The 144,179-nt window shown below is 41.4% G+C and overlaps 7 protein-coding genes across 10 annotated transcripts in view; 2 read left to right on the top strand and 5 right to left on the bottom strand.

The window, feature by feature from the left end:
* LOC146986892 (zinc finger protein 385A-like) overlaps nt 1-2,220 on the bottom strand; it is a 47,565-nt gene extending 45,345 nt beyond the window's left edge. Inside the window, exon 1 of the mRNA XM_085775745.1 lies at nt 1,751-2,220. Coding sequence (XP_085631871.1) covers nt 1,751-1,766 — 16 coding nt within the window. The 5' untranslated portion in view covers nt 1,767-2,220. The remainder of the gene's footprint in view (nt 1-1,750) is intronic.
* A 14,721-nt stretch (nt 2,221-16,941) lies between these two features.
* On the bottom strand, nt 16,942-18,087 carry LOC146986891 (neurogenic differentiation factor 1-like). Of its 2 annotated transcripts, XM_085777985.1 has the most exons (2): nt 17,866-18,087; nt 16,942-17,826 (listed from the first exon to the last, which is right to left on the bottom strand). In XM_085777985.1, the coding sequence occupies exons 1-2, from the start codon at nt 18,085-18,087 to the stop codon at nt 16,942-16,944; spliced, it is 1,107 nt and encodes a 368-aa protein (XP_085634111.1). The 2 variants fall into 2 exon arrangements, with proteins under 2 accessions (XP_085634111.1, XP_085634110.1); XM_085777984.1 differs by having other exon boundaries at nt 16,942-18,087.
* Nucleotides 18,088-26,688: 8,601 nt separating this feature from the next.
* Nucleotides 26,689-32,798, bottom strand: endou (endonuclease, polyU-specific). 2 transcript variants are annotated; one of them, XM_085775743.1, is made up of 9 exons: nt 32,679-32,798; nt 31,832-31,954; nt 31,596-31,718; nt 29,762-29,948; nt 28,727-28,932; nt 28,124-28,237; nt 27,922-28,028; nt 27,689-27,831; nt 26,689-26,969 (listed from the first exon to the last, which is right to left on the bottom strand). In XM_085775743.1, exons 1-9 carry the CDS (start codon nt 32,734-32,736, stop codon nt 26,849-26,851), a joined length of 1,182 nt encoding a protein of 393 aa, XP_085631869.1. In that variant the 5' UTR covers nt 32,737-32,798; the 3' UTR covers nt 26,689-26,848. The 2 variants fall into 2 exon arrangements, with proteins under 2 accessions (XP_085631869.1, XP_085631870.1); XM_085775744.1 differs by having other exon boundaries at nt 29,762-29,933.
* A 1,776-nt stretch (nt 32,799-34,574) lies between these two features.
* Nucleotides 34,575-39,356, top strand: tsfm (Ts translation elongation factor, mitochondrial). Its single transcript, XM_085775741.1, has 6 exons — nt 34,575-34,736; nt 35,820-35,972; nt 36,653-36,781; nt 36,880-37,002; nt 37,666-37,747; nt 38,765-39,356. The coding sequence occupies exons 1-6, from the start codon at nt 34,689-34,691 to the stop codon at nt 39,160-39,162; spliced, it is 933 nt and encodes a 310-aa protein (XP_085631867.1). The 5' UTR covers nt 34,575-34,688; the 3' UTR covers nt 39,163-39,356.
* Nucleotides 39,357-40,651: 1,295 nt separating this feature from the next.
* Nucleotides 40,652-47,297, top strand: LOC146986888 (myosin light polypeptide 6-like). The gene is made up of 6 exons (XM_085775742.1): nt 40,652-40,761; nt 41,053-41,080; nt 44,058-44,201; nt 45,743-45,916; nt 46,797-46,874; nt 46,963-47,297. Exons 1-6 carry the CDS (start codon nt 40,759-40,761, stop codon nt 46,989-46,991), a joined length of 456 nt encoding a protein of 151 aa, XP_085631868.1. The 5' UTR covers nt 40,652-40,758; the 3' UTR covers nt 46,992-47,297.
* Nucleotides 47,298-49,910: 2,613 nt separating this feature from the next.
* smarcc2 (SWI/SNF related BAF chromatin remodeling complex subunit C2) lies at nt 49,911-75,836 on the bottom strand. Of its 2 annotated transcripts, none has more exons than XM_085775739.1 (26): nt 75,720-75,836; nt 72,841-72,960; nt 72,175-72,260; nt 71,940-72,021; nt 71,265-71,357; nt 71,082-71,151; nt 69,774-69,843; nt 69,179-69,254; nt 68,213-68,457; nt 67,958-68,082; nt 66,806-66,859; nt 66,676-66,713; nt 66,432-66,562; nt 66,221-66,292; nt 65,505-65,618; nt 65,259-65,412; nt 62,989-63,105; nt 60,363-60,425; nt 59,978-60,236; nt 58,396-58,557; nt 55,940-56,001; nt 55,716-55,836; nt 54,482-54,645; nt 53,616-53,750; nt 51,463-51,919; nt 49,911-50,446 (listed from the first exon to the last, which is right to left on the bottom strand). In XM_085775739.1, exons 1-26 carry the CDS (start codon nt 75,828-75,830, stop codon nt 50,379-50,381), a joined length of 3,249 nt encoding a protein of 1,082 aa, XP_085631865.1. In that variant the 5' UTR covers nt 75,831-75,836; the 3' UTR covers nt 49,911-50,378. The 2 variants fall into 2 exon arrangements, with proteins under 2 accessions (XP_085631865.1, XP_085631866.1); XM_085775740.1 differs by having other exon boundaries at nt 71,940-72,015.
* An 11,359-nt stretch (nt 75,837-87,195) lies between these two features.
* c1ql4b (complement component 1, q subcomponent-like 4b) lies at nt 87,196-111,026 on the bottom strand. The gene is made up of 2 exons (XM_085777983.1): nt 110,343-111,026; nt 87,196-88,090 (listed from the first exon to the last, which is right to left on the bottom strand). Exons 1-2 carry the CDS (start codon nt 110,901-110,903, stop codon nt 87,911-87,913), a joined length of 741 nt encoding a protein of 246 aa, XP_085634109.1. The 5' UTR covers nt 110,904-111,026; the 3' UTR covers nt 87,196-87,910.
* Between the last annotated feature and the right edge of the window lie 33,153 nt (nt 111,027-144,179).

Here is a 144,179-nt window from a genome sequence, read left to right as displayed (position 1 = left end):
TTTTTTAGTACATAATAATAATGATAATTCAAACCTGCACTTTAAGCCATGTTGAAATTAACTAAGAAAGTTTGTAGATTTATTTATTTATTTAGAATCCTATTGCTGACTCTGACCACACCACAGACAGAGGTTAAAATCATGTGACCTGCATATTACGATAATAACATTGAAAAGTTATGAGAATGAACAAATTCAGAGACTTTGAATCATCTTGTTTTGTCAGAACATCAGTTCCACGTTGTTTTTTGCAGTTCACAGTGTTAATGTCTAAGTTCTTCTCCTGTTTCATTTATCTGTGGAGCTGCTTTAAAGGAGACATGTTACGGAAATATCACTTTTTGAAGGCTCTTTAACATATATTTAGGTGTTTGTCTTGCCCTCCGCCCCCCAAAATGTGATAATTGACAAAGAAATCTGTATTGTGCAGACTCCCTAGGTTGAAATCCACGTGGTTTTACGAGCTGTTCCCTCAGTTGTCTTCCAGTGATGTAACTAGGATTCAAATTTGCATAATCCCGCCCCTACCTGGGACCGGTAGAAGGGGGCGGGGCAAGCAGTGGCTCATTTGCATTTAAAGGGACAGGCACTGAAACCAGCCGTTCTGAACAGGGCTGTTTAGAGAGGATGAAAAGAGCTGTGATGTTTGATCCTTGGGGTATTTTGACCAAAGCATGTCACAGACGTGTCTTTAAGACACCTGGGAACTACTTTAATTTATGGAAAGGGGGCAGAATATGTCTCCTTTAATTGCACATGCACGTAATTACCAGAGTATGTAAAGAAACTGATTGTGTCCAGTTTGTTGTTCTGCAGAACAGTGTTAGTCAAGACCACCTAACCCGAGACAGAGTCAAGTCTGAGACCAAACCAATGCAAGACCATTACTGTATTCAGTACCAGTACCCATAATAATCATGTGTCTTGATATTTACATTATTCCTCCTCAGCTACGATATAAAGAAAAGATGATTTAATATAAAATCTAAACCATATTAATGTAAACAAAGATTGGATTGGACAGAAGAACACAACACAGAACCTGCTGAAGTCTCCTCGACACTGTTGACACCAAGTTTTTCACACAAGCAGATACTTTAGAACAATTTTAATTATCTTTAAGTTATTGAATTACATCACATAAACCAGAGTGAGGGAGTGACAGAGGCATTTGTCACTGCAGCTGTGGTCATGAGAACAAATCCAGAATCCAGCTCGACCAAAACCAAGACCTTTATGGTCTGGTACTACAACAGTACTGCAGAAGGAAAAACCTTCAGAGTTAAAATCACAGCTGCCTTCAAAGTCTCTGATCATCGTGGACGTTCACACACTCTTTGCACTTTTGCGTCTTTATTTTGAGCCGTCATTGAACTTCCTCCTTTGCCTCATGGTACCACTGATGTGTGTTAAAGGGCAAAGGGCAGAGAGCAGGTCGCTCTGAGCCGAGAGAGCCAGCGATCTCGTCTCTGACTGACTGAGAGCTGATATAGCTTTACTTAACTTTCATCAAAGAGAAAAAGCCTTCAAAGCTTCGAGCACGACGCGTCACTGCCTCTTTATTTCTGCTCCAAATATTGCAGTAATGAGGGGATCCTGGCTTATCCAGCTCCTCACTTCATTTTAGGGCTGATCAAAGGAGGAATGCTCACAGTGGTTTGGGGAGGAGGTTGTTTTTTTTTTTTTCTTTCACTGCTCTGTTACAGTTACAGTCACTTATTATTAATATTATTATTATTATGAATCTTACCTGAGCTCCACATCATCGTTGCTCGCCTCTATTTCTTCCAGATCCTCCTTCTACTACTCCTCCTCCTCCTCCTCGGTCCAGTGGAGACTCCAGAGGTCAGCGTGTCAGCCGGCATTAAAGGGCAGCCGCTGCCCCGAGGTGCTGGTGGTGGTGGTGGTCCGTAAATCAAAAAAAAAAAAAAAAGTAGCGACGCTCACACACGTTCACTGTGTTGGAGATGAATAAAGTAAGTAAGTGCAGACCTCAGAGCAGTGGAGAGAGACGCAGCAGCAGCAGCAGCAGCAGCATGTTCACAGTGGAGCTGCACCAAACAGCAGCGTCTGGATCTTCAGCTTCTTCATCTTCCTCTGTCTCTCTCCCTCTTTCTCTTTATCTTCAGATTCCTTTTACAGTAATTCCTGTGTCCTGTGTTTCTCCGAGTCTTCTCTCTGTTTTCCCTTCATGCCGCCACCACAGTCGCAGTCGCAGTCGCTGCCTCGTTCCTGGGAGTAAAGGAAACAAGTGCACGAGATTCCAGAGGCTAATTCTGCTTCTTAGGACGAGGGGAACCTAATATGTGAGGACAACTGTGGAGGGAACGAGGGAGATACAGGGAGAGGGGGAGGGAGAGAGAGAGAGAGAGGGAGGGAGGGGCGGGAGATCAGAGGATTGGACGGTGTGTGTGTGTGTGTGTGTGTGTGTTGAGGAGGAGGAGGAAGAGCAGAGGCGATAAGTTGTTGAAACTTGAGAGACGTGGAGGAGAGAAAGAAAATATTGATGTGCTGAGGCAAAGGGAAATTTGATTGTCAGATAAAAACAGATGGACGGTTTCTCTTCGTCTGCGGTGGATCGGTTCGGTTCGGTTCGGTTCGGTTCGGTTCGGTTCAGAAGAGTTCAGAACCGGATCAAATCAAAAGAGAGAAACCACAAAATCCGTCACAGACATTTATCATTTTACTAAAATAGAGAGCGGAGCCGTCATTATTGGCTGAACTGATGCACGGTGTGTGATGGTGAAACAGGTGTTGGATTACAAACATCTAAAAAAAGGTTTTTTTAAATTAACTCTGCAGAGAAACCAGTTATCACCAGTTATTACAGGAGAAATAATCAATTTTCTATTGATCATTTATAAGTTATTGAACCGAATGTGTCAATTTAGACTGTTTGGAAATGCAAACAACTCAGTTGATCATAAACAGAAGGGCCATGTTCTTTCTGTATTAATTAGTATACTCAATAAATAAAACTCAATAAATAAAATTTCAGTTCAGTTAATTGTAGTTTGCAGAACGTTATTACTGTGTATGACACAATAAATAGTTGTTTCTTAATAACAAGTTCAGTATAACAGACAATAATAATAAATCAGTGCTATTCTCTATAATGATCTTTTTTTTAACACTGGGCCTGATGTTGTTGAGGAGCTCATGTAAACACACTGCAGTGAGTGACACGTATATGAGCTGTAGCTGCTTCAGCCATGAAGAAGTTAATAATGCTATATGATGCCGATATGAGCGACAGGTGGCAGCTGTTCACCGTTCAATAGCAACAGCTTCACAGCACCAACGTTTTAACGGCACGTTGTGAATGTTAAGTCGACGACTGACACTCAGACATCCGTCTGTTTTCTCACTGGCCTTTAAATTGATAAATAATATTATTATTAAGGAGTGCTTACTCTCAAAAGGGATTTTTAACCCCTTAGGTGACCAGCGGTGCATAATGTGTTTTATTTTTTGAGACTTTTATTCTATTCATTTTTGGTTTTAAACACCATAGGGGTCACAGGATTGTACTTTTATTTTACTTTTTTTTATCAGTCTCTGTTTTTTCTTTCTTTATATACAGTATATATATAACTTAAATTATATTTATCTCTACAAGCACATTAACTAAGAAAGGTTCTATATAGATAATCTTTATTAGTTAATAGTTAACTAATTGAGTTTCATTTTGAACTTTTGTGCACTAATCAGGTGATCAAATACTATTTATTGTTTTTTCTTTTAGTATGATATGATCATGTATGCTGTTTCTGTTCTGAGGCTTGACTTTTAACTTGACTTTTAACTAACTAATGAATGTGTGAACGGATGAATATGTACGTAATATTGGTAACTGCAAAACTAAATTGGATAACACTTTATAATAAGTACACACTATTAAGCATTAGTTAAGCATTAATAAATATTGAATTCTTCATTTATAATGCATGAATACTCATTAGTATGTCGTTTATAAATACAGTTAGTGCTTATCAAAACATTTTTAACTGTATTTATAAACTACATACTAATGAGTATCCATGCGTTATAAATGAAGAATTCAGTATTTATTAATGCTTAATGGTGTGTATTTATTTTAAACTGAATTGCCCTCCATGATTAATAAAGTTGTATTCAGTTCAATTCAAATGGATCTTTGCACTTCAGTGTGAGAGCTGTGTAATGATCTGGTCCAGTGTGAGTTAAAATGCTGCGACTAAGGGGTGTCGGAAAGCTCAGTGGCTCATAGTCCTCACTGCAGCGGCCCCAGTTTGATTCCAACTGGTGGCCCTTTGCTGCGTGTCATTCCCCCGCTCTCTTTCCTCCCATTTCCGGTGTCTCTACAACTGTTATGTCAATAAAGATACATAAAAGACCCCTACACACTGTTAACAACTTTTGTCTCCAAAAAACAATCCCAGCAACAAATGCTACATATTTTCAGAACTGCCCGAAAATAGAATAGAACTGGAACAAAAATGGCAATTGACCTCCTCATGGACTCTCTGTTATTTTTTATTACCTGTTTTTATCACTTGTTTACTGCACAACAATGTTTTATATTACATGTAATGTCTGCATGATGGAATATATAACTGTTACAGCTAAGAGTGCCTATTTTTATGAGAAGGTACATGGACCCCAGTTATTGACTATCTCGCCTAAGACTCTTATACCTCAAAATTGAAATTTTATTTACATAACTACTGTTATTATTATCATTTGACTTATTTTTTATTCATTTATTGTTTTTAGTTATTGTTTTAAATATCCCTTTTTTGGAATTACAGAACTAGATTAGGTATATGTGCTCTAACTTTATACAGAACTATCTCTGCGTGACAGATGGGACCCAATCTCAAGATGATTTTTTCTTTTCTTTTATGACGTTAATTGCCTGTTAATGTGCATTAAAGGCAATAAAGTTAAAAAATAAATAAATGCTACGACTAATCCTGACTCTGTTCTTCTTCAGTCTGCAGAAGGAGATGCAGATGTGTGAGGATGGACGTCGTCCATCCTGCAGCTTCCTCTCTCATCTCATCAAACATCAACCTGCTCCGCTCCTGTGGATCGTTTCACTTCTCGCTGCCTGGAGAGAGAGACACAGTGAGTTGAACCACACAGTCACATAAATGCATAAAGGTTGATCCTGTGGGGAGCGTCTGTGAGCTCTGAACATCGATTCCTCTCTGCCCCGCTGCCCGTTAAGGTGTAAATTCAGATCGGATGTCATAAATGTGCTTGCGGCCGTGGTTTGGTGGAGCTACGGGAGCGGATTAGGAGCCGGAGTCGGAGCAGGAGGAGAGGTGAGACTGACGCAGGGAGCAGTGTCAACGAAATGCCAGTCTAATTCTGATCCGCCTCACCTACAGTATAGAGAGGATGGATAGATAGATAGATAGATAGATAGATAGATAGATAGATAGATAGATAGATAGATAGATAGATAGATAGATAGATAGATAGATAGATAGGTAGATAGGTAGAGAGTAAATAAACACTGCCAGTGTGCTGCGTGAGGCGTTCACTGACACCCGGTCGAGTGGGGAAACTCTGCGTCTGTGAATGAGACAGGTCGTTTAAAAAGTGTTTAATGGGAACAGTGAAACGTCAACGTTGGCAGGATCCCGCCGAGGATGTAAACTGTGATCCCCGTTTTAATGTGAGGCAGACGCCCTCTGTGTCATGTTAGCATGGACACACACACACACCCACACACACACACACACACACACACACACACACACACACACACACACACACACACACACACACACACACACAAACCTTCTGGCAACAGGCCACTCAGGGGTTAGGTTAAGGGACAGTGGGGAAGGACGGCGAACTGGAGCAGTAAGCACATTTCACCAGAGGGATACAGTTACACACACACACACACACACACACACACATGCAAATGCACACACACACACATGCACACACACACTCAGCCTCTCTCTCCTCTATCTAATAAAACTTTTACAGGAATACTTGCCGTCGCTTCCCCTCCGCCGCCTCCTCTCTGATCTTTACGCGGCTCGTCAGAGTTTATGTTGATGTCGTTCAGACTGAAACTTTAACGGCTTCGCTTCACGTCTACACTTTTTTCTTCTTTTTATCTTCCACGGCTCGGTTCAACCTGGCGTCCCCCCCCCTTCCCCTCCAAACTCTTATTCTGACAGTTTATGGTCTGTATTATTGTAGCTACATAACAGTATAGGTAACAGGACACTTCTCACCCTGGAGGTCACACAAGGTCAACGGCCGGAAGTCACGTTCAGGGCGACCGGTGTGTCACCACCCTGTCTGCTGCAAGAGTAAAGAATATAAACCCCCCCAAAAAAGTTCAATATAAGAACAAAACAACAAAATATCACAACAGCTCTGTTAATGCTCATTTTAATTAAAAACACATTTTAGTTTTGATCCTAAAAGTCGTAGTGAATTAAGTTTATTTACTGAGGTGTTTGAATAAAAAGTAAAACCAGAAATAACACACATTATTTACAAATAATAGAAAATGCTTTGCTCTATATAAAGTCCTTAAGAAATTAAAAACATAATATATTTAATTTTATAGGACTTTTTTGTTTATAAAATACTTTGCGTACCTGAGAAAAAGTAATAAATTCCTTCTTTAATGGTTATTCTATTCTTTCATTTAATGAGACGCTTTTCTCTTCTATCTATCCGGGCCCTGGTAATGTTTAATGATTAATTATAATACCACTATAATTTATAGGTATATGCAGATGGCAGCACTGAAACGGTGTCATTTAATAATGATTAATAACTGTAAGTCATATTTCCTGCTGTGGCTTCATTCATCATTCCTCTGTCGAGGACGGTGAGATGGTGAAACAGGTGTTAGATTACAAACATCTAAAAAAAGGTTTTAAAATTAACTCAGTGAACCTGCAGAGAAACTTCATCACCGGTTATTACAGGATAAATAATATATATATTAGAAATGTAAGTTATTAAATTAAATGTTTCAACTCAGGCTGTTTGCATGTTATTATTAATTAATAGTATAGTCTTCTTCTCTGGTCTTCTTACAGAGTGAAAAGTATGAGGCTAAAAGTGGCTTATAATGACGCCATGAGGTTGTTGTTACGTGTTCCTAGGTGGCACAGTGCCAGCCAGTTATTTGTATTTTCTAATATACCAACATGTCCGGCATTGTTACGCAAGCTGATGTTCAATTTCATGTGTTGTTTGGACTTATCTGATAACTGCATTATTAAGGCCTTAACCTGCCCCATGATGGGGTATTGGTTCACATCCAGGCTTCGTAAGCACTGGCACAATAGTTTGCACCGTTTCTTTTACTATAAACTAACAGTGACAAATGACTGTATTTTAATTTATTTGTTTGTTTGCTTTGTTTTGTCTTGTATGTTAAGTGTGTATGTGTATGAGAGTGGACCATTTTTCGAGTCCATAATAAAGATTATTATTATTACAGTTTTTCTCAATTGCTAAAACACTAAACCCTGTTGTCTGAACCAAATTCTCAGTTGCCTGAACCCACTGACTGAATCAGTCTCTCTTTTGGCAAAACCGTCAGCACTTTTCACCTGTTTAGACACATCTTACCAACACATTTTCATTGTGATGCACCTGTGTTGCATAATGCTGAGCACAGGTGGCAAAAGTCAAACACAAGTAAAGCACAAGTTTCACCGGTTGAACACAACAACAAAATTGATAACACTTGTGTCCAATGATGTGAGGGCACACATACTGTAAGCCAGTTCAGGATGAAGTCCTGTGGCCTGACCCAGTACAGAGAAATGATGCTGTGGCTGAGTTATGCACTTCTCATTTCTATATTTTTGTACTTTATTTTTTACGTAGGCTTACTGTATACAAGTGCTAAATGCACAAGATTTCTGTTTGTCTTTGTACTGTACAAGTGCTACGTGTAAATGCACAAGATTTCTGGTTTTTGTACTTCTTTTTTTTTTTACTATGTACAAGTGCTAAATGCACAGGTTTTTCGTTTTGCAAGAGGAGAATATGAGAGACGACAGGGTGAAGTAAGAAAGGATGAGGGAGGGAGGGAGGGAGGGATGAACTGGGAAGAAAAAAGAAGAAGGAAGGAAAAGGGGATGAAATGGATGTGGAGAGGGAAGGAGGTGAACGATAAACATTATTTCTACAGCTTCATGTGCTGAGCGTTGTGTTTTCTATTTTTCTATGTTGTGTTTAGTGGCTGCTCAGTAGTGTTTTTAATTTTGATTGACTCGGGGCACGATTTGACAACATAGTTCAGTTTTGGGCACAGATTGAACTGTTTTGAGGTGAAAGTTTGGTTTTGCAAGAAGAGTCTGAGGTTTTGTGAATGTAGCTTGAAAATTGGGGTTTGTGTTCACAGTTTAGAGAAAATGAGAGAAGCGTTCGAGAAATGTGTCTTAGCAATCGAGAAAAACTGTATTATTATTATTATTATCATTATTATTATTATTATTATTATTATTATTATTATTATTATTATTATTATTATAGCATTCAGTAGTTTTGTAGGTAACTGGACATAAACAGAAGAAGGAGGTGGAGGAGAAGGAGGAGAACAAGGAGGAGGAGAAGGAAAGGAAGGTAGGAGAAGAAGGAGGAGGAGGAGGAGGAGGAAGAGAAGAAAAAGAAAGAGGAGGAGGAACATACGGAGGAGAAGAAGAGGAAAGAGGAGGAGGGGGAGAAGGAGGAACATACTGTACAGAGGAGGAGAAAAAGGAAGGTAGGAGGATAGGGAGAAGAACAAGGAGGAGGAGGAGAAAAAAGAAAGGAGAAGGAACATATGGAGGAGGAGGAGAAGAAAGAGGAGGAGGAACATACAGAGGAGGAGGATATGAAGGTAGAAGGATAGGGAGAAGGAGGAATAAAGAGAAGGAGGATCATAGGGAGGAGAAGAGGAGGAAGAAAAAGAAGAAGGATACAGAGGAGGAAGAAGGAAGAAGGAGGAGGAACATAGGGAGGATAAGGAGAAGAAGGAGGCGGTCCTCTGTCGCTGCCTTGGTTTATTTCTAATCGGCTGTGGCTTCATTTTTCCTGATGAATCTGTATTTTTCAATTTTCTCCTTCAACTCACCAAACTGTGTCGACATTGATTATTAATTCTAACTCCATTAATCACTGTTTAACAAAACTGTGTCATTGATTTGACATTTTTCCACAAACTCTCACCTCCGTCACATTCATCATCATCATCATCATCATCAAACTCATCATCATTCACCTCATTAACTATGAAAGAAGCTTCAGTTAAAAATCAAAGTGGAATTTATCATTAAACTGAAATCAGAGCTTTTCTTTTTTTAAGATTTCGTCCTGGAGAGCGCTCTCTGTTTTTCTTCTTCATTTTTTTCCACCTCAAGGATAAAAGCTGTGACCACCTCCCCCCTTCCTCCCTCTCTCCCTCCCTCCCCCTCTTCCCTCCCTCCGCCTTTGAAGATTTAATCAGTCCGATTTCCTTGATTAATCCTTTTTCGTGTCCTTTCATGGTAAATAATTGCAGAGTTTGATAGGATCTGCTGCTGCGTGCGTGGAGAGGACGGCGGCGTGCAGAGAGAGAGTCCCCAGGTACCTTCATTAGCCTGATTATTCACATCCAAAACACACTCCATCAACCAGTTTACATGTAAATAGGTTAATTCGATTCTCACTCACTCACTCACTCACTCACTCACTCTGCTGCACAGACAGGTTCCTTTTTGTTTAGTTTTGTTGTTTGTTTCTTAGTTTTTGTCTTTCCTGTATCGGTTTTATGTGTTTGCAAAGAGAAACTATGCAAGATTTTTACCTTAAAGGAGAATTCCGGTCATTTTTGACCCCTAAATCGTTGTCCTGATGGTCACCCAGTGTTGGGGGGAGCAAAAAACGCGACTAAAATTGATGCAGGCAAACCGGAGTTACACCATGGCTACCCAGCGCTAGGTATAGCCACAACGCTAATGCTAACATCAACACGCTAACCTAAGGGCACAGTTCTTTCAACCACAACAAACACTCAAAAAACAATCAAATATCTATGATACATGACTCGAATCCTTATGACACACCACTGAACTATAAACAGTATAAACTTTGTGTTTTTGCATGTAGCCACTCACCTCAGATAGCCGAACTCTGGAACGTCCTGGAAAGACATTACTATCTGATCACAGACCGCCTGCTCTCCCCTCCACAGAAACTAACACTTTTTCCTTGTTGTGATGATTTCTCTACAGAAAGAAACTGTCAGAGATATTTTGGACATTACCACTGCACTGCTCCACCGTTTATTCTTGTAAAGAAATCATCACAACAAGGAAAAAGTGTTTATTTATGTGGCCGGGAGAAGGCGCTCTGCAATCGGATAGTAATGTCTTTCCAGTGATTACATGCAAAAACACAAAGTTTATACTGTTTATACTGTACAGTTTATGAGTTCAGTGGTGTCTCTAAGGATTCCAGTCATGTACCAGAGATATTTGATTGTTTTTTGAGTGTTTGTTGTGGTTGAAAGAATTGCCCCCATAGGTTAGGGGTCAAAAATGACCAGAATTCTCCTGTAACTCTGCTACATTTTCTTTGCTACATCAGAGTAATTGTGATGGTTAAATAAATTACGTTTGTTGTTACAGGGAGAGTGGAGGCTCACCGCCACACAAACACGCCCCGTGACCTATAATCTCTTGTTTATGACAGATAAGACTACACAAATATACACATGGTAACACTGTAGGGTAGATGATAAATAACGTTACCCACCGCTCCATGGATTGATTTCTCACTGGCTTCGTTGAAACTCGTATGTTTTACTATGTATTATTCCTACAAAAGAGTAATAGCAAACAGGGATCTTATTGTTGATAAATGAACACATAAACCTGGACAAACACAACAACAACAACTACACGTCTGGACATTTATTTATGTAACATCACCAACTAATCTGATGTAAAATATTAAAACTGTGTGAGTTTTCTACAGTAAAACATGTCGATGTGTTGAATCTCAGGTCAGTGAAGAAACACGTGACGCCACCGTGTTTCTACTACAGGTTGTCAGGCGGTGACACCTAGTGGACAAAAGCTCAACCTACAACCAAAGGAGGAGGAGAAGAAAGAGGAGGAGGAGAAGAAGTAGGTGGAGAAAGAGGAGGAGATGAAGAAGATGAAGGAGAAGAGGGAGGAGGAGAAGGAAGAGAAGGAGAAGGTAAGGCAAGACATCTTTATTTACAGTATAAAGTGAATTTCATACCAAGACTTAACTCAGTGTATTTAACAGTAAGAACTGGAAACGGAAAAATAACAGAATAGAACAGCATAAAAACATACAATTAAAAAAAATTTAAATAACCCAGAATAGTAGAAATTGCAAACATTTAACATACAATTAAAAGCAAGGAAAAAATAATAAAAAAGAGTACGAGAAAAAAAAAGTAGTTTTCAGTAGTTTTGTAGGTAACTGGACATAAACAGAAGAAGGAGGAGGTGGAGGAGGAGAACAAGGAGGAGGAAAAGGAAAGGGAAGGTAGGAGGAGGAGGAGAAGAAGAAGAAGGAGGGAGAGAAGGTAGGAGGATAGGTAGAAGGAGGTGGAGGGGAGAAGAAGGAGAAAGAGGAGAAGGAGCAGAACATATGGAGGAGAAGAAGGAGGAGAAGGATAGGAAGGTAGGAGGATAGGAGAAGAAGGAGGAGGAGGAAGAGAAAGAGGAGGAGAAGAACAAGGAGGTGGTGGAGTGGGAGAAGGAGGAGGAGAAGAATAAGAAAGGAGGAGGAAAAAGAGGAGGAGCAAGAGAAGGAGGAGGAGGAGAGGAAAAAGAAAGGAGTAGGGAGATGAAGGAGAAGACGGAGGAGGAGTAAGAGAAGGAGGAGGAAGAGGAGAGGAAAAAGAAAGGAAGAGGAGAAAGGAGAAGAAGAAGGAGGAGGAGCAAGAGAAGGAGGAGAGGAAAAAGAAAGGAGGAGAAAGAGGAGAAGAAGATGAAGGAGAAGAAGGAGTAAAAGAAGGAGGAGGAGGAGAAGAAAAAGAAAGGAGGAGGAGGAAGAGGAGAAGAAGAAAAGAAAGGAGGAGGGAGAAGGAGGAACATAGGGAGGATAAGGAGGAGAAGAAGGAGGTCCTCTGTCGGTGCCTTGGTTTATTTCTGATGAATCTGTATTTTTCAATTTTCTCCTTCAACTCACCAAACTGTGTCAGTGATTATTGATTATAACTTGGATCAATAACGGAGCAGGTGGCTCCACTGTGTTTCTGCTGCAGGTCGTCAGACGGTGACACCCAGTGGACAGAAGCTCAACTACAACAGCAGCTCCAACTCTCACCACCAGGTGGCGCCGTTCATCCACAGACCAGTTTCCTCTGCGTCACGAAGGAAAGAGGGTGAGTTTGTTTTTGTTGTTTATTTCATATTAGAAGAAATATTTTTAATCGTGTGGGAGTGAGCGTTCACACACACACACACTTCTCAGGTTGTGTTGTGTTGTGTTGTGTTGTGTTGTGTTGTGTTGTGTTGTGTTGTGTTGTGTTGTGTTTGTGCACAACAGCTTCCTGCTGCTGTGTGTCCACGCCGGGGAGGGAGGGAGGGAGGGGGCAGATAAAGAAGAAGAACTGCCCCTCTCCCCCCTCAGGATTAGTGAGTTAATGCACCCATTCAGACACTGAGCTCTGATCAGCTGCTTAATACTGTTTTATCCCAAATAACACACACACACACACACACACACACACACACACACACACACACACACACACACACACACACACACACACACACACACACACTGTCCATGCATTAAAACCACTACACACACACTTTGTATGTCGTATTGTTATATAAAGTCAGATTTCACTGCAACAATAAGAGTTATGTCATCTTTGGTTAACTATTGGAAAAATGTGAATTTCCCTTAAAAACATCTATTAAACACAAGTAACCAGGAATTAATAAGGAATATTGATCTATCATGTTCTTATGTTATTCCTCATATTGAATTGTTTAAATGTTATACACACAGTTACACCAGCAATTAAATACAATCACTTACAGACATGTAAATAATAATTCTCCTTTAAAATCCTCTTTGGTAACCCTTTAATTTTCAGGCCGTTAATTACGTGATAATGTCAAGAAATGACAATTAATTGCATAATAATGTCAAGAAATAACAATTAATTACATAATAATGTCAAGAAGAGCCAAGGAATAACGGTCAATTTCATAGTAATGTCATGTTTCTCATAAAGGCAAAAAATTACACGTGCTTTTTATGCTTTGAATTTTTGGGAAAGGACAGAACTTTTCTCCATCAAGTCCTTGCAATTGACAATTGTTATTTTTGGGCTATTTCTACGCAATCAATCATTATTTCTTGGCTATATGTCTATATTATAATTGTTATTTCTTGACGTAATTAGCGGCCTGTAAATTAAAGGGTTACCTCATCTTTAAACTATAAAGAAATATATTATCAGACTTTATAAATGTTGTGTATTTCGTTCACAGACGTGTCCAGACCAAGAGAAGCAGAAGCTCAGGAGAGACGTAGGAGGAGGAACTCTGCTGCTGCTGCTGCTGGGCGTCAGATCCGTCCTCAGAGAGGGGTCAAAGGTCAAAAAGGGGGTAAGGACGAACGCTGCCTCCTCTTTGTCTTGGGTGTAAAAGTCTCTCTTTCAAAAGACAAACCTCTTTCTTTTTCTTCTTTACCCTAAAACGATCAGTCCATCATCCATCATGTGGGTAAATGAAGAGTCTGTGGACGGCTCTGTGTGTGTTTGTGTACGGTTTTTGTTTTTCTTCCTGCTGCTTTAAAGTTAGCTTGTATTTTTCCTCAGTTAGCAAGAGCAACACACACACAGAAACACACAGAGAAACAAACACACACACACAGAAACACACAGAGAAACAAACACACACACACACACACACACACACACACACACACACACACTGCGGCTTATACTAATCCACATGAAAACAAAGCTGTATATTTCTCCCAGTGCAGGTCAAGCGTGGGCTGTTCATCAGCGTGTTTATCAGGATTATGAGCGTTTCGTCTATAATACGTCGTCTCTCCTCACGCTGAGCCAAACGCTCGCTCCTTTACAGGAAGGGGGTGGGGGGAGAGGGGGGGACTGATGATGATGATGATGATGATGATGATGATGACGGTGCAACAGGGCGACCACGACCAACGGCTCTCTCAGACCAATTCCCACCAGTGAGTCGTGACCCACGGTGACCCTATGACCCCCCTCACGCTGACCTCTCGGTGGGTGGTCCGACTCCTCACACTGACCATGGAGCAGAAGAAGAAGAAGAAGAAGAGGAAGAAGAAGAAGTGACTCCTCCTTAAAGGGATAGTTCAACATTTTGGTATATTGGCCCATTGCCATTGTTACCTTTAATTGTCGGTGCAAGCTATTTTTAGAACGGCGGAGCAGAGCCGCGAGCTGCTCAGAGCTACGCTACCGAGGCTCATGGGATTTCTTGGTTTCCCTCATCAAACTCATCAAATACACAATCCAACAACTCCACAACGCTCTGGTGGACAAGTTGTGACCTGCACATTCACCACGCTATGAGATAATAACACAACGTTACCAGACAGAGTTGTTTTAGAGGGAAATGCAGAGACTGCTTGATGAAAAACTGTCCCTGAAGGCAACGTGCATCAGCGGTTTTGCATGAATTTACCTCTAAAACAACTCTGTCTGGTAACGTTGTGTTATTATCTCATAGCATGGTGAATGTGCAAGTCACAACTTGTCCACCAGAGCGTTGTGGAGTTGTTGGATTGTGTATTTGATGAGTTTGATGAGGGAAACCAAGAAATCCCATGAGCCTCCGTAGCGTAGCTCTGAGCAGCTTGCGGCTCTGCTCCGCCGTTCTAAAAATAGCTTGCACCAACAATTAAAGGTAACGAACCTACTGCTATGACTATGACAAATTGCCAAAATGTTGAACTATCCCTTTAATGTGAACAGTTCATCAAGTGGAAGATGAAATGATCTCCAAAAGACATAAAGTTAAACATGAAACACTCTTTTTCAATATTTTCATCAATATCAGTGTATTATTTTAGTTTTCTACAGTTTCAGAGTGAAAAAGGGAAACAAAGCAGCAGCAGCAAAAGAATGAGAAACCCAGGAGACTTGAGCTCTCAGAGAACTTTGACCAAGGTATCAGACAAGATATTTACTATTTACACACTGGGATAGTTTACAAAGGTGGGGGGGCTACTAGCTACTAACTATGCAGAGTGGACAAACCTTTTCCTTTTCTATCATTTTGAAAATGTAAAAGATGAAAATACAAACAAATTATATTGTCTAAAATGTAAAGGGACTGTGTCATCTGTAACTTTATGCATTTTGGAGAAAAGACAATCAAAATAGAAAAAAAAAATCTGTGCAAAGTATAAACTGCACTGTACCAATAGAAGAAACTGACACCGTCTATATTAAATCATTAGATTCACTCCTGTGTTTCCCACTAAAAAACTACACCTATCCTCCTCCAACCATGAAACATACAGACGTGTGTTTATGATAAATGTGAAGTTGTGTTTGGAGCGCGTTCGCATCAGACTAGGATTAAAACCAACCGTCCCGGTGTCAGTGGAGAAGAAAAGTCTTTGTAGCCAGCGGCCATGTTCATCGTAAATCTTTATCTGACAATCTGCCTCGCACCCCCCCCCACCCCCAACCCCCTTCATTAAAAGACGGCCAGAGGATTAGTGCAGCTAAAGCACCGAGGTCTGGGGCCGAAGAGATGAGACACAAACAGGATATCCATCCATCCATCCAGAAATACAGAGAGAGAATCTATAGATTTCATTTTTTATTTTAATATCAACAAATAAAACAAAACAAAACAAAACAAGAACAAGAGAAAAATCACATGGTATCAATGTAAAAACCTGTTGGAAATTAGATTTTTCATTTTCACATGTTAACCTGAGAATGCCGGGGTTTTTTGTTGTTGTCAACCTCCTCCGTCCTGTCGCTCCGGTGCAAAACATTAAAAATAAAACCCAACAAAGAAGAAAAACTTTGACACAAAATAAAAAAAACAAAACAGTAAAAGAGACAAAACTACCCGTCTAAGAAACAAAGAAAGAAGAAACCTGGACCACAGATTTACTGTGTGTGTATATAAATATATACAGAAGGGAGAAAACCAGACACCTGCACACATCAGATAAAAGCCCATATATACTGTATTAAATTAGAGAATAAATAAAAAATACTTTAATTTATGTAGAACATCTGATGTTGCCAAAGCTAAATAAGAAGTGCTTATACTGTATTACAAAACAAAACATCAGGATGTATGGAAGCCCATTTCTGCCACTTGATGAAAAAAATAAGATCTTATTACTCAAAATAATGAGAAAATAAGTTAAAATAACTCATTATTTTGAGATAGTATCTCCTTTTTTCGACTTAGTATCTCATTTTGAGATTGTATCTCATTATTTTTGAGAAAGTATATCATTTTGAGACAGTTTTGACTTAAGTATCTCACTATTTTGACTTACTAACTCAAAATAGTGAGATACTACAGTAGCCTAAGTCAAAATAATGAGATACTTTCTCATTGTTTTGACTTAGTCTCTCATTATTTTGAGATAGTATCTCCTTTTTTTGACTTAGTATCTCATAATTTCTGACTTAATATCTAATTATTAAGTATCTCATTTTGAGATCGTATCTTATTATTTTGAGGAAATATCTCATTTTGAGAAAGTTTTGACTCAGTATCTCATTATTTGAGAAAGTATCTCATTATTTTGAGTTATTAGATCTTAATTTTTTCCCATTCAGTGTCACAAATGAACTTCCATAGGGACGTCTGGTTAAAAATGGCCGAAGCAAAGATTTCATATTTGGTAAAAACGTTGAGTCAAGTGTTTTCTTGTCGTGAACGTCGTCCTGCAGCGCTACAGTCTCAGTCTCTAGTCCCTGTAGACGGAGGCGATGTGTCTGGGGGGGGGCAGGTGGTAGGAGTCGTAGGGTCCCTCTAGGTGAACGTCGTAGCCGGAGCTCTGAGTCTGAAACAGGCCGTGGTCGGCGGCGGCGGCGGCGGTGGCAGAGGGGGAGTAGTGGTGGTGCGGCGGCGGCGGCGGGTAGTGCGGCGACGGCGACGGCTCCTGTTTGGGCGCCATGTTGTTGTTGTTGTTGTTGTTGCTGCTGCTGATGATGCTCAGCGGGGGGGTCGGGGGGCCGTCGTAAGGGGGGGTCCCCACACCGCCAGCGGCGCTGTACTCGGCGTGCGGCGAGTGGTTCTCGTAGCAACCGCCCTTCATGGCGCGAAGGTGCAGCAGGTGGGCGGAGTCAAAGGTCCCGTACGGCGGACTGGGCAGACCCGGCGAGGAGTAGCTAGGATGATGAGGATGATGAGGATGAGGATGAGGATGAGGATGATGACCGCGAACGCCGTGTCTGTCCTCAGGCCGCATCCCGCCGGCGCTAGCGCAGGTGGCGGCTGCGGGAGGGGCGGGGCCGAGCTGCAGGCAGCCGGCGACCAGGTTCGAGGTCGGCTGCGACAGGCCTTCGCACAGCGTCTCCATGAACGCGCGGCTCTCCGTGGAGACGCCGCCCTCGAGCGCCTCCGACAGGGCGCAGATGTAGTTGCGCGCGAGCCGCAGCGTCTCGATCTTGGACAGTTTCTGCGTCTTGGAGTGACACGGCATGATGCTGCGCAGGTTCTCCAGCGCGTCGTTCAGCCCGTGCATCCGCGACCGCTCCCGGGCATTGGCCTTGACGCGCCGCGCACGGAAACGCTCCTGCCGCGCTTTGGTCATGCGCTTTTTCTTAGGTCCACGTCGTTTGGACTTGTTCTCCGCCTCCTGTCCTCCTCCTCCTCCTCCTCCTCCTACTTCTTCCTCTTCTCCTTCGTCGTCCTCCTCCTCCTCTTCCTCGTCCTCCTCCATGTCCTCGCTCCCCATCTCCCTCGGCTGCTGGTTGGCTCCGCCCGCTCTGTAGTGGCGATGACGTGACGAGGCCGAGGCGTCTCCGTCGGGCGAGCTCATGTCCTCGTCCATCCACCCCTCCTCCTCCTCCTCCCCCTCCGTCTGTCTCACGTACGGTTTAATCATCATGATACTGTGGAGACGGAGACAGAGACACAGTGAGTAATTTTACATTTTACATTTTACATCAAACATCCAATGGTTTACAACGACGAACGAACATCTCGCATCAAATCTCACGCAGCCACTGGGAGCTGCTGCTACAACAAGGCTAAAAACAGATCACATTAATGTTTTCTGAACAACTTTTTCACGTTGCGGCTTCAGGACACTTGGGTCAGTACAGACGAGCAGTATGGAGGTATTTGGATGTTTCATAGTGTGTGTTTTGGACCATTCAAAAGTGAACTCTATCCACCGACGCCATTATATGAAAATCCGTTGCTAGCCGGACCCCCCCTGGAACTCCTAAAGAGTTTTGATGACTCTGAAAGTTCTCCAAACCCTTCCTCCTTGGCATGACGGTGAGTAGATGATTGGTGTATTATCGATTTTGGATGAAGTATCCCTTTAAGGTTTGAGGATTTTCCTAATATCCCAAATAGTTGAAGTTTCCCTGAGCAAGACACTGAACCACTGAGTCTGACTGTTGATATGAATGAGTGTCCATTCACCTGATGAGATCTAAACCATTTTATCATGTGTCTGCTGTTTCCTCCTCCTACTTCTTTCCTTCCGCCTTCTTTGTTGGTTTATTTATGAACGCGAAACTCTTGAAACGTGCTCTCTGATTGGCTGGATTTTCCGTTCAGGCTGCCATACAAACATGGCGGCGCAAGATGGCGGCACTCTCTAAAGCAAGACCCTTGCTATATGTTTGTATAAAATAATAATTATAAGGCTACGAAAACCGAACTAATTTTATTTTATAGCGATTATACACAAATACAAATATATTCATGGGTAGTAGATTCAGATTTTGCCAATAGACCTCGACAAATATTACACACTGGACCTTTAACTTACACGTGTACCTGCATGTATGTCTTACTGTGGTTCTCCTTTTATTGAGTCGGTCTGTTTTATGTATCTTATATGCTGTGCAAGCTTTTTATGTCTGCTTTAGCTCTGCATGACTGTTTAGTGTTTAATAATGTTTGTTGTCTCCTGTATATTGTCCTTGTCTATATTTTATTAACATGTTTATCTCATTTTATTGTTTGCATATTATGTACCTCCTTCCACCTTCCTTCTGCGGCAATATTTATTGATGTGGACTGTCATTGCTAAATAAACTAATAAAATAAAATTTAAAATTTAAAAATATATACTGTATATTTGGGGCTCGAGCGATGACGAGGATCTTGTTGTAATCGCTTTGTTTATTATTATTTTTTTCCCCCCAATGATTTGCGTTTTTGGAGCCTTTCTCAGGCTCCAAAAAACTCACAACAGCAACTTTGCACACACACGTCAGGAATTGCGAAAAATGTACGTACTTTTAAAGTCGTTCAACGTGGGCGGGACAAATTGACTCAATAGCGCCCCCTAAGTTGAGCCACTCATATGAGTTTCACCTAGACACATGAAATTTGATACAGTAGGTTCATAGAACAAGACGCACGAAAAAGTTGAACATTTTGATTAGAATTTTTAATTTTTGCGCCGATTTTGTGATTTCCACAGTTGAACGAACTCTTCCTGAGGTGGGAACACGGGCGCCTGTTCAACGCTGCTCGCAGCTTTAATTCACTTTCACATTCAGATATGATGCAGATTTGACTCTTAATGAAAATTTACTGATATTTATTTTCTCACCTCACAGCCTTTGTGTTAGACTCTGCTGCTCAGTTCAACTCAGTTATTTATCTCTGATCCAGTGTGACGACGCATTTATATGGTAAAATATCACATATCTATGGTTTAAGCCTACATTCATATAAAGTATTGGTGATGTCCAGGTGTCTGAGAAGAATAAACCATGTTTCTCATCTTTAACTCTCTCTGGAAGCTTCATGTTCAGCAAGCTGCAGAAGTTTGTCTTAATTACACTTAGGTTAAGGTTTTTGTTTTTAAAGATGGACAATAGATTCCTGTATTTTATCTTATTTTTAAAGTAAATTATTTAAGATGTATTAACTTTTAACAGGCTGTGGGTCAACATAAAAGATTAATCCATTAGTTTATCCTGGTGGTGGAAAGAAAGGTTTGAAAAGTTACTTGAAATACTAATTACTGTAAGTGTGGGGGTAGAGTCCATTTAACCTGAGCTGTCATTATCAATAGTAACAATTATTATTTTAAAAAGACTAGAAGTTCAAATTCAGTGTTTCAGCACCGGACAGTTCCTCCTCAGCCTCTCTCTGATTGGTCGAAACGTCACAGCGTCACAGAGACTTTAACACCTTTATGACACATGATGGAATTGTTGTTGTTGTTTCTTTTATATATATATATATATATATTTTTATTTATTTTTTTATTTTTAAATTTTATTTCATATATCTACTTTACCACCAGCCCTCCACCCCCCCTGTTTCCGGTTAATCCCGGTCAACCTGTGAACTGGTAAAGCCCCGCGCGGGCCCCTGACAGGAGACTCCAATCTGGGGCATCGCAGGATTTTCTCCGCGGATGAAGCGACGAGTGGCGCGGGATTAAATGAAAGATCGACATCCCCCAGATCAGTGACAGACAGATTCAGACTCAGATTGAATTGAAATAGACTTTTTTTTCTCTCTCTCGCTCTCTCTCTCAAAAAAGCCACAAGTATTACAGTAATGTCTCAGCACAAATTAATTGCGTGCGTGCGTGTTCGAGCTGCTGTTTGCTAAATGTCTGACTGGAGCGTTTTAAGATGTATTTATTTCTTTAGGCTATTTGTTTGTTTATTTAGACGGGACAGTGCATATTAATGGACACTGAGTACTCACTGCAAATACACCGGATTTAGCACTACTGCTAAATTTCATCCGTAGTCCTCAAACAATACAACATTGACATAAAAAGTCGCATGATCTGATATCACCAAGTAATTAACAGCCCAGGAGCGCTGTTATAACCAACCGGTTAGGGTTAGGGTTAGGTTTTGGGTGAGGGTGAGGGTTAGTCCTGCGCTGTTGTTTACTTGGTGATATCAGATCGTGCTAAAAAGTCCATAAAAACAGAGGACCGATAGATGACAAAATAAGTGAGTTATTCTCATTAGATAATAAGAATAAGAATAATAGTAATGATAATAAAGTAAGAATAGCTACATCCACTGCCTGTTCACTCTCAGACCCAGAAGCTTCAAACTGATGTGATGGATCTAAACTCAGTGTGTGAGAAACTGAATAAAACACATTATTATTATTAATCAGAGTGAACTTTACCGGAGCTGAAGTGTCTTGATGATTCGGTGTCTCTCGGTTTCTCTCGGTTCCTCCTCGGATCACAGTCCGGTGTCTCTGCCCATGAACCGGTGCTGAAGTTCGGTGTCAGTCGGTCAGTCAGTCCGAGTGCAGGTCACTCTGCGGGGGCTCCGGGTTTTAACCTCCGCGGCGAAGCTCCTCCTCCTCCTCCTCCTCCTCCTCCTCCACGCGCTTCATCCAACTCCTGCTGTCGCGCATGAGCTCGCGCGTGGCCGGCCCGTGGCTCGTCGCCTCTGTGTGTGTGTGTGTGTGTGTGTGTGTGTGTGTGTGTGTGTGTGTGTGTGTGTGTGTGTGTGTGTGTGTGTGTGTGTGTGCGTGTGTGTGTGTAGCCTCTCTCTGTGGAGGGTCTGGATGTGCGGCGCCGTTCAGTTGCATCGGAGGAGCGCAGCGCAGGGAGACGCGCTCAGGCGGCTGATGACACTAACCGCATGTGACAGCTTGAAGTTGCGCGTGTGAGCAGGTGTTTCACTCCGGCCCCTCTTCCTCTTCCAGCAGCAGCAGCAGCAGCCATCCATCCATCCATCCATCCATCCATCCATCCATCCATCCATCCATCCATCCATCCATCCATCCGCAGAGATAAGCTGCTGATGATGAACAAGTTCAGCGCACCCAGGAGGAGGAAGCTCCGACCAGACGGGGTTTGTTTGGTCACACGAGGGGTGTGTGTGTGTGTGTGTGTGTGTGTGTGTGTGTGTGTGTGTGTGTGTGTGTGTGTGTGTGTGTGTGTGTGTGTGTGTGTGTGTGTGTGGTTACATCAGTGATGAAGACTCATGGCACTGACACAACCTCCTCCTCCTCACTGCAAAAATTCAAAATCTTACCAAGAATATTTCTCATTTCTAGTCAAAATAAGTCTCATGTAAGACTCAAAAGTAGCTTGTTTTTAGACACTTTTTACATCTTTCAAGCCTATTTTCACTTGAATAAGTAGAAAAATCTGATAGTGGATCAAGTTTTTCTTTCTTATTACAAGCACAAAAACTTGCTTTCACTGGCAGATTTTTCTACTTATTTCAAGTGAAAGTTAATTTTTAGGTGATGATTCTTATTTTAAGCTAAAAGAGTTTAGACATTTTGACAAGAAATAAGACAAATATTCTTGGAAAGATTTTGAGTTTTTGCAGTGTTCCTCCTGAGGGATGAAGGTGCAGAGCTTTTGAATCATAAAACACCACGAACCATAAAAGTTTTTATTCATCAGTACATTTTTAGAAAGTTTAACATTCCTTTTTTTTATGGTGAAAAATGTTATTTAATCTAGTTTAATGTTTATAGGAAGAGAGCTGGATACAGTGAACGAGAGAGAGAGACGTTGATGTTGAATAGTGAAACATTTAGTTTTTTATATAAAATGTTTTATTTCCTCACTTTGAAGAAAAAAAAGTCACTTATTCACCCAAAATCAAAACATTTGAATCAGCCATAGATAGATAGATAGATAGATAGATAGATAGATAGATAGATAGATAGATAGGAAACTGACTACAGTATATGAGAAAGGAATTTAGTTTAGTGTAGTAATTTCTGTTTTGAGAAATGAGCCAAACCAATGGAGAAAAACTGTAACGATCCCTCTCATAAAAGTGTAATTAAGATGTAATATATAAACTTTTTTTTACACTTTCACTGCATTAGATCTTTATAACAACTTCAGACCTAAACATAGATATAAAGTTTATGATAGATAGATAGAATGATAGAATTATAAGATAGATAGATAGATAGATAGATCCGGTGGCCCAGCTCTCGTCTCTGCGGCACCGCCACACAAACGTAACGCGCTAACCCATAACCCGTAATCTCTTGTTGATGACAGATAAGACTACACAAATATACACATGGTAACATGGTAGATGATAAATAACGTTATCCACCGCTCCATGGATTGATTTCTTTCTCAGCGGCTTCGTTGAAAACAAATTAATGCACATGGAGGAGAGGAGGGTTAGAGACACAGAGGAGTTGTATAGTTTAACACCTAAAGAAGAGTTCAGTTCTGCTAGTCTGAGTAAACGCAGCTTTGGCTTGAGCTACTTTTACAGGATAATCTTCGCACCTAAAGTACGAGCTGCTTCTGCTTCCTGTTGCCCCCACCCCCCTCCTCCTCCTCCTCCTCCCCCTCCTCCCCCCCGGGTCTCTGCCCGTCCTATTCCACACCTGCAGCCTGAAATGGGAATAGCAGAGCCAGGCTTTCTGCTGCATCCCCCAGAGTGGAGCCGGCAGGGGAATACGATGAGGCTGAGGCCCTGTTGTGTCCCCATTGCACACACACAACAGCACACAACACAACAACACACACACATTTTATGAAAACAGAATTTGCATTTAATTTCATTTAGTTGCGTCCCATTTTTTTAATAACTCAGTAAATCAGTCTGTCTGGATCACTAACTGCTTCTTTTTTTTTTTTTTACCTCCAGTTTGACCCACTTGTCGTCCATTCGTCATCTTCCACAAGTGGCGTTCAAGAGCGATACTGTAGCCTATGTATAATATATATGTGCCATAATGTCTCCAGGTCCCTGAGTGTGGCCACACATGATGATGATGATGATGATGATGATGAGACCTCCTGCAGATGGCCGTCTCCTCTTCCTCCTCTTCTTCTTCGGCCTGTGGCTCAGATGCTCCCTCACCTTCTCTAGGTGCGTTTATGAGATGGGAATTTAGTTTGTTATAGTTGAAAATAAAATAAATGGAGGACAGATAAAACTTCACTCCAGTACACACACACACACACACACAAACATGACATGACCTTCCTCTCAATCCCCAGAGTTTGTGTGTATGTGTGTGTGTGTGTGTGTGGTAGTGGGGGGACAGTGAGTGGGCTTTGTCCATCTGTCATACTGGAAATCCTTGGAGAGATGTCAACACCACAGCATGAGGAGTGTGTGTGTCTGTGTGTGTGTGTGTGTGAGGATAGATTACATGTGCAGTGATCAAAATTAATTTCCCTCCTACAATATCAGCAGCTTCACACTTTTTTACTTAAAGGGATAGTTCAACATTTTGGCAATTTGACCCATTGACATAATCCCTATAGTCATAGCAGTAGGTTTATTACCTTTAATTGTCGGTGCAAGCTGTTTTTAGAACGGCGGAGCAGAGCCGTGAGCTGCTCAGAGCTACGCTACGGAGGCTAATGGGATTTCTTGGTTTCCCTCATCAAACTCATCAAATACACAATCCAACAACTCCACAACGCTCTGGTGGACAAGTTGTGACCTGCACATTCACCACGTTATGAGATAATAACAGAACGTTACCAGACAGAGTCGTTTTAGAGGGAAATTCATGCAAAACCGCTGATGTGCGTTGCGTTCAGAGGCAGTTTTTCATCAAGCAGTCTCTGCATTTCCCTCTACAATGACTCTGTCTGGTAACGTTCTGTTATTATCTCATAGCGTGGTGAAATGTTGGATTGTTTATTTGATGAGTTTGATGAGGAAAACCAAGAAATCCCATGAGCCTCCGTAGCGTAGCTCTGAGCAGCTCGCAGCTCTGCTCCGCCGTTCTAAAAATAGCTTGCACCGACAATTAAAGGTAACAAACCTGCTGTGACTATAGGGATTATGGCAGTGGGCCAATTTGCGAAATGTTGAACTATCCCTTTAACAGCCACGGTCTCTCACTCTGCTGCGTCCGTGTCAACATTTGCAGTTTTGGTTTAAAAAAAAAAGAAACAGAAAAAGAAAAACGTTGACAATGCTTCAGTCGTGTGAATGTACAAAAAAAAAAAACCTGCAGAGAATGAACGTTGCTCTGCGTTTCATGGTCTCCCATCAACTTTAGAAAACGGCCGCCCAAACTTGAACCTCCCTCCAGCCCGGCGCCGACCCCGGGGAGGCAGGGTGAGGTTGACCATGTGTCCTCTTCTCCTGATGGACCGCACTCCTGGTTAAAACACACACACACACACACACACCTCCCTCCCTCCCTCCTCTGAACCCCTAAACCCCTCTGCTGGCCCCCCTGTTGTGCGTGCTCATTGGCCGACCGCCTTCAGGCGTCCTCCATTGTCTGGTTCCCCCATAAGCAGCTTTGTTTCTGCATGTGCAGCTGGGCGAGCCCGCGCAGCCATTAGCCGCCGCCGCCGCCGCCGCAACACGCCAAAGGGAAAGCGGGATAATATAATTACAAAACAAAAGTCAGGTGGCTCACGAGATCTGCCAGGAGAAGCCCGTGTTGGGGCGATGGCGGGCGGTGGGGTGTGTGCGGGGCCGTGCTGGCGGGTGGCCAGCTATAATTCGATTATGAAGTTGTGTGAGTGACAAAAGAAACAATTGAATCTTTTTTTTTCTTTTATTTGCCCCTCTGTGATTTAATTTGATTCCATTGGGGCTTTAAAAAAAAAGGAGGGCAGTGTGAAAAGAGAGAAGATTTACTCTTCTAATTTTGAGACTCACCAGCTCAGAAAATGTAATATTGTCTGAAAAACCAGAAAGAGAAAGAGAGAGAAGGAGGCAGAGAGGGGGATTCCTCCCTGGGCGACTTCATTCATTGTCGTGTTGCAGAGGCTGAAATCGGATGAATCGCTGAAGGCTGCTGCTGCTGAACGGACTGACTGGTCTTGTGCTCTTGTGTTTGCATGAATGCACGCAGACCGGCGGACAATGGGATCAGTGGCAGATCCATCTCCTGTAATACTTTCTTTAAACAGGGCTGCAAGTGTGTCCCCCCTGTTCTGTCGGCAGACCAGAATTTATCCTGTTAGTCACCCTAGATGAGTGAAAAAAAGGAAAATCAACCCCCCATCCCAGCTGGACACAGACACACTAACACACACACACACACACTTAACCCCACACACACTGGGGAGTTATACGCAGCTTTATGGACAGCTGATAAGAGCAGGTTGAGCTGGTGGCTACTGTTCAGAGCAGGTCAAGCAGAACACGATCTGTTAATGTCTTTTTGTTTCCACAGTTCGTTCTGCAAAAGCCTGAATTTTGTTTTTTGTTTTGTTTTGTTTTGTTTTGCTGTTATAAAAGACAATGAGCAATTGTGTCACACACACACACACACACACATTTACACACTTACACACACGCTCTTTTACCACTGAAGGGCTGGTGTTAGTATTGTGCCCACTCAGGGTGTGTAAACGCCCATTTTTTGCCCCATTAGCCACAGTTTGATCGAGCCCTTGGGAGAGCTGCACATTCTCCTGCTCTGTACGACGGCTCGGAAATGTTTCACCGCTGATTCATCAACTGTCTGGGTTTCTGTTTTATTCATGTTAATGTGTGTGTCTGTGTGTGTGTGTGTGTGCAGCGCTGCAAACAAAACCACCAACATTTGCAGATAGATGTATTTTTCAAGCGATTTTTCATTATCATGAGTAGCTCTCCCGTCTGTTGGGAATATTATTTCAAAGCATTTACATAATGAGTCTAATGACAGACAGACAGACAGACAGACAGACAGACTGTCTGCTCTGTTAGTCGTCGCTCGCCGTCTCTTCAGCAGCTTCAGTTTCTGGGAGTTGCGGGAAACGCGGAGCCGATGAACTTCTTCCCGTCACCGTAGGTCGTTTTGTCCCAGGTGTAAGTCTGGATGATGAGCTCCTTTCCTCCCAGACTCAGACGACACCTGAGGAAGAAGTTTGTTGGTTTGTATTGTCACATACTGTATGAAAATGAAAAGACCCCAGGAAGAATAGCTATTGCAAAAGCTAATGGGGATCTTAAAGGAATAGTTCACCAAAAAATGAAATTCAAGTCATTAGTGACTCGCCCTCATGCTGATGAATACTCCGGAGTAGTTTTTTATTCCTCAAAGTGCATCTGGAGACCCGGGAGGCCGGTTCGTAGTCCAACGAAAACTTTATATGAGAGTAATAGCGCCCGACACAAAAACGTCCATAAAACTACACAAAAACCATTTAATATTCCTCCACACTGCTCGTCCACTGCAATCCAAGTGTCCTGAAGGGATATAGTCCAGAGTTTACTGGAATTTAGGACATTTTTACAACCTAAACAGCCAGTAAACTCTGGACTATCTCCCTTCAGGACACTTGGATTGCAGTGGACGAGCAGTGTGGAGGAATATTAAATGGTTTTTGTGTAGTTTTATGGACGTTTTTGTGTCGGGCCCTATTACTCTCATATAAAGTTTTGGTTGGACTACGAACCGGCCTCCCGGGTCTCCAGATGCACTTTGAGGAATAAAAAACTACTCCGGAGTATTCATCAGCATGAGGGTGAGTCAATAATGACTGAATTTCATTTTTTTGGTGAACTATTCCTTTTATAAACCAAACCAATTACTGTATTGGACAGAGTTGGACAAGTTGTAGGTTTACTCACTGTTTCCCGGGACGAGCGATGTAGCAGAGGCTGTAGAGGGCGAAGTCGAACTCGGGGCTGCAGCCGATGACGGCGGAGCCCACCTGCTTGTAGTAACCCTCCCACATGAACTGCATCCCCATCACGTCTGGGAAGGTCGTCCACTGACGGAGACAAACAAGAGGGAGAATGAACAAAGTGTCTCAAACATCAGCGCCACACCATCTTTGTCTTCTTGAATATCATCCACTCACCGGCCCGTTGAAGCTGTGGCTGTAGTAGTTCAGCGACCCCCTTTTCTCAAGAAGATAAAACTGGATCCAGTTGTGGAAACCAGACACTTTTCCTCCCTTGACCTCTCCTATGTCACACAGGGAACAGGTTAATTCATAAAAACACAGAGGACACTTGTTTTTGAAGAAACTGAACTTGAAAAGACTTCCTGTCCGTCCTCACCTGCGAAGATGTGTTCGAAGCCGCTCGAGTCCAACTTGTTGTTGTTGCGGGAGTAAAGGCCGAACCACATCATCTTCAGATCCTGAAGGAACTCCTCCTCGGATGCGTAGACGCCTTCAGACCAGGAATAGAGAGAGAATTTACCCATGAGACTCCTTGTTTTTGTTGTTGTTAAAGGGATAGTTCAACATTTTTGGCAAATTGGCCCATTGCCATAATCCCTATAGTCACAGCAGTAGGTTCGTTACCTTTATTTGTCGGTGCAAGCTATTTTTAGAACGGCGGAGCAGAGCCGCGAGCTGCTCAGAGCTACGCTACGGAGGCTCATGGGATTTCTTGGTTTCCCTCATCAAACTCATCAAATACACAATCCAACAACTCCACAACGCTCTGGTGGACAAGTTGTGAGCTGCACATTCACCACGCTATGAGATAATAACAGAACGTTACCAGACAGAGTTGTTTTAGAGGGAAATTCAGAGACTGCTTGATGAAAAACTGTCCCTGAAGGCAACACACGTCAGCGGTTTTGCATGAATTTACCTCTAAAACAACTCTGTCTGGTAACGTTCTGCTATTATCTCATAGACTACAGTTACCCACCCTTGGTGTAGAGGAAGGCGAACAGCTCTCGTCCCAGCTCGGTGTTGGACATGGTTTCCTTGACGAAGGCCTCCTGCTCAGCCAGCTGCTCAGGACTGAAGTTCTCCGTCTGCCCGGTCATCCTCCGGTAGTTGTCCAGCACGGCCAGGAAGGCGACGTACGTGGGCCTGGAGAACAGAGCGTCCTCGTTCAGGTAGCGGAACAGGCTGCAAGCAGAAGGAGATCAAAGAAAAACACAGGGTTAGGGCGACAATGCAGGTGAATAAGGTAAAAATTTTAAATAACAGATATCACCATTAAACTTCCCAAGTTCATCACGTACGTTAAGACAAATATTTTTTGTATTACAAGTTTTTATCAAATTTTATGTTTAAATAGCCTATGTAAATGAGGCAATATCTAATTAAATATGCACTCATTTGCAAAAAATCCAATTTCGCCATGTTTTTAGGAATAAAATGTTGTATAAATCAGGCTTTGAATGATATATCAACAAACCCCTCTGTAAAAACCTTCAGAATATAGAAAGGAATAAAACTGGTTTGGTGTCTGTAAGTGCTGCTGAAGTGGAAGATGAAGATTTCTAGCTCAGAGTCTGAGAAAAAACTCTTTTTGAGAAAACGGCCTTCCATAGATTGTTCATGTAAATTGTACTTTTACAATTGGTTGCGGATAAGGAGGAGATGAGTCTACATAATTGTTCAGGAGAGAGAGAGCTTTACGATGTTACCTGACATGACATGAGTCAGATAACAGGGACAGCACAGTATGTCACAGTAGCATGTTAACTTTTGGTGAATTTAGGAGAAATCTACCGACAAAAGAGACAAAATGAAGTAAAATAACCACCTTTATGTGGATTTTCTACCATTTCTTTTGACTTTTCTGAAAGAATACATGTTAAGGAAGAAAAATAGCCCAAAATCTCAAAATTGATCAGTGCATGAAAAAACAGTGTTATTGCCTGTTAGTGTCTCGCCTTAAGAAACAGGAAGAAGAAGAAGAAGGAGAGGGTGAAGAGAGGACATTGCTCACGGCTTAGCGGAGAGGTCGTTCTTGGAGCCGGTCTGAGAGTCCGGCACCAGAGCCTGGGCCTCGATGATCAGCTCGGAGGCCGAAGCCTTGTTGGAGTCCAGAACGTAAAGTGTCTCAGAGATGGATTTGATCTCAGCGTCGGTGATCGAACCTCCACCTCCTCCTCCACTTCCTCCTCCTCCATCGCCTGTAGAGAATCACAAACACACAACAACAACAACCACTAAAGACAAAGTAGCTGTAGTGCCACACTTATATTCTAGAGACATTATGCTTTTACACCACATTTATATTGAACAACAGACTATAATCAATATGAAACAGATCAAAATAGATAACAATACAGTGATTTACTCCTTATTGAGTGTGTTTCATATTTGACTGTAAACGTGTTTTGTTTATGGTCTGATCTGATTATTACCAAACAATACAGATGGAGGAAACTACCACCAGCACTAATTTGTTATTTAAGCACAGCAACAGTGACACCTGCTGGTTTGATGATGAAAAGACGATTTTGACCACAAATCAGTCTCACAGTGAAGAGCTGTGGAGAAAAATACTGAGATGAAGAACTTTAGAAAAAGTTTTAATACCACAATGTTAAAAAAAAAAAAACCCTCAATTAAATGTCTTTAAAATTGAGTAAAAGTCAAGAAGTAATAGTAAGTGCTCACTTTGTTAAACATCTATAGAATGTGATATATGTATGTATGTATGTATATATTCATATATATACAGTAGGCTATGTATACTACTTTAACTACTTCATTTAAATATAGTTAGATGTTTTTCTGACAAACAGTAGATTCAGGCTGTTTATTGATCGGCTGTTGATTCCTCCATGTGAAAATCAACAGGTGCAACACACACACACACACACAAACCTGACCTGTATTAGAGCTGTTTTGTAATGTTGTTCAGTTGTGACCGTTGAACTCCACCCAGTGTGATTTTATTGGCTAAACCGTTGTTGAATGTCAGCGGTGACTAAACATCCAATAATGACAATAATAATGTGACAACTCAATTATAACTGTAACTGTCAGACACACCTACACATACACACAGCGTCAACAGAAGGTGACACTTTTTTTTTACTTTTTACTTTTTGTTTACAGATTGTTTTTGTCTCTCACATCACATCATCGTTAAAAATGATCATAATTACAGTTTATATTATAATATTCATGAGTTACAGGTGTGTATTGATGAATAAGTAACCTACGGCCAGGTCCAGGTGTGTTATCGATTACTGTAATTAGTTTAATCTAAACACACCTGTTGTGACTGTACAGTCAGTTACAGGTGTGTTTAGATGAACAATACACACCTGTACATTTGTGTTTAGATGATTAGTGAGATGATGCACAGCGTTGATATCAGGACCTATAGCTACTCTGCTGCTCCAGGTGTGAACAGCTTCAGGTGTCTGGTCTGGTTCACGTTTGTTTTTTTGTTTTTTTAACTCTTTGTTGTCAGGTTTTAGTTCTTTCTTACTTCTCTTTTGTATTATATTGCACTGTAAAACACTTTGTGCTACTATTTGTTTTTTGTATGAACCGTGCTATAAAATGTGTTACTACTATTATTGTTATTACTAGTAGTAGTAGTAGTAGTAGTAGTAGTGGAAAACTGTTGCAGCCGTGGAACCAGTTCTTTGTCTGTGGAAACAAGAAAAACTGTCTAGCAACTCAAACCTTTGTTTCCACAGACAGGAGCTTAAAGGTGAGCTGTCGTCAAGTGCAGGTGTGTGTGTGTGTGTGTGTGTGTGTGTGTGTGTGTGTGTGTGTGTGTGTGTGTGTGTGTGTGTGTGTGTGTGTGTTGTTCTTACCGTTGCACTGCTGAGTGTAGTCGTTGCAGCAGTTGTCGTACTGACGACACTTGGAGTTGCAGTGACACTTGTTCTGGGAGTTGTACTTCTCTCCACAGCGTCCTTTACAGGAGGTGGCAGAAGCTGCACGGAGGAGACGACAGGTTGTCAAACTGTTTAATATATCTAATATTAATATTAATATGAATATGATGATGATGATGACAGTAATGTGTAGATTATTTAACGGCTCTCACTTTTGCACACTTCAGTGTAGTCTGAGCAGCAGTCTCTGTAGCGCTCACAGGACGGGTTGCACTGACAGGAGAAGCTGCTGTCTGTGCCGTAACCACAGCGACCCTGACACGAGTCCAGAGAGTCTGCAGAGGCAAAAGGCAAGGCGATTTTATTTGTATAGCCCATTTTTTAAAAACATTTTGTCTCAAAGTGGCTTCACACAGCATCATAACAACATCGTCTGCCCTTAGAAAAAACCTTAACTGGGAAAAAACCAGGAGAAACCTCAGGCTGAGCAACGGAGGGCAGACAGGCAATAGATGTTTTGTACAGACAAGAAAGTGTGTTAATGAAACACAGCACACAGCAGGTGTAGTATTATATATGGTTATTGCACTGCAAAAACTCAAAATCTTCTCAAGAATATTTGTCTTATTTCTTGTCAAAATGTCTCATTTCTAGTCAAAACTAATCGCTTTCCACTTAAAATAAGACTCATCACCTAAGAATGATAGATAATTTTCACTTGTTTCAAACAAATATTCACTTGAAATAAGTAGAAAAATCTGCCAGTGAAAGCAAGTTTTTTTTTGTGCTTGTGATAAGGAAGAAAAACTTGCTCCACTATCAGATTTTTCTACTTATTTCAAGTGAAAATAGACTTGAAAGAAGTAAAAAGTGTCTAAAAACACACTACTTTTAATGCTATGTTTCTTATTTTAAGTATAATGAGATTTGTTTTGACTAGAAATGACATTTTGACGAGAAATAAGACAAATATTCTTGGTAAGATATTTGAGTTTTTGCAGTGTGATAAAGCTGTAATAATAATGGATCAGTAAAGAAAGAAAGTAAAAATCAACTTACTGCTGAATCCCTGGCCGAACAGGGTCACACAGAGCGCGAGGAGAGCGATGACCTTCATCTTGGCTCTTGGTCCTGACAACGAGGTGAGCTCACTGTTATCACCACCAGCTCCTTTTATACTGTTGCACGTTTCACCTGACGAGGCCAAACGCAACCTGTTGTTAACCAGCAGCCGTCACTCCCGTCACTGTGACAGAAACACTATAAAAACAAAAGGTGTGATGCTTCTCTTACTCATCAGCTCCTGTTGGTGTGTTTATGAATGAACGACACGTGTTAAGTAAAGAATCAATTTGTTTATTTTGGGCATGTCAATTAAATCATCATCATCACACTTCATCTTAGTTCAAGTAATACAATACACATGGCTGAAAGGGAAAGCGGGAGAAGCAAAAGCTTATCTAGTCCCGCCCCCATTACCCACAGAATAAAAATCTTTATCGTGATCTTTTCTTTTCTTTTGCTTTTTACATTTTGACATAACACTCTTTTACTTATGACATTTTGACATAACATGTTACAGCAGTAGGTAGTATACAGATCATATCAGACCTAAACAAAGTGGGACTTGATTAAGAAAAAGTATATATAGTAAATAAACTGTAGTTTGTATCTCTGTGAATCGGCACAGCTGCCTCACACACACACACACACACACACACACACACACACACACACACACACACACACACACACACACACACACACACACACACACACACATTAATGGACCAAAATAAACCACTTCCAGCTGTGACCTGTGACAACTGCAGTTTCAAACATTACGTGCTTTTATTTTGACAGGTCATGTGTGTCCATTACATTAAAACATAAACAACAAAATGTTTCTGTAATAGTTAAATTTTACAGTAACGCAAACAAAAACCAGAATAAAACTATTTATTTAGAAATGATGAAAGTCTCTTGCTGTATCTTTTTCTTCTCTCTCTCCTGCCAGAGTGAACAGATGTGGTGTTTCACAGAGTTTGTGTAAGAAAGCTCCGATTACCCAGAATAGCTCCTCTCACCTGTGACCAGTGTCACGTTCAGGTCACTCACTCAGTCGACTCAGCAAAAAAAAGTGGCTCAACCAAGACATGAAACGTTTATAAATGACTGGAACTACACATCTGTAGCTTTTCTTGGTGTTTATAGACGTCGATGCAGTTCAAAAGTGTTTTTAAACTTTTGTAGAGTAAATACAAACTGGTCCTGTGGAAGAGTTTAAGGTTCAACTACCTCAACATCACATCCGCCTTTTTTTTGGCAATATAATAATTTGTAAAAATCAATATTGATGATGATTAAAAAAAGAAAAAGATGAGGACCAGAAGGAATGCTGTAAAAACTAAGCACAACTGATTCACAAAAAATAAATAAATCAATAATTCAATGAAAGATAAGGTTTAATAATATATATTTTATATTTGTATAGGATCTTTTATACAAAAAGTGCAGCTCAAGCCAATAAACAAATACAGAAGGAGCTAAATAGAAGACCTAAAAAAATCATTAAAATAAATTTAAACATTGAATATGTTTAAATTAATAGAGAAAAAATTAGACTATAGAATTCAATAAAAGCATGTTAATGTCAGCACATGGATAAAATGTTCTGCTGTAAAAGTTGTGGCCTGTTTAATTTCAATTTAATTCAATTTAATTTTAATTTCAACAAGTCATTTAGACAAATATCTTTAAAATCACAGATAATTAATTTGAAACCAGGATCATAAACATACTGACAGAGCAATAACACCAAATCATTTTCACTCTTGCTCCTTATTTTCAATGATTTATATTTATTTCTCAGGACACTAGCACAGTTTTGCTGTGTTTGACCTCAGTGGTGCAGTTCTCCTCCGCTGCAGCAGGAGGCGCTGAGCGGCGATAACAACTGGTCTCATCTTCCGCCTTGTTTGTCCCTCCGCGGCTTCCGTACACAGCGTGGTGGATTTTTCAATGACATCTGAGCTTTCATAAGACGGTTCACTTCTGCAGGCTGAGACGATGTCGTTCACCTTTTTATTCAGGACATTAACGAGAGAAGTCACAAAGGTGAGAAAACTTTAAATTAAATCTCCGGTGAGCGACAGTTTTTATCCCGGTAGCAGAGTTCCTCTTCTGAATGAGCTGCTTCATCCTCATTCATTCACGTTTCATTTTAATTAAACTTCACTGTGTCTGAATGACACTGGGTGATAGTTTACAAGTGTCACTCAGAGGTTTATTATAATCAGACTGTCTTCTACAGACACAGTCACTCTGTGTCATTGTCCTTATTATTATTATTAGGCCTATTTATAATGGCAGTGGTTTATTCGATCCTGTGCACAAATTGTTACAGTCAGTTATCAATCAACCTTCAATAATGCATTCTTTAATTGAAACTTAATTCACAATTGATACATAGATCGTAAAGTATGAGAATTTTAATTGTGATCTGACTGAGAAATGCACCAAAGCAACTGAGAAAAACTGTAAAGGGTGGGTGCTTATAAGCTGCCTCAGCCAACTATGGTAACTATTAGGCTAGTTCAACCTCCACAACATGTAGTCATAGTAGCAATTTCTCATTCCTTTGGACAAATTGCAAATGGTTTTGGACATGTATCAATTGCTTTCATACAATCCTCTGCTATTTTATAACATCATTTGTTTATGTCCTTTAAAATGAACTAAACTTATGAATATAGTCGTTCCCTATAAAACTAATAGGCTAGTCCCTTTGCTTGAGTCATCATGTACAAAATTGTTGAACTAGTTGTCAAAATCTGTCAAGCAAATTTTAAATGTTGGGAGAACCACTGTAAATTCAATTATTCAAACATTTCGTAGGGAGAACAGGTTGTAGGCTATTGGACAGTAATTCAGCACTAAACAATTAAGCTTAGCTTACATTAAGCCTTATATAAAGCCAAATAAATAATCAGCATTAAGGTTGCAGTCAAATCTCAAATGTTCAATCCTGTTTATAGCTTCCTATCATAATCATATGTTTTAATTTATTTTTAAACTGTGTTAAGTTTTTGCTTTGTTTGGGTTAGGGTGTTTGAGATCCTCCTTTTTAAATGTAGTATTTATACTTATGATTATTATTCAGTGTAAAAAAACCACCTGGTACTCAATCGTCTTCCTCAGGTCACTCTCTGCCAGCATGTCCAGCCGCTGCACACCGGCCGTCAGCTGCTGGCTGCAGACAAAGCTCTGCTGATGAAGCTGAGGAAGAGCACCGGCTACACCTTCATCAACTGTAAGAAAGCACTGGAGAAGTTTGATAATGACATCGCACAGGTGAGCTCCTCCTCCTTTTCCTCCTCTTCCCTCCTCCTCTTTCCTTCTCCTCCACATAACGCAACCTCAGACAATAACAAGATTTGGAGTTGTGAACAACAACAATAACTTCTGCCTACTAATATGCTGTCAATGCACTTTATTTCTCCTCAGGATTTATATTTATATCAATTATCTTTTCTTTTTAACATATTTGTGTGCACAATTTATTTGGGATTATAACAGTTGCAGTTCATCCTATAAAATGCTGTGAATGCTCCAACGTTATCTCATTGTTTTATAAACAATGACAATAAACTATTAAATTGAATTCCTGTGATTAAAGGATAATTAGCGTTTTTTACAATCTGGACCTTATTTCTAGCGTAAAATACGATAATTTACTCACCCAGATAACTTTGGTGTCATTACAAGTCAGTCGGTGGCAGATAATGTGTTATTTAGAGGCTGCATTTCGTGCCCCGTGTTCTCGCATTATACGGATATATGCGGCTCTCAGCTGGAGCTAATTTGGTCGGAACAACTTGTAATGACACCAGAGTTATCTGGGTGAGTAAATGATCGTATTTTATGCTAGAAATAAGGTCCAGATTGTAAAAAATGCTAATTATCCTTTAGGTCTGAACAGATGTGGTGCTGATGACACAAACAGCTGTATGAGACCTGTCTCTCTCTCTCAGGCAGAGTCGTGGCTCCATGAACAGGCGCAGAAGGAAGGCTGGAGCAAAGCCAGCAAACTGGAGGGACGTAAAGCCAAAGAGGGTCTGATTGGTCTGTTTGTGGGAGACAAAGCTGCAGTGATGGTGGAGGTGAGGACAGGACGCTGCTGCTGCTGCTGCTGCTGCTGGTGACTCAGTGCATCAGTCTTCGGCGATGTTATTAAACTTCCTGTCTGTGTGCGATGCAGGTGAACTGTGAGACCGACTTTGTCGCCCGTAATGAGAAGTTCCAGCAGCTGGTGAAGGACGTAGCGCTCGCCACGTTGGCTCATCAGCAGAATAAAAGCCAAAGCCAGACAGGATACATCAAGGTAGAGTCACTTTAAAGTCAACCTTTATTTTATTAATGTAAGCAGACACACAAAGAGGAATGTGAATCACTTGGTTTTGACAATTTTGTCATTTTTGAAAATGTTCATTTACAGACTCTACATTTCAGACTGAAACTAAACTCATTTTCCCTTTGGCATTGTTCACACTGCCACTCCAAATCAGATTTTTGTTATATGTTATTTTTGACAATAAATAAATAAAATCAGATTTGTGCTGCAGTCTGAACAAGGCCTTAGTTTTATGCTTAAACATGACAGTGATATTTTGATCTGTTATCAAACTTAAGAGAGCAAATACGTGCAATAACCTACAAACTCCTCCTTTAACTCTCCACTGTGAAATTTACATCTAACCTCCAACCGACCTTCTGACATTTTTTTTTTTTTAAACCTTTATTTTAACTCGTTGGTCACTGAGGTTTCCCTCATTTAAAGGGACGGTGAGTTTACTACAACAACAGAGCATAAATACAATTACATTGAGAAACAATCGCAGGGCGATTTACAAAAGTCAGACACCATACTGGACATTTAAAATCAGCGAGTTGTAGAACCACTTCTCTAGAGCAAAGCTATTGGGGATCCTCACAAATAAACAAGGAACATACCGGTAGACTCTTTAACCATCATGTTTGTGTCCAGAGCGTCCTGGTGGGAGAAGACTTGAACAAACTCAGAGTGGGTGAAGGAACTTCGCTGGCAGATCAGGTGGCTCTCACAATAGGTCAGTAAGGTCACATTTATTCTCAGTTTTGCTCAGTGGCACTTTAACTGTTTTAATCTTAACTGACTTCATAACGTGTGAATTATGTTTTAAAGGGATACGCCAAAAATTTTTTTCGTGTCTTGTCTCACTCCCGAGTCCAGGACCAGCAGATAGACACTGTCCTTTCGACTGTGCGGGCAGTAACAAGGGAGATAGAGCCGTATCGCCCGTAATTAGCTTAGCTCAAACGCTGGAAGTGTATAGGTAGCGTTAGCCTGCCTCCACCTAAAGTCATCAGAGAAACTCTTCAGCAACTCTAAACGGAAACCGGCGGGCCGATCTTCGTCTCAGAGCTGACAAAACTCTCCGCTAAGGCATCTTGAGCGGTCAAATGACGGTAACGGGACGAGATCGGTCAAAACGGAGGGTTCAAGCAAAGACGCTTTATTTTGGTTCAAGCTAGCTACATCGAGGGTAGCTTAGCTTGCTATTTAAAGTAAAAGCACAAATTCTATCGTCATGGTTTTCTGTATGTAAAGGGCAACGGGTGTTTTATTTTGTGAAAGTAACCGGAAGTGCGTTGGTCACAACGGCTAGCTTGAGTAGCGCCAAATTCGTCAGAACAAAATTGTAAACAGCTGGTATTTAGACAAATTAACGACACACTGCTGATCTAAACGGCTACTTTCTCTCCTAAAAATGTTTGAAATGTCGATAAAGTGATATATTTACAGAGTTTAGAGCTAAAATGAAATCAGCTTCTGACTGCTGATTTCGGCTGGGGTAGCAGGCAGGCTAACACTACCTATACACTTCCAGTGTTTGAGCTAAGCTAATTAGCGGTGCGCCAGCTCTGCCAGGATCCCCCTTGTTACTGCACGCACAGTTGAAAGGATGGTGTCTATCTGCTGGTCATGGACTTGGGAGTGAGGCAAGACACGGAAAAAAATGTTGACGTATCCCTTTCAACTGAATCCTCCAGATGTTAAAATGAAGCACGTTGTTGAGTGTTGATGTTTCCCTGTTTCCTCTCAGGTCGTCTCGGTGAGAACATGGCGGTGAAGCGGGCGGTGGCGGTCGGCGTCCCCGCTGAGTGGCGCATCGGCTCGTACGTGCACGGCGGCGTGAGCGGTCAGACGGAGGAGGTGGCCATGGGTCGCTACGGCGCCCTGGTCGTCTTCCAGGGCGGGAAGGAGGCGGAGCAGCAGACTTTAGGCCGGAAGCTGGGGCAGCACGTCGTCGGGGAGGCGCCCGTCTCCCTGGGCAACATGGACGACCTGCCCTGCGGCGAGAGCGAGACGCGTCTGCTGCCTCAGACCTTCCTGGGCGACCCCAGCCGGACGGTCGCAGAGTTCCTCCGAGGTCAAGAGGCGCGCGTTCTGGACTTTGTCCGGTTTCAGTGTGGAGAGACGGCCGGTGAAAAAGCAGAATGAAAAGGAGTAATTTAATAATTTATCCAGCGTCGCATGAAGAGTAACAATTACATAACAGTCCGTCGTCTCACAATGTCGTCATGAATTTAAAAGCAGATTATTACACACAGACCTATCAGCAGTGACCGTCAACCTGATGAAATGAACAACTGATCAATAAAATGTTTTGTTTTTCTGGAAATCTCCGTCCTTTTATGACTTTATTTTCATTTTTTTTTAGATGTAGCATCTCATTTTCGAGGGGATCCTTATCACCAACAAAATACAAAACAAGAGTTCAGCCATCAATAGTACAAGATCATTACAGAAAAGTGAACACAAAACATGATACAATAGAGAGACGCCCCTTCACACACTCGCACACTTATACAATGCTCCACCAATCTTAGACGCCAGCAAAAATTACATGTCAAAATCAGAGAAACCATCTGCAATAACACATATACAAGGGTCACAGGACAGTGCAGAAGTTTTAGATACTTGAAGTGTTTAGTCTGATTGGTCCTGAATTAATTCTGCAGCAGAGACAAAGACTCTAAACACAGTCAGAGTCATAAACAACAATATTCAGAGACGGAGAGAACACAGTCACATGATGAAGAGACAGAGGACAGTGGACCGCCTCGAGCTATTTATATCTTTTTATTTCTGAACTGAAAAGAAGTGAAGACTACGGTGGCCCTGAGGGACAAACACCTGCAAAGACATGAACATGCAACTTCATCACTTTGACTGTCAACACAACAGGAAGTGTTTCTCTGGACACAATAAAGTGACGGACCAGGCTGGGGCGCCAAACACAGTTAAAAAATCACAGTAGAGTATCTTTGGGGCGCTTTAGTTGTTCTTCTTCTTGACTTTAGAAGCAGTTTGTTATAACATCAATATCACATGATTCAATAATTCAATATTTAATACATATATATATACACTATATATATATATATGTAGTTAATAGTATTGATAATATGTATTATTCGTTACTGTGTGTTAATATAATGTGCAGATTAATGCTGACATGTTTTGCTCAATTTTCAAGTATAATTTCTATTGGAAATTGTTTTGCTTATAAGATTTTGTATTACCAACAAGAAAAAGCATTTCCAAAAGGGAAATGCATGTGAATGCTGAAAGCAGCTGAAAGCAGAATGACATTGCTGAAGCTGAAATGTAATTTGCTGAAGAAGCTGCTAAAGCAATGCTGAAAAGGAGAGAGAGATGAGAGACAAATGGCTTTGAAAGGGCTAAAAGTAGCAGAAATATTAACACGGAAGAAGATATGTGACAAATCCTGAACAGTTGACGAGATTGAAAAGTTGCACTGGAAAATGACAACTAAATAAAACTGATAAAGTAAAACTAACATAGCTGAGAATAGATTTAGCTGAGATTTATTAAAGTATTTAAAAAGGAAAAAAAAAAACTTTCCCTAGTGGTGTGGAGGATGGAGCGGTTGTGGGATGGAGGCCTGTGATTGGCTGTTGGCTGGCGGTGACGTCATCAGGGATGAGCCGCAGCCGGACTGAAGCTGGAGACAGAGGAGGATCAACGCTGCTGCTGCTGCTGCTCGACTGTGACTAACACACAGCTACAGACATGGTGAGTGGAGACGAGGAGACATTTTTATTTTATTTTTCTTTATATTTATTTATTTATTTTACTTTGAATTGTTTTTTGTTTTTTCCGCTGGTTGTATTAGTGAACATTAGCCCCCCTCCGGTGCCGTTAAGCTCGTCTCGTCCCGGCCTGCAGCAGCAGCTGCTGTCACGTTAAGCTCGTTCTGTAGCAGCTACATTAAAGCTAATGCAGATTAACACAGAGCTTCTCTGATGATAAACTGTTGTCTTGTCCTCTCTGTTGTCTGGTCCCCCTCTGCTCTGTCTCCTCCAGTCGGACTTCACAGAGGACCAGATCCTGGGTGAGTCACTCAACACCTCATCAGCTGCTGAAGGGACTGTTTCCTGTTTCCTTCTTCTTGTCATATCACAACGAGATAGTAAAAACTCTGGTGGGAGCTGAGCAGATAATGAAAGATACATTAACATAGATATAAAATCAATAAAATAGAGTAATCAGATGTGCAAGAAAAGTGCTTCTTCTTCTTATTGTCAGATAAAAGACAGATAAACATAAATACTCAAAGATACATACACAATGTAATGGCAAGGCAAGGCAGTTTTATTTGTATAGCCCGTTTTTACAAACAGTTTGTCTCAAAGGGCTTTACATGGCATCATAACAACATCCTCTGTCCTTAGACCCTCACATCGACTGAGGAAAAACTCCATGGAAAACCCTTTTAACAGAGAAAAAGTTGTAGAAACCTCAGGGTACAATAGATGTTATATACAGACAAGAAAAAACAAATATATAACAAAGAGATTTCACATGGTGGGACCTGGGTGAACAATAAAAGACACATAAACATAATCAGTGTAATAAAATAGAGTCAAATCAGATGTGGAAGAAAAGGGCATGATGTAAAACTATAGTCTGATCTGTCGTGACCTCTGACCCTGCAGCTCTGCAGACCTCTGGATCCCTGAAGGTATCACAGAACGGCCGAGCCACAGTGAACTAAACATCCCCTAACTGTGTGTGTGTTTAAAACTTTACAAAAACACAGTTTTATTACCGGTGTGTGTCGCACTAACAGAGTTGTGATCAAACATCTGTGTGTTGCAGCTGGAGTGTGTGACATGTCAGCAGAGTGTGTGGAAGGCGTGGCGCAGTGACACTCACACAGTTGTTTTTGAAGGGACTCGCTGATCCACAACACACACAGAACAAAACACTAAGCACACACACACACACCAGAGACTGTGTTTTGTATCATTGTGTAGTTTTTATTTAATTTATCTATTTATCCTTCACTTAACCAGGTGATTACAGCTTTGAAATCCAACATCTCTTTTTGCAAGAACATCAAAAAACAAATTAGTGAAAGAGCAGAACAACAAACAGTGAGATCAAAAGAGTAAAGAGCAGACGATGTGGAGACTGTTAACAATTTAAAAACCCTGTTGTCTCACGTGGTCGGTCATTTAAAGCTGAGCTGAAGTTCCTCAGACAAGTCTCAACTTGTTTCAGAGCGACGTCCATGCAGAGGAGGCTGCAGAACTCACTCACTAACTAACTAACTAACTATAACTCAGCTCAGTGTGGACACAAGGAACAGGAAATAAAAGAAGTGTTGGAACAGTTTGTTTTTTCTGAGACAAACTCCAACACATTTTACTGACAACAACAGCCTGAGGCCGTGAAGTAGGTGTTTATATAAGTGTCTCTGTAGTTCAGTATTTTGTAGTTTGTTTCCAGTCTGATGCTGAAGTTACACAAGAGCCGGAAAATCCAAACTGTTCGTTACTAAAAAAAGAGTAAAGTTAATGTGGAGGAAGGAAAGAGGTAAACTGTTGTACCTGGGGAAATCTTCTCAACGCTCCTGTGTGATTAATATTTTGTCCTTATTTTATCCTCTTTACAGTAGAGCATTACGATCCACCAGTCTACGATTTGGTTCAATTCGATTATGCGTTTCGATGCATCACATCCTCAGTTTTCTATGTTGCCACACATGGCTTTTTCATTGATTAAAGCAGAAGTAAGCGATCCGGTCGTTTTCGCTAATGCTGCGTTCCAGGCAGGCTTTTGAAATCGTAAATTACAGCTTCAAGTCACAACTTACGACTTTGTAGCGTTCCAGGCAACCCACTCGTGTTTTTCCGACCTGTTTTACCGGTGAAAGTCACTATAACGGCCACTCGTAACTTCCGACCCGTGAACTCGTACCAGATCGAACTGGTACGACTTCACAGGTCGGAAAAACACGAGTTACGAGTTGCCTTGAACGCACCATAACAGTCCTCGTCCCTACGTCGCCACATTCACGGCGTCCCTTGGCTGCACACACAGCCCTGCATGCCGTTCTCTCTCCTCATTGGATAAAAACTGTAGGATACGATAAATGTTTTCTCTTCGGCTCAGAGCAGAGCAGAGTGACTGACAGACCCGTGTTTCAGTCCAAACACTCTATGTAAGTGATTGCTGTCGGAAGATATAACTATTTAAGACTTATATTAACACAAATATATCACTTACTTCTGCTTTAACATAAATAGTCAGATAAATATGACAACTTTTCATTTACATACAATTAAATAGAAAATATCATTTAAAGGGATAGTTCAACATTTTGACAAATTAGCCCATTGCCATAATCCCTACAATCATATAGCAGTAGGTTCGTTACCTTTTTTTTTCTTCTTTTTTATAAAAGTATTTTTTTTTTGGCCTTTTTGCCTTTATTTGATAGCACACAGTAGAGAAGGGCTGCCCGACACGGGATTCGAATCGGGGGCTATAGGACTGTAGGACTATAGGACTGCCTCTACCACTGCGCCACGGAGCAGAGCAGTGAGCTGCTCAGACCTACACTACAGAGGCTCATGGGATTTCTTGGTTTCCCTCATCAAACTCATCAAATACACAATCCAACAACTCCAAGTCATAGTAAATTCATGCAAAACCACTGATGCGCGTTCCCGTCGCAGCATCGATGGCAACAGTAACTAGGCTTTACAGGTAAAATATCACAGGTTTGAGGCTTCAGACAGCTGCACAAAGCCTGCACAAACTTTTGTACAGTTAAATTATGTTTGAGCCGATACACAACAGTCATGTAACTTTTAAACAATGTAGACACTTTTGCATGTGTGTGTTCTCTCCAAACGGTTTCTGCAGAGGAGATAATCCGCTGCACAAACCAGTGAAGGTCACATGAATCTGTGAAACTGTCACAACTCTGTCATGTTGTTTACTTTTGTGCTCATGTTGCCTGCTCAGTTCAGTATGTGTGTGTGTGTGTGTGTGTGTGTGTGTGTGTGTTCCCATGTCAGAGTTCAAGGAGGCCTTCCTGCTGTTCGACCGGACCGGTGAGGGGAAGATCACGTTCAGTCAGTGTGGAGACGTGATGAGGGCGCTGGGACAGAACCCGGTCAACGCCGAGGTGCTCAAAGTCCTGGGAAACCCAAAGTTAGAAGGTCAGTGAGTCATAAATATCATTACTATTAAACCAGATGAGACTTGATGACTTCATGTGTCTTCAGCTGAGTTTCCTGATCACAACCCGGATCAGAACATGAACTGAATCGTTGGTCGGTGGCTTGTTGTTACCACAGGATTTAAAGGTCACAGCTGATTCTGCTTTTTTGTGTTTCATAATGTGAACAGTTCAGACTCGTGCAAATAAAAACCTCCTCCGCTCTGTTCCTGTGAACTCTGACGTGGCTCCAGTGTTGACAGTCACTTGTAACGCGCACAACAGTGAGAGCGGACGTGCACGACTGCTGCCGTTAATGCAGAGAAAATACACTGCCCGTCCAAAAAAAGAGTCACACACACTAATATTTTGTTGGACCGCCTTTAGTCGTTTCAATGAGCTTCTGCAGTGTCACAACATTTATTTCCATCCAGAGTTGCATTAATTTTTTAAAGATTCTCAGTGGGGTTAGGGTCTGGACTCTGGTCACATTTCCTCCATGAAGAGGATGGTTCTCCACTCTCCTTCTAGTTTTTTTTTTTTTACAATGCGTTGGACAGTTCTTAAAGGGATAGTTCAACATTTTGGCAAACTGGCCCATTGCCATAATCCCTATTAGCAGTAGGTTTGTTACCTTTAATTGTCGGTGCAAGCTACTTTTAGAACGGCGGAGCAGAGACGTGAGCTGCTCAGAGCTACACTACGGAGGCTAATGGGATTTCTTGGTTTCCCTCATCAACAGGTACCTGCTTTTGGTACTTTTTGTGTTCACGTAGCCTATGTGTATTAAAGTTATTTTTGAATATTTATTTCTCAACAACATCACTACTCCTTAGCCTCTAACAATATTTTATGTTTTAGGGATGAGAAATGATTATCTATCTCATAGCGTGGTGAATGTGCGCAATTAAAGGTAACGAACCTACCGCTAAGACTAGATTATGGCAATGGACCAATTTGCCAAGATGCTGAACTATCCCTTTAACCCAGTTTTACTAGTCCCAACAATCTATTTAGATGTTTTATTTGCTTGATGCCAATAATTTGACCCTTCTGAAACAGATGAACATCTTCTCCACGACCACAGGATTTGTCTTCCAACATGGTTGTTTAAGAAATGAGACTGCATCAGTTATTGGGTTAAAGAAGTTGTTGTCAGCTGAAACATAATCATCCATGCAGTAATGATCCAATGGGAGGCTCTGACCTATTAGTTTAGTTAAATCCAGGCGGTGACGGGCAGTCTATATCAAGGTTTTTGTAAATACTGTATGCAAGAGATTCTCCTACAAAAGCAAGAACCAGTTCTTATTTATACGTCTCCTAGAAACAGATGTTGAAAGAGAGTTTTCACCTCTGAGCCAGAACAGGATTTTTGAACTCACTAAGCAAACAACAACGTCTGATAAAAAATGCTGAAACTGACAAACTTCACCATAAACCTCTAAGGGGCTGAGTGAAGAGACAAATCTCCTCCACCTTGTCTCAGTTCTTTAGGAAACTTCCCCTTCTCTCATGATGTGTCTCTTGGTGAATCTGCAGAGATGAACCACAAGCTGCTGGACTTCGAGCAGTTCCTCCCGATGCTTCAGGCCATCGCCAAGAACAAGGACCAGGGCTCGTTTGAGGACATCGTCGAAGGTCTGAGGGTCTTCGACAAGGAGGGGAACGGGACGGTGATGGGGGCGGAGCTACGCCACGTCCTCACCACGCTGGGTAAGAGCCCGGAGCCCATTATAATGTGCTTAGTTTATGTGTTTAAGTCTCAAACGATCAAAGGTGCAGTGTGCTTGATTTGCACTTTACCAACACTTAACGTTAAGACCTGAGTGGTATTTGTCCGAGGATAAATCCCACAATGCACCAGCGAGTGACGTCTGCCATGAACAGGAGCCACAAGACACGTTTGGAAAAAATACCACTGAATACACTACAATAGAATAAATTTGACTTTCTGTCTCGTAATTCAGACTTTTTAACCTCATTTTATATTTGTTTAGCTCATGTTCTTGAATTTCAACGCTGTTGTCTTTATTTAGGCTAATTTTACTTCATCATTTTGACCTTTTATCACATAATTTTTTTTTTTACTTGCGGAGTTGGGTTTCCACATTTATGATTTGAATCTTGCACATACGGACACTTTTGGAGTAGATGAGACTGATACTGATCAAATAATACGTCAAATAATAATATCCCTCGTGGAGACGCACTCATCTGATTGGCTGCAGACGATCCCCTCTCTGAAAAAAATGCATTTGTGAGTCGAGTCACTTCAGGAGAGTTTCAACAAAAATCGCACATGCAAATGCAGGAAGGTTTACAAATTAAAAGCACTTTGTAAGTGCAGGTTCAGCAGTTCATATCAATGTAACAACTTCCAAATATGTATTTGATTAAAATTGCAGCTACTTACAGTACATGCATATATTTATGAATTTCTATTCTATTTGTGTTCTATTCTGTTTATGAATCTTATTTTTCATATGTTTTTTTACTTATACATGGAATGAAACATATTTTTATGTGCATTAAAAATGTTTTAATGTTTTGAATCTTGAACTTAATTAGTGAATAATTATCGTTTGTGCACCAGGTGAGAAAATGTCAGAGGAGGAGGTGGAGACGCTTCTAGCAGGACATGAAGACGCCAACGGCTGCATCAACTACGAAGGTAAAACACAAACATCAGGCGGCTGAAGCTTCTTCCTATTCCAGATGTTTTCCAGATGTTTTTCTAAGATGCTGTTCCTCTCCGACAGAACTGGTCCGGATGGTGATGAGCGGCTGAAAACTTCAGAAACACGTCGTCCAGCTTTAACTTTACTCCAAAACGTTTTCTATTGTTTGTCTCGCCCTTGCTCCATCCACGTCGTCCTACCTCCAACAAGTCTGTGTTTTGTTTGTTTAGATATTTAGACGTCTACTTTGTTTTATTTTATTTTGAAAGTGCCTTTTCTGTCTCATGTGAAAAGACACTTTCATCTCATTGTTCAACCTGGAAGCACAATCAACAGTCAACACTGATTTAACCTGCGTCGTCCTAATAATGTGACATGTTACAATCACCAGTGTTGAATAAAGATCCTGCTCTATTGAATGTGTGTTTTTCAGTGTGTCATTGTTAAAATTACACCTCAATCATTCATTATCAAAATATCAGAAAATTATAATTATCCGCCCGAAAATGCAAAATGTGTAAAATATGTTGGTAAAACTTTATAAAAATGAAAAAAAATATGAATTTAAGTGAAACATCGAACAAATTATTTGGCTCACAGAGGATCAGACCTGAAAAATCATATAAATATACTGTATAATCAATATATCTACGTAGAAAAAGTAAATGTACGTAACGTAACATAACGTAATTCATACTTTTGCTAAAATCCATTCCAGAGAGAAATATTGTATTTTTTCTGCCTTCATCACAGCTCCTCTGACAGTTATTGATGACTTTCTTTATTGATATTAAGAAAGACTAAGATAAGATTGTTAAAAAAAACAAAATAACTTTGTCTTCATCCAAGACTTAGAAACACATTTACTTATTTTTATAGCTTGCTTTTAAAAAGTGAGTGTATAAAAGGTACTAAGGGTTAAATCTTTGTTCACTTTTATTTATTTATTTAAAAAGGACAGTGTGCAGTGACATTAATTATTGAGACAATAAAAAGATGGCTGCACCAGAGCCATCTTTGGTGATGGCTGCACCAGATTTAGCGGAGCCGCTAATTTCCATCAACTTTCGTTCACAACTGATTGATTGATTGATATTGATTAATGAACAGTTTTATGTGATTGTGACAGAAGAAACAAACCACTCACACACAAACAGCGACTCCTCTTCACATCTTTATTTTTTTCCTCCAACATTTTGTAATTAAAACCTGAACTTTTACTTTTGTTTTGCTGCTTTTTTCTTTTCTTTTCTTTTTTCTTTTTCCCATACAAACTGCCAGAGTAACCGTCAGCACTGATGTGATGATTTACTGAGGAAAAGTTGATTTCTACTGTATAATAATCAATGCAATCGCTGCTACCTTCAGCATAGTGAAAAACATACAGAATCTGAACAGACACTTATTTTTTAGTTTTTTTTTTTCTTCCATTATCACAAAAATCCACACAATGTAGTTAATCAATAACACAGATTAAAATAAGTCCATTGATTGCTCACAGCTGCGGCGGTGAGGACTGCAAAAATACTGGCTGGACCGACATTAACTGTGACGTTTCACCGTCTCGACTGGATTAATATCTCACAGACTCCGACACCGTGATGAAGCCGAGTGCAGAACGAAGATTGCTGTTGTTGGTTGTAGTTGTTGTTTTTTTTTTGTAGTTTTTTGTTTTTCTTTGTTTTAAAAATCCTTCAAACCTGTTGGTGACGCACGACGACGAATGGCACTGAAAGTAAAACTGAACGGTAACGTTTGTTGTTGTGGTTACAGAGCTTCATGGCATGCGTTCACATACACACATGCTCACAGTCACATCTCTGATTCATACACAACAGTGGAGAGAGGGTAAATATAGGCTACAAAGGTAATAATAACAATAATAATAATAATAATAATAATATACAGGTACAATGTCGACATTTTTATCAAAGAAAAGAAGATGGAAAAATGTAATGACAGTAAAAAATATAAAAATTCATAGGATAAAAAGTGAGGATATTGTTGCAGATATTAAGGACACGATTCTCCATTGTCAGCCGTTTAAGGTGCAAACTCCCTTGTTTTTGACATTTCTTCCATCTGTAACGTTGAAATGCACCGAAAAACAAGCTGCAAAAAAAACAAAAAAACTAAACAAATAAAAAAAATCCTCTTCATTTTCCGAGCAAATCACAATAATAAAAAGTCACTGAATACATGAGATAAACATGATTATAAAAAAACAAAGAAAAATACATTTTGGTTTAGCAAAGTCAAAGACAAAAGTCAAATGATGATAGTTTTTTTTTTTTTTTTATCATTCCGGACTGTCGTTGTCTTCAGTCTTTTTTTTTTTCCTTCAGCAAAAAAACTACATTCCTCAAAAAACTGGATTTCATCCTGATTTGTAAAACTGAAGCTCCTCGTTGACACATTTCATAATCACAATAATAAAAACAAGTGCTGTGGATGAAAGGGACATTTAGTTAAAATCTAAAACGACCTCATACTGTCAGTATTTCATTAAAATAAAACTCCCACATTTGTCCAGTTTACAGTACGAACTCTTAAACTGCATCCAAACTAAACTAAACTCGTTTTAATTTCAATCTGGCTTCTGATTTTAACACTTTTTCACTTTTTTCATTCATTGCAGACTTTCCTGGGTTTTTCTTTTTTTTTTAGACATGAGACCTTCGATGTCCATGTTAATAAGGAGGAGGAAAACGTCAAGATTCCCAAATCGAGTTTCTAAAACCTTCGGTATGAAAAAGTATTTTAAGACAACAAAAGGACGATATATATAGATATAAGTGCTAAAGTTCAATTTCATGGATACTTCAAGTCTTGGACCGAGACCTAGGGACACATGGTTAAAAAGTGCATTTTTCTTCTTCTTCCATACTGTATCTTTGAGTCAGTACCTGTTACAGTAAAAGGGCTGAAACTGTGGAGTTGCTGAAACTGTTGCAGGAAAATAAATGCAACAATTTCCAAAAAACACTGAAAACACAAGATGAGTCTTTTCTCTTCTCCTTCTCCTTCTCCTTCTCCTCTTTCTTCTCCTTCTCCTTCTTCTTCCAGCTCGTTGGTCAGACCTCAGTTCACCAGGTCTCTGGTGTTTACGCTTCAATAAAAAGAACACAGTGAGATGTTTCCGTCCAGTCGACCACAGATCAGCAGCTTCTGTGTGAAAATCCAAATTTTTCTATTCATTGGTCGATTCAATTTGAAAAAGCATTTCTTTTTTTTTGTTTGTTAATGTTTTGTTTTCAACAAAGAAGTTGGTGACGTTTTTTTTTTCTTTTTCTTTCTCACATCTTTTTGGAAAAGAAAAACAAAACAAAAGAAACCAAACCAAAAATAAAAAGTTGAAAATGTAAAATGTGTTCTTCTCTTCCTTCAGTTCATGACTTCTTCGTTCCAGATGATTCAGGCAGGATTCAGAGTCTGAGTCACTCGGGCAACTTGTTGTCGACGATGACGACGAGGACGAGGACGAGGACGAGGACGTCTCACTGTGGAGGAGGAACCGGGGCCGCCGCCGCGTGGAGCGACTCCCCGGGGAGGGAGGGGCTGGGTTCTGTCAGGAGGAGGAGGAGGAAGAGAAGGTTAGAGCTGTGAGGGTTCATGGTGTAAACTTAGAAAACACTGATTAGCACTGTGTTGAACAGAGCTCAGGGGAGTTTAACTGAATAAATCTCTATGAAAACACTTAAAAAAACTTTAATGCACGGAATCAGAGTCTGTTTAATAAAACGTGTTAAATTCACGTCACTCTCTTTCTTTTAATTCTTCTGCAAAATGTAGATGAGTGGACAGAGAAATGAATTTCCCTTTGGGGATTAATAAAGTCATTCTTATCTTATCTGAGACTCCAAAAAGACATATTTATTAAAAGGTGGAGCCATGCCAATAGTGTATAATTGCAACAAAGAACCCCTTTTTTTACTTTAATTTAATTTAATTAAAACAATACACAATCCAACAACTCCACAACGCTCTGGTGGACAAGTTGTGACCTGCACATTCACCACGCTATGAGATAATAACAGAACGTTACCAGACAGAGTTGTTTTAGAGGTAAATTCATGCAAAACCACTGATGCACGTTGCCTTCAGGGACAGTTTTTCATCAAACAGTCTCTGCATTTCCCTCTAAAACAACTCTGTCTGGTAACGTTGTGTTATTATCTCATAGCGTGGTGAATGTGCAGGTGCACAACTTGTCCACCAGAGCGTTTTGGAGTTGTTGGATTGTGTATTTGATGAGTTTGATGAGGGAAACCAAGAAATCCCATGAGCCTCCGTAGCGTAGCTCTGAGCAGCTCACGGCTCTGCTCCGCCGTTATATATATATATATATAAATAGCCTGCACCGACAATTAAAGGTAACGAACCTACTGCTATGACTATAGGGATTATGGCAATGGGCCAATTTGCCAAATTGTTGAACTATCCCTTTAAAATGAAACTAAAGACGTTTCCTGTCGTCACTGACTCTGTAATGACATCGTGCGTCTTTGTTACTTGTGCGTTATTTGAGTTTCATGTTGTGTTTTGTTTGATGCCGGTGTGAATCAGCTCTCGGTGCCTCACCGTGGAGGACGGGCGCGGTGCTGGAGCTGGAGTGGCTCGCTGCCGTCTGGCTCGGGGCGCCGGGCGGCGAGGCGTGAGCGCCCGGCGCCGGTTGGGCCTCGGCGGGCGGGGCAGCGGAGGAGGCCGGCGGGGCGGGGCTGGCGGCCGGCTGCGGCGCTGGCGTGCTGGGAGCCGGCTGATTGGCCGTCACGCTCTGGGCCGAGGGCGGGGCGGAGGGGGCCGAGGCAGCAGCAGCAGCGGCGGCGGCGGCTGCGGCTGCTGCGGCGGCAGCGGCGGCGGCGGCCGGGGTGGAGGAGGAGTGAGCGGCTCCGGCCCCGGCGGCGGCTCCGGCCTGGCTGTGCTGCTGGTGCTGGATCTGCTGGAAGTGCTGCTGACGAGCTCTCATCTCCGCGTACTTGAGCTGCTCCATGTGGAAGGACTGACGGTCGGCCAGAAGCTGCTGTCGCTGGTACTCCAGCTGCACACACACAGGAACACATTAAAGGGGACATATTATGCAAAACTCACTTTTTCATTGTTTTAGTATGTGTATTTGCGTATCCGGAGTGCCTTCTCATCCCTTAAACGTCAGTTTTGACAACTACGTCAACATTTTGTAAACTGCCATAGTAAGAAAATGTGTCCCTTAACAAGCCGTTTTAATTTCACCCGGCTTATTACATCACAAGCCGGGTGATGTGAATATTCAAGCCCTCGCTCCCGTGGTTACCGTAGCTGCCAGAGCGAAGATTCTAAACCAACCGTTTAGAGCAGGGCTGTGAAACTGGTGTGTAGAGAACCCAGCTGTGCGCAATCTTTTGGTTTTTCTGACCAAAGCATGTTACTGACATTACTTTTAGACATCAAGGTACCATGTCAAGAAGCAGAAATTAGCATAATATGTCCCCTTTAAAGTATTCACATTATGGGACAAAGACTTTGTGCACTGGATGAAAAAACCTGGTGGAGGTTCTTTCCTACACCGAGGGAAAACATCAGAAAACGTCGACGTACACTTCTGCTCAATATTCATTTCCCTTCAGTTCTTCTGCAGAGAATCTACCGGCCAATCAGGGAACAGAGGCAGCGGCTGAGAGCGATGACGTAGTTCAGTGATGGCACCGCAGTGGGGAGATGGATGTCCGTGAAACCATTCGTTCTGTTGTGGCATCTTAAATTTGTCAAGCAAAACCTGCAGCTGTGGTTGACCGACATCGAACACACTCTCGCTTTGCTCTGCTCATTGCAATAGATGGGATGGTCGTTGTTGTATCCAATAGTTTTCAAACTTGAACAGAGGACCAACCAACCAGGGAGTAGGTGTAGGAGTGTTGATTAGAGTGGAGAGTGTGCAAAGAGACTCGTTAAGGCCAGGCTCGCAAATTGATCCAATACAATATGATTTATATTGGCTCCTGTATGAACGTCCTCTAGTTTAGTTTTTCCAGTGGAACAAAGTTCTGCAACTTCTGAGTAAATGGTTAGAAAACGGTGAAACTTTCCAGATCACCAAAACCACAAGTGAAGAACCACACTTAAACAAATCTGCATTTATAGTGTTAAAAACTGGTCTAATAACATGTGTAAAGGATCTAAAGGTTCTGGAGGGAACCTCAAACTCCTGCACCGAACATCCTGAGCTGTCGTCTGTTAATGCTCGGTGTGTTTCCTGCCTGTTTTCCTTCTCTTCCTGTGCAGTTTAGGGTTGATTTTAACCCTTTGTGCGACCTTTTAAGCCTTCAAGCCCCCGTCAGAGTCACAACAAGGTCATCAAACCAATTTCTTTTGGATAATCCAAGATCCAGATGCAAAAGCAAAAGGTGGCTGAGCCTTTTGCGGTGGCGGCACCACAAAACGCTCTGGAACAAACGACCTACAGCTTATATAAAGACTAAGCTGAACACATCCAACCAATTAAGTCTTTACTAAAGATGCACCTCTTCTCCCTCAGCCTTAAATTCAGGTTGAATCTGGCCATTTCTATTGTAGCGTGAATGTGTGTTTGTGTGTGTCTGAACTGTTTTAATTCTGTTTTAATTGCATCATCTGATCAGGCCTGTTTGACTTATGTTTGTTATTTATTTCCGATGTGAGTAATTTTGCTAGAAACTCAATAAAAAGTTGAATTATAAACAAAACAAAAGTCTGATGTCTGTGTGTCTGTGGTCACTCACAGCCTCCCTCTCTCGGTCCATGATGGTTTCCAGTTCTTCAAAGTGTCGCAGTTTGATCTCCAGCTTCTTCATCTGCGTTTCCACCAGCAGAGCCACCAGAGACTTGATCTTCCTCTCCTCCACGGCAGCCAGGTGCTGCAGAGACACAGAGAGACAGAGACACAGAGAGACAGAGAGACAGAGAGACAGAGACACAGAGAGACAGAGAGACAGAGACACAGAGAGACAGAGAGACAAAGAGACAGAGACACAGAGAGACAGAGACAAAGAGACACAGAGAGACAGAGACACAGAGAGACAGAGACACAGAGAGACAGAGAGACAGAGAGACAGAGACACAGAGAGACAGAGAGACAGAGACACAGAGAGACAGAGACACAGAGAGACAGAGAGACAGAGACACAGAGAGACAGAGAGACAGGGAGACAGGGAGACAGAGAGACAGAGACACAGAGAGACAGAGAGACAGAGACACAGAGAGACAGAGACACAGAGACACAGAGACACAGAGAGACAGAGAGACAGAGAGACAGAGACAGAGAGAGACAGAGAGACAGAGACACAGAGAGACAGAGACACAGAGAGACAGAGACACAGAGAGACAGAGAGACAGAGACACAGAGAGACAGAGAGACAGAGACACAGAGAGACAGAGACACAGAGACACAGAGAGACAGAGACACAGAGAGACAGAGAGACAGAGAGACAGAGACAGAGAGACAGAGAGACAGAGAGACAGAGAGACAGAGACACAGAGAGACAGAGACACAGAGAGACAGAGAGACAGAGAACAGGTGAAACCACAGTGAGCCAGAGCAGATGTGGAACAGCTGGATTAAACAGCTGCTCGGTGATGTCGGTCTAACCTTGGCTTTGACGGCGGCGGCAGCGAGAGCCGAGGCTGCGGCCGTGGCGAGGTTCCCTTCTCCGACATCACGCTCCACCTTCGCCTTCCTCTCTCCCTCGCTCTCTCCTTCTCTCTGTCCTTCCTCCGCTCCCTCTTTTCCCTCCTTCTCCTTCTCCCCGTCGCCTGAAAGAACAAACACACAGAACAAAATCTTTTTTTGTTGGTTTTTGAATATTTTGTGATTTTGCCTTTTTATACCACATCAAAAAATGAGTTGGCAGCGATTAACCTGGAAACAATAACGCAGTAAAGACAAATTAATGCATTAAAGTAGAGCATACATACATACCGTACATGGGCATTTGTTTAAGACACTCATCAAAATATAGTGTTGATGTGAAAAAATAAACAACTATGATGTGTTATTATTATTATTTCTGACCAATCTGTAAAACTGCATCCTAATGGATTAACTGTAGGAACATAAATTATATCATTCAATACTATAAAGGATTAACAGTCTATAATAAATCAAACAAATAAATACATAAATAAACAATAATAAACTACTAGACTAGACTAGTTTGTCCAACAGCAAACATGCATTTTTTAAAAAAATCTTCACCACCAAAAAATAAGTAATTTTTAGTATTTTAATGATTAATCACAGAGTAGTATTGCAATTAATTGTTTGACAGCCCTAATTTTTCTACAGAAATTGCTGAATATAGCAAAGTCAACAGATGATTAATTGGTTAGCTGGTAAAGAATAATTGAGAAGTTGAGAAGACGGAGGATTTAATACATTTCTGCTTCTTCCTGCTCCTTTGCTCCTTGCTTCTTGCTTTTTCCTTTTGTTATGTCCCTATGCACAGTATGCATGCATGTTTGTATAATTATATAATTGTATTGTATTGCTTTCTATATTGTTTTAACTTTCTACCTGTACAGCACTTTGACGACTTTGGTCATTTTAAATGTGCTTTAGAGATAAAATTTGACTTGACTTGACTTTTCAGACATGTTAGTATTTGTTTTGTGTAACTGTTGTTTCAGCTATAGAACTGTTTTGCCTTTTCTTTTGTTGTTTTATTAGTTTAGTTTAGTTTATTTGAACATTATAAAAACAATGAGAAGAATAAAAGTTAAACATTGTGCAGAAGAGGTGGAAGCTAAAAAACAAAACAATGGTCGTCTGCAGAGTCAGAATAATATGATGATAGTTATCAACTTCCTGTGTCCGACGCTCTTACCCATCTCTGACTCCGTCTTGTCGGCCTCTCTCTCTCCTTCAGGCTCCCTCCCTCTCTCGTCCTCCTTCTTCCCGTTCTCCGTCTGCTTCTCCTCCTCCTCCATCGCTCCGTCTTTGCTCTCCTGTGACACCAACATCATCATCATCAACAACACAACACGTTCAGCAGCTCTGCAGCTTCACAAACATCACAGATGAGAAGAAACATCTGGATTTAGATCAAACCTTGGCCTCTCTCTTCTCTTCGCCTGATTGGCTCTCGTTCTTGTTTTCATCAGTGTTTTCGTCTGCAGGAAGAGAAAAGAAACACGTCAGGAGCTGTTGAAATCTGACTCATCACATTTTGTCTTTAGTTGACTCGTCGTTGAATCATATTGTTTTTCCCCCTCATTGATTCATGATCTCATTTGTGTCTTATGCCATCATCGAAAAGAGCTAAAACACCTAAATAAACACATTTAATTCTTCAGTCGGCAACAGGACCTTCTCCCTCACTTCAATAAACCTCAATAAACAGCGTTACTTTTGGCGCTACTTTTTTCAGTAACGAGTAATCAAAAAAGTTACTCTTTTCCCCATTACCGTTATTCATCGTAAACCAATCAGAGGCAGAATAGGGTTGTGTTTGTTCACAAGCTCAGCAGCAAATACACCTCAGTATCAGGAGGAGCTGCAGCGACGGCAGCGAGTTCAACAAGATCGAAGGGAGCTTTGTCCCACACAACAATGCAGGTTGTGTAGGTACAGTAAGTGCACAATGTTAATAATAATGATTTATTCAAGTCAATTTCATTCAATTAACATGTCCAATGTTGAGTTTCATTAAATACAGATGAATTTAAAAGTTCCATTGATGGGGGGAAATTTGACATATTTGAACATTTTATTACAAAAGTAATGCAATAGTTACTTTTCCTGGTAATTAGTTACTTTTATAATGTAGTAACATGATGCTCTGCCAGTGGTGCAGACAAACAGGTGTGAACGCAAACCGTATGTAGTAAAGAGAGGCCTACTTTACTTTAAATTCATCTATTTCCTTTTCTTCTATATTTTGTTCTTCTTTGCTCTTGCTTTTAACTCTGTTTAATTTTTACAATATATATTTTTTAATTTCTAAAAAAAAATGTGTTTTTATGCTGTTCTATGCTGTTCCTTTTAAATGTTTTGTCTATGTAAAGCACATTGAGCTGCCTTGGTATGAAATGCCCTGTATAAATAAAGATGCCTTGCCTTGACTGATTAAATGCGCACGTCATTCAACATTTTTTTTCAACAGAAATTAAGCCGATGTTTGTATCAAAATAGGCTTTATATAAATATGAATAAATGAATTATTAGAAAACAAAGAAAGTCTATGTAAAATCAGATGTTCGGCAGCAGAAAGCTGAGCACCCCCATATAGTCAGAATGGTACGATCTTTCTTCACATTTCGGAAAACAATTAGACGGAAAGATCGGCAGTCGAATCAGAATCGAATTGACTACTAATGTGTGTGTGTGTGTGTGTGTGTGTGCGTGTTGATATCAGCAGATATCTCTTCTATCTTCAGGTCTACCATCATGCTGTATAAACATTCTACTGTGAAGCCGAGCATGTTCAGCCTGTGTAATAATGTCTCATTGTTCTCTAATGTAACAGCTAACACCCCTGATGTTGTTGTTGTTAATGAAAATCACAGAGAGGTGTCCATTCTGGAGGTCGGCTGTACCTTTGATTACAGCCTTGAAGAGGCCTTTCTGACCAAAGTGCTGAAATACCAGCAGCTGAAGCAGACCATCTCTCAGCTATAGGCTACAAATGTAAACTTTTAGTCTATATATTTGGTAGTCTGGGGCATGTGCACAAGTTGGTTGTGAGGGGCCTTCAGATGGCCGGCCTCTCTAATAGAAGAGCTAAACAGTCAGCGAGGTGCTGCTCAGCTTCAGTTATTATTGGTAGCCGCTCAGTCTGGAGGAGACAATGTTTTTTGTATCCTTGAATGTCTGTTTTCTATCTGACCTGTAGGTCATTTTTTGTATGTAGCTGTGTTCAGCCGCCCAGATGCTTTGTGACTGACCGTCTTCCATTGTCAACTGCATTGGCAGTGTTTATGTCCCTTGTGCAAGAACCCTTGTACTTCTTTCTTATGTGGGCATCAAGGGGGCAGTTGTCGGTCTGAGAAGTGAAGCTCACTTCCGCGTTCAAAAAACTGCAATCCCCTCGGATTCCTCTGGGGGCTGGTGTCAGAAGGGAGCATTCCCCATAGACCCCCATGTTAAAATCGCCGACTTTACATCCTCAGTAAACATGTTAAAAGCCTGGTGTCAGAACGTTTTTTCGTCTCAATCGATAGTTTCTACCCCCGCACACACTCTGAGGGGGGTGAATTTTTTTTTTACTCTGCCGTTTTACTGTTAAAAGGTTAAGATTCTGGCCAATCAGGGCGCGGAAACGTTGAGTGACAGGTCCAAGCAGCTCCGTGGACAGCTGCTTCGAGGCCAGTGGGCGGGTTCTCGGCCGGCCAATCCAACATGGCGCTGTTCAGGCCGCCATATTTGAGTCACAAAAACGACTCCCCAAAACCAATGGGTGATGTCACGGACGCTACGTCCATTCTTTTTACAGTCTATGGTGGGCATAAATAAATATTTCAAATGTGTGTGTGTGTGTGTGTGTGTGTGTGTGTGTGTGTCCTCACCAGGCCGCTCTCCCTCCTCCAGCCCGGTGCCGGCGATGCCGCTGCCCTCCAGTCCGTACAGAGGATCCTGGCGGCCGCTGACTCTCGCCGCCTCCTCCACTCGCCGCACGTGAGCCTCCACCAGAGCAGCAGGAACCTCCTCCTTCATCCGGGAGAACTCCTCTGAGGAGCAGCAAGGGTTAACATTCATCAATCCATCAATCCATCAATCAATAATTTAACGTCAAGGAATCTGATTGGTCGATAGTAATTAGAGAGAAAGTCACTCAGATGTTTAATCTTAATTATTGGATCATGTAGAGTTCCCAAAGTCCCACAACAAACGTTCACATCAAAGTTTAATTTTGTTAGTTTTCTACGGAAGCGTATTGCATTCACTTCAATAAAAAAAAAAAAAGTCTGGTTTTTCTGGGTAATTTATTTTTTTGGTCTGTTTTTCTGGGTAATTTATTTTTTGGTTTGTTTTTTTGAATATTTTTTTCTGTTTTTCTGACTAATTATTTTTTTGTTTTTCGTGATAATTTCTTTCTCACTTAGCTTCGAGATTTCAAAATGTGAGAAGCTCCCACCTGCAAGTAAAGTAAGGACTGATTTCAAAATAAAGGTGCTATCAGACTGTTCTGAGTGACACTAGGTATTCTGTAATAACAGGTAGTTTCCTTTCAATATAAATCTGAATTTACTTGGAACACAGTGAAAATAAGACTTTTTGTGGAGCATATGCATATCCATGGATGTATGTTAAGCAATGTAAAAGAAAGCGCCTTTACTCATTGTGTTATGAGTAGTACTTTTATTTTGAAGGCGCTCCCTGATGTGACGTGTGTAGCTTGCCCCGGGAAAAGTTTGTTGACGCTTGTGTTCGAGCCGTCAGTCTGGAAAATAAAGCAATGGTGGAACCGGTACCAAAGTGGAGTTTGAATAATATCTCATGGATCTAAGATGCAATAGTGGAGGCTTGCAGGTGGGAGATTCTCGCGGGATTTTGAAATCTCGTTAAGTCAGAAAAATGTTTTCTGGGCGGTGTTTGGCTCAGTTGGTGGAGCGCCCGCCCCGTGTGTTGAGGCTGAAGTCCTCGCTGCAGGCGGCCCCGGTTCGAGTCCCGCGTCGGACGGCCCTATCCTGCATGTCATTCCCCCGCTCTCTGCCTCCCATTTCCTGCCACACTCTCAACTGTCCTATCTAATAAAGGCATGAAAAAGCCAAAAAATATACTAAAAAAAAAGAAAAATGTTTTCTGACTTAACGAGATTACCACAGATTTACCACAAAAAACAGAAAAAAATGAGTCAGAAAGACAGAAATAATTACCCTGAAAAACAAACAAAAAATAAATGATTCAAGTGAATGCAATACGCTTCCGTAGTTTTCTCTGATTGATCAGTTATTGATTATTATTACGCCTGATTCAGGAAGTAAAACTTCTAAACCTACCGAGGAAACTTCTCACGTTTTTCTGAAAGAAGACAGAAGCTGTGAGCTCGTTCCAGCGTTTTTTTTTTTCATAAAATCTCTGTTGTTGTTTTCTTTAAAGCGTCTCCACAGCAGCCGAGTTTTTCAAAATAAAAGACTTCCTCCTCACCCAGAGCAGACTTGGCGGCGGCCGAGGCCACGCGCGGGTCGACCACGGAGGCGAGGAAGGCCACCGTGCTCATGACGGGGTTTCCTGCCTGGCTGAAGGGGATGGGCTGATAGGCCAGCGGCCCGAGGGACGAGGAGCTGTCCTCCAGGTACGGGTCCTCGATCGGCAGCCGCAGGAAGTGAAGGATGCACTCGTCCTGCGTGCGGCTGCCCACGTGTTCCGACACTTTGTTCCAGTCGTCCTTGTACATCTCCAAACCCTGAGGAAACGGCACGTCAGCGTTTAGCTCCGGCGTTTGTTTTTATTAAAGCTTCAATACTTTTGTTTTATTGTGATTGTGGTGAAGATGAAGTGTGTGTGTGTGTGTGTGTGTGTGTGTGTGCACCTCCAGTAGTAGTAGTGTCTCCTGCTCTGTCCACTCCCTCATGGAGCTCGCTGCACTCTTGCTCTGCAAACAAAAACATCACATCTTTATATTAAAATGATGAATTATTACAGTTAAAAATTAAAAAAAGAAAAAGAAAAATCCACACGCACATCCGTGCCAAAAAAGCTTTGGGCAGGTGCTTGGCCGGAAACATACAAAAGTGAAAAGGAAGCAGCTTCTGCTTGAAACTCGAAACTTCTTTTTCTGTGCAAATAAATGGACTGCAAATTGGAGCCCTGCGGTGTGCGAGTCGTTTAGTTAGTATTTTCCGGGTAATTTTACAGGGTCAGCCCCGTTTGTCCACAGCAGGAACCTCCCCCACAGTAGCCTGGCTCTCGCCAGACCATTGTAGTTCCGCAAAGCTCCACCAGAGGCGCTACGCTCAGCTTCACACAAGGGTCTGGACTCGAGGCCAATGCAAACTTCTTCCCCCGGAGCAAAAAATAATGAACCAATCAGGATCGCCGGGCGGGACTTTCTGAGGTGTGACGTAGCGCTGAAGCGACTGTTTGAGTCAAACAACAATGGCGGCTCGCAGTGAGTGGCTGAAGTAGCACGTCATTCAAGATAACGGACAAGTGGTTTATCCAATCACATACAAGATTTTTTTTACAAGGCCCCGCCTTCTGAAATGAATCGCCTATGGAGCAGTCCCAGACCCTTGTGTGGAGCTCAGCGTAGCTTTGCGGAACTACAAGGGTCTGGCGAGAGCCAGGCTACCCCCACAGGGCCACTTACAGGAACTTTTACGGGGCCGAATGGAGTCCCTGCCTGGGGGTTGGTACTCCGTTCGGCCCTGAAGAAGTCCCGGTGGGGCTTGAGATTTACTCTGTGCTGATTGGTCAGACTCAAAGCAGCATGTGACGCTAAGAGAAAGCCTCCAAATAAGCGGCATTTTTAAAACCCCAACGTTACTAAAAACGGAAAAAAAAATGGCCGGAATAATGAGAGAATAACTGAAAAGACGAGAGTAGCAGTAGGCCTGGTAAAAAAAGTTTTTTTAAATAAATACGTGATCGTGGGATTACGTGACGAGACGGCAGAAAAGAAAATAACAATAACAGACGGCAGAAAATAACAACAACAAGAAGAGCAGTAAAAAAAAAAAAGAAGCTGCACAACGACCTCGCGATGATCTGTTGCATGAACTGTCGCACGTCGCCATAAGAGTTTCTGTGATGTAATTCAATAACTTTAAGATAATTAAATAGTTGTACTAAAGTATCTGCTTGTGTAACCATCTGAACAACTTGGTGTCACCTAGGGATGGGTATTGATAAGAATTTAGCGATTCCGATTCCATTATCGATATTGCTTATCGATTCGATTCCTTATCGATTCTCTTATCGATTCTCATTGGGTGAGGGAATAAAAGAGAAATGGGTTTGTTTGCATTAATGCAGTGGTTCCCAACCTTTTTTGGCTCATGACCCCTTTTGACATCACAAATTTCTGGTGACCCTCATTCAAGATGAGCAAGCTCAGATATTTGTATATGCTGCATTTTATTTTATCTTGATTTATTCAAGAAAGTGAATATATCAAGAATATAGTTGTTTAAGATTGTGAAAAATAATTAGTTTATTTATTTATTTATTTATTTATTTTTAATCAATTACTAGACATTTAAGGCGATCCCATTTGAATTCCAGGCGACCCCACATGGGGTCCCAACCCCAAGGTTGAAAACACTGCATTAATGGCTCTGACATTAAAAAAGTTGACAGGACCGACCTGCCTGGACAGGTTAACACTAGACCACTGTGGCTGTGGGCCAGCTGTGCTCACAGGAGGAATTTAACAATGTTTCCATTACGTGGTTTTTATGCATCTGTATCTTCTCACTAGTTATTGTTTTCATAACGTTCGTTTTTATGCGGAGTGAGCGAGTGAGCGAGCGAAAGAGAGAGAGCGCGCCAGAGAAAAGACACAGGGCGCAGCTACCGTTTCACCTGGCTACGAGCAAAACCTGAAAGGAAGTGATTAGAATAAAGAGAGAAAAACAGAAAGAATAGACATGTAGCCTGTTCAGGAGACGTTGTCCTGTCCTCACGACGTGAGGGAGGGAGGAACGGATGGAGGCTCACAGGTTAGTGATGAGGAAACGTCACTGTCAGCTGCATCTGTCAGCAGCTCCACTCCACGCAGACACGCCACTAACTTTATTTTGTGAGAACAAACGGTGACATGTGGATATAAACACTAAGCACCCTCATTTATAATGAAGATTGATTTTAACGGAACGTTACGTAACGTCATTAATCAATTAATGCGCGAGTTTCTGAACCAAACGGAATCGATAAGGGAATCGTTAAAGCAGACACGCACACGATTCCAAGAATTGATCCAAGTTGGAACCGGTTCCGAAGAGGAACCGGTTTTCGATTCCCATCCCTAGTGTCACCATGACAACAGTGTCGAGGAGACTTCAGCAGGTTCTGTGCTGTGTTCTTCTGTTCAATCCAGACTTTGTTTACATTAAATATGGTTTAGATTTTAGATCAAATCATCTTTTCTTTGTAGCTGAGGAGGAATAATGTAAATATCAAGCAACGTGATTATTGATGATTTCTTGGACCTGTACCTTTGTGGAGCTGCTCTTCTTGCTGTACATGTCGGTCCGCAGCCCAAAGTTCTGCAGGTCTGCAGGTTTATCCTTCACTTTGTCTGGGAACGACATCATCTGCTGGGTGGCCGGGGTCTGCAGGTGAGACAGGTAACACAGGTGTGAGACAGAGACAGATGTTAAATCCTGTAAGTCATTATGTACATAAGGCCCGGCGCCACGAGGGGGAACTGCGCCCTCAGTTAAAGTCTTGTTTACCAGATAGAAGATCTGCAAACGCAACAAAAGTACTGGTCGAGATATAAGAGGTAGGGCTGCACAATTAATCGAATTTTAATCACGATCACGATTTTGGCTGCCATGATTAAATTAAGATGATCGTCACGATTATTAACATGTAAAAAAAACGGGCTGTGCTGCATATCAAATCAAGCGCTTTCTCAACCAATAGTCCGCCAACCACCAGGGGGCGAACGAGAGGTCAGGGCTCCATGAAGCTGCCTAACTAACAAGCGAGCGCATCCTCCCTTTACATGTTGTTTACAGTCCAGAGTGTGTGTCCCAGCCGGGTCTCTCTGGATCGGATCGAGGTCGGGCTGTGGGGTGGTCTCGAAGCTGGACCGAGACCCCGTCACCCCACGCGGCCGTTTTGGTGTTAATTACATGTTACGTCGTGTAATTAAAATGTTCCGACTGCGATCATAACGGCCGGTAACGGCGATCTATGGCCGTTTTGGTGGCAGCACAGTTGAGCTAGGCCGACCTGATGGACGCTGCCTGTGTGAAAACACTTGGTCTGTTCATTAAATGTTTTTAATTCGTTCCAAATTGCTGCTGAACCACCCGTGCTGTGCTTTGGTCCATGCTAGACAGACTCTTGCCCACACATCTCTGTGTATCATTGATGGCAAAAATTAAGTTTTACCTATAGCCTACTTTGAAATTACATTTCAGAGCCTGTACTTTCTTACTTTTATTTGAGTAAAGGAGTTGAATCAGCAGCTACTTCTACCAGATTTATTTTTTATTTTTTGTTTTTTACACAAGTATCTGTACGCTACTGTACAGAATGACACCTCTGCACTCTGCAATGGCATTTATTTTTCGCTAGCCCTTTGTCTTGGGTAAATTTTTATATTAGGCTATTATTTATTTTTATTTTACGTTTTATTTTGAACTGAAAGCCTTGTTCACATAGCCTATTGTTTGTTTCAAATAGAAAGTGCAATAAAAACATGTTTTATCTAACATAATGTATAATCGTGATTAATAATCGTGATTTCAATATCGACAAAAACAATCGTGATTATCATTTTGGCCATAATCGTGCAGCCCTAATAAGAGGGTAGATTATGAAACACCATTACCCCCTGTTATTTGAGGTTATTTTAAAGGGATAGTTCAACATTTTGGCAAATTGGCCCATTGCCATAATCCCTATAGTCATAGCAGTAGGTTCGTTACCTTTAATTGTCGGTGCAAGCTATTTTTAGAACGTTGGAGCAGAGCCGTGAGCTGCTCAGAGCTACGCTACAGAGGCTCATGGGATTTCTTGGTTTCCCTCATCAACAGGTACCTGTTTTTGGTACTTTTTGTGTTCATGTAGCCTATGTGTATTAAAGTTATTTTGTCTATAAAAAAATAGTAAAATTTTTGAATATTTATTTCTCAACAACATCACAACTCGTTGTTGTTTTAGGGATGGGAAATGATTTTCGAATAATCAAATAGTCATTCAATGAAAAAAAAAAAAAGTAAAAGTTCATGAGACTACCGTCTTGTCTGAAAAAATGTAAATGTTCCATTTTTACTGTGGTAGAAGGAGAAACATGGGGAGACTCCAGCCTACAGCCATCAGAAAGTTCTGTGTAAAACTTTGTAAATTAAAAACAAATGAAACTGAGGTGCAGCTGAGAAGCGGTACTGGAGAAAATTCACGTGTTGACGAAAGGAGACCCCTCGTTTTGATGTGCTCTCATTACGTGACGAGGACTTAATTGAACGGTACCGTTACAATATTGTCCGGTCCCGATTCTCATAACAGTCCGTTTCATTTCTAAATGACGGACGGATGTTTTTCAGTCGGCGATTTAAAACGATGGGCTGGCGATACCACATTCTGTTCTGGTCTTTTTGGTTTTGATGCTCTGACTTTAGCTCCTGATATCTTAATAAATACATTATTTGATTTTGAAACGGTGGTCTTGACCCCACACCAACTTCATCCTGGCGCGGGGCCTGGTGTCCATGTGTGTGTGTGTGTGTGTGTGTGTGTGTTCTATCTGGACCTGGGGGGTCTTGGGCTGCAGCGGCACCAGACTGGACGGAGTATCTGCCAGGACGTGGAAGTGGGAGGTGGGTGGGGGTCCCATGGGCGTGGGCCGGCTCTCAGAGTCCACCTGGTAGTTGATCAGACCCCACTGCTCCAGGAAGGCATGGACTCTACACACACACACACACACACACACAGGGTTCACACGCTGCGCTGCCATTGGTCGGGGCTGGTCACATGGTCTCGTTCAGGCTCCACCCACCTCATGATGGCGCACACGTCTCCCGCCAGGTTCCTGCGGCAGGCGGTGGAGGTGAGATACTCCTGAGGGTTCAGTCTGTAGGTGTCGATCATGAAGTTCCTGTAGGCCAGGTAGCTGCAGGAGGGAGAGGGAGGGAGTTAACGTCTAACATCTGGAAATATGAGATATATAATGCTGCGTTCACATGGAGTCCGGTAAACGGCAAATGCCGCTGGACGGAACGGTAAAAACAAACAAACTGTCGGACGGCACGGCACAATGGCAAGACGCGTCACCATGTTGCTATGGCAACGTCAACACACTCGTACTCACACATCACGTTCGGATGAGTTTACCGTCGCAGCGGCAAAAGTTCAAATATTTGAACTCGGGACGGCATTGCCGTTTGCCGTTGCCGGCGACGCTATTTTTTGCCGTGCTCCTCCAAGTTTTACCGTCGTTCTCTCGTCCACTAACATGGAGTCCGGCATGCCGTCTGCCGTTTACCGGACTCCATGTGAACGCAGCATAACCGTGTTTTTAAAAGTTATTCACTGGTTTCCATCTTTGAATTTATGAATTTAGTCTTAAATTGATCCTAAAATGTGTCTTTGATGCTTCAATTAGTCAGAAAATCTTAAAATTCAAAATAATTTACCGGTAAAAGAAGCTTCATTAGACAGAGACAGACCAATCTGTCCTATTTGTTAATTAATAAATGTGTATCGTATACTTACATCTCAGGGGTTTTGGATTTGTTCTTTCCGTTGAAGAACTCTGGCAGAGCTCGGCGCTCGATGGCGTGAACACTGAGGAGAAGCAGGAGGACGAATCAGAGCTGCACAAACCTGAGACCTTATTATTTAATAATAATTTAACACCAGGAGGGAAAAGAAGTTCCTGGATTTGAGTTCACTCGTCGGCTCTCAGGTGTTTTTCTTGTCGTACCTGTTGTAGTCGAACCAGGCGGCGTAGCTCGGGATGATGATGTGGTGAGTTTGTTCGGTCACGTTGTCCTCGTGAAGGTCCGAGCCCTTCACCGGTTCTCCCTTCACGCTCGGGGAGCCTTCCTCCTCCTCCTGTTACGACACACACACACACACACACACACACACACACACACAGAGGATGATGTATGGGACGTACTGTCCTCAGGTCACGTTACACATCGTCTGTCTCGCGCTGCCTTTACCTTTCCTGTTGTTTCCATGGACTCGTCCTCCTGCTCGTCTGTTAAATATATTAATCAATATTAATTTGATATAAGACAATATTAAAATAATAGAATCTGCTCTTAAATGGAAGAAAACTAAACTGCTCACCCATGTCCATTCCTCCTTTGACTGGAGTTGAATCCGAGTCCTTTTTAGTGTTATCTGTAGAAACAAAGTCAGTGAGTGATGGAAACATGGCTGTGTTGTTATTTATTAGGTTATTATTTATTTAGTTGTTTTTTTTTAGATGGATTTGATATTGTTTGTTTGTTTTGTTTTGTTTCATTTTTAGGGAGCCTTTATAAGATGGTAACTAGCCTTTTGGCTAAATCTGGCATACTGTATTTGCAGAAATGTTTTTTTTATATTCTCTGTCCCTGTCAAATGAATAACATTAAATAAATGTGTTTATTCATAGCTCTTTTGTATTCTATTGCACTTGACTTATGCATTTTATGGTATTTTAATAATGGTGTTTTTTATTGATCTGTACAGCACTTTCATTGTTTTGAAAGTGCTCTATAAATAAAGTTTGAGGTGGGTTGAAGTAGATAAATACATTTTAGTTCATGTTTTGCACATATATGAATTATTTATTGATACAAATGAGCTAAAATGTAAAGATTTGTTGGCTTTAAAACTGCACAGTCAGCTAATGTTTAAAATTAATAACATGTTCCCTGACTGTTTTTAGAAGATGTTCAGAAAGTCACTGTACAACACCACGAAAAAGCATCCCCCCCCTTCCTGATTTCTTTCTTTCTTTCTTTTTTGCATATTTGTCCCACTTACATGTTGAAGATAATCAAACAAATTAGATAAGAATCAAATATTAGACAAAGATGAGCCAAGTTAATACAAAAGGTTTTTAATTTATTAAGGTTAAAAAGATATCTAAATCCAAATCAGGCCTGGGTATGGATGGTGAAACTGAACTCATCTTTCCAAATTTTTTTATTTATCACAGTTAGTTCATGATTTAACAAGGGGGGCAATTACTTTTTTTTTTTTTTTTTACATAGTGTTAGGTAGGTTTTGATGGCGGCTTTTTTCCTTTAATAAATGAAATCATCATTTGAAATATTTACTTTGTCTAATATTACAACTAGTTTTATGACCTTAAACATCAGGAAGGGGGCAAATAATTTAATATAATATTCAAATAATTGTTGTATTTATGTTTCTATTCATTTCTATTGTGCAAATCTTGAGTTGTGTTAAATCAAAGACTGAAATAATTCAAATAATATGAAAGTGTACTTGTCTTGGCTGGGTTTCCTTCTTCAGACGCCGGAACAGGTGAAGCTTCATCCAGGTCCTTACTGAGATCCTCCTGCTCCTCCTCCCGCTGGCCCCGTTTGGACTTGGTGTACGGGGTCGTCGGCCTGTCGGTGCACACGCCAGACACGATAATATGATAAATATATCATTATTATTATTATTATTATCATTATTATTATTATTATTATTATTATTATCACTGTATGATGTTCCTTAAAACCGTCTCAAACTAACCCTTTCTTGGTGTTCTTCTTCTTGCTCTCCTGAGGCGGAGGCGTGGGCGAGGGCGACGGCGAGCGCTTCCTCTTCTTGGCGCTGCCGGGCTTCTTGTCCCGCCGCTCGTCGGGCGTGGTCACCTCGTCTGTCAGCGTCTTGGCGGAGATCCTCTTCCTCTTGGGGCAGCCCTCCCCGACCTCGTAGTCTTCCTCGTTCATCCACTCGTTGTACTGGTCCAGGTCTAAGATCCACTTGGCGTGGACCTGAGAACAGAGAGAGAGAGAAACCGCACATTAACACGTCGTAAATAAAGACGTATTTTTTTAACAGGTGGAAATAAATGAAGGGAAATTAGAAAATATAATTTCCTCTGTGAGTTAAAGGGATAGTTCAACATTTTGGCAAATTGGCCAATTGCCATAATCCCTATAGTCATAGCAGTAGGTTCGTTACCTTTAATTGTCGGTGCAAGCTATTTTTAGAACGGTGGAGCAGAGCCACAAGCTGCTCAGAGCTACGCTACGGAGGCTAATGGGATTTCTTGGTTTCCCTCATCAAACTCATCAAATACACAATCCAACAACTCCACAACGCTCTGGTGGACAAGTTGTGACCTGCACATTCACCACGCTATGAGATACTAGCAGAACGTTACCAGACAGAGTTGTTTTAGAGGGAAATTCAGAGACTGATTGATGAAAAACTGCCCCCGAGGAGAACATGCATCAGCAGTTTTGCATGAATTTGCTTGATTGTTATTGGATTGTGTATTTATTAACTTTCATTATCACAGCCATTTCAGCTGATGCACATGCAACCATTGTTTTCCATAAAAAAAACACCTTTGATTTAAATTTGTGGAATATTTAATTAGTTATTTAAGCAGTGCATTAAAATAAGATTTTGCCATGTTAAAGATTTAAAGAGAGAATTAAAGGATGAGAAACAAGGAGCAACAACGCGGTGTAATAAGCGGTCAGGTACCTTCCTGGGCTTCTCTGGACTCGGAGGATCCTCCACAGCTGCTTCGATCTCACTGGCCGCGATCCAGGTGTCATAACTAAAGCAGAGAGAGGAGGAAAGGTCAAAAGGTTAAGGCCTGAGAAAAGAGTTCAAGTTTGAGCCTGTAAAAACACCTTAAAGGAATAGTTCACCAAAAAATGAAATTCACATGGACGTGACCGGACTTGTCTAAATGACGTTGTTTCGGGTAAACTCTGGACTATATCCCTTCAGGACACATGGATTGCCACGGACGAGCAGTGTGGAGGAATATTAAATGTTTTTTGTGTAGTTTTATGGATGTTTTTGTGTCGTATTACTCTCATATAAAGTTTTTGTTAGACTATGAACCGGCCTCCCGGGTCTCCAGATGCACTTTGAGGAATAAAAAACTACTCCAGAGTATTCATCAGCATGAGGGTGAGCCAATAATTACTGAATTTCATTTTTTGGTGAACTATTCCTTTAAGTTCAATACAGTATATATGTGTATATATATATATATATATATATATATATATATATATATAAGTGTTAATTTTTTACAATAAAAGTAGGAAACAAATAAAGAACCAACCTGTCGGGGAAGTATCCCCAGTGGAGCAGCACTTGTTTATCTCTCTTCATCACAGGACGCACCCACTCCTCTGGACCAACAAAAAAACACACAACAACAACATCATCATCATCATCACACAGCGACAAACACAACAACTCATTGGGTCTCATTCATGAAACGTGAGTAAATCTGTGTGTAGATTTGCACATAAAAGCTCACTCTACTAAAACTCTACTCCGGATTCATGAACGGTGCGGGAAACTCAGATTTGATCGTAAACACGTGTGTAACTTCATGAATGCCAACCCATCGTAAACTAACAACACGCCCCCAGTGATCAGCAATTAGTATAGATCTCCATACATGAATAGCCATATAAGGAGATCCTGACCACCATATTAGGAGGTAGGTGCATCCTGTTCACCTGCGGCCATGACGCAAACGAGGAAAGAGGGAGAGAGAGAAAAAAAAGAGAGATCACGGATCGAAGTCATTTTGGGTGAAGTGGAGTCCAGAAAAAATATGTAATTCTCTTCTGTTAGTAGTGGTGTGACTGGGACAGGTCAAAGGCTGGAGGGAAGAAACAGATTTAGTGAATTAAGTGTCCTTGGTTTATTAAAGAACCGTTTAAGAAGTAAAGCCAGAATAGTTCGATATGAAACATGAAAAAAAAAAAAAATACACACAACTACAGAGCTACAGCAGCGACGGGAGGAGGAGGCTCTTCACAGCCTCAGCTGTAGAGGAGCATGGTTGTATCAACACATGAAGTTATATAGACAGGTTATATTGTTACAGAAGCACCAGCCGTCTGTCACAGCTTCATCCAAACCGGTGCCGACTGCGCTGCTGTGCAGGGTGAAGTGTGCGCCCACCGAGCGTATTGTAGCAACACAAAAAAGTTTTTTCCAGTTTTATATCAGATTATTATCATCATAAGATGGAGCCTTGCCGTGTTTGTGCGTGTCCGATCCCTAAAACGTCTCTCTCTCCAAATATTTCTAATTGTTTGTCACGTTTAAATTACGTGTTTCAAAGGCGTCGGCGTATTTTGAACATGAGAGAGAGTAATACGGATTAAAATTGTAATTTTCAACAGTGACGAGCAGTATTTATTTGCATTCCTACATTTACACAAGCGCTACACACAGTCCGGAGCAGGTGTAGATTTTGTGAGTAGCTACGAAAAAATCTGCACTACTAAAAGATTGATGAATGCGGAAATCCACGTAAATTTGCGCTGCTCAGGGTTTACACACAAATCCGTGCTGCTCACGTTTCATGAATGAGACCCATTGTGTTTAAACACAACACATGAAGCCTCACCTTCCTCCAGACTGGTGGGAATAGGAACGACGACGTGGGAGCTGGAGGCTTTGTCTTCAGTCACTGAGCCCTGCAACAACAACAACAACAACAACAACAACAACAACAAACTTATTAAAGCTTACAAAGTCTCCAGATGTTTTCACTTCTGTCTGTGACGCTGACATTAACCAACACACTCACCTGATGTCTCTTGATGATGTCCTTCAGCTTCCCGAGCAGCTTTGGTTCGATGTCAGAGCTCAGGTAGATGACGGGTCGGCTCAGGCAGTTGTTCTGAAACAAACACAAACACAAACAATCATTTATATAGTTTATATAGTATCATCTATACTTCCATTCAGACTTCTACCAATCAAAACCAACAGATACAAAAAAAAAACACTCCACTGCCATCTCCTTCCTTAAAGGGATAGTTCAACATTTTGGCAAATTGGCCCATTGCCATAATCCCTACAGTCATAGCAGTAGGTTCGTTACCTTTAATTGTCGGTGCAAGCTATTTTTAGAACGGCGGAGCAGAGCCGTGAGCTGCTCAGAGCTACGCTACGGAGGCTCATGGGATTTCTTGGTTTCCCTCATCAAACTCATCAAATACACAATCCAACAACTCCACAACGCTCTGGTGGACAAGTTGTGACCTGCACATTCACCACGCTATGAGATAATAACACAACGTTACCAGACAGAGTTGTTTTAGAGGTAAGTACAGAGACTTCTTGCTGAAAAACTGTCCCTGAAGGAAACACACATCAGCGGTTTTGCATGAATTTACCTCTAAAACAACTCCAAAAGTCGTTCAATCAAATTCTAACTAGTAGTAAAATCACTCATCAACTCCACAAACTGAAAACTCACCTGCACCAGCGACTTCTCGATCGTCATGAACATCTCCACATTTCGGTCCATCCTCGACGGATTCTGGAAGTCAAACCTGCGCCTACCAGGAAGTTAGACTGGAGTTACACACGAAACGGCAACAGAGCCAAAAATCCAACCGCAGCGCTGTTCACAACTCTGCGTCGTCATTTATTTTTATTTTTTTTATTTTTTTTCATGGTGTTTTAAAAACCAGACAGAAAGAAAGTCTTACCATCCTTGGTCACTCTTGAACTTGTAGGCAGCAGCCAGGATGTGGCACAGAGCCCCCCCTGACTTAAAGTCCAGGAAACACTTCATCTGCACAAAACAACACAACAGATCAACAAATAAAGGTGATATTTTATATTATAAAAGTCAATTTTGTGGTAAATATCTCATAGTATAATGAACAAAATGTTGCGTGCAGACAAAATACAACTTATTCTTATGCTTTAAGAGTGAATTTCATTTGTCTGCTGCTACTGCTGCTGCAATAAAGGAAATCTTACTTTTTCTTATCTGATCTTGTGCAATTTGAACAGAGGAATAAAATAAACATCTGCCTCAATCAATAAAAAAACAAACAAACTCTGGAAGCAGGAAGGACCTTTTAAATTAAGCGATTAAATCTGTAAACAAGCTTAAATTCTGTCTCGTATTTTTACGTTTCAAAGGGACTGTAATGCAGATAATGATGAAATGGAAGTGAAGGATAAATCTCTGTGTGTTAATTATAGTAAAAATCCAACATAGCACTATTTTTCATGCAATCTGAACGGAGGAATCAACAAACAAACAAACACAACCACTGTCGCCATGGAAGCATCAGGGAATCAATATTGTGTATATACAATACATGTCTGATATCTGAATGTACTGATAAAGGCAGGAGACCTACCGGCAGTTTGGTGAGGGGGGGGTTGCTGACATGTCGACCGAAAACTTCCTCCTGGAACTGGAGCAGCTGGACCACCAGGCTGGACAGCGACTTGTTGGTGGGGGGCTCGGCCTGGATGTACTGAGGGAGGGAGGATAGAAACACATGGATATAAACCTGTGAGTGTGTGTCGGTGGAAGTTAAGTTGCTCATCATTCATGACAGAATGGTGATGATATTAGAAGACAGTGCTGCAAAATGTATGTTTTTTCTTTCTTTCTTTTCTTTATTAGGATCCCCATTAGCACCTGCAGCAGCATCGGCTATTCTTCCTGGGGTCCGACATACACACAACATACACATAAACATTCACATATACACATGAGAAACACACATTTATACATGATGACACAACAAGAACAAACATCAAGGCTCCCTAATAATGAACAAACCACAGAAAACATCTGACAGACATTTGACAGACAACACAGACATCACCATTTCTCTACTCAGATTCCATTCAATGCTTCAATACCTTGAGTACACCCGCAAAGTAAATAAATAAAAATAAATAAATCACATAATAAGAATTGACTGTCTGAAGTGACTGCGACCATGCACTTCAACTACTCATACACATACACTCCAAGAAAAAAGGTACAACCACAACTGTAGCCGGTCCTCTTCATAACCTCAATATATTAGATCATATTTCATTAAATTCTAAGAGATACTGTTTTAACAGCAATTTAAACCGATCTTTATTACTTTCATGAGCAATATGAACTGGTAGAGAGTTCCAGGCAACCATAGCTCTGTACAGAACTGTTCTCTGAATTATACCTGTTCTCATTATTAGCTTGTACTGTACAGTACAAGCTAATACTCTTGCTCGCAGGTTTCATTCGTGTACAGATGACGTTAAAATATCTCTGTTCAAAAGCTCTGTACTGAACACCACTGTACACAGCATACCTGTGGGTTAACTACGTACAAGAAAGCAAGCATAAAAAAATGACAGGTTGCGTATAACGATGCATTAAGAATCTTACTTAAAAGACCTCGATGGCTGAGTTCAAGTGAAATGTTTGTAAATGCACGTGTCAACACCTTTAACGCTGTCCACAGAAACCTTGAATGAATGAATGCCTCAGAAAACCAGATAATTAACAGTTTGATCCACATTAACTGTAGTTCCACCAGGTATCAATCTCTGTTCTGGAGACACTGGTACAGTTGTCTCTTTTTAACTTTATAGCAATTTCTATTCTTGATATCAACAATGTAAATCCCTATTTCTATGTTTTAGCTCTATTCCCTTTTATTGTCTGTGTTGTGTGTCTGTTGTTGTGTTATGTCTTGCTATGGACCCGGAGTCCGAAATAAAGATATATACAGTCGTCCTCAAAATTATTCATACCCCTGGCAGTGTTAAATCGTTGGTACCTCTTGAAATTTTTGGTAACTTCTTGATGATACTTTGCACCATTGACACTGGCACCTTTTTTATCCTTTTCCTTCTTTTTTTGGCATTTCCAATGTGTTCCTCACTGAGCTCTCTGGTCTTTGCCATAGCAAGTCTTGCGTTGACATGAAAATGACTGAAATGTCACAAGCTTTTATAGTCAGAAAACTGGTCAAAAAACTCCCAGAAACATTGAAAATAATTGTAAACACTTTAGACCCTTAAAGACAACGGTTTGTTCGAACATCCTATGGCCTTTTGTGATGTGATGGTGATTTTTGTTCAACGTTCAAATAAACACCTTTAACAATGTAACTTTATGTAAATAAACTGGTCATGGCTCCAGACTTTCCTCCATGTCCTATTAAAGAAGAAGTAAGCGATCCGGTGGTTTTGGCTAACTTCTTGTCAGCCGATGGAGTTAGCAGTCCCCGCCCTCGTCCCTACGTCACCACATTCACGCACATCCCTTGGCTGCACACACAGAGAGGACCGCCCCTTTATGCCGTTCTCTCTCCTCATTGGATAAAGGTTGTAGGATACAAGGAAAGTTTTCTCCTCGGCTTACAGCAGAGCAGAGTGACTGACAGACCCGTGTTTCAGACCAAACACTCTATATAAGTGATTGCTGTCGGAAGATAGAACTATTTAAGACTTATATTAACACAAATATTCTGCTTACTTCTGCTTTAATGTCAAATCTGAGTTGAAATACTAATCTGTGACTGACAAAATTAAGAAATTCCTTGTATTTGTCAGGGGTATGAATAATTTTGAGGACGACTGTATAATAAATGTATTATTTTGTTACACCATATATATCAGTCTAATAATAATAATAATAATGATAATAATAATAATCAGTGTCTCTGAGCTCGTGGCTGCTTGTATTGCTGCACACACACACACACACACACACACACACACACACACACACACACACACGCACACACAGACACACACACAGGCCGTAGCTCCGCGCGCCACACACCGCGAGCCAACATCTGGATCTGAGCTGCAGCTGCATTACCCGTTAGCCCGTTAGCTCCGCGCGCGCTAGCTGTAGCTGTAGCTGTAGCGGGCTAAAGTCACCCCCTTTTATTACAGACACACACACATACACATCCACTTCCACCCCCCCAACCCCCCAACACACACACACCCCCCCTCTGGGCTACAACAACCGGACTGGACATCGCTGAGCTCGCGGCTGCAGCAGCTGGAGCAGCTGGAGCCGCGAGCTCAGCATCCTTTTGTATCCCGGCGGCTCGGGTGAATCAAACAGCTGGACCCTCCTCCTCTCCTCTCCTCCTCTCCTCTCCTCTCCTCTCTCTCTCTTTGTCACTGCCTCTGCCCGGCGGCCAAGTGCCCACGTTTCACGGGTGGAAAACGCGCCGCTCGCTGCGTATCGTTAAAGAAAACATGCGCTCGGTACCTTCTTGTAATTCTTGCCCAGCCACACGCGGACATTATCAAACTGGGAGACGGTGTCAGACGCTTCGAAATATTTTACATTGGGGCCGCCGTCTTTCTTCCGCACCGCCATCTTTGCTTCAGAGCAGAGCAGAGCGGAGCAGAGCGGAGCAGACGACCGGTCGGTGACGCGTCTGCTGCCGCCGCCCGGTGGCCGCAGCCCGGTGCTGCAGCTCCGGCGCCGCCGCTGCGATGACCCGCAGCGACCGGCAGGGGGCGCAGCGCTGCAGGGAATGAGTCCTAATCTGATCCAGTAATATGAACTCAGATTGTTATCATATAGGCTGCTATAAATGAAAAATAACAGTTTATAATGTACAGAATACATGTACATAGGCCTATGTGAATTATTATTATTATACATATATTATTCTATGCTTTTATTTTAGTAATGATAGATAGATAGATAGATAGATAGATAGATAGATAGATAGATAGATAGATAGATAGATAGATAGATAGATAGATAGATAGATAGATAGATAGATAGATAGATAGATAGATAGATAGATTTTATTTTATTTAAAGAAGAAGTAAGTGGAATATTTGTGTTACAGTAATACAAGTCTTAAATAGTTATGTCTTCCAACAGCAATCACTTACTATATAGAGTGTTTGGTCTGAAACACGGGTCTGTCAGTCACTCTGCTCTGCTCTGAGCCGAGGAGAAAACTTCTTGTATACTTCCTTGTATCCTACAACCTTTATCCAATGAGGAGAGAGAACGGCATGAAGGGCTGTGTGTGCAGCCAAGGGATGCGCATGAATGTGGTGACGTAGGGACGAGGACCAATTGATCCATGACGAGGGCGGGGACTGCTAACTCCATCGGCTGACAAGAAGTTAGTCAAAACGACCGGATCGCTTACTTCTGTTTTACACCTGTATTTATCCAGGAAGGATCCATTGAGATTTGACAATCTCTTTTCCAAGGATGTCCTGGTCAGAAAGCATTACAAAACAAACAATCAAAAACAAGCAAGCAAGCAAGCAAAGAGACAATGATAATGTATACAATAAGAGACCCCAAAAGTGCAATACAATTTGAGAGCTAAGAGTCACAGGTGCAACTGGTGACTAGTTCAGAGAGAGATTGTTTAAAACCAGAAAGAGGGATGAGAGTTCCCATCCTCATCTTGACTTGCAGGTCATTCCAAGACCAAGGCCCAAAGTAGGAGAGGGTCCTCATCCCTAACTCTGTCCTCATTAAGGGAACCTTAAATCACAACCAGCTATTAGCTCTAAGATCATGTGTAATTTGAACAGCGGTAAACTTTGAGCAGAGGTATGGAGGCAGTTTGCCTAAAATATCACCCTGTCAGATAGATAGATAGATAGATAGATAGATAGATAGATAGATAGATAGATAGATAGATAGATAGATAGATAGATAGATAGATAGATAGATAGATAGATATAGATAGATAGATAGATAGATAGATAGATAGATAGATAGATAGATAGATAGATAGATAGATAGATAGATAGATAGATAGATAGATTTGTTTGTTTGTTTGCTTGTTTGTTTGGCTTGTGGCACATGATGTAATCACAAGTGAAATCACTCATCATACAGTATTGGATAATTGATCAAATATCAATTATAAAAAGCAAAAAGATAATTTGCAGAATGATCAAAAATTAAATTAAAATGAATTGCATATTCACGTTTTCAGAGAACACATCTATCTATCTATCTATCTATCTATCTATCTATCTATCTATCTATCTATCTATCTATCTATCTATCTATCTATCTATCTATCTATCTATCTATCTATCTACCTATATTATGACATTATTGATCATGACACATATAGGCAGTGATTTACAAGTTACAGTTGACTGGCCCCTTGGTTTCGTCCATTATACTGTAATGCATCATATCACTGAAATGAATGTGTTCAGTAAAAAGGTAAAAAGAATTGACCTCAGGGAAGCATAAATATAAAGTGACATAAAAGACAAATAACTTCAAACTGCACAGTATTTCAGTAAAAGACACAAACAGTTGTTGAAACTCTTCCTATTGATCATCAGTTCTGTATTTGTTTTCTATGTGCAACTCCCTGTCACTCCGTCCTCCTCTCACTCCTCTGAAGGACATTCATTTTGTCTCTGTCCCATGTGGAACAACTTATTATTACAGCCGGTGTTGTGTTGTGTTGTGTTGTGTTGTGTTTGTCCACACAAAAGATTAAAGAACACACAGCTCAATGAACTTCACTGTCAGACTCTCAGAAGTCAAACTCGCCGCCCTGAAAGGATCAGTCACTTCGACAAAGATCCTAACAAGCAGGTCTGTGTCCTGAAAACACCACGTACCTGTAAGAACCAAAACAAACACATCTAACCAAGTATTTAAGGGATGATCAGACCTGATTGATTTGGTTTAAAGGGATAGTTCACTCAAAATTGAAATTTCACTCATTATCTACTCACCCTCATGTCGACTAAGGGCTGGGAGAAGTTTCAGAGTCCTCCGTGCCTTCTCTGAGTTACAGCGGGGCTCCGTGCAGCACTGCATGTCCATATGACGGTAGCAAACGGAGCTCACTTTTCTTCGTCCAAAAAGACACACCAAAAAACATCCAAATACCTCCATGCTGCTCGTCTGTAATGTCCCTCTTGTATTGAAGCCCCGACATGAGAAATTGTTCCGAAAAAAATTAAATAAGTCTATATTTTAAGCTTGTTTGTAGCGGACACCCAGTTCACGGCTCCACAAATTGCGTGAGATTCCGGCAGAGCAACACTGGGAGCTTCCGCTACAAACAAGCTTAAAATATAGACTTATTTAATTTTTTTCGGAACAATTTCTCGTGTCAGGGCTTCAATACAAGAGGGACATTACAGACGAGCACTATGGAGGTATTTGGATGTTTTTTGGTGTGTCTTCTTGGATGAAGAAAAGTGAGCTCCGTTCTCAACCGTCATATGGACATGCAGTGCTGCGTGGAGCCCCGCTGTAACTCAGAGAAGCCACGGAGGACTCTGAAACTTCTCCCAGCCCTTAGTCGACATGAGGGTGAGTAGATAATGAGTGAAATTTCAATTTTGAGTGAACTATCCCTTTAACATCTCATCATTTGAAGCGGTGAGAGAAATGTGTGTGTTTTTAAGAATGACGAAGCCTTCTCCACCTCATCACACACACACACACACACACACACACAGTGATTTAGAGGTTGATTAACTGCTAACCCATTGGCCAGGTTACTTGAGGAGGCCAAATCATCAAAAATGAACCACTTACCTGTAAAAACTTAGGGTGAAAATGAGAGGAAATTAAAGGTAATTAATGTTTTTTTTTTTTAAAACAACGACCTCCTGCAGCCTGAGAGAACTGATGAGACGAGAGAGGAAGAGGAGGAAGAAGAGGAGGAGGAGGAAATGTAAATTAAACTAGACTCAAAGAATCAAAATTAAATTTAAAAGACTGGTTCTGGCTCAGTCACAGGAGTGAGTGAGCGCACACAGACACACATACTGTATTTAATTAAAAGGTGTCTTTAATAATCCATGTGATAATCATTCATTTTAATCAAGTAGCTACCTTGCGCTGCACTGGGCCGACTATCAATTAATTAATTATCCTGAGAGCAGAAGACCCGACCTGTGGAGGTGTGTTGTTCACTCGGGAGAGTCGGGGAAGCTGTGTGATTCATATTTCTGGATAAATTACACACTAATGTTCCTTGTTTGGTCATAAATGCAGTTTTTATAATGTAAAGAAAACTAGTTTTTATTGAATTCTTTTCAAAAAGCAGTTTGGATGATCATCTCATGTTTAAAGAGGAACTGTTTAAGATGTTTACCTTAATTATGCTACATATTTAGCTTAGCTCCCAGCTCCAGAGTCCTAGTTCTGGTTAAATCAATGACTTGTAACTAGTTCCAGGGAGAATGGAGGCTCTCTGCCTTCCACCTAGCGCAGGGGTCACCAACGTGGTGCCCGCGGGCACCTGGTAGCCCGCGAGGACGATCTGGGGTGCCCGCAGCACATGTTCTAAAAAATAGCATTTGTCACCATGAAAATCCAGTAAAATGTAATGTTATTGTTCTAAATGCTGGACAGAGCACAAAAGCAGGAATAGTGTGATAGTTTGTTTTAAATGAGCCGGGACTTTAATACGTTAATTAATGTTGATGACAGATAAGACTACACAAATATACACATGGTAACATGGTATTGACATTTTGTCGGGATTCCCGCTGAATTCCACTGATTCGGGAGTCAATTTACCTTTGGGATGTGACAGGAAAAATGTAAACGGGAGCGGAAGTCTGTTTACGTAATTTGCAAGGGGTCTCAGTTGAGGCTAAACTCGTAGCGATAATTTGACAGGTGATGGTGTTTTTATCCTTGAATTGAGTGAATGTTAGCCTGGGTTTACCCATGATGCCTTGCGCGCGATTTTATTCGTCAGCCTGGAAAGCGTGGACCCAATTCTTCACTCAACAATGAGGGAGCCAATCACAGAACGGGGGAGGGGACACTAAGACGATGACGACACACCGAAGCGACTTTGTTGATACGATCCAACATGGTGGCAGACGCTTTACCTTTCGATGCAGCGTTAGAAAGTGTGTTAAGTAGTTTAGACCGCAAGTTTATTTTGAAAAAAGAGCAACGTTTAGGGTTTATCGGATTTCTGTTGCTCTACATACGTCATCAGGTATGATTAAAGTATATTTTTTGGGCTTTTATTGCCTTTAATTGATAGTGCAGTCGAGAGAGAGACAGGAAATGGGGAGGCAGAGAGTGGGGGAATGACACGCAGGAAAGGGCCGTCCGACGCGGGACTCAAACCGGGGCCGCCTGCACCGAGGACTGAGCCTCAACATGGGGCGGCAGCTCTACCCAGTGAGCTAAACGCCACCCCGTCATCAAGTATGATTGATACGATTGGCTATAAGCTACATACAGACGCATTTGATAGACATTGGTAGCGCCCAATAAACAGCTCTGGGCTTTCGTAAACCACGCCTCAAATACGAAAAAATGAACAGGTGGTTCCCAGACCGAATCTCAATCTACATTCACGATGCTAATTGGCCTTCAAATGCGTCCTACGAACGTTGCAGCCCCTGAATTGAGACACAGCGAGTCAACCTGGACTGAGACAGATGTTTTTTTTATCTTTTGTAATATTGAAAAGTTTCCTCCAAAGATATTCAAATTATACAACAAAATCCAAAATCACTGCAGGAACTTGTTAGGGCCACTAACTATTATTCTCATTATTGATTATTGTTTTTTATTTTTTTATTTTTTTATTTCTTAGATGAATTAATTCTCTTTTTAAGTCAGTGAATTGTCAAACAAACAATGGTGAAAAACAACATTTTCAACAACAACAGTGACATTTCCTAACGTTTGAAGAACATCAACAGATGCAGAGTGAATTTTCTTCTTCCTGAAAAATAATTAGGCCTATGAAATCAATTATCAAGTTGTTTATTATTTTTCTGATGATCAACTAATCACATAACAAACAGACTAATTGATTTAAAGGGGTAAAGGTTGGAACGACGTTATAATTACAGTAAAGTTCAAGTATTTGCCGGTAAACAAATAAAAATCAGATTGATTGCATCATTTCCAGATGCAACAGGTAAAGTCAGTGACTGATCTAAGTCATCACATGCTCAGAGTGCAGAGTTGGTGTAATATGTCTAAAATAAACTAATATAAAGTAATTTAAATCATGAAATATGATATAATGCACCCTGTTTATTATATAATAGCAAAGCTGCCATGAAGTAAATCCAAGAACCCAAGAAAATAACGACCCAGACAGTAGAATAATGTTCCATAAATTAAAATATCCCAGGACTAAAGAATGTTTTTATTCTCCACGCTGCTGTGAGACTTTGAATAAACACAGACATCTGAATAAAAGTTCATCAGACATAAAAAAAAAAATGAAAAAAGAAAAAAGTTCAGAAATAACTGAGCAGAAAGAAACAGAAACGTCAGACTGTTTTCATGTCTGTGACCTTTTTACTGGCCCTCGTTCAGTCGGAGGCTCAAATTAACCTTCATTAACACAGAAAAGGGTGTGTGTGTGTGTGTGTGTGTGTGTGTGTGTGTGAATCTTACATGACCCAGGCTAATTTGTGTAAGTCCAGAGACGACACTGAAAAGAGCAGCAGAGCAGCAGCAGCGCTCCTTGAACCAGTCGTATTCCCGCCGACTGTCTGTGTGTTTGCTTTTTTGCTCATGAGCATGCATGTGTGTGTGTGTGTGTGTGTGTGTGCATATCAGAGTAACAGTGTGTGTTGTGCACCCGTCTGTGCTGAAGGAGAGAAGCCTATTGATTATTTTAATCCTCCTATTTGTGAGTCTGTGATCCTCTCGGCTCAGCCTTCCACTGGGGGATTGCTAATGGGGCTGAACGCTTCCCTCCTCAGCCCTCTCTCCCTGTCCAATTAACTTAATGCTGGAATCTGTGAGGAGGAAGCACAGGGACCTGGGGAGGGAGTGAGGGAGGAAAGGTGGGAGTGTGTGTGTGTGTGTGTGGGGGGGCGACGTTGAGCTACAACCCCACAGACTTCCCTCAGACCCCTCCCTGAACCTCCACACTCAGCATGAACGTCCTCATCCAGAATAGCATTAGCTCTCACCTTTAATTAAAGACCCATCTCTGTGTTTTCTTTCTTTCTTTCTTTCTTTATTTATTTAATTATTATTCTAGAGAGGTGAGAACTCCCTTCAGCCAGTGTTTCATTTTCACTGGGAGACTCTCCAGAGCAGAATCAGCATCAGGTGCAGAGACAAGTCTTATTATAGCATAATTTCTATAGCTACTGTATCTTCAAACAGGTTGCTGCAGCTGGAGCTGGAGCTGGATCTCTCATGTTTCAGTTTGCATTTGTCCAATGAGCATCAGCGGAGCTCAACTCCTGAACCCCTGAACCTGAATTCACAAATTCTTCTCACACTCAAAAAGTAGATTATTGTTTGTGTATGTCAGGAACTATACAGATGTTGTTGTTTTTTTAAATGTTATTTAATTATATAATTATAATGTCTAATGTCTTTTTTGAAGTTCAGTTTACATTGAAAATCGGAAGTCGGCGCTCAGAAAGACATCACCTCCAAGTTGAGCGCTTACATGGAAAATTGGACGATTACTTATCGTAATATATAACAAAATGAAAATATGAAGATTTCATACTTGTAATGTTTAGATTTCAATGCTAACAAACAAAAACTTAAAACAAAAACATGTAACATGCACCAAAACAAAGAAGTTGTGCAAAGAAGCTTGCTTGACGCCACCTCCAAGTTGAGCGCTTACATGGAAGTGCGGACGAATTACTTATCGTAACATAACAAAAATGAAAATATGAAGATTTCAATGCTAACAATTTATGACTTAAAAAAAAAAAAAAAGTTTTACAAACATGTAACATGCACCAAAACAAAGTTGGAGCTTGGAATGACACCATCTCCAAGTCGGGCGGAAAAAACAGGCGATTTATATAACAATATAACAATTTCATACTTGTAAATGTTTAGATTTCAATGCTAAGAATTCATAATGTTTTCAAAAGCTTTACAAACTTATAACAAAACATGTAACATGCACCAAAACAAAAGGCCTGTTAGGCTGTTTCTATGCTGATCTTAATGACACCTTAGTGCAGATTTAAACAACATAACAGCTGCTGGATCGATTACAATAACTGTTTCTCAAAATTTAACTTTATGATCAAATACATTCAAAACAGCTTGTAGTTTGTGTCTGGTGCCAGTAAATGTCTCATAATAAACTCAGATGAACATGGTGAACATCAGCTCAACATCAGAGCTTGATGTTTGCATTTTTACTTTGGGATTTGATATGAAGAGAAAAACGTGAAATACACATTAATGTAAGTATTCATAAATATTGTGACACTTTATATTTAACTCAGGCTCCTCCCATTTGTCTCGGTCGTCACTGAGATGTTTTCTACACCTTCACCTGTGGGAAAACTCAGTCCAGGTGCATGGGAATGATTTGAAAACATCAGCTGACAAATACTCAAATCCTGACTTAGACCCAATTAATAAACATGGATACTCTAAAAAATGGCCGCCCACAGACAGATGCTGAGAAGATCTGCAGAAGAAGAAAGGCGGAAAATCCCCTGAATCCCAAATGTGCAAAAATCTTCTCGAGGGTCTTAAAACTTGATCTGAAGTCGATGAGATGTTTCAGTTCTTCCTGTAATAAATCTAAAACTGAAAAGAATCTGAAATTCTGAATCTCCACAGACTGTGCACTTTACACTTTAGTTATTAGTGCAATGTAATTCAGTACAATAGGCCTACAACATAAATGATAAGAAGCTAATGATGTTCAATGTTTGCCAGTGTCAACTTAATTAGCTTATATGTATTTTTACTGAAGTCATAATTAAGGCAATAACAAATAGTTGTGAACATAAGTGTGAAAACATCCAATTAACAACTTTACAGGCTTTTTTGAACATTACAGGCTTCATAAAAGTTAACTTGGCCATGATTATATTAAACTTTAGCAATGGAGCCAGACCAGGGTATTGATATTTGTAATTCCTAATTTTATTTACTTTAATGAATGTGCTAAAACAGTGAACAACAGCTGCTGAGTGCATTGAGAGAATAAAGAGCAGAAGGAGTGAAGGATAAAAGTGTTAGTTTTGTGGTTTTACTTTTGACTCAGTGACAGAAAAATAATCCTGAATCCTGAATATTCCTTTCTTTTCTTTTCTTTCTTTTTTTTATTGTGTTCCATGGTCTTCAAGGGCAGAGAAAAATCTATGCTGATTTCATACATAACAAATACACACAACTCAGCTTTGCAAAGTACAGTGACAACAATGGCTCCTCGCTGCTCGTGAACAAAGGTAACAGCTCCAGAAAACACACACACAGTAGGATGCAGCATGATACAGAGGTTATGTAAAAGCCACTCAGCAGGAACGTCTGTGTCTTTATTTTATATTTTCTTCTTCATCTTCGTCTTTTTTTTTTTTCTTCTCACAGCACAAAAATGACAAAGTCGAACAGAAAAGTTCACATCCAGATCCGATCGGGGTGCAGTCATGCTACAGTATCTATCAGGCCTCGGGGATCGAACCTGCGTCAAAAGTCTCTGCCGCAGTGTACGCAGTGTTATTCATCATCATCATTGGACCGACATGAAGCTCTCCTTGGCTAAAACTACAATAGATGTGTTAAAGAATTTCACATTTTTACCCGTCTAAGCGTATTATCATGAAAAAAATAGAACTGTTAAATATATAATAATTATAATAATAATTTTTGTTTACACATATTGATATTTTTTAATAATTTTTCTGGATGCAAAAATTTCGGAGTTACACGGTCACATGCTTCTGTTATTCATTCCCACCACACAGGATGAACCTCAGGCTCCCTGTTTTTGGAGCTTTTATTTACACTAGTGAGTTCCCCTCCAGCTGCTGCACACACACACACGCACACACACACACACACACACACATACAGATGCAGTGTGTCCTCGGTTTGCATCTGCACTTTCATTAGGTGAGGGAACAACAACACATTTGCATGGACTTCCTGCGTTTTCATCAGAAATCCTGCTCTGGATCAGCTCGTTCACACGGCGACAGATTCAACAAACAGTTTTCATGCAAAAGAAATTAAAGGAAATAAAAAGATTAAATAGAGTGTGTAAGTGTAAGGCACAGAAAATCTATAGGTACTATGATATATGGCAGTAAAACATCACCAACCTGCATTTCAGAAACATTCACAGTAAAATTAAAGGACTAGTTCGACATTTTAGGGAAACAGGTTTAATCTGTTCTGATAGCTTATTTTAGTTTAGTTTAGCATAAAAACTAGAAACAAAAGGGAAACGGGTTCTGCCCACATGAAACAAAACCTCCAAACAAACCCGTTTCCTAAAATGTCTAACTGCTTTTTTTAAAAAAGTCTTATGATGCATTCAATTTACGTTGGAAATCAGAAGTCGGAGCTCAGAATGACGCCACCTCAGAGTTGGACGCAGAAAAATTGATGATTATAACGAAATGAAAAAATAACAATGTCATACTTGTAAATGCAAACTATTTATAACGTTTTTAAAAAGTTGTACAGACTTACACCAAAACAAAGGATCCATTAGGCTAGTTAGCTACTCCTAGCCATCCTTAGCAAAACTATTGGCCTACTCCCTTGGCTGTTTTTTGTTGTTGTTTTTTTTACACATACAAACAGTGAAGGAAAATGTCCAGGGATAAGAATTGAACAGTATTTTGTAAATGTCCGCCTCTTAAAGGAAGGGTTGGAGATCCTGGATAAATGGTTCTAGCAGGCCACATTTAAAACACACAAGTCAAAAGTCCAAGCTCTTTCTTCAGACTTCTCTCTGAAGCCTGCAGAGCGCAGGAACATTAAACGTTTGTTCAGCGTTGGGTTCACATCAAGGTGCGGCGCAATGTAGTCACTGCGCAGCATCGCTAACTTTCCTCCAGTTTTTTCTCATGGCTCATTCACATGAAAGAAAACACCTGACATCATAATAAACCACCCAGCATCCGGCTTAGAGGTAGATTACCACCTACCAGACTTCAGTGTGGTAGCTACATTGGGTCACTGGTTCTCAAACTTTTTTTACATCAACTGACACAAATTAGACCACGGACCCCCTGTTGGACAAAACTTTACCAGAAATACACAAATATTTGTTCTGAGACTGAATAACGGTACTTCTTTTAGTCAATGTACATTTTAATTACTGCCAATGGCATGAATTTTTTGAAAAATTTCAAGACATTTCTTGAAAAAATGTAATATTTCTAGAAAAAAAAAAATTAGTGCATGAAGAGGAGGGACCGAGGGACAGAGACGGCAGCTTGATTGACACATCACGATCCAATTGACTTGAACGTGGCGTTCATGATGATTGGATGTTGTTTTTACAGGATTGTCCGTCCCACAGGTGTCTTACTTTTTTCATTTTTGTGAAAAAGCATTCAAACAGTTGGTTGCAATCAGAGTTTGAAGAGGATTTCAAACAATTTAGTTAAAAAATGCTCCAGAATAGGATCTCCAACCCTACCTTTAATGTGAAACAATTACCAGAGAAATAAAAATAAACAGTAAAACTGCAGAGTAAAATTAAAATTCCAGCTCAGAGCTCAGAAATCCTGACTTCCAAGTACGACTGGGATGCACCGTTAATCACTACACTGTGTGGTGTTGTTGCTGTGACCTCGGCTCGTTAACGGGACACGATGAGACTCTCACAGTATCGATGGACTGTGTGTGTTAAGGAAACTGTTACAGACAACTCGTTGCCGCCGCCGCTGCTGCCGCTGCTGCTGCTGCTGCTGCTCTCCAGCCTTTTCACAGCAGGCGGAGACCGTTCAAGTCTAACAAGACTAACAGCATCGGGATGCCTCAACACAAACTGAAGAGTAAACACACACACACACACACACACACACACACACACACACACAAAAGCGTCCAACACACCGGATTATGACGGTGTTGTCGGCTGTTATCATCAGCTGCGATCAATGTTTTCATGACTTTCCTCGTTTGGTGTCTGCGGCCATATTGAAAATCCATCTCACAGTGAAGGCGAGAGGCAGCAAACACACACACACACACACAAACAAACACAAACACACACTTCGATTTACAGTCAACATTCAGAGATCGTTTGAGTCGATGTCAGACCGGTGGATGCGATGGTCATCTGGTCTGAGCTGATAAGACGAAGAGGAGGTCAGTTCATGCGTGCACGCCTGTGTGTGTGCGTGTGTAGTGTACAAGCAAATGTGTGACAGGTGTTGACCAGGTGTGTGTGTGTGTGTGTGTGTGTATGTGTGTTTTAGCCATGCGTACACATTAACTGTACATGGCACAGAAGTAAATGTATATACAATACTATATTCATTTTTACACAGATTCAGTTCAAACTCTTATGTTGTTAACTGTGATCATGTCGTGTGTGTGAAGCGAACGGCATCGAGATGAATGAACAAATTACATCATGACAGCGTGGTGGAGTGTTAGATGCAGCATGGAGGAAACTTTTTGCTTGATTACAGAGAAAGAGAAAGAGAGAATAAAGAGAATAGAGAGAGGAGGAGGAGGAGGAGGAGGAGAGGATACTGTCAGTCTGGGTAGATGAGGAAGCCAGAGAAGGTGCTGTATTTGTTGGTGTTTCCTCCGTGAACTTTGCCCCCGTCCAGCTGCACGCACACTTCGTCGCCCACGTCCAGGTGCAGGATGACGCTGTTGGAGGCGTAGTCGTAGTTCTGATCGGCGTCCTGAGCGATGGCGCTGGCCCTCACCTGAGACACAAACAGGAAACAACGTTTTGTTTTGCAGAGTTTCTGTGGTTTGTGTTTGTGTGTGTAATGTTGAAGCTCCTAATCCAGTGGTTCTCAAACTTTTTTACATCAAGGACCCCTAAATTGACACAAATTAGACCACGGACTGGACCCCCAATGGACAAAATTTTGAAGCAAACACCAAAAATACACAAATATTTGTTCTGAGACTGAAGAACGTTACTTTTTTAGTCAATGTACGTTCAAATTAGGGCCAATTTTTGGGAATATTGTAGAGGCATTTCTGGAAAAAAAATTGTACAATTCCTCCAAAAACGTTTAAAGATTTCTAGAAAAAGTGGAATAAATAATTCTTAATTCTAGAAAAAAAGTGGTAAGAAAAGGTTGTTTTTTTGGGGGGGGGTTTTCAAATTTTTCACAATAAAACAAGTGATCAAAACTTTTCAAAGGCTTAAAAAATTAAGAATTTTTTTTTTATTCTAGAAAAAAGTGGTAAGATTTCTTTTTTTTTTTTTTTTTAAAAAAAAGGTAAAACCTTTCTAGAGAAAAGTGGTAAGATTTCTCAAAAACAATTGTAGAAAAAAGTGGTAACATTTCTAAAACAAAACAAAACAAAAAAAGGTTTTAAAAAATTCTAGAAAAAGTAGTACAAATTTCTCAAAAAAACTTTAAAAGTTCTAGAAAAAAATGGTAACAAGACAAGACAAAGTTGGGGACCCCCTTCAACCCTCTCACGGACCCCTGGGGGACCCCAGACCCTACTTTGAGAACCACTGTCCTAACCCACAGAGGTCTCATACAGTATGGTGTATGGAGGAAACATCGTCATGACATCGTCAATTGTGACAGTTTCACACCATGTTGGACAGGTATTCTGGTTCTGGATCGAGTGCAGCTCCACACATTCATACAAACACTGGGGGAGTGAGGCCTCGTCCAGACCATAGACTGTAGAAAGAATGGACGTAGCACCCGTGACGTCACCCATTGGTTTGGGGGAGTCTGTTTTGTGCCGCTACTACGGGGGTTTGAAGCCATGTTGGATTTTACTTGCCATATTTGGAGCGGTGCGGCCGTTGGCCGGCCGAGAGCCCGCCCACTGGCCTCGAAGCAGCGGTCTCCGGACCTGTCACTCAACGTTTCCGCGCCCTAATTGGCCAGAATTTTAAACCTAATAATAGTAAAACGGTAGAGTTTAAAAAAAATTCACCCCCCTCAGAGTGTGTGCGGGGGTAGAAACTATCGGTTGAGACCAAAAAACGTGATGGCACCAGGCTTTGATCATGTTTATTGAGGATGCAAAGTCGGCGATTTTAACATGGGGGTCTATGGAGAATGCTGCTTTCTGACACCAGCCCCCAGAGGAATCCGAGGGGATTGCAGTTTTTTGAACACGGAAGTGAGCTTCACTTCTCAGACCGACAACTGCCCCCTTGGTCCAAATACATGCTAATATAAATACTTAAGATGCGAAAAAGATAAGATAAGATAAGATAAGATAAGATAGTTAATATGTCTTTATTCATATTCATATTTTGTAAAAAAAAAAAAAAAAAAAAGATCAAACCAATTTTTTTGGCCTCAAATACTGTTATAAATTCACTAAAGCTAAATTAAAGTTAATGATAAAGTTACAGTAAAGCAATAGAACTGTGTGTAGTACAATACAATCCAGTTATATATATATACGACCAGATGGATGAAAAACAGAACAATCCTGATAATAACTTCATCCTGATTTTTCCATCAGTTCACTTTATCTGGTCGTAACCGGTGCAGGTTTTTTTTTTTTTTGTATTTCCTGTGTGGTCCTGTGATGTGGCTGTAAAGTCATCAGCACAGATGATTCCTGTCCACTGGTTAGAGAGATGAGATGTGCACTGATCTTTGGCCTCCAGCCTCCAGCTCTCAGCTCAACCTCTCTTAGTCCACATCTCATTTCTTTTTCTTTTCTTTTTTTTCCGGAGGATTGTTGCTCTCACACCTGATCCACCTGTTGCAGAGTGAAGTGTGATGGGCTCTGCAGCACTTATGTTGGTATCAGGTCGGGTAATTACAAGATAGCACAGAGTTTTTACTGTTCCAGTTATTATCATTATTTATTTCACTGGTATTAACCTGTAAAACAGCACTAGTGGGTCATGATACAGTCTGTTTACAATGGATCACGGCATTAGATATGAACATAAAGCACTGTTTAGTTATACATGATGATAACGCATTCACCTGGAGTCGTGTTTCTGTTGCATCAGAACATTTTCTCTACACTGGTTCTGGTTCTGTGCATGAATGTGGACGCAGACAGTGCTGTGCATGAATGGCGTTCAATGAATATGTTTGCATTTGTTGAGAACTGAACAAATGATGAACACTGGTGGTGAGAGTGAACGCAGCTCGTGCTTTACAACAGTTTTATGGCTTTGTTGCATGACGTCTCTGTGGAAACGGCCCAGCGTCAATAGTGAATGAAGCTGCAGTGTCTAAAGTAGCTTTATGAACAAAGAAGTGCACACACTTATTTAACTTTCATCAGTATTTGACTCATTGTTTATGTCGTAAAAATATATTCTTAACCTCAATATTGGGTTATTTTTCTGTGTTAAATATAACTCATGTCTTTGATTCTTCAGTGGTTCAATAATTTATTAAGTTTAGTCGGATCTGAAGCATCGGAATTTATTGAACAAAAACACAATAAACAAACATGCAGTATAGTTCATTATTGGATCTGTGAACTAGTTCAACATTTGTAAAGATGAAATAAATAACATAAACTAGTTCATTCCAATCTGTACGATCTTTTAAAGTATAAACTAGCACAACACTGGATGTGACCTGTGAGACTCCTTGTGAATTTTACCAGAGTAATAGAAAATTTAACGAATGAGCTGAAGAGTCCAAAATGTTTCTTGTTTTTGCTTTTTTTTGTATATGTATATGTGTATGTATGTTCATTTCAGCTATACAGTTAGAAGTTTTAACATGGGAGTCTATGGGGATTGTGTTGTAACTGGAGTCAACCTCTAGTGGCCATTTGAGGAACTGCAGTATTTTACAACACTTCCATTCTGGCTTTATTTTGATACAGCTTACAGCTTCTTAACTGGCTGATGAAGATTCAACTCCATTCACCGGTTTGAAAGTAGGTGGGTACAAGTTGAAAGTTTTCTGTGACCCATTGTTTTTGTAAACGGTGGCCCTGAGAGCTCAATGCTCTGCAGCTGCAAAACAATCCATAAATGCACACACAAAAAAAGACAAGACATAAAGATGCTGAGATCTGACAACACATATTGATTCATCCTAATATTTGAAGAATTTTGAAACAGCAACGTATTTTCTAAATGGGACAAAAACAAAAATATTGATGCAGAAAGACGAAGAACATCACCTTGCTGCAGCCTCAACATCACCAAACGATGTAATCAACCCTCCAACAACACTGTTACAACAAGACCTTGACATTATGAGCTTCATGTAAGTGGCAGTAATGGCTGCCATCCAGCTGTAGGATGCATTATCTGGTGAGTGTGCTGCAGGATCTGGAGCCGTCCACATATTTAAAGAGTGATACGGTCTGATGAGCCATTCTTCAGCCTTTTATCTGCATCTGGACATGTTTATGTCGGCAGAAACACACACTGATTAAACCTGATGCCGGGCCGGTGATGGTATACGACCACGCCATTTAAAATGATCTGACGATTACTGTACATGTTTATGGGCAGGAGAACAAATATCACAGCGCTGGAGCAATTAAGAGGAGGTTTCATGAGGATCAGGACGAAGTCAAACACCTGCAGCTCCAGATTTAACGCCATGTTGCCTCCATCCGCATGTGATTGGAGTTTTTTTAATTTCTTTTTGTCCCTAGATCAACAGTCCAGTATCTCAACACACTTCAAGGTGAGAAAACAGCTGATCAAATGGAGACCAGTTCATCCTTATTCATTATGTCAATAGCTATAATTCTCGATGGCATAATTCAACGCATAACCAACCAAAAGGCCACACTTTTGCCGCATAAATCACAGATTTCAGTGCAAAATGCGCAAAATATGCAGGACTTGTTGCAAAAAACTTAAAAATTTTGCATGTTTACTTCAGTCATTCCCCCTTGGTACCTTGGCAATGTTGGGACGTAATTATACGCGTCACGAAACGTTATCGCGAGAAGATAAATCAGAATCAGCTTAGAGCAAACCAAACCCCGCAATGAATACGACAAACCAGTCTCATTTACTGATGAAAATAAGTGCAGAAAATGAAAGCTAGATGTTTCCAGATGTACAGTACATACAGTACATACAGTACATATGCACAGTAAGTGGAGGCAAATTATAGTTCACTCTGTGCAACTGCAGCGTGTTGGAAACACAGGCGGAAATCAACGCTGGACAACCTTGTAAAACCTTGTAAAATTATGAAAAGGTTGATAAAAACACAAGAGGTGTGTGGGAGAGAGAGAGAGTAAAAAATACCCCAATGATTATTAATAATTATTTGTACGCTTTATAATAAATATAGAAATACAGAATTGTTTAAGTGATTGGGATACAAGTCAGTGATTGTGTGTGTGTATAATACAGCCTAAAGTGAGAACAGGTTGTTAGGAGAGACACTTTTATTTTACTTTTTCATCAAATCGCATAAATCATCATCCCATAAATACTTTGCAAATTCCAACGCTTTTTTCTTTCTTCTTTTTTTTCCACCACATGTTTTTCCTCAATCACACAAAAACCTCTGGACTGTATTTTGTATTTCGTCCACTGTCGATCTCTACTCCTCACGTCCTGCAGTTGTTTTTCCGCAGCCAGGAAGCCAAATCTGCAGCTGCCTATGATGATATACGTAAATAAATTGCACCATCATTGGGTGAGTAACCGACTATTCAGGCAGACGATTCCATTTAATAGTGGGGAAAATAAAGTACACAAGCAGACGCATACATATTAATGAATGCAAATATGATAGCCTCACTCCATCCTTGTCTTCTTCTTCTGCTGCTGCTGCTGCTCTGGCTCTGGGTCCTGATGACGAAGGATCTGGTCCATCATCATCATCATCATCATCATCATCATCATCTCAACCAGTCGTCACGTCCAACACTAATAAAATACGACTAAACTTCCCATTTCTCCTCATCTTATGAGTCTAATGAGTCTTTTTTTTTTTTGCACATTTTAATTATCAGTTTGACTCCTCACATTTCTCTTTCTTCCTTTTTCTTTCTTTCTTTCTTTCTTTCTTTCTTTCTTTCCGTGGATTAAAAGGTGAACATTTTTATTCTGCTCCTCGAGACAGAAATGAATCGATACATTTCCTTTGTTTTAATTCAACTCACATCACTCCATTAATTGTTGTCTCTTCCTCCTCGCACCTCACGCCCCTTCCATCATCCCTCCTTCCCTCCCTCCCATCCATCCACCACCACCATCCACCATCCACCATCCACCGTCTCTATCTCTTCATTCTGCGCCCATCTATCCATCTTTTTGTGTCCTCACACTCCAATGAGATGCAGGTCACGCACACGTTTTCTCTCTCTCTCTCTCTCTCTCTCTCTCTCTCTCTCTCTCCGCGGCGCCGGTCGGAGCAGCAACTAAGTGTGTCCCTGTCCGGCCTAAATCGGATTGATTAACGGCGTGCTGCTGTGGCATGTCTCCTGAGGACCCTCCTCAATAACCCCCCCCCCTCCTCCTCCTGCATCCTGCATCCGTCCACATCCCCTCCGTCCGTCCTCACAGCAGCAGCATCCCTCAGCCCCTCCAGATGCGTCAGGCCAGGCGTGTGTAGCTACATGGCTGCAGGCTGCGGTAATTGGTAGTCGGACAGTCGGCCATGGCAGCTCCTCTCTCCTCTAATAGGTCCAACTCCTCAATAACCAGAGATGGACAGAGAGTACTCGACCCCAGTACTTGGGTAAGAGTACAAATTCTACTGGTCAAAATTTACAAGTAAAAGTAGCTCAGTCGACATGTTACTCACGTAAGAGTAAAAAAGTACTTGCTTTTAAAGGAACTTAAAGGGACAACGAGGAGTTTTGGAAAAGCAAAGCGTTTTCACACTACATTTATGAGCCCGTGCACCGTGAAATTCTTTCATTCATCAAGAATTAAAGTCAGAGGTTCGAAGACGATCACATACCGTCGTAGTCCCGACCATAAACGGCGATTCGGTGGCGTTATTCTCATGACTCGCCACGAAACCGAAAGTAAAAAACGCTGGTCGGCTCGACCAGCATTTCCACCACCACTAATAATAACAAAATAACCATAGAGACAAAACGATATATTTATCGAAAATGGGCCCATTAACAAGTGGTAACGGAGATTCATCCACATTAATATGAGACTTTTTTTTATAACCAAATAGAAACTCCTCATTGTCTCTTTAAGTAAAAATAAGAGTAAGAGTAAATTTCTTATTTTTCACATCAATGAATTACTATAATTTTTTCTAAATGAATTTAAGGACCTTTTAACTCTTGTTTCTGAGAATTAACTCTTTGAAACCACCTGCACTGATGTGCTGCTTTTAGGGGTTAGGGTTTCCTTCTTTGACAAACACAGCTTGTGTCCAATAGTATTTTAGAAAAAAAAACAGCAGACCTGAAAGTAACGAGTACTTTTCAGCCTTCCTAGAAATTAACTCGAGTAAAAGTAAAAATATTTGTCTTGGAAATGTATTCAAGTAAGAGTAATAAGTACCAAAGAAATCTAATACTCAAGTAAAGTACAAATCCTCTGGATATGTACTTAAGTACAGTAAATTTACTCCGTTACTGTCCACCACTGTCAATAATGCCATACAATCACAATAAATGGGGGGGGGGGGGCACTGGATGGGCTGCAGTGGTCAAATGGGCCCATGAAAAAATACTAGCAGGAGGTCCCTCCAGCTCTTCCCTCTTCGTTTTTTTATTTTATTTTTATGAATCTCAAGTGAGCACCTGAGAAAAACCAACGCACCATTTAAGACATTTTGTTATTTTATACTGTTCGACTGCTTTTGCACTGAAGGGACTTGAACAGCTCCCATGAGGAGGCCCTAATAGGTTTTTTTTTTGTTGGCGGGGGTAAAAAAAATAAAAAAAATAAAATATAACAGCAAAGAGATTCTGACATCTTGTACAATCCAACATCTGTCTCCATGGCTGAGCGGCACGATTCCCCTGACGGCGTCTTAGAGGCTGAGTTAGGAGCTGACAGGCTGCTGCTGTAAATTGCTAAAAGGCTACACAGTATATTGGATTACAATTAAACCAGCTTATAGACGTGCAAACAGAAGATAATAATAATAATATATATATTTATGTATATGCTGTAGCTGAATCTTGCACATTCCTGGGTCAGACCAGACGCTGCAGCAGTGATATTCACACGGTGTCAGTGAAGTGGCCTTTTAAACACGAAACATCAGTTAATTATATTTGCCAGCCAAAAGGACACAGTGTTATTTATGGCTTTATTTTATGGTTGACGACGTCCTTATGAGACACACAGGTTTACTTTACTTTACTTTACTTCGCCTCGACTCAGACAGTGTGGAGATGTTGACATTTCATCACTTATTCTTATACTTATTATTAATTCTTGGTTACGTCCTCAGACGACGACGACGATGATGATGACAGATAGGAAACTAGCAGACGAGTTCATTGTTTTCTTTTTTTATATATAAATATATATAGATCGCATCCACGTATTTTTTAAATGTGACATTTTAAATATTATCACAGTCATCATCAATATTATGAGGTTTAATTAATTCAAATGTCACCTGAGGCGCCTGCAGTTAAACAACAGTTAAGAGAAAAAGACACAAAGTTAAACGGTTTGTTAAATATTTCATCACATCCACAAAATTCATCTTAAATCTGCTATTATTATTATTATTATTACTTATATATTATATAATTGTTTAGTGTTTTCTCATAATGCACTTATGTGAACGATTGTTGTTTTTAAATGTGTTCTACAAAATAAAATTGGCTTGATTTGACTTATTATTATCACGTCGTATTGTATGTATTTGTGTGTATGTATTTATGATATATTGCATGTCATGGGTAAATATAGCAATATTGATTCAAATTCAACTATTAAAAGGAAAAAAGAAAGAAAAGAAAATGAGTTTTGCTTTGTAAAATTCTTCTTTCAAATCTGTTTTTATGAATGTCTATGCTGTGATATTGTCATTAACAAAATGAGTAGAGTTTTAACTCTGATACATAAAGTAAATAACTGCTATTTTTACTTTAAGTTATTTAAATTAAACGATAAATGATGAATGAACTTCACTGTAAAACACAAACATCCTGACACTTCAGTAGCTTGTTGATCTAAAAAAAAAAAAAATCTTTCCCTATGAAAAACACAGATTCTTTTTTTCTTTTTGGTCTTGTTCGAGGCCGAGCTGCTCTGTGTGACACCGACACCACCAGCTAAACGCACACACACACACACACACACACACACACACACACATACACAGAGGAATCTGCAGGTTCAGCTGCTGTCAGTAACAATCACAGTGAAACCCTGTTTTCTTAAAAGTGGGCAGGAGGCACTGGGAGCTCCGGGAGCGAAAACAAGAGGGAAAGAGGCAAATCAGGATTATTGTCAACAGCGGCGGAGATTGATAGCGACAAGGGAGTGAATTTCTGTCTCTTGGTCCAATGTTGTTCTGACTTGATCTGCTGTGCAGAGGGGGGAGAACGAAGGGAAAACCCCCGGGACAATAGAGAAGATTACACTGCCACCACTTTTCATTAGAGGGGGCCACATTAAATGAGGAGAGAGAGAAAGAGAGAGTGGGGAAAGAGAGGGAGAGAGTGGGGGAATAGACAGAGGAGAAATAATTCACCGAAAGTGTTAAATGCTCAATAAAAATCTAGATTTGCAGTTGTGTGCCGCTGATTTGTGTGACACATTTAAGGGCATACGTACTGTGGTGTATTTCAAATTTATCCTGCCCAAACTACACTTTTTTTTTTTCATGTGTGTAGGAAACTGAAGGAAGGAGGAGGAGGAGGAGGAGGAGGAGGAGGAGGATATAAGTGTAGAGAAGGCAGAGTAGAGGGCGTGGAAGCAGAAATTTTGGATGAGGGCACACGGCCGGGCGAGCAGCTGCATGCACTTTAGCAGTCTGAGCACAGGATTCGAGTAAAGGAAGCCAAAGTTTAGAGCGGCTTTGTGTAATGGGGAAGGAGCCTGTTGGATAACAAACTGATCAAGCATGCCTATCTGAGGAGGAGAGAGGAGGAGGAGGAGGAGGAGGAGTGTGAATGAGGCGTGTGCAGCAGCAGCAGTGTGTTGTTTTTTCGGTTTTGTTTTTGTTTCGCCGCGGCGCCTTGATCCTCTGGTAATAAAACTGACAGGATTCATTCACTGTGATGTACAGACCTCTCAGAGCGGAGCGAGGCGATTGAGACGGGGCGTCTTAAACTCACCTGAGGGACCTGTGAGGGTGAACTGAGACTGAGAGGAAGGGCAATTGAAATGGCCTCTTCTCTCTTTCTTTCTCTCTTTCTCTCCGCCTCCTCCACCCATGTGAACCAGCACCAGGCTGCAGCATCGTCACAGCTACAACCTTCTTCCTCCTCCTCCTGCACTACACACTCACACTCATGCTCTAATTGGCATACTAAATGCTAATATTTTTGCCATGACACTCAAGACCCAAGGTGTCAAGATGTTAGAAAGTCTCTAATTGGCTCTGGCCTGAAATCTTTAAAGGGGAAAAGGAGAGGCCTTAATTGGATATAAACGGGTCCTATATGAACGGTTCTACCTGCAGAGCGTTACGGCAGCTTCAGCTTGCTGTTCCTTTATGTGACATATTGTTGATTGTTAACAGATCGCTGTGTGTGTGTGTGTGTGTGTGTGTGTGTTATTCCTGCTGTGGATGCAACAACGACACACTCATCACCTCATCATCATGTCAAGTGTTAATCAGCTAATTATGTGGTAATTCAGCCAAAGACGAAGCATTTTCGACGAATAAATCGCAGATTTCCCTGCAAAATATGCAGAGCTTGGATTGGTTTCATAATCTCCACATTTTCATTGCAAAAAAAAAGAAAAAAGTCTCATATACATTTGCATAAAGTTGGAAACTTTGACTGCTGGTCTTTCATAGAGGGGAAGCTCATTTTTGTCCAACATCGTAAAATTTGTCGACCAGTGTTATTCTGACCTTCCCCGAGTGAGTTTCTGCACCATTGCGGGCAGCGATGCTAACCGTTTCACCAAGAGGTCAATGACCACTTGGCAAGTGGGTTAGCACGTGTTTCGAGTGAGTTTAACTTCAGTACCGCTAACCGCCACACGTTGTCGGTACCTCTTGACTGTGGCTATACCCGCGGACCTCCGTTACACTGCAAAAACTCTATATCTTACCAAGTATATTTGTCTTATTTCTAGTCAAAATGTCATTTCTAGTCAAAGCAAATGTTATGTTATGTTATGTTATGTTATTTTATGTTATGTTATGTTTATTTATTTGATATGGACATCACAAATACATTGAGACTGTTCCAGTGGACAGACCAGATGCTTTGCTTGAGTGTGTTTAGCACAAGTGCTAATTTTCAACACCAGTCCATAGGCGGCTAAATCTCATTACACTTAAAACAAGACTCATCACACAAAAAAGTAGCTTGTTTTTAGACAGTTTTTAATTCTTTCAAGCATATTTTTACTTGAAATAAGTAGAAAAATCTGATAGTGGAGCAAGTTTTTCTTTCTTATTACAAGCACAAAAAAGTAGCTTTCACTGACAGATTTTTCTACTTATTTCAATCGAAAAATAGTTTGAAACAAGTGAAAATGATCTAAAAACAAGTTAATTTTTAGGTGATGAGTCTTATTTTAACTGGAAAGAGATTAGTTTTGACTAGAAATGAGACAGTTTGACAAGAAATAAGACAAATATTCTTGGAAAGATTTGAATTTTTGCAGTGTACTTGTATATGCAACTTCACTTAGCCTACACTATCAATAAAAGAATGAATGAATGAACAAAACTATACTAAACTCAAACAAGTCAGATGCTATAACTGTGTTTTATTTACAGTGTATGTTGTGTACAGTGGTAATGAGCTGTATCACCAAGCAAATACTAAGAAATGAGCTGCAGTCTGTCTCTCGACTTCTCTTGCAAAATCCACAATGAGACAAATGAACTCGACAATCCTCCGCTGCCACCGCATTAATGTTTCAAAATAGCTGTCAATCCAAATTTGGATTCAGCCTTTAGACAGATCCTCCAATCATCATGCAGAAGCCTAGCGTCCAGGCCACGCCCACTGCTCCATTCACTCACAGAGACGTTGACAAAATCACAGCATTTATCCAGTGACCGTCTTATTCTCTCTGCCGCCCCGTTGATGTGCACGGACGCTGAGCTTCAACAGGTTTGATGCACTGACGCTACGGGAACATATGAGAATAAAATCACGTCAGCGATCTGCGATAAGGAACTGATTCTGAACGAACTCGTCTTAGTATTTTTAGTTTATGAAATGTAAACACAACAGCTCATATTTGACCTTTTATTTTTTGACATTTTAGAGAAAGCAAAGCTTCCCTTGCAGTTTTATAGCAGTCGCCTCTGGTTATGAAGTGACGTAATTATGCAACAAATCACATGAAACGTTATCGACCTCACACGGGAAAATAAAACGAAACCGGGAAATCTTAAAGCTACCAAATCCCGGGATAAATTTTTTGACTCAGGAATGTTTTATAAATTTTGGACCACGTTGATCAAGTTTTGAAATAAAACAAGATGTGATGTCATCTGTTTGCTGCTCATTAGAAATGACTCTTTTTTACATTAAGGTTGCGTGACAACACGGTGCTGGTGGAATCCCTTTTTTTCCTTTTCATCAAATCACATTTTTGCCCAGATGTTGCAGTTTTTGCAAATTCCCACATATTCCATCACATTTATAAAGAAAACCTGCTGCATAATCAAGGATCCTTTTTTTTGCCCTGCAACAATCACTTAAAACTCAGCGTTTTTCCTGAAGGACTGGTTAATATCTGTCTAAATCTGACATATCAACTCTTAAAAATATTAATAACCCACATGCATTTCATTATTCATGTTGTTTCAGCCTCGGCCTGACACTGTGAGACGCTGCTCTTTATAAAAAAAAAAAAACAGACAAAACCCAAGCTGCTTCCTTGATGAGCAGAAATAATGATATAATGGGGAGGCACAACAAAGGCTCCGCAAAACACCGTAACAACCAGCAAAAACCCCTTTAGTCTGCAGAATATAATGGCTGAGGCCATTATAACAGAAACGTATAGTTAAATAATGGATGTGTGCATGAACATACACATAAATGTGTGTGTGTGTTCTTGGAAAGAGAAGAAACCAAGCAGGAGAGAAAAAAAACAGAGGGGTATGAGCTGCAGGATATATGGAAGAGGATTCTCTCTGTTTGCTCGACATGAAATGCTGCATGAAAGAAGTGACTTTTATCCTTTATCACAAAATGTTCCCCCATTATCATCGTGTCCGACACTAAAGCTACGGGGAAAAAAAAGAAGAAGAAAAAAGTCTCGAGCATGAATTATTCCACCGGAGAGAGAGAGAAGAAAAACTGATCCCAAAGTGCCAAAATAAAATAAAACTTGAAGCTGTGTAATGAAGTGCCACATGAGGCCCACGCAGACACCTCGCCTGACATACTGTAATTAGCAGCTTCCACCTCTTCCAGTGGCCACACCATCATCACCACCATCATCATCATCACACCTATAGCGTCTGGAGGCGAGCAGCTTCTTTTTCTCCTGCTTCATTCCCACCTTGTCACCGCCACAACTTCAAAGTGGTTTATTTAATTATCTAATTAGCTCATGCATCTCATTAGTTAACGTCGTTGATGTGTGTGTGTGGGACTCGAAACTGCAACGAACACAAACACACAACAACGATTTGTCTGTCAGGTTTCTGTCTGTGATAATAATTGTGGAGAAAAATTATTCATTTGCACAATATTATTATCTCATCTTCAGTGATAACAACGGCACCACATGCAGCTTTTTTTTTTTTTTTTTATCAGAAGCTGCTATTTTTGTTTTCCCCCCCTCAACCTGTGCATCTTCTAATTAATAGATTCACCTGCACCTCTGACTGCAGCCTTCACACCTCTACACACCTGCACATTGTTCAGGCTGAGCCACATGTCAGAGCGTTTTGTTGAGTTTTAATAAGGCGGCGGCGTGTCCACCCTCCTCATCCTCATCCTCAGCTATACTATAGGTCACATCCAACCTCAGCCCACTGCCACATAATGAGGTTACTCAGTGTCAATAGATGAGATGCTGAAATACTGAAAACAAAACTACGACGACACCGATGTCATCAAAACTACAGTGTGTGTGTGTGTGTGTGTGTGTGTGTGTAAACTACAGGCTGATGAGCTGACGAACCCAGATTCACCTATATATTGGGACCAGTTATAAATATTCATGCCCCCTCAACCCCCCCCACACCTTCTCCTCCTCCATGCTCATCATTGTAAAGGGCAAAGTACATATTGGTGGTGAATTATATATCTATTGAAAAGGTCATCTACCTCAACACCAATCTTTCTGATGATTTACGGGACGCGAGGAGTGAAGGGGATTCTTTGAATTGAGCGATTCAGCTCCGCGAAAACTTGGTTTAAACTCGCTGATTATCGGCCACATGTTGAGGCGGCGGGACGTCTCATCAGCCCTGAGGACAGAGGACGCTATATGTTGACTTTTTTTTTCTCTCATCCTCCCTCTCTGTCCTTTATCCAGTGAATATCCATCCATCCATCTATCCACCCCCCACCCTTTCTCTCTCTCTCGCTCTCTGTCAGCGAACTTGTCGACATCCTGCCTGTCTCCGCCGTGATCTCTCCCCAGGATGTGTCTTATTCTCAGCTCGCTTTGACAAGACATTGATCAACACCATGCATATCAGTCTGACAACACACTCACACACACACACACTGACACTTCTATCCATGCAGTGAGATACACAACAAACAGACACTGCAGACTTAAAGAGGAACTACAGTAGGTCTCTCCTCCTCTGTGTCTCTAACCCTCCTCTCCTCCATGTGCATTTGTTTCCAACGAAGCCGGTGAGAAATCAATCCATGGAGCGGTGGATAAGGTTATTTATCATCTACCATGTTACCATGTGTATATCTGTGTAGTCTTATCTGTCATCAACAAGAGATTACGGGTTACGGGGCGCGTTACGTTTGTGTGGCGGTGTCGCCATGGAGACGAGAGCTGGGCCACCGGGTCGGAGGCTCTGATCTTACATTGGTTTTCAGCCAAGAGACGCTAGGTGGAAGACAGAGAGCCTCCATTCTCCCTGGAACTAGTTACAAGTCACTGATTTAATCATCATAATTACTCCAAAGCTGTTTAATTAAGGTAAAAAAAAGCAGCATATTTAAGCTACAAATCCTGCATAGTTCCTCTTTTAGAACCTCACACACTATTTTTCGTGGGGTCCCGCACGTCAATATATATTTTTTTCAAACTCTGGTTTGCAACATAAACATGCAACATAACTTTTTTTCGTAGTGAGTTTGATCTTTCTGAGTTTTTGCCTACTGTCGCGACCATACGCCACCCTGGTAAGTAAAGTTTTACCACCACGTCCTGCGTGTGTCGACCTCCGTCCGTCGTCACGCGGTCGCGGCTTTGTTAGTTCATTTTTGTTTAGACGAGACAATAACTAAAACGATAATTCACTCTTGAGGTGGAGGGGATCCTTCCTATCGTCAACTCCCTTGACTTCTCCTCGGGGCGGCCGCCTCATCAGTCCACGAGACTCTCTCTTTGGCGTTTTCCCAGACTGCCTTGTTCCTTCCGCTCACGTCAGACTTAAGCGGCCAGGTATCCAGGCAACCAACCAAACATTACACAATATGGCAGCCCCCCTTCTCAAACCTATGAAAGTAACCCCAACACTGGTGAATAAACGCATCAACCAATCAACCACCGTCACAACCCTACACAACAACACAATACCACATCATGACAACAATGTCAACAACCTGTGTCTCTCAGCACCTTGTCTTGCTCGACAAGGGACACAAACATTACTGTACGAAGACAACGAGAAGAAATGAAGGAGATTTTCTGGTGAAGCATCAAGGAACAACTCAGCCGTCACAATATAGAGTTGGTGTTTTAGATGTAGTAGAGTTGGTAACAAGACGACTGGAACAGGAGGTTTGACCAACATCAACAAACCAGTGACGAATACATGAGGAATAATCAATGAGTAGGAGTGTGGTGTGAGGCTCTCTGCCTTCCACCTAGCGTCTCTTGGCTGAAAACCAACCTTGTAAGATCAGAGCCTCCGACCCGGTGTCCCAGCTCTCGTCTCTGCGGCATTATGACACAAACGCACCCCGTAATCCACAATCTCTTGTTTATGACAGATAAGACTACACAAATATACACATCGTAAAATGTATACAAGGTTAATCCACTGCTTTGCTTTGTTGAAAACAAATGCACATGGCCTGGAGGAGGGTTAGCAAAACAACGAAAAAGTGACCAGATTCACATAGTTCCCCTTAAAGGCAGCTGTTAACACTAAGCAAAGTTAAACTAAGCTGCTCACTCCAGCTTGATATTTTCCACACAGACATGAAAGTGGGATCAAATTTCTTGTCTGAAACAGTAAATACGTATTTCATATATTTTCCAAAATCACTGTATTCCTTTAATAAACCTTCTCTCTCACTCATTATCCAATCCTCAACACAACGAGCCTTTAGAGGAGGAAGAGTAAAAGGAGACATTTGTGATTGAACGTCTTTAAAGTCTCTCAGTTGACAAACTTTTAATCCTCAGGGTTTTTCCCCTCATTGACCGAACAGTGAGTGCAAAGAAACAGTGAGGGAGCGAGATCAGCACTGAATTGGGTTAAATAATTTAGTTGATGGGAAAAGATAATTAATGAGGAAGGAGTCAATCGCCAGCGTGGACGGTGAAGGTGTGAAGTGTGTGTGTGTGTGTGGGCACAGGTGGGGGGTGGGGTGGTGAGGGGGGATCTCATCTAAAGGCTATGAAAGATTTAACAGCAGGAGGAGACAGGAATGACAATGTCTGTGAAGACGCAACAAACCAAGTCTCCCAATTATATCTGGCATTTAACCGTCTGTCCTCTTTACACTGCACTTTATGTACATCCCATCAGATCAATGAAAAGGAGGAATATCTACTTTTTATAGACTGGATCAGTCACATAAAAAAATACCTACGATGATGTACGGATTCGTATTCATACAGACAAACTGCAACTCAGAAACATTAGAGCCACTGTCAGTAGAAATACAGCTGCCTCTCTGTCTGCTGCAGATAACAACTTCACATCATATCAAGATAAGACATTGGAACATTTTCTTGTTTCCTCATGAACTACAGCACATTTTCCATTGTAAAAAAAATCTAATCAATGTAACTTTAATGCAAATTCCATTGTTAGTCTGGTTTCTCAATATATCAACTGTTATAATAACTGATCTTTTCCCTCTGTAATATTATCGGTGGGTTTTTGAGAGTTGGTCAAGTAAAACAAGCAAATTAAAGATGTTGCTGTGGACCCTGATTAGCATTTTATCACTGTTTTTTTTTTTTCAACATTTCACAGACTAAAAGGTTAATCAATTCACCAGGAAGATAATTGGGAGATAAATCAATTATGAAAATTGTTATTAGTTGCAGCCCCTTAATTTGAAATCTGTAGCTGGATCCAAAACTACACAAAAGAAAAAGGCAGATATTTTGTGCAGATATTTTCACCTTTGGACAGATTTTACTATCTGTGTTTTATATAAACTGAATAATGAACAAATGGACCTGGTGAACGTGGTGGTGCAGTTTGATTCGAGGCCCATTAACGTGCAGTTTGTCGATGTTGGTGACGTCTTAGCAAGATGGTGGGAAAGTCAATGGAGTCAAATGAAGCAGTGACCCCCTAATGGTTAGAGGGTGAGTAAAGAGGCAAAAACTAAATATAACATGAAGCTTGGTGGTTGAGCCTCAACATATGAAACCTCAGCATGAACATCAAAGGTCAGTTCCAGACGGAGATTCGTCGTAACTGGGTGATTCGCCACTTAAGAGGGTTTTCTTTTCTTTTTTTTTGTCCCCAGGGTGAATTTTCAAGAAAAAAATACTCCTCAGAAAAAACAGTTATTGTATTTGTTGGGGCTAAATTGTAAAAAGCTCTGATAAAATTGGATTTTTGTGTGTTGAAAAATCCAGATATGCCAGAATTTCTATGATTTGGGCTCATCCCCAACCCAGACTTTTCAACATCTTTCTCATAGTAAAGTAATAAAAAATGATAAATTCATCAAAACGACACTTTGCATTGTCACTTATTACGTTGAAAAAACACATTTTAAACTCATTTGGTTTATATTTGGGCAATTAGGATATTTTTTATAGTTAAATATCACTGCCCAACCCCCTAGTCAATGCATTACCATCACACCAACAAAAAAGGTTTTTCAAACTACTAATCAGTTGTTGTTGCATGAAACAGGAAGAAGGCCAGACATGACAGATGTGAGCAATCTGAAAATGTATGCATCTTGGTCTGAGAGTGGGTTAATTAGTCCGTTTTGGATATTTTAGTTCAGAAATAAGAAATTTCACTTTATCAACATATATTCAGTTTCTGTTGTTTCCTGGCAACTGAGTTTTGTGAGCAAATCTAAAACCTCTTGCTCCAAAAGGTGAAAACTGTCATTACTGTCACACATCTGACTGACAATCAATGATGTCAAAATTATGATCAAAGCTACGCTAAGGCCTTTGCTCAAGACAATCTAAGAAAGCTTTTGAAATAGAAAAAAACAAACTGAGTTAAAAGAAAATTATTTTTTCAAAGATTTCAAAGGTCAAAAGTACCAGCAATTGAAGAATCACTTAACCAACCACAGATTTCTAATGAATTAGACTGAGAGGAAAGGTTGCTTCACTATCTGCATAGCTGCTTCCCTCCCTGTTCTTACCAAGGTCATTCCAGTTTTGAAATTTTCATCAGTTTTAATTTCTTGTATAATTTCCATGTTTTTGCATATTCTGCGTTATAAACTGCTTTCTTGTCTGTTTACAACATCAGGGATCCCTCCTCTGTTGCTCACCCTGAGGTTTCTCCAAATTTCTCCCTGTTAAAAGGGTTTTCTTGGGAGTTTTTCTTCAGTCGATGTGAGGGTCTAAGGGCAGAGGATATTGTTATGTAAAGCCTTTTGAGACAAACTATTTGTAAAAATGGGCTATGCAAATAAAATTGCCTTGCCATTTAGTTTAGTTTTCGTTAGTTCAACAGGTGATTAAGAAGTTTTAGTTTAATCTTATTTTTTTAGGTATTAGGAGGAAAGCCTTGATTTGTAGGAGCTGAGTCCCATATTGGGCAGTGGCCAGGCTGGAGTGCCTAATCGGAAAAGGTCAGGACAATTCCCAGAGGGCTGGTCTGACTTTTAGGCCACGAGGGTCGGTGTTCACTTTTTTATTTACTTATTTATTTTTTGAGCCAGTGTTCAGTCAGTCATGGCACTGGGTTGAAATATATCACATAGCCTATGCTGCTAATGAGGAGATAAGGCAAGATGTTGAACAGAATACAACTTTGCTTGCAAACCACTATTCAAGTTAATTAATTATCAAGTCATTGTGTGGTGTTGTAGCATATAACATAACATAGCTCTAGAGAACAATGTGCTATTGCAGACTAGAACATGTAAGGTTGTAATTATCTTAATATAATAGGTTGCGATCTACTGTAAAGTGGGCCAGTCTGAGGCATGAAACTCCAGCTGTTCTTCTGATCTTCTTCCTGCAACTTTAGTCATTTCTAGCGAATCATAAAATGCAAGCTAATCTTCTTGGAGTATGCTACCGCCGATATCTGCTACGCTGCCCCCTTGTGGAAGCTCGTTATCTCAGGAAGTCTGAAGTTTAGTTTGAGTTAAGTTTTGCATTGCTCATTGTAGTTTTTCTTTCTTTTTTTTTAAATTCTTAGTCTTCGTAAAACTATAATAGCCCTGGTTCTTCCTGGTCCACGCACTGTGAACGTTCTTTAAAGATGAAGATCCAGCAAAGCGAATCAGTGCAGAGCAGCCTGGCTGGCAGCGGGGTGATGGTCGGCTCAGCACGATGCCGCTGTCAGTTCATGTGTCGTGTTTAAATTATGTGTGGAGAAAACCGACCGTTTGTGTCGTAGCAGCATCAAACACTCGGTTCAGTTTGACTTGGTTTGTAACAATGCAAAAGCATGATTTTGTTCTTCTGTGGTAATCCCCAGGACGTCACTCTTCTGTTCGGCAGCACACATGTCAGAATCAGAGTTCCTCAACAGAGAGAGGGCTTATAGCACTTCAAGCTTGTCACGGATCTCCAGATGGAAGCGTTCAGGGCTTCTTCCAGGCATTTCTACTTGTTTATTTATTAGTGTTAAAGCCAGAGTTCCTCAGAGGACAGTAGCCAGCTGTTGCATTTTGGCTTCGTTCCACCGAGACGTGGAGGATTGTTATCCTCCTGATCGCTTGGCTGTCAATCTCTCTCTCTCTCTCTTGCTCTCTTTTCTTTTGTACAATTAATTACAGTTTGTTTGTTTTTTTAACTTTCATCCTGACTTCAGTTCTTCTTTCATCGAATCATGTTTCCTTATCAAACTCTGTTGTTAAACACGGTTCAGATTTCTTTTCCTTACAATAATTGAGACACAGTATGAGTCACTTTACTCTTGATTTTTTTTCTGGTGTAGTTGACTAAACCTTTGTTTTTGAATAAAGTCTCTCTCTCTCTCTCTCTCTCTCTCTCTCTCTCCCTCTTGCTACTATATGCCATAAGAACGTACATAACCTCAGCTACTTTTTCATCAAGCTTAAAACAAAGTGGTGTTTTGTGTAAACTGCTGCTAAATTATGTCTAAATCAAGCTCAGCTTGCTGTTTTTTGTTTCATGTACCTGTGCCTGATGTGTTGATATTGTGTCACTATTGTGTTGAACCATAAACTCTTTGTACTGATGGAATTGCCTTAGATGGTTAGGGTTAGGTTAGATTGTACGTTAGAAATAGGAATTGTTATTTTCATAATATACTACATTGTTGTTTGATGTCTCTGGGCCCCCGTTCATAAGCTACAGAAGCTTCTGGGGTTACCCTTTTTACAAGATCATGTCTACTGTATATTGTGAATTGAATTTGTATTTTGTATTTTTTTTTAATGATTTGTAAAATAAAAACAAACCTTGAAACCTTGAAACCTTGAAAGTGGTAGTTATTAATACACAAAAAAACAGCTGGGTAATATGACGCAGCAGCAAAAACAGCAGCGGCCACCACAAAAATGGCCACGACAACAACTGTGACCCAAACCTCAGTGTTTAAGTCCTGATCTCTCTCGACAAACAAGTTGTTTTCATGCTGACGGCTTTAAACTCATTGGTTTGGAAAAGGTTTTTGGAAAAAATGGACACATGATGTCACTGTACTGACATCAGGTCAGAAAACAGCTACAAACAGGTCTGAGAAAATGACAAAAATGGAGGTTTAAAGATGGCAGATGACCTGTAGTCTAAATAGAGACAGGACCAAGCATTGGACTGATCCTGAGCTTTTAATTCATGATATCAACTCTTTGCTACCGTTGCATGTTGAAAGGTGGACACAGGAAATGTAAAACCGTAGCTAAATGTGCTGATCCTGATGAAAAACACTGATGTTCACATCAACCAGCAGCCTGAAGATCTAGGATTTGGATTTTGACGAATATAGATGACATTGACATGTATATAGACTTAACTTTTGTGACATTTGACCATGGACTTCAAAATAACATTTCTGGTCCAACATCATCTTCATGCTCTTTCTACGTAGTTCTCCCTCTGCTCCTGTCATAATTCCTGCAGCCACTAGGTGTCGCCTTAAAACAAATGTAACTGTGGGTTGTAATAAACTGCAAAATAGACAAACTGTTGGCTCTTTTTTTTTTTTTTTTTTTACTGTTGGACGGTCGCTAAGTATAAAACGTTGAGAACAGACAGTGAAGTAATTGGAGCTTTAAGACTGAATCTGCTTAATTTGCATATTCATTAACACTTTGATGAGCCCACACTTGTTGATTTAGTTATTCAGTGAGTTATTGTGATGAGGAGCCCAATGAAACTGTGCATGTACCGGGCCCCTGCTGACAATTTGTGTTTTCTTGTTGTTGTCCTGTGTGTTGTCTGTTGTCGTCGACTGATTAATGATTATAAAATTGCTGTTTTTATTGTGTCAAACTCTGGAGGAATAAACTGTATTAAACATTTTCATCACAACATGAACATGTTTTGTGTTTGTGAATAGTTGATGTCTATGGATATTTTCATTCATCCAGGTCGTCGTTCTTTTCTGAGCAAATTGAATCGTAGGCAACTGGACTTGTATTTGTCTGGGAAGACGTTTCGAAGAACTCAACAATGGTCAAGTGAAAGCAGTACCTTTGTAAACACACCCACAGGTACTCTGGTGAACACTCCCACAGAGGTTAAATACCTGGGTCTTACTCCACTGTCTTTGTCCAACTAGTGCAGACTAGTGAGACTTATTGCGTATACGAACTGATGAAGCCCCTTGGATAAGAGGCGAAACGTCTTCCCCGACAAATGAAGCTTAGCGAAAGTTCAGACAGGAAGACTATCTCTTTAAGCACACCTCAAAGCCCTTTCCCTGTTTTCCCGCTATCCTCTCACTCCACCCTTATTCTCATAATTCAACCAATCACAGTCTGCCATCCTCTTTCTCTTCCACCAATCAGTCATTAGCGTCAAATTTAAAAGTTCTCAGCCCACCTCCACCCCGGCACCACCTCCATCAAGATACAGACTGTCTTAATCTGGATCTTCAGCCAAGAAGTTTCCTCATCAGGCGACTTCAAGCTTCCCCACCACCACCAGTGTCTAGGCCCGGGGTGGGAGGATATAACTTCTTCAGATGCAAGCTTCTCATCCCCAGATCAGTTGACTCAGCTGGTCTACACCCCGTGGTCTAAGCAACAAAGTTTATTTTGTTCACAATAAATGTAATTTCATCTTCATCTTCAAACGTGGCTCTCTTGTCGTAAATGGTCTATCCTGATTGAAATACAAGACCAGTTGCCTACGATTCAATTTGTCCAGAAAAGTGAATAGTTGAAGACTCACAGAAACACTACTTCAGCCACTCTCACCTGTCCGTTCTTCTTCAGGTCGGCCCACATGCTCGTCCCGTCACCGCCTCTCATCAGGACGTGGTAGGTGAAGTAGTAGATGCCTGGGAGGGGGCAGGTGAACTTCCCGGTGCCGGGCTCGTAGTAGTTCCCGACGTTGGTCACCACGTCGTCAAACTTTAGTATCTCACTTCCTTCGTGTTGTTTCCGTAGGCCGGCGTAGAAGGCGATTTTGGGGCTGTACAACGAGGGGCCGTAGCCTCCGGGTCCGGGCCCTGGGGGGCCGGGGGGGCCGGGCTTGCCGGGCTCTCCGGGGGGTCCTTTGGGACCGGGAGGACCAGGAGGCCCGGGGTTGCCTCTGTACCCTTGTTTCCCCCCTCCGCCGCCGCGGCCTCTCGCCATGTCTGGGGGCTGGGGGGAAACGGCGGTCATGGCTCCCTGCGTGGGGGATAAAGGGTCACACACCATCTTGCAGCCGGTGATCATGTCCAAATGTGGGCCCCCCCCTCCTCCTCCTCCGGACCCGCCCCCTTTGGTGGTGTGGACCAATAGGGGGATGGCCACCAGCAGGACGAGCACCATGGCCACGCCGACTCCAGCCCCGATGACACGTTTTTTGCGGCTGAGCCGGGAGGCGGCCAGCGTGAGGAAGTCCTCCTCCCCCTTCGCTGGAATGGTTGTGCCGGCCAGACTGAACTCTGGGTGGAGGGTAACTACTGGATCGAGAAGGTGGAGGGTAAAAAAAAAAAGAGTGTGACAGCGTTGGTGGGGTGGAGGGGGGGTGACAGGGGAGGAAAGGAGTGGGGACTTCTTCTAGGTCTCAGACAGGGACAGAGAAAAATATCAGCAGTCTGGAGGAGAATAACAAACAGATTTTCCCATTTCTCGATGTTCACTACATCAGTGCTGTATCCGTTTATTTTTCACTTTCCCTTTTGGAAGAATGTGTGTGTGTGTGTGTGTGTGTGTGTGTGTGTGTAATGTGTGGGCTTTCAAACTACCCCAAATCTCTTTTCAAGCCCAAGAAATAACTAATATTTTTAAATGAGCATCAGCGTTGAAACGTTTGGATTTTTTTTCTCAGGCAACCGCTGTTTTTCTTTCATAAAAAAAAAAAATCCAGCTCTGTGGTTGTGGAAGCTCCAGTGAAAAGCTTTCAGCTGCTCAGGCAGAGACTGTCAGGTGGGGTCTACAGTATTCCCACTGGAGTTCATCTCACCCACCACATGTGGGGTGAAGGGGGAAGAAGAGGCTTTTACTTGTCTGTCCAACAATGAGAAGAGAGAAGGAAACTGCTAAAAACCTCTGCTCGGCTCTCGCTTCCCCGCTCTCTTTCTGCTTGTGTCTGTGAATCTGATGTTTTTAAGAGGCGTCGGGTGGGGTTGGTTGGGTTGGGTGGGGGGGTTTGATTTAGTTCAGTGCAGTTCACTCCTCTGCTCCTCCAGTCGACGGACGGTTCGTTACAGCGTCGTCCTAAAGAAGAGGCAAATCGTGGAGGAAGAACAGGCCGGATGAGGAAAGTGGCGTTTAAAAAGCAGCAGCAGCTCGGTTGAAGCAGAAAACATTTTTTTTAAAATCACAGAATCAGAGCAAAATCACCGAATCTAGAAGGAAAAGAAACACACACACACACAGGGTGTAGGTAATAAAATAAGTGATGGACAAACAAGCTACAACCTTGATTATATTTGAATTGAAAATGCAGAAGAAATTAAACAAAAACACTGTAAAATGCATAATATAAAATGTTTAAATTGGTTCTGAATGATTCAAAATAAAGACAAAAATGCAAAATCAGATCAATTTGGAATTTAATAATCAAATTAATTCAGTTCATTACTGTGTTGATTTGATCTCAGGGCCTACACACTCATTATAACCAACAAACTCAGCTTTTAGCAGCACAAACACCTCCTACCAGAAATAAATAACTCCACTAATTCTGCTTTAAGAATTTGAAGCACTTGTCCAGATTTAATCAGCACAAGAGAAGAGAGAGATCTGAGAAACCGACGTTGGAGAAATTAATAAGTTAAAAATAAGACAAAAATCAACTTACCAAAAGGCTTTTCTTTTCTTATTCCTCCTCTTTTTTTTCTCCTCTCGTCTTCAGGGTCTCTTCATTCTGAGGCTTCGGACAGAAACGCCGCAGGGAAACAACTGGTCCAAGACCCGAACCAAGACCGAGACCGAGACCGAGATCCGAGACCGGAGATCCTCCTCCACCGCAGCCCGACTGAGCGCCTCCACCATCGGGGCGAAGTTGCGCCTCAGGAGTCGCACTAATGTTTGAACTTGCAGCGTCTCATCCAACGGGAGGAGGAAGAAGAGGAAGAAGAAGGAGGGAAGTCCTGCACAGAGTCCGGACGGAGCAGCTGAGTCCGCACAAAGCTGCACGGAGCAACAACTACAACTACAACAACAACTACACAATGCAACAGCAACACAACGGAGAAAAAAGTCGCGTTTTTTTCTTTCTTTCTTTTTTTTGTGTGGCTTCTCTAAATCAGATCACATCATCGCGAGCGGTCACATCCCGCTGCAGAGCAACAGTTCACTCACTTGTTGTGTCTTCAGTCCTGCTTCTGTTTCCTCAGTGTCTTCTAGCACCGCTCCCCCTCCCTCCCTGTGTAACACACACTCTCACTCACACACACATTCACATCCACCATCCCCATCCTGCTTGTGACCTTTTCACAAATCAAATGACTATCTGTTTAATAGTTTAATCAAAGGATGTCGTTTTCATTTCAAACACTGAAGATTTATTTGCAGCACAGTTGCACAGCACAAAACACAAAAAACGCCATTGTAATAATACAAATAATAATATTCATTGTGTGTCCATCTGCTCTTATATAGATGTACAGTTTGCATCATTAGAAGTTATTTATTTATTTATTGTCATAATTTGGTGGTTCTTCAGCAGGGCAAAGCTCCATGCAGACAGCCGATCATCATCATCATCATCATCATCTTTATGTGTGAAGCTGTGGAGATTTTCCAAGTATCAGAGCGACCCAGAGCTACCTGTGGAGCTTTGTGTGTGTGTGTGTGTGTGTGTGTTTTGGAGAGAACAACAGGTGTGAAGACGCTGAAGTGTGAGCACAAGCACAAAACGTTGCATGGGCTACACGCACACAAACACACAAACACAGAGACACACAGACACACAGATGTGAGACTGACACACATCATGCCGGAGAGAGCGGAGTGAAAAGGATGAGGTGAAAGGAGGAGAGTGGTGTTCTCAGGGTTTGTTGTCAATGTCTGTATTTCTGTAGCTTTCAGACCTCGTTAGAGATGAAAGATGTATCGCTCCTGACAACCCCCCCCTCATCCCCCCAACACACACACACACACACACACACACACACACACACACACCCTCCTACTACTGCTTTCCTTCTTTTCCTTTCTCCCTGCCCGACTTTATATTTAAAGTAGTGCTGTCAATCGATTAACATTTTTAATCGTGATTAACTGCATGATTTCCATAGTTAACTCATGATTAATCGCAAATTAATTGCACATATTATATTATCAGGTCTAAATGAAGCTTAAGAGGGATATTTTTCAAGTGTTTAATACTCTTATCAACATGGGAGTGGACAAATTTATTTGTTTTATGTAAATGTATGTTTACTATTATTGCAACAATCCGAAAACTGCCAGAATATTCTCCAGAATAACCTCTGAGGTGGGTTGGTTGTACAGCTGATCTGCTTTTGGCGAAGGGGAGGAGTTGTTCTCTGCATCAGCTGTTTGCTTGGCCAGAATGAGGGATTTGAGACTCGACGTACTCCGGTGGTAACTCTGTTTTCACACATAAACTGCTGCGGACCGAGGCTGAACACCAGTGTGAGAAAATGACACATTTCATTGTTTCATTTTTCAGCTCATACGGTTTCGCATTCGCACGTTTGTCTTCACTCAGGTCCAAACGCCACACCACTGGCAAAGCGTCATGTTTCCATGATGAATGACTGGAAAAAAAAAGATGCGTGGTACCTAGGCTATTTACAAGGCGGTTCCAGGCAGTTGAAGCGGATCAAGGTCGAACTTTGGTGCGGAACAAACGGACCGCACCAGAGTTCGACTGTGGCTGCACCCGAGAGCGACAGTTGTGTTCACACGCATCATGCTCCAGGCCCAAAGTTCAACTGGGCAACACTGCCTGTGAGAAAACACACAACATATAAATATAAAAAAAAAAAAAAAAAAAAATGTATCCATGCATAATCAAACTGGTGTATCAATTACATTTCTTGCATTTTAAAGAGTTTTGGCTGACATGTGTCAAAGCTGGAAATTCAAAAAATGCCTTGATTATTGGCTGGGCTCCTAGAGCAGTTAAGACAGGCCCAGTCAATCTCCAACCGACCACCGACCAATACTACACTCACACTCCAAAACACACACAAAAGACGGGGGAAAAAAATCATAAACAAACATCTGACAGCACTAGTAGTGCGGATAGTAGGCTACTAAGACAGCACGCCGGAGCTGTGACGCGGTGCCTCCACCGCCGGCCCACTGGCGTGCCAGGGCAGAGCCGCATACGATCCGCATCCAGCCAGACAGATTGTAAAAGCCAGGTTTCAACCCATAGAGGGCAGTCACTCTTACATTTTTACAACAAAATACACCAAATTGAAATATTTTGATTAAAATGTCAAGAGTTGGACCAGAATCAATCAACAACACTACTCCATACCCAAATATAATTGTTTTCAGCAGAAAAAAGTGGTTTGGAGATTTAGTTTAAGATGTTTCCTTAATCACAAAAGCAAATGCGCACAAGCCAAAAGTGGGACAAGTTCCTTGAGTTGTTGCCTTGGAAACCACTGAGCGATAGGCTCCTTATGCCATACCAGTTAAGTAAGCTGTTTAGCAATATTTAAATGGTAAATATTGCAATATATAAGTAATAATAGCGCTCATGTGCCGATTAACAGCGACGTACGAAGATGACGGCGGTGTGAAAACGCCATTTTGCTGAAGATGCAGATGCACCTAGCGTTAGCTTAATGCTACACAACACCGGAGGCGACCTGTGGTTTGGAAACGGCAGCACTGGAAACAGTTCTAGGAGATCGTGGTTGAAAAACACTTAAGGGAAAAGCCCGTCTGTTCGTCCGTCTGCATCTTTCTTTAGTTACTCCCATCCGTGTCTTTGAAAAGCCAGAAATACATGGCAGAACTGACTTAAAACGTGATCGCAATGCACATTTTTCCATTTTTAACGCATAATAAGCCTTTTATTGATCAAGAGATAATCCGATGAGATCAACAGTAAAAACTTCTTGTAAATATTCATGACATTTAAGCAAATTTTACTATTTCCATAAGGAATTTCTAATTCGATATAACTTAACGTGCATGAAAATGTGTGGATGGAAAAACTAGCTACTGATATCCTTAAACGAACCAAGCTTTAATAGTAATGACAGTAAAGTAATGATGTTATCCAGATGTTGTTCTGGGAGCATTTACACCAGAACCAGGTGAGTGAACGGTCCAGGCAGCAGCCAGTCCTCTAAGGCACAAGTGTACTTGTATGTACTGTCAGTTCTGCCTCTTATTTATTCATCTCCCAACTTTACTGAGCAGGAGAGTGTAGCAGATATTGAATATGGATCAATAGATCACTCCCCAGGATGCATACTGTCAGCCGACTGAGCCCTCAGGCAGATGCCAAGCCTCTAGTCACATTTGCATTTGGAGATAGAAAATAACTACTACATGTCAGAAAGTGGGAAATGGTGTGGTCTCCACAATCTTTTCAGAATTGGCAAATCAAAACTATAGGGCCAAGAACATTTTCTGTATTTGTAAATGTGTGGTTCCACATAGTATATATATCCTCCCCCCTTTGCTCGTATCCACATCTATGTGGCTGTGCTTCTTTATGTGCCTTTATGGCATGTGTGTGAGTGCCTGCATGCATACATATGTGCACACAGACACATATAATTTACATGTGGGCTCTGACACACTGGTGAAACACTCAGAGGCTCCATGCATTTAAATTATTATTGCCAAGAAGGGAAGACAATTTAGAGAGAAGGAGGTTTTTAGAGCCCTATGAAATATTAACTAAGCCGATGAATATATAAGCTGTGAAGCGATAATATCTGTCTCTGACTCTTTCTCCTCCTGATATACGATATCATGTTCTTGTCTGTACTGTCGTCCTCTCCTGTGTTTAATTAAAGCTCTGGTTTACACGAAGAAAATGCTTGATCCTTTTTCTTCTAAATGTTCAACACAGGATTTTAATCTCACAAAATATTATATCATCATCAGATTTTTCAACCCACATCACATTACGTTATATCTTCAGTCCTGCTCTTGACTCTGATTTCTGTCTTTATCTCCTCTGACCTTCACACGTCTGAGCTGTGGAGTTATGATTAATATGAAAGCTTTAGAGCAACAACAGGCTGGAAGGACTGAAGCCCGGAGAGTGGCAGGGTGAAGTCTCAGGTGGGACAGAGCTGTTGTTTGTTAACAGTAAGGTCGGCTGACCCAGACCCCCCAGGAGCAAGTCCAGAGAAAAACTCAAGTCAAACGCTCCGGTGCATGCTAGCTGCTTAGTGTAAAGGAGGTTTTTATACATACAGTATATGCATGATTGCATGTATACTGGAGATATACGGTAGTTCAGGAAACTGATTGGACTGAGATCTGGGGAATTTGGAGGCCGATTCAACACCTTGAACTTGTGTTGTGTTCCTCAAGCTATTCCTAAACCATTGCACATGTTGACATATACATTAAGGGAGCGTGTCCATGTGCTGGTTTGCAACATTGTTTAACTAAGAGGTACATGTCCCAGACCCAAACCAACTCAACCCTAACCCCACTTTAAAAACCCCATGGAATTAAAAATGTGTTTTAAGGCTTTAAATTATGTCTCTCCATATAAACCATATTCAGGAGTTCTTTTACATCTACATCTATGTATTTTGTCTTCCTGTAAAACAAATTCAGACCTGCCCCCGTCCTTATTATTTTAAAATCTATTTCTTGATTGCATTCCTCCTCAAACTATAAATTCTCCCAGTCACCGTGGTAATCTCGATGCTGGAACTGTTAGCTATTAACCATATTCACAGCGTCACCATCTTTGCTTACGTCATTTCGGGTGGGAAGATTCAACACCGTCACATAATGTTACCGTTAACGTTAGAAGTAATGCCGGCTAACTTAATTCAAATCAGTTGAACTCAAATGTCGGGTATCAATAGAAAAGCGCTATACAGTATAAATGTAAACCATTCATCATCATCATGTTACAGTAAGCCCGCCTTTGTAAAAAGAAACCCTGATTAGTTCCTCAGTTTTGTTGGCTTCAACGACTTCTCCAGACAGACCTGCAATTGGTTCACCCAGGCTACTCCTCTGTGGGATTGGACAACAAAGGACCTCAATTTACAACACACATCAATAAACCCTGGGCCCTGTTGTCCTTCCTTAGACCATTTCTACAGTTTTGAATTTAATTGTCTCACAATTTGGCCATTCTCAAAGACGCTTAGATCCTTAAGCTTTACATCAACTACTATATGTCCACTTCCTGTCTTATAACATCTCAGCATTGCCACTGTTAATAAGATTATCAGTGTTAGTCCCTTTGTATATCATGGATAGATCTGTGATCAATAAATAGCCTTCTAGGTAATCTATACGTCTCTGTGTCTTGCTGAAGTTTCACAGCAGAGCAGTTGGGGCTCAGGTCTCTGAAGGCCTTCAGGCCACTGTGTTACTCTGGATTTATGGTCATTAAAAACAGGTTCTCCGTGTTGGAATGACTCATTCCTGCTGATGCACTCTGATTCTCCGGCCAGCAGACAAGATGGATAAGGCCGGACAGAGGCGATTTACCAGCGAGACAGTCACTCACTCTGTTTAAAACAATCAGTGAAACCAATCACGGCCTGAGCGGGGAGCCAGCATGTGATCACAGGCGTTAACTTTGGTATTAACGGGCTCATTCAAGGTGCGGGTGCTTTCAACACAGCGAGACACTAATACCAGCCAAGTAAGTGGCTGTGGAAAGGTCTTAACCTGACCTGCAATCTCACAGGTCAGAGAGCGAGGCAGGAGGACGGAGAGCGGAGAGGCGGTCAGGTTTAATGGAAATGTAGGGGTCATAGCATCACATCGACAGTGTGTGACACGCTGTTGTTCAGTGTGACCATTTGTTGTGTCTCTGCAAAGTGGAAAGTGTAATTTGAACTTTTCTGCATGGCCCGGTCCTGTCCCTGTCAGGACAACGAGGCTCAATGTGACTGTGTTTACAATAACTAGGGATGGGAACGACACGGGATTTGGATTGTCGATTGTCGAGGCCCTTGTGTCGACTTTTTGTTGAATTGTTGGCCCCTTTTTTTTTTTTTTTTAACAGCAGCAGATATGCGGGCGGGCGGGGCTACACGTGCTTTTGTTGTGGTTTATTAACGATGCTGTCGGTACAAGCGGACGAGGCAGCACGCATTCGGTTTCTTTCTTTTTTTCCCGTGCATGTCCGCGGTCCTCTGAATGCATGCAACCATTGCATCCACCTGTTTTGCCGATGGTTTTGCCCTTTTTGCGGAGCTGGACTCATCATCAACAGCACCATCACCTAGACTGCAGCGAGCCCGGACAGCTGATCTCTTGACTCTGTCGCCTGTCAGCATGCGCGCACATCCGTCACATGTGAAGCAGAATGAGGGTCAAGTAGCCATTTAGAAAAAGTGGATTTGTTTCATTTAAAATATTTTATTTAATTTGGGGAAAAGTGGCACTTTCTGCTGTTTATTTGAATAGGAAATATTGAAAGACAAAATGCAATTTACACATGGAAATCCCACAAGCCCCGCCCCCTCGACATTTCAACACTCCATTTTTTTTGTCGAGGGGAGCATGTGTCGATTTTTTGTCGATTTGTCGACAAAAAGTCCAATCCCTAACAATAACCAAAATATCTTGTGGCTATTTACAGAGCTGGACGTAAATGTGACATTATGGTGTGTTCAGGTTGTACTCAGAGGTCGGGATTTCTGAGCTCTGAGTTGGAATTTAAATTTTGAACTCGGACAAATCCCACCAGTCCCGATATAAGAATTCAAGATTGCTGCTACTCGTCTCAACAGTAGTGAAGTCTCTTATAATTTCTCATTAAATACATAATACTTATACCTAGACATTTTCCCACCCCGTTTGTTTGTGTAAGTATTGTGTAAACAAACAACTTATGATGTTCTCCAACGATCTACATCGCTATGCAGAGTGTCATTTAGTTTTCGTTTGTATCTGAAATCTTGGAGGCAAGAGATGCGTATAAAAGGGAAATCGCCAGAACAACCACAATGATCTTCTCTGCAGACGTTTGTATGGAGGTTCAGGACAGAAATCACCTTACGATGCCTTCACAAAGGGATTCACAATATGAAAAACTGAATCACGGTGAAATTCAGGTTGCATCGGGTCGTGTTCAAAAGGTCACATGATCAGAAAAAGCTCTTTGGGTCATTTGCACTGAATCAACTTGAATTTGAAACACACTGAAAGACACACTGATAAATGCTGAAGTCAACCTTAGAAACAAAAGGGCTCTATCTTACTTACACAATCTCATTGTTCGCAAAAATTTAAAGCGTGTTGAACAAGTTGCTGCTGCTTACATGTATCTACGGTGTGTTAATTTACTTAGTTTACACGGTGTGAACTGAGGACAAGAGACTCTGATGACGAGATGTTCAACTAACATCAAGGTTCAGAAATGGTATGGTCCATTTTAGGGGTGTCTCACACTGTAATAGAAGATTCCTCTTGTTGTGAATAAATGAAATATATATAAGATTGTATTAATGTCTCAACCTTCCTGAACTTTGAACTGTTGTTTTTACCTTTTTTTAAAATGGGTGGGCCGTTAAGTCTTTATTTGGGGGGTGGGGAGGGGGGGTTAAACTCCCACAATCCCCCTCTGTGATTCGCACACTGCTCTGTGAGTGTGTGTGTGTGTGTGTGTGTGTGTGTGTGTGTGTGTGTGCAGATCTGATTATGGTCCTTGATTGCGAGTGACAGTGCACAGATTGAGTTGCACAGCCTCTCTAATTCTCTCTATTAATGAGTTGCGCTCCACACTGCTGCCCCGGACCCCATCTATTAATCACAATTTGTCATCTGTCTTGTGCTCTCCACACCACCACCCTCTTTTCTCCTCCTCCTCCTCCTCCTCCTCCTCCTTCCATCCAAACCTCACTATCCTTCCTCTACCTGTCCGTCCTTCCCACCTCACTCCTGATTCCCTCTCATCCCTTTATCTCCTCCTGACTTACTTCTCCGTGGATTCTCCTCACAACACTCGTCTCTCAATTTGCCGTCTTTCTCTTCTCTGCACCTGTTCCCTTTCCTGTGGTTTTTTCTTCTCGCATCTTCAGCTCTCTTGCACTCCTCTCTTCTTTTTTATTTTCCTCCCCCTTGCACTCGTGGTGGTGTCTTGCTCTCCTTCCACAGCGTGGTCAAGCATACTGAGTGGGTTTTCCCCGTGAAATCCACATTTTAATTCTGCCGACACTCCAAGGTTAAGTAAGCCCTCTCACACAAGTAAATAATGATTTATCACCCCCCAAAAAATCATATCCTTACTGGTTGTTTGTAATTAGATGTTTTTTTCAAAGCCATATGGCTGTTTGTCACAATTAAAAATAAATAAATAAACAAAAAATACTCACAACTGCTTATCTATTATGTTCTCTTCACATCCCTCCGCTTCTTCGTCTTGACACACTTCATTTATGTCTGCATAAGTTGTCAAAAGTGTGTGGTTTGATTGGTATTAACAGCATCACTAATGTTACAGAGACATGTGAGAGAAGGAGGAGAAGGAGGAGAAGGAGGAGAGCACCATGTACAGTTCATTACTCGTGGATCAAGAGGAGCTGCTGGATCCCTACTGGGAAACTGTGTCAGAAATCCTCCACCCCACACTGAACATTAATTAAAGCTCTTGTCTGTCCCAACAACCTGCTGCTCCCGCCAGAAAATCTGTGTTCTGAATCTCTCCGACATGGGAAAGACTGTGAACAAGACACACACACACACACAGTCTGGAACAGATGTGAAATAATATTGTAAATGTCATATTAAAAGTATGGTGAGATTTTTTATTTAAAATGTCATGAATAACTTATATAATCAGACTGTTAAATAATAATCAGGATCTTCCATTAGCTACTTCTCATTTACTGAGTTGTATAAAAACAAATTTATGTAAGAGATGCATGAAACCTCTGATTTTTATCAAGATGCAGGCTTTTTGTTTTCAGTCCTCCTGTCTTTGAAATATAATCAGGTGTTACATAAATTAATAGCACCTGATGGGAAATCATTGCTCTGTTAGAGAAATTACTCTGAAAAAGTAGGCCACAGTGTCTGCTGTTGATTCAGCAGACAATTAATCAATTTGAAATTGCAAACTTAAAAAAAAAACGCATGATGCAAAATACGAGTACTCGGTCTAAAAGGCTAGGTGGATTTTCCGACTATTCAACAAAGCTTTTCCAAAGAAAAAAGAAAAGAAAAGAAGTGGAGACATTTTGTTTTATTTCAGTCAGCCAACTAAGAGTCAAACTAATGGTAATCCATGAGAAACATCAACTTTTAAAGGTGTAGCCTACAGAAATGGCCGTTTGTCCTGTTTGTCGCGCCGAGTTGTCACGAGTTGCGCACGAGTTTACCCGAGAGTAAGGAAAAAAAATTTGATTGGTCGTTATCGAGCGGGCGGGATGGATGACCAGTGGCGAACCGTGGACCCAGACCCTGGGCCTTCAATAGGACCATCGAGCAATAAAGAATTTAACATAGCAATAGAAATAATAGCCAGAGCCTTGTCACATGGATGGTCGGCATATTACATGTTTCTTTGCCCTAACTGGCTTCACAACACACAAGGTGATTCTGGAAAAAGCTGGCTATCATGAATCACTTATTTAAAAAAAAAAAAAAAAAAAAATTAAACAAGCAAATCACACATTCACTTATTTGTTTAGCTGGAATGAAAGTAAAATGTCAATCATGAGCTGTTCAACAACTAAAGATGTATTTTTGATAATGTTTTTTGTGTTTGTTTGAGCTTAGACACAGTTGAATTTCACTGTAGATTTAATATTTCTGCCAAAAGTGGCTATAAAACAAACACCTCCTGAGGTGACATGGGAAAAAGGCACAAGCTCTTTGTAAATGCTCAGCCATTTTTCACTGGCCTTAACTACCGGTATAAAATTGTAGGTTTACACCAGGGGTCCCCAAACTTTTTGCAGAGGGTCAGATTTGGTGAGGTAAAAATGTGTGGGGGCCGAGTCGGCCGACCTTTCAGCCTGACATCCTTTGAACCATTAACATTAAATGCAAATTAACTATTTAATACTTTTTTTTCATTGTAAATGGAATATATTATATTATATTTTCAAAAATCAAAAATTGCACTTGAATACAAATCACAACCAAAAACAAGAATAGACCCTGTCCTCTGTTAAGAAAAGATGCACTCAAATATAAAACCACGCACAACCAAAACAATAAATAAAATGGCTTATCAAGTCTCAACAAAACTGCACTTGAATAGATATTGACCGTGTCATCACAGTAGATGAGGTGAGTGACTGCGCTGAGGCTGTGTATGTCGCACAACGGGTGTGGTGGGGGTGTCAGCGGCGTGGAGCGGGTCTCATAGCGGGGACAGCTCCGTGACACCGCCGGTGGGGGCTGTAGTACGGGGGCGGGGGGTTACGGCAGCACCGCTGCTCGTTGGAAACAGCAGTGATGACGTGCTTTCACGTCCGAGTCTCCAAACCAGAAACGTTTGTAACACAGCACCGGAAAAGTCGCTAGATTCAGACAATCTCGTTGTTGTTGTCACTGTGGCAAAGTGCCGTGTGTGTACGGGAGAAGGGAGGGGCGGGGGGAACGGGGGTGACACATCCAGCAGGAGGACAAACTATCCTGCGTTTAAATAACATGTCGAAAATATCTGCTTGACAACTCATGGAGCTGGAAGCAGCCCTAAATAAGTAACTACACTTTAACAACAAGCCCAAAAACCCGCAACCCACGACTACCAATATAAGCGACTTCACAGAAAAACAAGCCCAAAGTCACGTATAATAAGCGGACTTGGCAACCCGCTCCCTCAGTATTTTGGCGGCAAGATGTCGTGATATGGTCCCGCCCACAACTCAGTGGAATATGATTGGCTAAGACACCTGTCAATCTCAAATTCATGCCCACATTGACTTGCATTACACGGGCCTTCAGTCACAGCCACTGAAGGCCCTGCAGGGGGAGTCGATGATTTACTGCCCAGATACCGTTGGAAGAAAAATTGTGATTGGTCCATTTCCCGTTCCATTATATTAACCCATTGTTTCCCAAGAAATATTGGTCCAACTTTATAACAATGATCTAGAAAATATTACTTGTGTGTTACTCACTGTATAATAAAATAAAATAAAATAAATAAATAAATATATAGTAGTACAATATTTCAATATTTTTTCTTAGGCCTTCACTGAATACCTTGAAGGCCCAGAGGGTTCCCCTCTGCGGATGACGGATCCAATATCAGTGGCTGATGAATCGTGAGCAGACAGACGTATAATCCATGCGCCTGCATTATCCAATGCGAAAAAAAATACCACACTTTCATCCTGGATTTACTCGAAAATAGAATTTTGCACAAACTTTGGCCTAGCCTACATCGTCTGATAGATGAGTTATTACACCACAGTGGGCTCAAATTCAATTTTCTTTTCTGCCAGAAAAACAATAAATCAATAAACATTTTCTCTAACCTTCTTTGTTAATTCCCGCCCCCGCCATACCTCCAGCATCGGCCAATGGCGTTACCTCAACAATACACACCTGTTTTTAAAAATGGCGCTCTTTACCCGCCAAAAAACGAAAAAGGAGAAGAAGATGAGGAAGAAGCAGAAGAAAACAAAGATGGCGGCTCACCATACCGGAGCAGTAGCGTCAGTGTTTGCCTCGCCGGGTGTCCATCTCCTTAGCACCGAGCCTCTCTCTGGCTTTGTTTTGAACGCAGTCCTCGGTCGGTTCGTGTTGGCCGTCGCTCTCGTCCTGTGGATTATAAACCTGGACCCACGGCGGATCAATGGAGCAACACCGTGCGGGATCGTAAAAAGAGCCGTAACAAGCTAGTGGCTTCAAGGTAACTATGACAACTGACGTACGTGTCGTTAGCGGAGAGATCCTCTGTGTGTTTCTTTTGGGAAGAGGAGTTACTCGGGTGGAAAAAGAAAGGGAGTTACCTGAGCCGAAGACTTGTTGTTGAGAGAGAGGGGTCACTCTGAGGGGTTTTAATGGACTAAATTGAACTGGACTTTCTGTTGACTGAGCCGAACTGGTTTTGTTGTAGTAGTTAGTCTGCTGGTGTGGGACATTTTGAATATTCTGCGTTGAAAAGGACATTTTTGTTTGAGATTTGTGCTTGGACTTTGAAATACATGGCAGGGCTTGACGCTAAGCTTTTTTCCAAGTAGCACTGTGCTACCATGCTGAAAAATTTACTAGCACACAACATTTTTTAGTAGCACAATAAAAATTTTGCAGTTTGGGTGAAAATATCATTTTCAAACAAATAAAGTAGATTTAGCCTATAATCCCAACCCTGTAGACTAATTTTTAATGTTTTAACTGGCTCTTTGCCTTAACAAAAATCAGGAAAGACAAACAATGCAAATATGTGTGAGAAAATAGAATATTTATTACAACCAATATTAGTTTTTAGTTTTAGTTTTGCGCTGTATGTGTGTGCATGTGGCCCGGGGGTGGGGGTATTGATGAGCAGTGAACCTATATTTCCCTCAGTATAAAAAGCTGAACATTACATACAGGGCTCTACACTAAGATTTTTTAGGAGCACAATGAAAAATGTTGTAGCAGGCTGTTTAAGCCTTAAATAATGCTGAGGGTCCAACATGACCCATTTTTACATTTGAGAACAGTAAAAACACCAAACATTTTTCCTCAACAACCTGTCACACAAGCAGCTCCATGTTGCCCCTGTGTGATGTTCAGGGACAGGTCAGACAGGGAGCTTTGAGGTTGAAATTTATATGAATGTTGCACTGTGAGACTGTGACCACATGTCAGCTGTTCTCACCGCGACAAGCGTTTTTTTTTTTTTTTGATAGCTCCGCGGTAGCCTCGGGGGCCACGTACCACCTAAGGGCTTCCTTCACCTTTCAAACGGAGCAGAGCTCCGTGAAACGGTAGGAGAGACACAGCCTGAGACCGTGTACCGGAGGAAGAAGCAGGTCGAACGTGCACGGAAAAAAAGCGCGTCGCACCTGCTACGGTGTCGCCTTGGCGTGCATGACGCGCGTCTACCTTGAAAGTAATGTGCGGAAAAGACGTTACATCTGAACAGCCCCGTACACAAACTTTAATCAATGCGGCGGCCAAAATCACCAAACAGGCAGGGGGGGGGGCGGGGGGGGTACTGCTCACGTTAAACAGCATGCAAAGCGGTGCATGCAGTTTCTGTCCGAGTCGCACTGATGCGACTGAATGCAATTTTTTATTCGCACAGGATATTATCAACTCGCAAATGCGAGCAAAACTGTCGCACTGTCGAGCCCTGCATGGGTTAACCTGTGTTACATTGTCAACTGTGTCTTCGCTCATGTTGGGTAGAAGAGTCATAAGTTGCTGAATTATGTGGTTGCTGTCAAAAGGTTTTCTGTTTGCAATAACTGCAAACATCACGTCACAATAGAGTGCCGAAGCGGAAGCAGGAAGTAACGGCACCATGGGTCCTCAATTCGAAAAAAGGCTCCATACAAATGAACGGGAGTCTAAGTTTTATTTCGTGATCTGTTTGAATTGTGCCATGACAAAAAAATATGTCCTCCACCTGTTTAAAACATCACGTTTCATGCCGAGAAATCAGCAGTTTATCGTAAAACGGCAACAGAAGAATGCATTTTGTGTGACGATGCTCTGCGGACTACAAATCTGGTGTCCCACAAAAAATACGTCATCAACTGACATGGTAAAGGGCGGCATTTGGTGTTACCTACGCGGCCTGTAGTCTTTCTGGTTACGGATTCTTCGGAATTTTATTTTACAATAGATTTACAACAAACTGCTGATTTCTCGGCATGAAACGTGATGTTTTAAACAGGTAGAGGACATATTTTTTTGTCATGGCACAATTCAAACAGATCACGAAATAAAACTTGGACTCCCGTTCATATGTATGGAGCCTTTTTCCGATGGGGCCGTTACTTCCTGCTTCCACTTCGGCACTCAATGGAGGTCTTTAGAACATACTATTTTTATGGCAAAAATCACATTTCATTAAGGCTTTTGTTACTTACTTGATACCAAAACCTCCATAAACAAATTAAGTGTAAAGTAATCCGTAATGTTAGCCATGCAAGCAAAACAAGGTCCATGGACGATGAATCTTTGACCTGCAAATACCTGCTATACTACTGCTTATCAGCATATGTTAGCATGCTAAGGGCCGAGATATACTTGCTGTTAAGTACGCGTACGCGAGCTGCCGCGCGTATCCTGCGTCCGTTTGATGCGTCGCCTGCGACCGAACGCACATATCGACGCGAGGTGACGCGACGCAGGATACGCGCGGCAGCTCGCGTACGCGTAGTTTACAGCAAGTATATCTCGGCCCTAACATGCTGAATTGAGATATAAACAAACACAGTGAACATTACACCTGTCATTTAGGATTGTCATTGTGTGCATGTTTCTGTGCTAACATTAGCATTTAATTAAACACATCATGTGTCCGAAGGCCAACCCAGTTGATAGAAATGAGTTGAATAGAACATCACTTAGGATTTGATATGTTTTTTTATTTATTCTTAATGTTTTTGTGGCTTTTATTACATATACGCACTTTTATTACAGGTCAGTATTGTTGTTTCTTATATCCAGGAGCTTTTAGTTCATCTTTTGCTCGTCTACATTGTAAAATGAGAACAGTAGGCCTATACTAATTGTGTTCCCAAGTTAAGAAAACATGAATGAATAGACTGGAGGGACATGGTTTCTGACAGTCTCACATAGCTCTGAGCATCACTATTGACTTTTATGGACAAATATTTACAAGGGTCACATTCGTGTTCAGTACATCGACTCCCCAGATCGTTTCAGATTTGTCAGCTGCTGCACCCGGCCCTGCACTGTATTACACCCAGCTAGAGTAAATAGATATAGATATTTGTAATGAGATGTCCAGAGGTGATATGGGGAAATTTAATCTGATATTTACTCGCCAGGGCCCTGTCAGGAGATGTAGTCTTCTGTCACCTCAGATAGAGGCTGCGAAAAAACAGTCAACAGTTCATTTAGAGCCACAAATTGCCCAGACACCCGCCCTGCAAAAAAAAAAAAGGAAAAAAAAAGTTGTGAATAATTAAGCAGCAGTGTTCCTCTCACTGCTCAGAGGTCACGGCCTCGCTAAATGATGACAGGAGACAGATCTGGCAACCCTGTCCAATGGCTCTGAGCATTTTTCTTCCACCCTGGGACTGAGTGGCAAAACCTGGGCTGAGCTGGGACTCTTCACTCCCTCTGCACCGGAGATATCTCACACTTCTCACTTTCACAGATTACAAATACCTTTTTGTGTGTGTGTGTGTGTGTGTGTGTGTAGACCGTGAATCCAGCACAAATAAAATCAGTCCAGAGGATTGGAGTTCAACACGGAGCAGGATGCAGGAGGAGAGAGTGGAGGGAGGGGGGAGAAAGAGAAAAAAAAAACAAGAAAAAGAAATGGACACAGCAACCCGTGACGAAGGACAGAAAGACAGCCGGGGTGGAAGAGAGAGCGAGGGATCATCCAGTAGGGATGACAGGGGCAACAGAGAGAGGAGAGGAAAGGAGGGAGAGATAGTGAAGCGAGACATCGATGACCTTCTTTTAGCTCTTAAACCATGCTGTTCATGCCATCGCATCACTCAGAGACAAGAACACCTCCTATACCCTGCTGCTGCGACATGAACATGACAGCCGCTGTCTGATATACTGGACAATGCTCTCTAACACACACACACATACACATACACACACATACACACATAGGCTACTATTTTCCCTCTGAGGCCGAGTGTGATTACATTTACAGTAAGGGTATCAGACTCTCATGTATATGTGACGCTGCAGCTCTCCTCATTAGAAGCAGGTTCATGCTGCAACATATGGCAAAACAACTGGGAAAGGCCGTGTTAACACATATTGGCTCATTTAGCTTTAATTGGCCTTTTTTTTTTTTTCATTTTTAGCACCTGCAAGACAGAAAGACCTGCAAACTGTCAATCAGCTGGAAGGTGACAGACACACAAAACACAATCAGGAGGAAGAATTAATAAAAACGAATTAGTGAAAAAGTTGATAATTCCTTATTTCAAATATAACTTCCGTAAGAGAGCTTGTCTGAGAGTTTCTTAATTTTTTTGTCCTTATTAAACACAACAATTGAGTTGCAAAGTGGGAAAAGCTTCTTTTTTTTATCTGAAGAAAAAGCTCACAATCGGTGCAAAAAATCAGTAACTCTGTCAGAAAGCATCATGCACCGGTCTACATAAAAACTTAAAGGAATAGGCCTAGTTGAACATTTTGGCAAATTGGCCCATTGCCCTATAGTTTTAGGAGTAGGTTTGACGTAAATTCATGCAAAACTGTTGATGTGCGTTCCCATTGGGGCCAGTTTTTCATCAAGCAGTCTCTGCATTTACCTCTAAAACAACTCTGTCTGGTAACGTTCTGTTATTATCTCATAGTGTGGTGAATGTGCAGGTCACAACTTGTCCACCAGAGCGTTGTGGAGTTGTTGGATTGTGTATTTGATGAGTTTGATGAGGGAAACCAAGAAATCCCATGAGCCTCCGTAGCGTAGCTCTGAGCAGCTCACGGCTCTGCTCCGCCGTTCAACGCGCAAACTTTCTATGTTTTCTTCTCTGTTTCTGATTTATTTGTGTGGCAGCGTTACAGCGCCACATACAGGCCTGGTATATGTACTACAGCGTTTAGAGTCGTTTCCAGTGGTTTGTGTGATTGCAGACATTTCTTGAAACAAATGCATGTAAACAGAAAACTTTTTAAGAACGAACAAGAAAAAAGATTGTTTAGAATTATCAGTTTTTGGGTGGACAAGGCCTAAGTTGTTAGGCTCACATCGACCAAGGTGTTAAAGGGGAACTATGCGAGTTTTCGCTGTTTTGGTTCCTTTTTTCTCTACGGAGCTCTCCCTTCAGTTTCCGAGTGCATATTTTCAGTGTCGTACTGTTGTATATCATAAAGATTACAGATTACGGGGCCTGCTTGTGTCATAGCGCCGTGAAGCAGTTCATGTTTCTCACAAGATCTGGGACCCATCGGCTGGAAATAAGGAAACCTGCTGTTGTTCGCCTCTCTGTGTAAAGTCATGGATCCATTGTTTTGTCCACTAATTGTCACTGTAAACTGGACACACACAGCAGCAGTGACTCAGACTCAGTATAAAACAACAATACACCGCCGTCTTCCAAAAATAAATGCAGGATATTGACACGAGTTGGATGTTGTTAATTAAAAACAGAGACATTTTCCTCAGATTTCTTCTCATTAAATCGGACACGACTTTATGCAAACACTCCCCCCCCCACACACACACAAACAGTTTCTCTCATTCCCGTCCTCCTTTTTCAAGCTTTTCACCTCTAGCTCTCACTCTCTCCACAAACCACGAGTGAAGTGGGCTCATTTGTTTTTATCTTGCACATAACGACATTTCATTTAGCCTCTGCTCGGGTGGGTTGGTAAAACCAGAACTTTGGTGTTTCTGTGTCAAACAGGAGGAAATGATGACGGCTGCAGCTTCACTCGGTCACATTCAATAGTTTTTCTCGGCGCTCTCTATAATTGTGGCTCCTCAGCAACTTTGTTGATGAATGGCTTCTATGAGTTTCACGATTGATTATTGATTTTCTCTACTGATCAGTGAATAACACCAACTGTTCGTCAGACATTTTCATTAACTGTCTAATGGAGCGTTTAGCTGTAGATAATGATTTGATTAGACGTTTTTAAAAAATGACTGATGAGGCTGCACAGGAGAGTAAGACCAAGTCTGGCAAGAAAGCAATCCATGGAGCGGTGGATAACGTTATATATCATACTGTATGATGTTACGATGTATATATTTTGTGTAGTCTTATCTGTCACAAACAAGAGATTACAGGTTATTGGGCGTATTTGTGTGGCGGTGCCGCAGAGACGAGAGCTGGGACACCGAGTAGGAGTAGAGATGCACCGATCAATCGGCCGCCGATTAAAAACGCCGGTTTTATATCCAATCGGTGACCGGCCGGTCACTGTCGTAATTTCCGGTTTTCGGCCGAAACTCTCACTCTATTTCTTATTTGTGATGTTTTATTCTTGAAAAGGGGGGTTATGATAGCATCATATAGCCTACCACTAGTTGTGGTTTTAATTGCAGTTATATAAGCAAAATGTTGTCTGGGAGAGGGGTACTTGTAATAAATTTGGGAAAGGGTACTCAAGCCAAACAAATATGGCGTCTATTGTATGATTATAATTATTTCTTAGATAGAAAATCGGTATCGGAAAAACCGGTTTTGGCAGGTCAGACCTCCTTTAAAACCGGAAATCGGTATCGGCCAAGAATTTTGCAATCGGTGCATCTCTAGGTAGGAGGCTCTGATCCTACTGTGCGTTCACACCAAAAGCTTCCAAAGCGTCAAAAGGCCGGAAGTCAATTCATTTTCAATGAGACGGCGACACTGAGCGACCAAAGCGTCCAAAGCGTCACCAGACGAGAAGCTGAGCCTTGGTTAACTTTAGGGTAATTAACTATGACGCGGCTCGGTGGCAACCGGCGGCAACCTGTCAGAATAGAGATGTCCTTCGGCTGCCTTTTTTTCCCTTTTTTTTTGTATTTCGGCTCCCCAATGACCAGCGCAAAATCTTACATAGTTCCTCCTTAACATGTCGTGACAGGAAAAACCAACATGTCGTGTCTGGGTCAACTCATCTTCAGCGTCTGAGTTGTGTTTTCACAGTTTCAGTGTGTATTGCAGGATTTTCCAGACTCTGTCATGCTTCACTTCACAACTAATCACTTTCCCCTTTTCTGCTCCTGCCCAACACCTGATTAACAACCTGCTTGTTCACCTGCCCCCGCTTAATCGCAGCATAGACATGGAGGGCCAACACTTTTCAACATTTTTTCTCCTTTTTTTTTTTTTGATTTACTATTCAGTTTGTTTAGTTTGTAGCTGAATATAAAGATAGTTACAGTAGTTGGGCTGACGTTAACATGGAGAAGTGTTGGTTGAACAACATGAATTAAAAAAAGGTGTGTGCAGGGACAGCAAATTGTCCCATTGCCATAATCCCTATAGTCATACAGTAGCTGTACAGTAGGTTTGTTAACCTTTAATTTTCAGTGCAAGCTATTATTAGAACGGCGGAGCAGAGCCGCAAGCTGCTCAGAGCTACACTACGGAGGCTCATGGGATTTCTTGGTTTCCCTCATCAAACTCATCAAATACACAATCCAACAACTGCACAACGCTCTGGTGGACAAGTTGTGACCTGCACATTCACCACGCTATGAGATAATAACACAACGTTACCAGACAGAGTTGATTTAGAGGGAAATGCAGAGACTGCTTGATGAAAAACTGCCCCCGATAGGAGCGTCAAAACGAAAGTAATTGTGATGATTTAATAAATGGCTATAGTTCCAGGGAGAATGGAGGCTCTCTGCCTTCCACCTAGCGTCTCTTGGCTGAAAACCAACCTTGTCTCGTCTCTGCGGCACCGCCACACAAACGTAACGCACCCCGTAACCTGTAATCTCTTGTTTATGACAGATAAGACTACACAGATACACATGGTAACATGGTAGATGATAAATAACGTTATCCACCGCTCCATGGATTGATTTCTCACCGGCTTCGTTGAAAACAAATGCACATGGAGGAGAGGAGGGTTAGAGACACAGAGGAGGACAGACCAGACTTACATAGTTCATCTTTAAAGTCGAACCGGCACAAGTGATGAATGAAGGTGTGAAAACAGCCTGCCACCCGGACTTGCAGGTGAACTGATCAGATTTGGTGCTCAAAGGTCAACGGCCGAGGTCACAGTGACCTTGTGGCTTTGTAAAGGTAATATCTCAGGATCTCTGTGAGGGATGCCCTTCAAGTGTCCACTTGTACTCAAGGATGACCTGGTTAGATTTTGATGCTCAGATGTCAAACGTCAAAGGTCTGTGTGACTTTATCAAGTCTTCAGATCGCAATTGAAAACAGACACAGCGTCTACAGGGCAGTGATTCTACTTTATGACCTCAGCGGTTAAAGGCGCCTCTGTTTCATTACTCACATGAACCGGCTCTGTTGTTTTTCTCCTCGGCCTCTTTGTCACTGTTGCTTTTTATACGAAGTCGACGTTTCCATCCTCGACGAGCTACAGTGAATCTTTGTTCAGGCCGGAGCCTAGTTTATCTAAACTGGAGTAAACAGGAGGTTGAATGATACGTCGGCTGTGGATTTTAAGGATATATCGAAGCTGCTTAGCCTGGCGTGACTTATTATTTGCTGCATTCACAGGCGACGCTGTAAATCTCAGCCACACAAACTTCCCTTCCTCCCTCTGTCTGTTTTTTTTTTTTTTTAAAGTCGATGTTCATCCATCTTTTTCGGCGACAGTCTTCCAACATTTCTCTTTCTCTCTCGTGTCTCTCTTTGTCTTATTCTGTTTTGTTTGTTTCAGCTGAGGAAATGACTTTATTATTATCTCCTTAACCCTTCTCCCCCTCTCTCTCTTTCTTTCTTTCTAGATCTTGCTATCCTATTGCACCGCTGCCTGCTGCAACACATTAATTGTTCGCTCTTTATCTAACGGGGGGCTAGCTAGAGGCTCACAGGCTGAAATTCAGCTTTGTCTTTGCTCGGTGTGAGTGAAACGCAGCACTGGGAACCATAGGAGCTGAATAATTCATGTTGATCTGGCTCCTTCCATGTGTTTTAAATACTGGTTATAGACCAGGAAGAAGCTATGAATCATTCATCAGAGGCGATTAAAGTCTGCTGTTAATTAACCCTTATCCTTTCTCAGTAGTATGGAGGTGTGGGGTGTGGGGTTGGGGGGGTTGGGGGGTCAGTGACTGGTCTCGGCCCTGACCTCTCAGACCACCTGCTCATCGGCTCAGTCTGTCACTCCCGGATTCAGCTGGAGTCCGTCTGAGTGGGACCGACCGTCCGTCTGAGGAAGAAAGGTCGAGAAATACAGGAAGTTCACACCAGAGAGAGAGAGAGAGAGAAAAAAAACACAAAAAATAATCTTTGTTCTTTATTTGAAGGGATATAACTTCTGTATTGTTGAGTGTAAGCGACGCTGTGTAACTCTCTGTGAGTGTACTGAGTATGTTAAATGTTAAACGTGTGTATGCGTGTGTGTGTGAGTGTGTGAGTGTGTGTGTAATTGCCGTGACGAGACAAGATGTTGAGAACTCAGCGGTGCATGTCGTGAGAGCGCTTGAACGCACCGCGGAGGGCCCACAGAGAGGAGGAGTGAAGGAGAGACAGAAGGGGGTAGAGGGATGAGAGGAGGAGGAGGAGGAGGAGGAGGAGGAGATGGATACTAAATGAATAAACAATGTTTATTGTGTAAACAACAGAACTTCACACAGAGACACATCAGAGGAAGCAGCTGTGACTCAGGACCGAGGCCGGACTTTAGTTTCATCACACCTGGTTCAAAACAAAACGTTGTTCATTAATGTCGACTCATTAATGTGTTCGTTTGTGTAGTGTTATTGTGTAATATTTGTGTTCAGATTCTCATTCATTCAATTGTGAATTCATGAATGTTTTCATCATTAGCTGTCAATCATTATATTTGAATTCCCTCCTGAATCACATCGTCAAAGATTAAACACTTTAATATTTCACAAACATAACTGAACGTACATTATAAACATAATACCCACCCCCCAAAATACTTTTACATACATCATTCATATATTACAATTACATATAGAAAATAAATGTGAATCAGAACAGATAAAATTCTCCCATATTTACTGTTTATATCGAACATTTAGACAGCAAAAGCCTCCACAGGTCTGACTTGTAACATGTGACTGACACCATTGTGTTGGCACTAAACAGCTGCCCAGATGTGCCTTAATGCTGCGTTCACATGTTCACGTTAATTACAAGAGACTGAGGCGGAAAAACAAGATTCACATCCTCCTCCTGGTTTTTAATTCAGAGGCGTCAGGAAAATAGGGGGGAAAAAAGAGCAGTGGAGTAATAGAAATAGTGAAATCCTATATTTTTGCACTCATTGGCTTCATTCATGAGATCAGCAGAGACTGTCAATAGTTTTTTTCTTTCTTTTTTAAACATTCAAAAATGCACTTTTTTTTTTAGCCTGTTATCAGAGTGTGATATGTTTCTGTGCTGCTGGGTGTAGTATGTGTTTTATTCTGCCTGTATTATTATTGGATGGAGCTGTCAAGCGCCTGTGTGTTTTAAAAGATGCTATATAAATAGAGTTTTATTGCCATTTTTTATGACTTTATTTATTACAAAGTTGGTTCCAGTTCATTTAAAAGCAGCTCCATTGTTGTCTATATATAATAGCTCATGCAGTGTTTTTTTTTTTGCAGCAACGTAAAAATCAGTAGAATTAAGCATGTTTGAATAATATGAATAATAATAATAACTAAACAATAATAACTATATTATATTATATTATCATCTGAATGCAGCTTTAAAGTGCAACAACCTGTGAGTGAAGCTGAGAGGAGCCGTGTTCAACCTGCCAGGACGCCATGTTAACGTTCAAACATTTATCATGTTAGATTTTGGGAGGATGAGATGTTCCTCGTCTTCTCCTCCTGCTCACAGTAGCTACACTCCCTGCTGTTCATTTTCCAGAGGAGTCATCCTTGCAAAAGAAAGAAGGAAAAAAAAGAGAAAGACAGAAGAAAAAGGAAGGAGGGAGAGGGAGTGATGCTGAGGGAGGGAGGGAGGAGGAGGAGGCGGGAAAGAGATGAGGCCTCTGAGGAGCCTGTTGATTTCTGTCAAGTGAGCAGCATTTTAATTCCAATGTGCCAAGGCCAGCAGACTGCAGATGGACACACACACACACACACACACACACACACACACACACACACACGGTCATATTTCTATGTTGTCCACCGTCCTCCTGACTCTCACACTGCAAAAACTCAAAATCTTTCCAAGAATATTTGTCTCATTTCTAGTCAAAACTAATCTCTTTCCACTTTAAATAAGACTCATCACCTAAAAATGAACTTGTTTTTAGATGATTTTCACTTGTTTCAAACAAATTTTCACTTGAAATAAGTAGAAAAATCTGCCAGTGAAAGCACATTTTTTGTGCTTGTAATAAGAAAGAAAAACTTGCTCCACTATCAGATTATTTTAAGTGAAAATATGCTTGAAAGAAGTAAAACGTGTCTAAAAACAAGCTACTTTTTAATGTGATGAGTCTTTTTTTAAGTATAGTGAGATTTGTTTTTGACTAGAAATAGGACAAATATTCTTGGTAAGATTTTGAGTTTTTGCAGTGCACTCTTTAAAATCGTTGTGCGTCGCCAACAAACAACCAGCGTCCAGCAGCTTCACCTGTCCCCTCAACTATTCACCACAACATCCTCTCTGCAAAGGCAAACGGACGGTACGTTGGTGATTCTACGGACAGTATATCGTTGACAGGATCTGGGACTGATGGAGCGTGTGTGTGTGCGTGTATGTGTGTGTGTATATACTATATGTGTGTGTGTGTGACAGGCAGTGACGGTGGGTACACAGCGTAACCTTTAGAGTGGAGCCACAGGAGCATGACGGCCAGACTCCAAGGTAACAGAGAGAGAGACAGCGCGAGGGGTGGGGGGAGGAGGAGGAGGAGGGGGAGGAGGAGGAGGAGAAGGAGAAAGTCGACAGGTAGGGGAGATAGAAACTTCAACGTATCTGTGTCATCTGCTCTTCTGTCTGTTTGCTTCGCTGTGTCCCGCTGCAGAGCGTCCGTCAGGAAGCAAGAGGAGGTTACACGGAGGGGGAAAAAAAAAACGAAACAGAACAGAAAGTTCAACAATTTAGAGAAAACATGCTGAGTCACTGTCGCTCTGAGGGCGAGGTGACACAAACAAGATTTTTTATTTGGTTTGTCAAACAATAACAATGAAAAAACATCACTCACGTCCTCCATGAACATGCTCACAGAGTTACTGGTGGTGACTCGGTACGTTTGCTTGACACTTGAAAAACACAAATTATGGTTTAGTCCGTCTCTAACTGGACAACTAAAGTGAATGTAAACGCGTTAGTCCAACTAAGGCTGGACTTATCTAGATCCAACTAAAACGCCCAGATGATGCGATTGGAAACCGATTTTCTTCTGCATGTTATGAAACTGGACAATGCATGTGCGCATGCTTCAAAACAGCGCAGACGGTACAAATTAGTATCAGCGAAATGTGCGATGACACTGTTTAATATTGCGATAATGATGACGATATGACTTGCGATAGATAAATAAATAATCAAATATTCAGGTGTGCATATTAACCATACATTTCCTGTGTCTTTCCAGAAAATCACTCAATACACTGTTGTACATACATCAGGCCTGTGGTGGCGCTGCAACACTGCCACACAAATACACCACAAACAGAGAAGAAGAAGAGTGGAAAGCTTGCGACGCTGTAAACAAACTCCAAACATTATACGACGATCGATCGATGCTGTATCTGAGCAACATGATAGAAGTCGATTGTTGTTGCTAGGCTACGTCCAGAGGTGGAGCTCAGGTTACTGTGCGTCCACACCAAAAGAGTCATTATCGTCTGCGGACGCTCTGGTCGCTGGCATCGCGCCAAAGGGGGCGGGACTTTCAAGCAGCGCTGCAGATGTGTCCATTCAGGCTCTCTCAGTTTCTGCTCATTTGCATAAAGTTGAGCATCTCACAACGTCATTTCAATTGACGCTTTGGACGCCTGCATCACAACACAAATAAACTGAAAAACAGTTTTTATCCCAAAGCCATCACAATACCGGATGGAAACAGAGACTGACAACATATCATCATATTCACATACACATATACATACATAATAGTTATTTATTTACTTATTTATTGCTAACTCCTATTTTATTTATCTTTTTATACTGTTAACATTGAATAACTGAATGTCGACACGGGTTGTTGTTATTGTTATTGCGTATTGTTTGTCTGTCTTTTATGTGATGGCACTTTAAGGTTTTAGCTTTTAATTTTGTTGTACTGCTGTACAATGACAAATAAAATTCTAATTCTGATTCTTCCGCCGATGCTCCGGACGCCCGTTGATGCCAGCGTCCACTGGAAATGAACGGCTGCCAGCCGCCAGGACGCTCCCAACGGTTTCGGTGTGAACGTACCATTACAGGCCTCAGGTGTATGAGAGTGAAGGCATGGCGCCATTTCAGGAAAACTTTTGAGATGTGTTTACTGTGCATGTTGACATGACGATGAAAATAAGATTAATCGGGCAGCCCTAGCACAAAGTGTAGCATAGAAGCTGGCCATCAGAATTAATCTCTATATCCAAAGAGCAACATGAACTGGCTCAAAATATTTGTACAGTTGTAGATGGTCAGACCAGAAGATCACCATTATGGAAGCTGGCTGTAGTTTGAAGCGTGACCAGTTGCATTATATGCCAGGAATCCAATAAAGATCAGCTATTCAATGCGACAGAACAAGGCCTTTTGACACTAAAAGCAGCTGCACAAAATAAAGGAAAGCTTTACGATCCTCGACACAAAGAAGCAACCAACAGGGTACTTCTTGTCCAGAACATACATCAGGGCGTGGCCTGGTACTGCTTGTGCGATGCCTCTGCAGATGTGGCCATGTGACCATGAACTGGAATGGCTGCATGTTCTGCCAGGAATTGAACTCAGAGCTTAGACTTTCCATGGTCCCATCAATGAACAAACAAGTCATCGAACATCGGCAGCTTCAAAATCTGACCAGATCCTTTCAGTCCATCTTGCTAGTGTTACACTCTGTTTCCACTGTTGGGGTTGTGAATAGAGCTTGTCACATACGGAGCGCCACATGTTGTGCTTTTGCAAAGGTATGAATGATAATATTACGATGCCTCACACAGGGGCTCCAAATGTTGTGAATTTTAAGATGCCTCCGACACGGATCATCATGTATACTGTAGGGGTTTTGAACAACTGATGATATTACGATGTCTTACACGGGAGCACCAATTATGTTAGAAAACTTAAAGGGATAGTTCAACATTTTGGCAAATTGGCCCATTGCCATAATCGCTATAGTGATAGCAGTAGGTTCGTTACCTTTAATTGTCGGTGCAAGCTATTTTTAGAACGGCAGAGCAGAGCCGCTAGCTGCTCATGGCTATGCTATGGAGGCTGATGGGATTTCTTGGTTTCCCTCATCAAACTCATCAAATACACAATCCAACAACTCCACAACACTCTGGTGGACAAGTTGTGACCTGCACATTCACCACGCTATGAGATAATAACAGAACGTTACCAGACAGAGTTGTTGTAGAGGGAAATTCATGCAAAACCGCTGATGCGTGTTGCGTTCAGGGACAGTTTTTCAGCAAGCAGTCTCTGTATTTACCCTGTAATTACCTCGAAAACGGCTCCGTTTCGTAACGTTCTGTTATTATCTCATAGCGTTGTGATTGTGCAGGTCACAACTTGTCCATGAAAGCGTTTTCGAGTTTTGGGATTTTCTATTTGATGAGTTTGATGAGTTTGATGAGAATAACCAAGAAATTTCTTTAGCCTCCATAGCGTAGCTCTGAGCAGCCTGCTGCTCCGCTTCGCCGTTCTAAAAATAGCTTGCACCGACAAATAAAGGTAACAAACCTACTGCTATGACTATAGCAATTATGGATATGGGGCAATTAATTAATTAAAAATTACTAGAACAATTGATAAGATTTCATTACATTAAATCCACCTCAGGGCACCAGATAGCCCTCTTCTTGTTTCTCTGTAAGCGTCTTTGGGTTCCTGAAAAGCGCTATAAAAGTCTAATGAATTATTATTATTATAGCCAATTTACAAAGTCAGTCTCATGAAGGTGTACTAGCTATTGATATGGAAACTTGATTGGACTGTGGCAGGGCCTTCAGGTGGCAGGTGGAGCTGTTGGAGGCTCCAAAGCAACATGGACATCGTCTAGTTGTTGGTCCAGACTGAGTCATAATCACAGACAGACAGGTGTTGTAGTCCGTGATGGTCTGGACTCACTGTCACCACCATGATCCCTGTCCTCCGACCTCCTCCACCACCGTCGTCTGTGGTCTCTGGTCTGGGTGTGCAGAGATCGTCTCTGTATCATCACAGTCTGAGCTCTGTCAGTGCTGCACAGTGTTTAGAGAAACTGAAGCATCTTTGACACCAGCTTTGTTTATCTGAACACTGACACCAACTCACCCCCCCATGAGACAGTGCTGTGATTCTTCTGCTCTGTGGAGAGAAACTGTGTCCAGCCGAAAACAGCCAGAGTCCGGGAAGTTTTCGTTCAGCCATGTCTCGGTAAATAAACACAGAGACGCAGCAGCAGTCCCTCGTCTCTCGCTGTGTGTTGTGTCTCAAAACATCTGGTTGTAAAACAATTCACCAGGAAGATGAAGACGGTACAGCTTTAAGCCTTTTAGCCTTTATCCTGGACACCTGACTGCACTGTAGGTGGCATCATATGGAGGATCTCTAAAGGCCTCTTCATACTCCGCAGAAGGAAAGAAATTTGTTCTCGCTCCCACGGCTAAGAGACAAAACTGACGTCATTTTGTTCTAGCATCCCCAGTTTGGAAGTTCTCGCAGCTTGTTCTCGACACGTCACCTGGGCAGAACTTTTTTCTCGAACGGTGTCCGACAACTATGGAGTGCCGAAGCGGAAGCAGGAAGTAACGGCCCCATGGGTCCTCAACTCGGAAAAAGGCTCCATACATATGAACGGGAGTCCAAGTTTTATTTCGTGATCCGTTTGAATTGTGCCATGACAAAAAAATATGTCCTCCACCTGTTTAAAACATCACGTTTCATGCCGAGAAATCAGCAGTTTGTTGTAAAACTATTGTAAAATAAAATTCCGAAGAATCCGTAACCAGAAAGACTACAGGTCGCGTAGGTGACGTCACACACCAAATGCCGCCCTTTACCGTGTCAGTTGGTGACGTATTTTTTGTGGGACACCAGATTTGTAGTCCGCAGAGCGTCGTCACACAAAATACATTCTTCTGTTGCCGTTTTACAATAAACTGCTGATTTCTCAACATGAAACGTGATGTTTTAAACAGGTGAAGGACATATTTTTTTGTATTTTTTTGACCCATGGCGCCGTTACTTCCTGCTTCCGCTTTGGCACTCTATGGTGAGAATTTTGGAATGGACGGGCTGTGTGTGGGTTAGATGAATGGTGATATACGACGGACAAGGTCGTCCAAACAACTGGCCGACATCCTGAAATAGAAAAAGTGCCTCTTGTCGTCCATCTCCCGCATCTGTTGCACCAAGACACTATCACCCTGCTCAGCTCTGGTCATATTAGGCGCGTTTCCACTGCAGGAACTTCGGGGTTATTTTACAGGGCCGGGGCTGTTGGTGCGTGTCTCCACTGCAGGAACCTCCCCCACAGGGCCGTCTATACAGGAACTTTTACAGGGCCAAAAGGAGTCCCTGCCCGATTGGCCACGAAAAACTCTGAGGTGGGGCTTGAGATTTACTCCATGCTGATTGGTCATACTCAAAGTGGGATGTGACGCCAAGAGAAAGCCCCGAAATAAGCTACATTTTAAAAACCCAACGTTTTTCACAGCCAGAAAAAAAGAGAGAGTATAGCCTTAAGTCATTAAAAGATGCATGAGAGTAGCAATAGACACAATACACGATTGCGTGATTACACGACGAGCGAAACGACAATTAAAAACCCCAGCTTTTTTAAGAAAGCGTCCATGCAGGCTATCCCAACAACAATAGCAGTAAAAAAAAAAAAAAACGCTGCGCAACGACTGCGTGATGACCGAAACTGTCACACGTTGCCACAAGAGTCCGGCGGGTGCTGGTCTGCAGTGGAGACATGGCCGACGGTTCCTGTTAAAGTTCTCTTTACCAGGAACTCCTGCAGTGGAAACGCGCCCATTGAGAGGTTGGACATGTCACCGCCGTTGCCTCTTTCTTTCCATCTCCTCCGCAATCGTGCATAATATCAGTAAATCCTTCTCCTCAATCAACAAAAAAATTGCCATCTCCGCCATTGTTGTTGTTGTTGTTGTCATGATTACAGTTATATTCCCACAGGGATTCCCTTAGAGCGCGTGACATGCTTAAGTTTCTCTTGAAGTAGGAAGAAATTCCCCAGTCAGAATGAACTTTGAACCTCGAGAAAACGAACTAATTTCTTTCTTCTTGCGGAGTACGAACGTGGCATTTAGCCGATGCTAGCAACCGTTGCTAACTGTTGGTGCTGCAGGTGTGATGTAGAGAGACACCGAGGTTTTGATTGATTGATCCTTTGGACTTTCCCATCCACAGCTTGGTGCATAGACGACAATAATAAAACCCCCTCACATTCTGACATATTTAGTGGAGGACGATTTACGATAACTAGTTCTTGACAAAGCATCACATCAGCGCTGCTAGAAACATTATTATGTGTGCACAGATTGTGTAGTAGCTGCACATGCACAACGGTGCTGAACTTTGCAGCCTCTCTGAGACCTCTCTCCAGTTTAATGCACAGACATGAGACTAATATTAATGTTCTCATTCTCCCTCTGAGTGCATAAAAGAAAAAAACGAAGGTAAAATTTGCAGCTATGAGAGAAACCAAGAGAGAGAGAAGGACGGTTTCCTGCTCTCGTGCATCGGTGTGATCCGCCCTGGTGAAGAGTTTCTCTTATTCCACCATGACTTAATTACACAGAGAGACTTAATCATTCCTCTTGTCCAGCGGCACTGATGCTAATTAGTTTCTGTGTACACACACTCGCCCTGCACACATAGCTACAAGCGAGCACACACACACCCTTTTACATATGCAATGACATGGCGCCTATTTACACTTTGCACGCCCACACCCACGCTCACGTGCACTGACACGGCTGAGTGTCTCCCTGCAACATTTTTCTCATTAGGATCTCTGTCCCGTCAATCGAGGCTTGGTGAATAATTTATAGATATTGGAGAGAAGATAGTTGGAGATGGGTGTGTGTGTCTGTGCGTGTCTGTGTGTGTCTGTGTGTGTGCGTCCAGCACCGGGTCCCTGGTGTGAGTTTTTTTAAGCTTCCACAAATCATGGGGGTCTTTCTGCCAATACTGTCTGCCTGTTAAGATCTCCTGTTCATTCACACTGACAGGCCACACACACACACACACACACACACACACACACAAGCATGCATGCACACACGCACGCACACACACAGTATACATAATGACACAGCCCACACACACTGTGGCTGCACATGCTTGTAGTCGACACACATACTCCCAGGACAAACACAAACATGCATTTATTTACATTTCAATGTATATACATTCACACACATATATATATTCATCTATTTAAATCACATTTGTATGACAGAGTATTAGGGCCACATTGACAAATAAAAAAATCACAAACTTCGAGAAAAAAGTCATAAATTTACGACTTTATTCTCGTAATGTTATGACTTTTTTCTCGTATGAAATGTACGACTTTATTCTCGTAAATGTACGACTTAATTCTCGTAATGTTATGACTTTTTTCTCGTAGGAAATGTACAACTTTATTCTCGTAATGTTATGACTTTTTTCTCATAGGAAATGTATGACTTTATTCTCGTAAATTTACGACTTTATTCTCATGTTATGACTTTTTTCTCGTATGAAATGTACGACTTTATTCTTGTAAATTTACAACTTTATTCTTGTAAATTTACAACTTTATTCTCGTAATGTTATGACTTTTTTTCTTGTAGGAAATGTACGACTTTATTCTTGTAAATTTACGACTTTATTCTCGTAAATTTACGACCTTATTCTCATAAATTATTCTCATAAAAAGTCTGTGTTTTCTTTTTTTTTCCTCAATGTGGCCCTAATACTTCGTCGTACATTTGCATGTTCTCACAGTGTTATAAGCTGCTGTTTATGGTGAAATATTTCACTGTCGTCGTGACATTTACGTGGTTGAAGTAAAACGCTGTTGTTACTCTATAAAGACAGAGGCGGTGACTTTGGGTCGGGCTGTTTATGTGACCTTGATGGGTGAGTGGTTCTGATGTGGCTTCAGGATTTATCAGTGACTGATCAGACAAAAAAAAAACACCTCTGTGTATTCAAGAATGAAAAATACCAAACCAAAAAACTTTGACAAAGAATATGAGAAGAAGCCTGATGAACGGCGGCGCTCTCTTTGGGTCAGAAGGGAAAATAAATGAGTTTGGATCAGATGCAGCCGAGGTCGGGCAGGAAGGAGGGAGGTGTGTGTGTGTGTGTGTGTATCTGTGTCTGTGTGTGTGTGGGTGTGTGTGCTGCTTGAGTGCAAAAGGTGTTTAGGGAGGTGACATTTATAGATGGCACTACAAGTTTGTAAACCCACGTAGTGAATGAAAAGACAACTCCCGGTCCCAGGAGGCTCAGCAGGAGAGGGAGACTATGGCACGATAATGATCCCAAACACACAAGAAGAACAAGAAGACGTAGAGAACATCTGTGGAGTGCTTTGAGAAGGAAGCTGAGTAGA

Source organism: Trachurus japonicus, chromosome 5 (assembly GCF_045865225.1).
Source record: "Trachurus japonicus isolate A0001 chromosome 5, Traja_1.0".
Taxonomy (NCBI): domain Eukaryota; kingdom Metazoa; phylum Chordata; class Actinopteri; order Carangiformes; family Carangidae; genus Trachurus; species Trachurus japonicus.
The sequence above is the reverse complement of the archived record's forward strand: the minus strand, read 5'-3'. Positions and strand labels throughout refer to the sequence as shown.

Excerpts from the sequence above, each read along its gene's own strand:
- LOC146986891 (XM_085777984.1), bottom strand. The coding sequence starts at position 18,087 with ATGATGATTAAACCGTACGTGAGACAGACGGAGGGGGAGGAGGAGGAG.
- endou (XM_085775743.1), bottom strand. The coding sequence starts at position 32,736 with ATGAAGGTCATCGCTCTCCTCGCGCTCTGTGTGACCCTGTTCGGCCAG. Across the intron at positions 28,238-28,726 it reads CGCCTTCCTCTACACCAAGG|GCGTCTACGCATCCGAGGAG; the intron begins GTGGGTAACTGT and ends CCTGGTCTGAAG. Across the intron at positions 26,970-27,688 it reads ATCGCTCGTCCCGGGAAACA|GTGTCGTCTGAGTCTGGGAG; the intron begins GTGAGTAAACCT and ends CTTCTTCCTCAG.
- tsfm (XM_085775741.1), top strand. The coding sequence starts at position 34,689 with ATGTCGTTCACCTTTTTATTCAGGACATTAACGAGAGAAGTCACAAAG. Across the intron at positions 35,973-36,652 it reads TTGATAATGACATCGCACAG|GCAGAGTCGTGGCTCCATGA; the intron begins GTGAGCTCCTCC and ends TCTCTCTCTCAG. Across the intron at positions 37,748-38,764 it reads TCAGGTGGCTCTCACAATAG|GTCGTCTCGGTGAGAACATG; the intron begins GTCAGTAAGGTC and ends GTTTCCTCTCAG.
- LOC146986888 (XM_085775742.1), top strand. Across the intron at positions 44,202-45,742 it reads GGGAAACCCAAAGTTAGAAG|AGATGAACCACAAGCTGCTG; the intron begins GTCAGTGAGTCA and ends GTGAATCTGCAG. Across the intron at positions 45,917-46,796 it reads CCACGTCCTCACCACGCTGG|GTGAGAAAATGTCAGAGGAG; the intron begins GTAAGAGCCCGG and ends TTTGTGCACCAG.
- smarcc2 (XM_085775739.1), bottom strand. The coding sequence starts at position 75,830 with ATGGCGGTGCGGAAGAAAGACGGCGGCCCCAATGTAAAATATTTCGAA. Across the intron at positions 66,563-66,675 it reads CCATGGAAACAACAGGAAAG|GAGGAGGAGGAAGGCTCCCC; the intron begins GTAAAGGCAGCG and ends GTGTCGTAACAG. Across the intron at positions 50,447-51,462 it reads CACCGCGCCCGTCCTCCACG|AACCCAGCCCCTCCCTCCCC; the intron begins GTGAGGCACCGA and ends TCCTCCTGACAG.
- c1ql4b (XM_085777983.1), bottom strand. The coding sequence starts at position 110,903 with ATGGTGCTCGTCCTGCTGGTGGCCATCCCCCTATTGGTCCACACCACC. Across the intron at positions 88,091-110,342 it reads ACCTGAAGAAGAACGGACAG|GTGAGGGCCAGCGCCATCGC; the intron begins GTGAGAGTGGCT and ends TTTGTGTCTCAG.